Source organism: Tamandua tetradactyla, chromosome 2 (assembly GCF_023851605.1).
Source record: "Tamandua tetradactyla isolate mTamTet1 chromosome 2, mTamTet1.pri, whole genome shotgun sequence".
Taxonomy (NCBI): domain Eukaryota; kingdom Metazoa; phylum Chordata; class Mammalia; order Pilosa; family Myrmecophagidae; genus Tamandua; species Tamandua tetradactyla.
In genome coordinates, this window is record NC_135328.1 from 201,350,960 (window position 1) to 201,495,138 (window position 144,179).

At 38.1% G+C, this 144,179-nt stretch overlaps 1 protein-coding gene across 3 annotated transcripts; it reads right to left on the reverse strand.

Annotated features, from left to right (window-relative positions):
* Window positions 1–7,801: 7,801 nt before the first annotated feature.
* Window positions 7,802–111,048, reverse strand: CLIC4 (chloride intracellular channel 4). 3 transcript variants are annotated; one of them, XM_077150791.1, is made up of 6 exons: window positions 110,757–111,048; window positions 57,114–57,223; window positions 43,495–43,620; window positions 22,662–22,768; window positions 9,536–9,717; window positions 7,802–8,851 (listed from the first exon to the last, which is right to left on the reverse strand). In XM_077150791.1, exons 1-6 carry the CDS (start codon window positions 110,823–110,825, stop codon window positions 8,687–8,689), a joined length of 759 nt encoding a protein of 252 aa, XP_077006906.1. In that variant the 5' UTR covers window positions 110,826–111,048; the 3' UTR covers window positions 7,802–8,686. The 3 variants fall into 3 exon arrangements, with proteins under 3 accessions (XP_077006906.1, XP_077006908.1, XP_077006907.1); XM_077150793.1 differs by lacking the exon at window positions 110,757–111,048 and adding an exon at window positions 110,100–110,270; XM_077150792.1 differs by lacking the exon at window positions 110,757–111,048 and adding an exon at window positions 89,123–90,682.
* Window positions 111,049–144,179: the final 33,131 nt, after the last annotated feature.

Sequence of the window (144,179 nt, forward strand, 5' to 3'; positions counted from 1 at the left end):
GCCAGGAGGTGTTCACCACTGTCATTTTTTTAAATGAGTAGACCATCCCATAGAGCCAATTCTTTGTCTATTTTTTTTAACATGAGATAAAGATTCCGGATGTCAAGAATTCTTTGTTAAGCCCATTCCTTAAGTGGTCAGGGAACTCCCCAAAAGCCAAGTCAGAGGATATCAGAGGATCAAGATGTGGTTCTAGTAGCAACTCTGCCCCAACTTGATAACCATCACATATTTATGCCAAACCTGCTCTCTCGTCCTGAGAGCACTGTTCTAGGAGTCCCAGCTCTGCCACTAACTCACTCTGGGGCCTTGGGCAAATTGCTCATGTTTAGTTCCTTCAGTGTTGGGACAAGGGTCCTGAATTGTTTCTAGCTCAGCGTTACCATGATTTCCAAACAGCATCTGCTAATGGAAGTCAATGTAGGATATCAAATTGAAAAGTAACTTTAGAACATTACAGAATTTTTTGCTTTAACAAAAAAATCCCTATTGATAATTAAATCAATACTGTGTGCCTGGGAGAGAAAGCCCAGTGATTTGGGCTCTACTTTATGCACATTTTTGTCTTTATCTCTGATCAAAAAAATAAAATTAAATTATAATAGGCAACCTCAAAATTCTGGCAAGGACCATAGAATTCTTGGAGGATCTGTAGAGATTAGGAGCAATTCCTCTGCAGCAAGTTATTTAAGAGAATGAGATGAAATCATTTAAATAAAAGTGTTTCCAATTAAGGGCAGAAGGGGAGAGAGATCTGGGCTTCTCTTCTCCTGCCCCGTCCTAGATTGGGTTCCTCCACGGCAGGACAATTTCCCTGGCTCACAGTGACCTCTGCAGACAGCTGGGAGTTGCAACGTTCACCTCAGGGCCAAGGAGGTGGAGACAGCTGTCTGCTCTCCTTGGCCTCCCAGAAGCCACTCTCACCAAACTGGACCCCTCCTCTGTCACGCAGAAAATGGGCACCGATGCCCTTGGCACATGATATTGGGACAGTTTGGTTTGCTTCTGTTGCCTCCTCTTGACTGTGTGCTCTGAGGCCAGGGCTGGACCTGGTGCAGCCATGAACCTCCTGAGCTTTCCAATAGAAAACTCCATTTGGGAGCTCTTGGCTGCTCCACTGCTGAGCAAGAAATCAGCCTTCCTGGAGTCCCCACCTCAGCCCCTCCCAATGTAGGGGATATGACAGCATCGGACCCAGTGCTGCTGTTGATCTCTGGAGCCAGATGGTGTCTATTCATTCCTGGCTGTGTGACCCTGGGCAAATCATTTGACCTCTCTATACTTACATACATTTCCTTATCAAAAGGGGGGGGGGGGGGTAAAAGTTGCGACCTCATTTCATTATTGAGAAGGTTAAAAGATTTGAAACATACAAAGTATTAGCACAGGGCAGTGCAACGGTGGCTCAGTGGCAGAGTTCTCGCCTGCCATGCCAAAGACCTGGGTTCGATTCCTGGTGCCTGCCCATGCAAAAAGAAAAATTAGCACAGTGACTGCCACATAATTAGTGTTTAATGAAAGTTATTTATTCTAGTTATGTGAAGAAATTACATCCATTTTCTATTTTATAGTAAGTAGGGTTGGAAATGTATCACTGGCATTGCCTTTTCCATCCCACAAGATGCCCTTAGGCCAACTCTCCTCACTTGATACTCTTCTCCTCACCAAAAGTATCTTCTGCTGAGTCTGCAGAGGGGAGTTCCCAGTTGGAGCTGCGGAGGCTTCCCTAGAGATAGTGTCATCATTCAGGGCTAGCACAGTCACCTCTGCTGAAAGGCCTTCCCCACCTGTGCTAGGAAAACAGCCCCCCTCCAACCCTTGGCAGCCCATTTTCCTTATTTTCTGGATGGCTCCTCGAAGCGGCCCGCTTTGCTTGTGGGTTGTCTACATGACGAGCTCCGCGAGAGCAGGATGCGGCCACCTTGTTCCAGCCCAGCGGCGGCACACAGCACGCAGGAGCCCTGGGCAAATGCCCCTCAGTTACAGGGGTGCTGCCAGGCCTCTGCGCCCGCTGGGGCTGGGCTGGGGGGAAAGGGGAGGGGCCAGGAAGAGCCCCTCAGGACTAACCACAGCAGAACACCTTGCCGTCCTCGACCCAACTGCCACCCAGACCTGTTAGCTTTTTGCTGCAGAAGTGCTTCCTCCAGCTGCCTTTTCAGCTGCCGGCAACTCAGAGTTTTGCAGAAGTGCTAAAAGCCCGCAAGACGCCGGCACACGCTCGGTTCTGGGGCTGATGGAAGCTAAAGCCCACGGGGTGATCTGACCTCAAAGCAGGGTCCAGCCACCCCAGCTTCCCTGCAAAGGGCGCGAGCGCGGGGGCCAGCCCTGCCTCCCCCTCCCCCCCCCCCGCCCCGCCCCGCGGGAGACGGCGAGGTGTAGATTAGCGGCTGCGCCGGAGAACGGCCGTTCCACACAGGAAGGAGGGAAGGAGGCCGGAGGTACCTTCACAACACGCAGGGGCCCTGACAAATCTGATAAAGAGGAAGGAAGCAGAGGACGCTGCTGAAGGGAGCTGACAACTCCCCAAACTGACGAGGTCCTGCAGCTGTCAAAGGCCTGTACACAGAAGTGGGGACTCAAGAAGGGGGACCGGCGCCCCCTGCTGGCTACCTTAAAACCTCATCCATCTGGAGAAAAAGCAAGCACCGACTTCAAGTTGCAGAGCCGGCTAATGCCTCGTACCGCAGAAGGTGGTAAAGCCGTCTTAGGAGATGCAGGGTTTGTCTGAGCCTGGGGCCTCTACATCCTCCCTATGGACTCGTTGCAAAAGACCGGTCCCAAAGGCCAACACAATAGATTTATCCCTAGCTAGAGCACTGATGATCTGGAAGCCGAATTAATTTGGCCATCAGGAGTAGGAGAGCCAAGTTCACCCTGAAGAAGGCAGACACATCTAGAGATTGTAGAGCATACTCTGCTTGCTGCTCTATTCCCTAGGTCCTAGTTTTGGCTTTGTCACTTAGAAGCTCTGTGACCTTGGGCAAATTTAACCTCGCTGTGCCTGTTTTCTCATCCATAACATGGGAATGAGTCTCTACTTTATAGGGTTGTTAGGGAGACCGGGTTAATATATGTAAAATGCTTATTAGAATAGTTTCTGACACATAAGCACGTTAAATTTAAAATTTCCTATGTAAAATATAGGCTTGATGTACTTGCTGTAACTTGTTCATTATGCTGGTGATTTTCTTGCAATCTTTCCATTATTGCTTTCTAGTTCAATTTCATTGTGGTCAGAAAGCATATTTCGTATGACTTTGAACAAAATTCTTTAAAATGTGTTGAGATTTGCCTTATGGACCAGCATATGGTGTATTTGGCTAAAGGTTCCATGTGTATTTGAAAAGTATGTGCCTTCTGCAGTTGATGAATATAGTGTTGTTTATATGCCAATTAGGTCGTTAGTTAACTGTGTTATTCAAATCTGCTATATTCTCACTGGGTATTTCCTTCCTGCTTGTTCTATCAGTTACTGAGAGGTATGTTGAAATCTCCAATTAAGACTGTGGATTTGTCTATTCTCCTTTTAGCCTGGTCTACTTTTGCTTTATGTATTTAAAGTTGAATTTAGAAATTTATGACTGTTGTATCTCCCTAGTTGTCTTAATTTCCCAACTGCTAAAATAAATACCATTTGATGGGTTGGCTAATAGGGATTTACTGGCTCATGGTTTCAGAAGCTAGGTTTGCTTCCTCCTGCATCAGTGTTTTCTGGCTGGCATTGACAATCTTCCGGTTCTTTTCCTCAGTCACACAGGTTTCCTCCTGTAGAAGTAATCAATATTACAAAATTTCTGTATTTGACTATTAGGATATAGTTTTATTGCTCAATATTCCACAAATTCAATTAGATTTTTTTATTATGTCCAATAGTTTGTAGGGTATTTTGGCTTTGTCTAAGTTGTATATATGTTGACCTGCAAAGAGTAGTCAGATTTGTCACTTCTTTTCCATTCCTTATTCCTTTTCCTGGTCTTACAGCATTTGTTAGGATGTCTCTATTTTTTTAAAATATCTATTATTTTTTTAATCTATTTTTTAGATATCTATTACTTTTAAATAGATATCTAAAGTGGCTTAGATAGGTGGTATGTTGGTTTGAAATTATGTACTCCAGAAAAGCCATATTTTCTTTCTTCATCCAATCTTGTGGAAGCAGATCTATTGTTTCTGGTGGAAACTTTGGATCATTTCCATGGAGCTGTGACACACACACTTTTGAGTGTGACCTTTTGATGAGATGGAGATGTAACTCTGCCTGTTCAGAGTGGGTCTTGATTCATTTACTGGAGTCCTTTAAAAGGGGGAACATTTCGGAGGAAGCTCAGATGCTTGGAGAACAGATGCTTCAGAGACGACAGAGACTCAGCATCTGGAGATGCTCGGAGTGCTGACAGAGAGATGGCGCTATGTGCCATCCCATGAGACGCTAAGCAAGCCAGAACCAAGTGTTGTGTCCTGGAGGAGTCAAGTAAAGGACCACAAATGCCTAGAGAAGAAGCCACTGGCATCAGAAGCTGGAAGCAATGCAACCAGGAACAAGGACCAGCAGATGCCAGCCAAGTGATTTCCCATATGACAGGGTTTCTTGAATCAAGGTATCTTTCCCTGGATGCCTTTGTTTGGACATTTTCATGGCCTTAAAACTGTAAACTTGTAACTTAAATAAATTCCCTTTATAGAAGCCAATTTCTGGTATGTTGCATTCCAGCAAAATTAGCTAACCAGAACCAGTGGTTATGATAGAGAGCAACTAACTACATCTCATTTCTGACTTAAATGAGGGGGGTTCTGTTGCATCTTCATGTCTGACATTTGCTGCAGGTTCTTGGTAGAATTCTTTATTATGTTAAAAAAAAAGTTACCTCTGATCCTATTTTGCTAAGAATGAGTATTATGAAAGTTTTTAATCAAGTTCTTTTTTCCTGTACCTATTGAGAATCAAGCTCTTTCTCCTTTAATCTATTAAACAAGCAAAATCCTCCATTTACAGAAAAAAAAATGTAGTCTCTAAAAACACTTTTACTCCAAGTCATTATTTTCAAGAAGAGGAAAAAAAGAACCCTTTCTGATAGTGAAAATATACTTTATTTTTTTTAATACAATAGCTGCCAGCAATAGACTGGTGTATAAGTTCCAAGAGAGAAAAGAAAACACAAGCATTTTATAATAAGCTTTCATTTGCCTTTTCAAGCAATTCTAAAGAAAATACTCAAGTTCTGCTCAACATTATGGCTTGGGAAACTGAACATTTTTTCCATGATAAAAACATTATTATGGTGGCCCCAATCTTGAAAAATTGTAAAGGGCAGAATAAAAAAGGCCCATATAGTATAATAACATATCAATAACGAATGCCTCCCTCTCTTTGAATCAAATAATGATTATAACCAGTGTAAGAAATTTGTATCAATAAAGTTAATGAAATGTGCATCCAAATGTGCAAGAAAAAATACATTTCTATTTTCTCTCTCTTTAACTCTGAAGATATCTTATAAATGGATTTTTTAATGCACAGAAAGGAAAGCAATCTACATGCAACTCTGGAGAGATTTAAAATCCAAGAGAGATAAAATAATAATGCCTAAATTCGAATGGATCAGCTTGGGGTAGGAATAAATGTCAGAAATCTCCTAATCATATACAGATTGCTCAAGAGTTTAAGGGTAAGTTGTGGAGGTCAAAGTTACCAAGAAATAAAATCTTACTTGAATTTTATCACAAGTTATCAATACTAGTAAAACAGAACTGTATAGAAAATTTGCATCTACATTTAAAAAAAAAAAAAAGGTAACTGAAACAGCTTTCCACCTGTTGAGTATAAAAATTTCCCAAAATTGTTTGGAATGTAGTGAGATTTCCCTTTCAGATTCTCATCTCCTCAGTGAAGTGGAAAAAGGGGGGAAATTATTGGGTAGTTGTAGAAACACTATCAGGTGATTTCCTTTATGTCAACCACATACTACATGAAAACCTCTATGTCCCAAATCTCCCCAAATTTTAAGCTATGATTTTTCCATAAACATATGATGGATGCATGCTGCATAATCATCCTTCTTCTTAGCTTTTATGCATTTGCCAATCTCAATTTCATTTTACTAACTTTGCTGATAAAGGAATAAAATCTTTCTACAGAGAAAAGTACATCTGTCTTTGTTGGTATCAATAGACCAGCCAAGTGTGACAATGAGCACAAAGGCCCTCCTAGGTCATACAGCTAGACAGCTAAGTATAATCATAAAGATTTTAAAAGATAATGAGAATAAATATCCAAAGTGAAAATACTTCACAATCGAATTGCCAAATGTGTTCTTCAACAGTATACTTTAAGGAACGTAGCTCTTTCCTCTATTAGTCCTCCTCTTGGTACCACTTAGTCCACCATTCGGCAGAAAGAACAGGCTCCCCACCTCTCAAATCTTTTCTATACTTTAAGTTATTCGGCAAGGTTCAACACCTCCTGAGTGTTAAGTTGCCACTATTTTAAAAGTAGGTGAAGAGAGATCATTCCTGCCTCTGTATCAGTATAGATATAACATTTTACCCACAGAAACAACTGAAATATAATTCCTCAATAGATAATCCATGTGAAGTGCCTGATAGTGCTTTTTCCTGGAACCAGATAAATCATCATCCACTATCTAATTACAAAAGATGTTTGCTACAACTTATGATCAGCAATAAGAAGTTCTAGGAAAGGAAAAACAAAAGAATCTTCCTGAGCCAAATGAATACAATACAGAGCTTTCCCTATCATTTTTCTATACCAACCAATTACTGTATGTAAAAAATGGAGTATGATTATAAAAGTCTGGCCGCTTCCATAAAGCCAGTGCTTTCTAAATGTTTACATACAAAAGGGAGGAAAATATTGCCATTTTAAAGCAATATATTTATTTTTTTTCAAAAGCAACCCATGAGAAATAGCACTTTTTAAACAATTTAGGTATAAAAATTATCAAAAATGTATTTCAGTCACAACCACAGTCTTTGGAATGGTATTTAGACAGTTCTAAAAAAAAATACAGATGAATAAATAAATAGCAAACTTTTGTTTTATTTTCACCAAGTTCCTCCTTTCCTGTTAGAGACAAATAATTCCTGGGACAGGACTTCAATTTAAAAAATAAAATTCATGCAGAGTGCTATTTCTCAACATGGCTATAGAAAAAAACTTAACTCACAGAAATACATTGATTGAAATTAGGCAAAACTGAATATACACACTCACCACAACACCTATAATTCAGTCCAGAAGGAGTGAATGATCCTCCACCCAAAATCTAACATTAAATTTTTTTTGGAGAGGGCAGGGAGAAAGGGGTGATAATCTGTATATTTCATCTTGCTTTTAATATAGGATGAATAATGCATTCTTTACAAAAATTATATACATTAAATGTTCTTTAGAAACAAAATTTTACTTACTATTTTGACAAACAGACCCCACATTCCTTAGGTTAATTTCTGTGTGTTAGTTTTTAAATGACTAACCACTGTACTGCTACAGCTAAAGTAACTCACTATTAGTCTATGTAGTGTTGCTCAAAAGATCTATTAAAACAAAGGTATAGGGCGGGCCGCGGTGGCTCAGCGGGCAAAGTGCTTGCCTGCTATGCCGGAGGACCTCGGTTCGATTCCCGGCCCCAGCCCATGTAACAAAAACGGAGAAACAGAATACAATAAAACAAGAAAATGTTTAAAGATGTTTCCCTTTCTTCCTTCCTTCCTTCCTTCTATCCTTCCTTCCTTCTCTCTGTCTTTCCTTTAAAAAAAAAAAAAAAAAAAAAAAAAAACAAAGGTATAGATCTATGCTTACCAAAAAAACAAAAAAGGAGCTTTTTAAATAAAAAGAAACTGGAAGAAAGCAATAATGTTCCAAATGAATGGCACTAGGCAAATTTCATACATCAAATAACAGTTTTAGACAGAGTATCAGGTATCCATCAGTTTTTCTCATAAGGATAAAATGCTTGAGGAAGATCTTGAGACTACCATCCCCTCCCTCTAAATTTTTAGCTTCTACATAGTATAAGATGTTATAACTGGTATAAACGATAAATGCTTTTAGATAAAAATAAAAATCAATCTACAAAGCAAACTAGCAAAATCTGTTGTGACTATTCATAAAAGGCTCTCTTTATCGGTGGTAATATCCTTTAGTACATATCCAGGATAGACTAAATTGAAAGAGAATATTTCTGATACAGTAGCAATCCTTTCATATACTTTTACTATTATAAAATTCCAAAAATACATAAATATTCCTTGTACCATGCGTTATGCACCAGTTTGGGGCAGACTGATGAAGTCATGGCTACCATTTTAGCAGTGAAACATTGCACTTCAAAAGTTCTGCCATCTATACACAGTGTATGGTAAGGGCTCCAGAGAGATGGCAAACCACCTCTCAATTGAAAAGTTTGTGATGGAATGTCTCCAAATTAGAGGAGAGTGGGATATGGGTAGGGGAAGTAGGCAGGATAAGAGAATTTTAAAATAATACTGCTTGGGAGTGTATATTTTAAGATAGCTACTATACCTTGTCTATCCTTTATCCTAATCCTGAATAACTGCATGTTCATGCAAAATAAAGTTTCTACTTTATAGGAAGAGAAGTAGTCTGTTAGGAAAAGCATATTCTGTTAGGGGAAGAGGTGAATACATCCATCTCCTAAGAGCCATTTTACTTGGTGAGTCTTTTGGCTACATCACTATATGCTATTTCAACCTCCTTATCACTGGGGCAGGTATTGGTGAATTCATCCCTACTATAAGCATTAGTTAAGTATCTCCAGATGCCAGTCATTCCTTTTGGGATATCAAAATTGCGATATTTTTTGGCCACCACCTGAAATACAAAGGAATCAAAAGTTAACAGATTTAAAAACAAATAATTAACAAAACACAAATTTTTTTAAAATAATAAATAAAGTTAACATTTATTTTCTTTTATAAACCAGACTTATATATGATTTTAGTCCAATTTCTGTGAAAATTTGAGGGTTGTGTCTATTTGGAAAAAAGTCTACCAATTTCATTCTAACTAGAGTTTTAAATATCGACCAGCATTGCAAAGCCACACCAGGAATTCAAAAGGGTGATACTGATTGTAAATACGTGCACTGGCTATCCAAATAGATAGTCAAGTGTAATCACTGGATAAATACTTTTTAAAAACATACATATTTTTAACTTGAATAGAAAAGGCCAGATAAGTCACAGAACAGAATCTGACAAGATTAAGTTAGTGTAGCAAATTCCAATTTAAAGTTAGCTTTTATATCTCTGAATTTTTTACAGCCACAGGAAAAAATAAGTAATATTCATCTTCTTTATATGCCAAAATATAGTTTTCCATTTAATTAACTCTGAGGTGTTTCAACCACATATACACTGCATTAAGTTATACTGTTTGGGAGTTCCTAGTCATGTATCAGAAGATTAGAAAAGTTTTAAGCACAAAGAAAGTGTTATCTTAATATGCAGAAAACTAGATCTAATGGCAATTTGATACCACATCCAACAGGCCTACCTTGACAATGTGCAGTTTGGGCAGCAGATTGCAATCAGCTAATGTCATTTCATTGCCATCCAGAAATTTACGTGTAGAAAATTTAATATCCTCCATACTATTCTCATCAATTTCATCAGGGAGGGGAGAATTCAAATATTCGTCCAGTTTCTGCAGTGTTTTCAAGAGCCCCCTCTCCAGTGCTGAAAGAAAGACAGGAATACTATAAGAAGGAAAACTAGTCGAGTGCCATAGTAGAAGCATTACTGTTTCATTCGGTTACTGCTTATCCAATCCTTATTCTGATACCTGGTAGAATAAGACAGACTAACTTCCCTGTCCTTCCAGAGTTTATTATTTACATGGGGGCAGGGGGTGAGGTAAGAATGGGACAGACAAATAAATTTGTTCAACTAAACATATAAAGAAGCATGACAGTTTCAGACAGTGGTGTCTGTAAAAACTTGTTAATAATTAAATGCTCCACACATGAACACATTATGGTCCAACACAACTGATGTTGAAACTGGAAGAAAGGGTGAAAAATGGCAAACTGATTAAGTCAAATCTAGGGCAAGAAAATCTTACAGATACAGAGATTCTTGCCCTCAATTTTATGTCCTGCTCTCTCCCAAAATATTTGAAGTTATCACCAAGAAATGGGTTTAGAAACTCCAATGCAAACAATCCAAGCAGAAAACTTTTAAGTCAAAGGGTTTATTTGGGGGATTTCTGCACAGTCTAATAACACACAGCATGCCAAGAATAGCAGTATCTTATAATAACATGGAAAACACAGAGGTGAGATTAGAGTGGTTCAATTTACAAAACTAAATAGGGGGTCTCCTTTAGTCAAATAGATTAAGATGTTATGATTGTTAAGATTCAAAGAGAAGTGCTATGGGACCACCACCATGTATCCGGAAAGTTCACACCCTTTCTGCCTACAGGAAATTCTGGGTCGAGTTTTGGTTATATTAAACATTTTATGAGTACAATACACATACATTTTATGAGTACAGTATACATATAGTAAAATGCACAATCTTCATGGAGTTATTACAAAATGAACACACTGGTGAAAACCAGAACAAGATATTGAAAACCACCAGCTCCCCTAGAAATCTTCCTTGTACCCCTCCCAGTGATGATGCTCTCCTTCACCCTTCCCCAAAGGTAATCTTAATCTGTTCTCTGACACAAGAGTAGTTTTACTCATTTTTTAACTTTATATATAGGGAACTATACAATATTTAGTCTTTTGTTTGAGGCTCTTTTGGTCAATATTATGCTTGTGAGATTCATCAGCGGTATTGAACAAAGCAGATTACACATTTTTACTGTTACAGCATTCCACTATAAGATTATATTACAAGTAATTTTTATTCATTTTGTATTGTTTCCAGTTTGGGGCTTATGGCTAATTGTGTAACAAACATTCTTGTGCAATCTTTTGGTGCACATATGTTCATATTTTACTTAGAAGGGGAGTTGGTGGGTAACAGAGTATGCACATGTACAGATTTAGTAGAAACTGCCAAACAATTTTTACATTCTACCCAACGAACGGCAGTGTATGACCATTCTAGTTACTTCACATCTTCAACAACATTGAACACGTCTCTTTCATTTTAGACATTATGGGGAATATGGTTTTAATTTGCAATGTCCCTGATGGCAAATGAGGCTGAATACCTTTACATGTTTATTGACCATTTGGATAATCTCTTTCTGTAAAGTGCCAATTGCTCATTTTTTTTATTCGACTGTCTTATCGATTTGTAGGAGTTCTTTATGTATTCTGAAGATGTAAATCCTTTGTGGTTATATGTATTATATACACCTTTTTTCCTTTTTATACCCTTAGTTACTAAATTAAATGAAGTCAAATTTATCAATTTTCCTTTTATGATCAGTGCTTTGTGTCCAGATGAAGGAATCCTACCTACTCCAAATTAACAAAGATATTCTCCATTATTTTCTAGAAGATAAATAGTTTACCTTGCATATTTAGTTCTGCAATCCACTTAGAATTGATTTTTGTGTATGGTGTGAGATATGGTGTTTTCTGGACCCTATATGCTATTTCATTATTCTATTTTTCTATCTCTGCATTGGTAACACATTTAAACTACTCTATCTTATAAAGTGTTAATATCAGGTAGGATGAGTTTTCAAACTAGTCACTTTCTTCAAGACCATCTTGTAATTTTTATTTCCTAACAATTACAGAATTAGCATGTCAATTTCCACAAACAAAAACCTGTTAAGCTTTGTAATGATCTACAGATTCAACACAATCCCAACTTGAGAATTGGCATCTTTACAGTACTGAATCATCTAATCTGACTATTGGTATACAAAATCTCCATTGATTTATCATTTTTACTCATTTCATTGTTTTCTATATAGAGGCCTTGCCCATGTTTTGTTAGATTTATTCCTCAGTATCTTACATTTTGTGACAGTATAAATATCTTGTCAGATTTTAGATTGCTATAAATTTATTGTTATACATATATTATATATTGTTATAAATATATTTGTATGATAATATGGAAAATACAACTAATTTTTTATAATGAACTCATACCCAGTGTGGTAGTTAGATTCAGCTGTCAACTTGGCCAGGTGAACATACCTAGTTTCGTTGCTGCGGACATGAGCCAATGGTACGTGAACCTCATCTACTGCTAATTACATCTGCAATCGGTTAGGAGGCGTGCCTGCTGCAATGAATGACGTCTGACTTAATTGGGTGGGGCTTAAATGAAGGAACACAATGTAGCACAGCCCAAGCAGCTCAGCCCAGGCCTTTGGAGATGCAGAAAGGAATCACCCTGGGGAAAGTTGCTGGAACCCAAAGGCCTGGAGAGAAGGCCAGCAGAGACCATCCTGTGCCTTCCCACGTAAGAAAGAACCTCAGTGGAAAGTTAGCTGCTTTTCCTCTGAATACCTAACAAAAATAAATCCCCTTTTATTAAAAGCCAATCCGTCTCTGGTGTGTTGCATTCCGGCAGCTAGCAAACTAGAACACCCAGCAACCTTGGCAATTTATTTTTTTATTCTTATACTATAAATCCAAATTTTTTTGCATTTTCTACATGCAGAATTATACTGCTTGAGAACAGATGATAAATTTTGCTTGAGAACAGATGATAAATTTATTTCTTCCTTTCCAACTCTCATACCTTTCATTTTTTTTTATTATTGCACTGGCTAATACCTCTAGTACAATATTAAGTAGAAATGGTGACAGCAAATATCTACTTCTAATTACTAATCTCAAGCTTTAAGTATGATGTTTGCTTTAGCTTTTTTGTAGATTTCTATTCATCATATTAAGGGAGTTGTCTGCTAGGACTTTTTAAAAATCATGAATATCATTTTTGTAAAAATCATGAATATCATTTTTGTCACGAATATTAAATTGCAACAGATCCTTTTTTCTGCTTTTGACTTGACCATATTTTTATTAATTTGTTCTATTAATGTGATTATTTCAATGGAATTTTCTATATAAATAATTTTTGAATTATTATTATTGATTTTTGAACTTTAAACAATCTTCCTTTCCTGGGTTAAACTCAACTTGGTTGTAATATACAATTTTTTTTTATATTGCTGGGTTTGGCATATTCTGTTTAAGATTTCTGCCCTTATGTTTGAGAGGGACTGGCCTATAATTATCCTTTCTTTTGATGTTCCCTTGTGGTTTTGGTATCAAGGCTGACCTCAAAAAGCAAGCTGGCAAAGGTAAACTAATAGATGGTAGGCAGAAAGACAAACACATCCACATAGTTCTTTAAACAGTAGCTGACAAAGACCACACAGAAAATTACTTTAAGCACCTGCCAGAACTATGATAGTCAAGCAACTTGCATTTCTGTTTCACTGCTTTAAAGGAGGCCAGTGGTATCCTTCAGACCTATTATACTGTAAGAATATAATTATAAAGTGAATTCATATAAATATGAGCCTTTCTTCTATTTACATGAACCTATATCACTGAATTCATTTTGGATCAAAGAAATTTTGTTTACAGAAAGCTATGAAATAAGCATAAACTACCCCCCCCCAAAAAAAAAGGCAAGTTGGAAAATATTCCCTCTTTTCTGTTTCCAGAAGGATATGTGCAAGCCTCCCATTACTTCAAATGCTTGGAAAAATTCATAAGTGAAGTCATCTGGTCTGGCATTTTCTTTGTGAAATGCTTTTAATTACAGACTTTACATATTTTTATTTTCAATTCCTTCTCGTGACAATTTCTTTACACTATGTTTTCTGTAAATGTATCTAATCGATACATTTATTAATTTATATGCCTAAGATATTTCATAGTATCCTCCAAAAATCATTTAAATGTTAAGATGTGAAGTAATCTCCTTTTTATTCCTCATATGATTTGTGTCCTCTCTTACTTTTTATGATTTTTCTTATTAAGGATTTATTGATTTTTATTATCAGACTTCTCAAAGAATCAATTTTTAGCTTTGCCAGTCCTAAGTCAGGTATGTTTTCTTATTTCATTAAATTCTGCTCTTTATTGTTTCTTTCTCTCTACTTTCTTTAGTTTCAATTTCCTGACTTTTTTCTAACTAAATCCTTGAGGTGGATACTTGATCATTGATTTTCAGCTCTCATTTTCTAATATATGTATTTAAAACTACAAATTTCCCTCTAAGTTTTAATCATATCCCACAAATTTCGACATGCTGCATTTCATCATTATATTATTCTTCTTCAATCCACATAGAATATTTAGAAATATATGGCTTGGCGGTGCAAGGGTAGTTCAGTGGTGGAATTCTCACCTGTCATGCGGGAAACCCAGGTTTGATTCCTGGTCCATGCACTTCCCCAAAAAACAAACAAACAAGCAAAACAAACAAAACTTAAACAAATGGTGCAGCAATAACAGGATACTCACATGGAAAAATAATGAAATGTGACCCCACCATAGAGCATACAAAAAAAGAAAAAAGAAATATATGTTTAATTGCTTAATGTTCAAATATGGGAATTTTCTAGCTATACTTTTGTTATTGATATCAGGCTTATTTCCACTGTGATCATATAATGTATTCTGCATGATTTCAATTTTTATGAAAGATGTTTTTGCTTTGTGGTGGAGCTTCACAGTGAATTTTGGTAAGTGTTTCACATGAAAAATAAATGTATGTCTGCAGTTGTTGGGTACGATGTTATATAACAAGTACTAAAAGAGGTGAGTTAAAATCCCTCACTATGATTGTGGTTTAGTCTTTTTTTTTTAGTTCTGCTTTATATATTTTGCTATATATATATTTGGAGGTCAGTTATTTGGTGATACAAATTTAGAACTATTCTATCTTTCTGGTAGATAAACTTTTACATCAGTATGATGCATGCCTCATTCTATCTAGTAATGCTTCTTTCCTACTATGTTCAGTATCGGTATAGCTTTGCCCACTTTCTTTTGGTTAGTTTTTACACTACTTACTTTCCTGTATCTATAGCATATATAGCTACACACACACACACACACACACATACACACACACACACACGTATGCAGACACAAACATTCATTCTTGTATATAAACACGACAGCTTTAACCAGTGAACAAACTTTGCTTCTACCTGGAGTATTTAAATCATTTACATTGATTTTTTTTTTGTATGCTGTATGGTGGGGTCACATTTCATTCTTTTTCCATGCAAGTATCCCATTATTGCAGCACCATTGTTTACACTGAATTTAATTACTAAAAACTTTTATTTTAAACTGCCATCATACTTTTTGTTTTCTATTTGCCTACCTGTTCTCTGCTTCTCTTCTTTCTTGCCTTCTTTTCCAATTTCTAAAATTTTTTACTCCATTTTCCCCTCTACTGGCTTGTTATACATTCTTTAATTAATCTTTGTTTTCTTGATCTAGTAAGCTTTATAATTTTCACCATTTCCTGGACACTTCAAGAGTCTTAGAACACTAATTCCATTTACATCCCTCCTATCCTTTATGCTATTTTATGTATTTTAATTCTATGTATATTTTAAATTCGATAATGCATTACTGTTTTATACAGACAAGTCATTTGTATTTCATCCCAAATTCATATTTTTTGCTTTTCCTTCTTTCCTGTATTTCTGGTGTATCCATCTGAAATCATTTTCTTCTGCCTGAAAAACTTATTATTTTTTTAATGTGGGTCAGCCTGAGATGAATAGTCAATTTTTGTTCGTTTGAAAATATCTATTTTGTCTTCACTTTTTAAAAGGCTTAATCATTACATTCTTATAGAATTTTTCAGCTCACAAACCTGGTGAACATATATTAACAGAATTGATTCTCAAAGCAACCATGGGACACAGGATGGGTATAGATCTATCCTATTTTATAGAGGCAGAAATAAAGAAGTAGAGACTTTGTCTTACTTTCAATATCAAATAAAAGAGATCTGACATCTTGGACTTTTACTTCTTCTGACTTGGAAGTGTAAATTAAACTGTGCATTTCAGAGGCTTGTAGAAATGGGAGTAAGAAAAAACTGGCATGACGTGGTATATGGATTGGTATATGTTTTGTCTAAATACAAACATCACATCTAAATGAGAAAAAAAACATACACATATATAATATATATTCACTTTTAAGGAATATTTTGCTACTTAAAGAATTCTAATTTGTTTTCTTTTAGCTCTTTGATTATCTTTAAAGATCTCATATCATTGCTTTCTGGATTCCTTTGTTTCTATTGAGAATCAGTAGTCAGACATACTTTTGTTACCTGGAAGGGTTTTCTCTGTCACTTTTAAGATTTTTGTCTCTGATTTTCAGTAATTTGACTATGATGTTTATAGGTTCTTCATATTTCTTCCTGATTAGGTTTTGTAATGCTGTTGAATGTTATCTTTCATTAGTTTTGGCAAATTCTTGTCAATTATTTATTTAAATAAAATTCTATTCCATTCTTTCCTCTTCTGGATCTCTAGTTACATATATGATAGACCTTTCCTGTATGTGGTCCATAAGTCCTACACTCTTTTCTGTATTTTTTTGTCCTTTTGCCACTGTGCTTCCTTCTAGATATTTTCTTCTGTCCTATCTTCTAGTTCATGAATTCTTTCTTCTCATTGTCTAATCTGTTAAACTCATATATAGAGTTCTTAATTTCAGATATATTTTTAAATTCTAAAATTTCCATTTGATTCTTTTATAATTTCCAGTTCTTTGCTGAAATTCTCCATCTTTTAATTTTCAATATATTAAAGTTACTTTAAAATCAATGTCCAATACCCAAATACCTTCTATTTTATACTGTATTTTTAAACTTCTGTAGAAAGATATATATTACCTGAAATCATGGAACCGTAGCCCTTACTATACTTTGAAATTTGCTCTATTACTACTCATTAAACTGTACACTGAAATTTATTACTTTTCTATATGTTATATTTCACAATGAAAAACATTTAAAAAAACAATTTCCCATTTTCGCTACTTTCAAATATACAGTTCAGAGGTATTACTTACATCCACAATGTTGTGCTACCATCATTACTACCATTCATTACTGAAATGTTTTCATCACTCCAAACAGAACTTTTGTACTCCAAGCAATAACTCCCATTTCCACCCCCCAGCACCTGGTAACCCATAATCTACTTTCTATATCTATGAATCTGTATATTCTAGATATTTCATATAATTGGTATCATACAATATTTATCCTTTTGTATCTGACTTATTTCACTGAACATGATGTCATAAAGGTTTATCCATATTGTATATATATCAGAATTTCATTCCTTTTTAGAGCTGAATAATATTCCATGGTATAGATACAGCACAGCTATCCACTCATCTGCTAATGGACACTTGGGATGCTTCCACCTTTTGGCTATCACGAACAATACTGCTATGAGCACTCAAATACAAAAACCTGTTGAGTCCCTGCATTCAAGTCTTTGAAGTGAGACTGAAATTGAAGTGAGACTGATGGTAAATCAATGTTTAACTTTCTGAGGAGCAATGTAAGTTTCATTCAGTACTTGATATGAGTACTTTTACTAATACTATTAGAATTTTAAAGCTGTTAAATTTTTAAAGTTGGTACTGGTTTATATTTAACTTACAGCCTACCATATCATGAACTTCTCCCTTCTAATGCTTATATTAAATTAATACATTATTCTTATTTCCCCTACTACACTATATAGTCTTTGAATGTAGAGTCTGTCTTGTGCTTCTTTTATATCCTCTTCAATTCCTGACACTACCTAAGCACATACTGGGCATTTGGTTGACACCTGACCCAGATTTAGGAAGGCTAATAATCTAAAGTATAAAAGTCTGGGATTTCTTAAATGTATGGGAAAGATTCAAATGGCAATTAGGTGAAAATGTAGAATGGATACTCAGTTTTAAAGTCAGATGAGCAAAGAAATTTGAACTTGACTGTTATGTCTTTGTAGTCAGAAATGAAGGAGGCATTGCATATTCTTATAGGATTTTCTTTTAACCTAGGTAAATATCAAATAGGATTGTGTTACCTCAAGTGAAAGGTGACAAGATCAAAGACCAAATGGTAATCTATTATATTAATAAAAGGTCACTCTAGTCATAGATAGGATCAAGTTAGTTTTTTTCTTAGAAAAAACAGATAAGCAGCAGAAGGCAATGGAATCCAATAAAATAAAACTCATGAGCTAAGACAGCCCAACTGGACCTGGAAAAATGGCAGGGAATCAAGACATTTAATAATAAAAGACCAAAAATATAAAGTCAATAGAGATAATCCTTCATTAATCACATACAAACTGTTGAAACACTTATAGTCAGCTGAAATATAAAGTTTTTGAATTAACAAGAAAATTCAATGTAAGAAATAGTTAGGTGAGCAAGGACTCCAAGCATGATGGAAAACTTTTCATGACTGTACTTAAAAGGAAAAGCAGCATCTCATAGGTGTAAAAGAACAAAATTAAATATTTAGTATGCTTCCTATCAAAAGCAGTGAATACAGAAGAAATGCATATTACAGTACAAGAACCTATTATTTGATCAGATAATAATGAATAGGATTATGGTCTGTAAAGAAGAAAAAACTGAATTGGCACACTGAAATTATGTCTAAAAGGCATGTGAGTGGTATGGCACTTAAGTTTAAAATCTTAACCAACTCTGAATTAATTCTCAAATATATCTAATATAAACATAAAAATACAAAAATAAGTTTACAATGCTTATAACAATGTTTACAACCCTAGTTATAAGCCACTGACTAAAATTATGAAACTGGCAAAACAATACAATTACTATTCTTTCTCTAATTTTGGCCTTAGCAAAATATATGCAATGAAATTAAGTGGCTTTTCTTCTGTACTTGGCTAGAATGTTCACGATTTTTCAGAGTTAGTTAAGAATGTCAGACTACAGGATATATTAATGAAAATAAAGAATGATGAAGTAGCTTTATATAATTTTCTACCAACATAAATTTTGAAGACCATCACAAAGAAATATGAAGTTGGTTAAGACAAAAAATGTCAAGATTAACCACTAGAAGGCAGTAGCAAGCTGTTAGAAAGGAGTCCCTTGTCTTTTTTAATGGCACTATTGTTCTAATATGGTTGATGTAGTAATGCTATCTCTAGAAATTTATTTCAAAATCTGTCAAAAAATTAATAAGTACAAGCGTCTGCACAATCAATTTTAAATTAATTATGAAAATCACTCTGTGCCTAAGAAAACAGCAATATTTAAAACACAAACACCAGGGTAAGAGTGAGAAATGAGTACTTTCCATTGTGGGAATATAAACTGGTATAGATTTTTGGAGGACAATTTAGTAAAATACAAGAAAATTTAAAATATGTTAAACTTCTGACCTATTTCACATCTAGTAATCTAGCACAAGGGTATTCACCGGCAGCATTACTTCTCATAGTAAAACACTTGAGACAATATAGATGTTTATCAACAGGAAGTTAAATAAATATCCATTTTATGGGATATTAAGCAGGATTTTTTTTTTTAATGGGGATAGACCTCACTTTGATACTGAAGATTTCCTGCCACATTATAACAAGGGAAAAAAATTGTATAATATGACAATATATACATACATACACACTTAAATATAATGTTTCTAAATTACATAGAAAAAAAGAAGATGCACACTAAACTGATGTGGAGGAGGGTATGTAATGGGGCATTATGGAAGGGCATGAAAATGTTATTCAATTTACTTCTATACTATTTTAACTTTTGCACCAGGCATGCATTCCTTCATTATTGGTATAATTTGGATGAGTAAAATTCAAGGCAGAAAGCTTTAAATGTAACAAAGAGGGTATCAGTTTTGAAAACAATACACATAATTCAGAATCAAGATAACAAACGCTTTCTAAAAATTATGAGTACTTACATGAATAAAATTATATTTTAAACTTATGCCTTAATAAAGGGTAACCTTACACAATTTTTAAAGACCAGGTTACTTATCAATGGAAAATGCAAAGAGGTAATGGGTAATTAAACAAGACTAAATATACTATATGCTTTCATAGTTACTATGATGAACAACTATCCTCTGATTCCAAAGAGTTTTCCTTTGAGGATAAAAGGGAACTAAAATAAGACCTTCTAGATTCCTTGCCTCCATTTAAAAACAGGAACTTGGACATTATAAAATATGCCTCAGAGTATATATCATCAGATTTCATTACTGCAAAATTCACTTATCTCTCTTTAAGAATATTATAAATATCAACAAAGTAATAAATTACATAGTTATATTTGGGACCTTAATAAATTAATGAAATCATAGAACTGAAAAAATATTTCTCCATAAAGGGAATTTCCCATTAATTCTTCTTTTAATGTTTAAAAAAATTATACAGCTATTATTCCCAATCAACTTGGACAGCTTACCAACAGAATTATATTCTGTCTGCCTGTCTATCTAATCTGACATTAAGGTTTCCCTTTATTTTATTCCTTAAAACTTATTTACTTTGTATTTCGACTTCAGCATTGGCCTTTCAGTTTCACTTTCATTAGTCCAAATCCATAGCAACCTAGGCATCTAATCCCTGATTCAGAATTAGGTTTTCAAATTATCCAAAGCACTGGATTTTCTAAAATATTTATTAGGTTGCTAAAAGTAATCAAAGACATGACTACTCAGATTTACCACTTAAAATGACAAAGCCATCTCTGTGTTAACTGTTTACTGTTTGTGTGGGTGTTTGGAGGAATAAGTAGGCAGACACTAATTTCCCAGGCTTATTAAAGACATATAACACACTAAAAAACAGATATGAGACTTGCAACAAACATACTTAAGGGAGACCATTAAACTCCAAAGTGATTTGGATTATTTTTTCTCAAGTCTCATGGCAGTGACAGGTCTCTGTAGGGAGAAAGTTGCCTGGCAACTAGAACTTTTATTTATCAAAAGGAAATTTAACAGAAAGCCCTCTCTAAGTTATACACTATGTAATCTATTATTTTGTTTGTTCTTTTTGATTATAGCATTCTGAGGACATAAGCGTAGGTGGCTACTTAAGACAGTATTAAATTGATAGGAAAAAATAGAATACAAAGTTACACTTACATGAGTCACTTTCTCCCCTATATTCATTCTCCCCACTCCTGTCCCTGAAAGCAATTGCTGTTCTAAAAGCAAAAATATTTTTTTCCCTTCTACTTCCCACAAAGTGTCAGAAGAAATTCAACTACCTCACAGCTCCCAAATGACATGTAGAGAACTAAAAACATCAAACTTTAACCAGGAGAGATCAAAGAACTATGAAACAAGAACTTCTGGGTGGAAGAGGATAGTTTTATGAAAAGAACAGTCAGCCTGCATGAAGGAAGGGTAGAACAGAGAATACACTGTCCGTGGAAAGGAGGGACGCCTGTGTGACTGTTTATTTAATGTATAAATTGCTTAGACAGAAACAGTGGTCAGAAAAAAAGCCAGTTACTAAGGAAAAGTGCTCCGAAACCAAGGCAGCTACTGGAACACTTCAATAGATGTAAGGCAGGCCTGGGCATTAAGGTTTTTCTTTTTTCCATGTCACTGGAGAAAAACATTTTATGCAGTGAATTATTATTCCAGAAACCAAGAACAAAAAACACTGAAATGCTACAACATTTTAATGTAATAATAAAAAAATAATAGCCTGAATAGCTTGGAAATCTGCCTACTGAAATACATTAAGGAAACTAGCAAGTGTTTCAATATTTTAAAAGAAATTTATTCTTGCTTAACTAGCACTATTATTTTTCTGCTTTAGTATTCTGGTTCATTTGCTGCCTTAAGTTTCTACCCAAAAGAACTCCACCCAAGCCACCAAACATCTAAAACGATGATGAATTCACATGTATTCAAGAGGTAGGTATTTTGGTTATCATTGTTACTCTAAAATAAAGACTAATGCTCTTTATACAGAATTCCCCAGAGAAAACAATGCTCACATCTCACAGAGGGAAAAAAAGGAAAATTACCCAACGATAATTTGGTTAAGACAAGGATCATTAAATAGGAACTTTCTTTCTAAGAGACTTGCCATTTCTATACCATAAGTTTAGTAAACGAAATACAAGTGTCTTTTAATAAATTTTTTTAAAAAGAAAAAAATTTTCATCTATACTGCCTAAACAATTCTCACCATGAAAATATGACTTGGAACTAAAATCCTAGTTTGCACAATAGAGAGAAATTTGGAAAGTTACTGAATCTAACTGCCCTTGCTTTTTAAAGGTAGTTAGCTCAAAAACAAACAAATAAGCAAACAAAACAAACTATTTACCCAGGCTGATTTCAGGCTGCGGGCACCAAAAAATAAAAAAATGATTTAGTAATGGTTTAGACTAAGCTAAGTCAATCTATTTCAAACCATCACAACCACACAATTCATCAGTTTTTGATGCACCATTATATTTTATCAAGCATCCACTATGCCACTAGCTAAAAATATAGAAAAATCAGTTTATCATCAAATCTATAACCAACCCCGAAAGTCAACTTCTAACACTCAGGGGAATGCCTGGACTCCAGAGTATTCATTTATAATCACTGTCATATATAGTTGTGGGGATTTTTGTTCGTTTGCTTTTTGCAGTGGTAATTCTTTTTTTTGTTTAACATTTTACCTTCATTAGCCTCTGGCCTTGAATTCTTGATATATGCAGAGAATTTGGCAAAGATGTCCATTCCAGCAGTATTTGATTCTGGGTGTTTTGGTGAAAGCTTTAAGTACCTAAATAGAAAAAGTGAAACTAGAATTACAGATCCTCCAAAGATGCATTAGCGTAAATTCTCTCAAATCAGCAAACCACAGCGCTAGTAGTATCTTTTAAGAGTTATTACTCTAAGAAATGTCATCATTTATTTCTGTGTTTTTTTAATGTTTTTTCCTGAGGAAATAAGGCTCTGTGCAGTTACTGTTCACATATTCATATTATTGGCAAACAAAGGGCATCTGCACTTTACTTCCATTTAATAAATTAGAATAGTAGGGAAACATCCTACTTGTTCAGAGACTTGTGCCAGATGAATGGGTGTCTCAGAATAAGATCCCTAGACCTGCACTGTCCAAGAGAACTTTCTGTGATAATGGAAATGCTCTATATCTTCATTATCAAATACAATAGCCACTTTAGTGACAGTTAATATAAATTAATCACAATTAAATAAAATTAAAAATTCACTTCCTCAATTATACTAACCACATTTCAAGCACTCCGTAGCTGCTAGACAACCCAGCTTTATCAAATAGCAATGCTCAGTATGCAATGCATAAACCAGCCCTGTGAGGCAGTGTCAGAGAATCCTGAAGTACAAAAAGAGACCAGGCTGATCAAGAATACTGATCATCCACAGCAGGGTAATGACAGAAACAGGAGATGCATATCATTTACTTCGATACACTGAGGATTTTCTAAAACCTCCCATATATTAAATAGTCTGTGGTGAACTTATAAGTGTAACAATGAACAAGAGGAAAACACATTACCTGAAATTATACTTACCAGTGCTCTGGTGTATAGGTACATACTTTTTCTACTTTAAAAATAGACATTTATGATACCAGCTTTAAAAATAAAAATCACATAAATGTATATTTTACATATTTAAATTTCAAACATACACACTCCGATACATAAACACACAAACTGGTGCTTCACATGATTCCAAATACGTGTATTTCTCCTTAAATTGGAAAATGCATGTGAAAAAGCTCAACTGTTCATTCTTCCCTTCAGCAGAGCTCCAATGAGTCAGAACTTAAGGAATTCAGGTTCTTAGCACCATTTTAGGGAAGATCAATCACCTTAAAAGGCATACAAAATTTCACTGGAAAAATGGGCATGGGGGGCCACAAGGCTTAGGAAAAATTTACATTGAGCTAGTCATTTCTATTTATTCACATGTTTTAATACACTGGCTTGCCACTTTTCTTAAAATTAAAAATGGAGGTGAGATATTTGCAAGCTGGAGTTTCAGGTTAGTTTTTATAATCATATTTCTTCTGTTTACTGTTTTGAATTCAGAAAAAGATACAGCTTCTAAAAACTGGGCATAGTTCTAAATTGGTAAGGAGGATATAAAAAATCTTTTGAACACCTATATGCTCAAGTTATCTTTTTAATAACTCTACATAGTCTCCAGATATTTTTAAGCTGAAACATATCTCTTGTAAACTATATCAGTTACATAAAAAGTGTTTCAGTGAAGAATTATAGCAAATAGTTTCACCTGGGTTTAGATAAAGATATATACATATTTCCTAACTACACAAACCTTTATCCTCTCTTTGACTTTCTGCCAGTGCTGGAATGGCAGCTAATTCCAGGTCCAACATGCCTGGATTTCCCTTCAATTATAAAAACAACTGGTCTCCAGTTTAAAATGTTTTCACTGCTGATAATACAGTACCTTCATTGACTCATTCCAAACAAAAATAGTGCCAAGAATGGAAGTGCTTCTTCAATACATCTATGTATTCCTCTAGCCAAGTTTCCAAAATTTTTCTTCTCCCCAAGCAATATTTAGCTGTAACTATTTTTTTCTAATGAAATAGACCTCATAATGCTCAAAATAACTTACAGGAAGGCAGGCTTGAATTACAGACCATCTATGTATTTATTTATTCATACATTCATCCATTCATTCTTATAATTCTTGAGTTTCTACTGTGTGTCAGGCATTGTACTAAGTGCTAGGAACTTAATGATGAGCATATAAAAACATGCTTACTACATTAAAAATACATATAAACACATATGAGCACTTCAAACAGAGACCATTTTAGTGAACAGGTAAGAAAGAAGAATGACTTTCAATTAGCATATTTTTCATTCAGGTGGAAAAACACTATTAAAAAGTTTTAAAAACTGTTCATTTGCAAGGTGTTGAAAATGGGCAGGTATAAAAATTCATTAAAAAAAAAAGTGGATGTTCTGTAAAGCTGGTTGAGCACACCCTATTCTCCCCATCCCAGACAAATCACTTACTTTGCACAATTACTTTAATCCGTACAACACTACAGGAGCAAAAGATCATTCACCACAAATCTCTCACTTTGCCTAAAAAGAAATTATGTTCCACAAAGCTTACATATTTGGCCCCAAAATCACTTGACTAGTTAAAACTATAGCCAAAACTTAAACTCTGATTTCCTCTCTCCTAATGCAGGTTTTTTTTTTCCTATTATATGTCAGGTTCTCTCTAAAAGATAAAGCATAAATTCTAAACTAGTAGATGCATATCAATTACAAGTACACCTATTATAATAATTCATCCGTTATTAGTTTGAGCAGTTTAAGTAATATTTAATTATAGTAAAAATACATTTTGACATATAAGGAAACAAAGAATTCATAAAAGGCTATTAGCATAGTAGGGAAACCATATAATAAGAGTTCAGACCACTCAACTGGCACCATGGAGGTGAGAAGACAGCAGTCTGATGCATTTAAAATCCTGAAAGAGAAAGATTTCCAGCCAAGAATTCTGTATCCAGCAAACTGTCATTCAAAACTGAGGGAGATGTCGCTCAGTACAGACCTGGAGGAACTGAGTGTGGGGACATGAATGGACATACGCAAACTGGTGTCCACAGCAGCAGTGTTTGCTATTCACAATGGATGGAGGTGGCCTAAGAGTATAATGACTGAGGAACGAAGCAGGAACTATGGTGTATAAATACAACAGACTACTGACCAGCCGCAAGAAGGAATGAAGTTGTGAGGCATGCAACTAGGTGAATGAAACTTAGGGACTGTATGTTGAGTGAAATGTCAGAAACAGAAAGGCAAATATCGCACCTCACTCATATGGACTGACTATAATATAAAAACTTGGTGAACGGAAGTCGTGAGCATGGGTAATCAGGTTGGGGCCTATTGTAAAAGGGTCCTAAATTGTAAGCTTTTATAGCAGTCACATATATTGATAAGTCGTAGCTGTTTATCTCTAAATTCTGAGATATTGAGCTGTTTGTTTATAACCTGGTTGTTTCCATAAATTTTCGGTATTTATATGACACCTAATACTCAGAATTAGAGCTCTAAAGCTATGAAAGTCAGCAGTACCACATACAGGAACTGTTCAAAAAGGTGAAAAAGGGATCTGACTTTGAGTAGAGACATGAATAAAGCTGATTTGGATAAGATTAAGGTAAATCAGAATACAGAGTAAAGGATGATATTGTCTATATTTTTAATCTTCAACTTGTGTGTGAAACCAAAGGCAGAGATGTTTATTCGGTGCAAATTTTATATTTTAGGTAGTGCACTTCCTAATTTAACTTGTATGGTCAGTTTAGTTGAAAACCGTAAGTACATGGAATCCTGAATAGGGCACTAGACTTTGTTGGTTTGTCCAGGTTAGTATGATGTCCCAATATACCCCAGAGTAATTTAGGCAGTGAATAAATTAGTATTTGCAAGGTCTCTTTGGGGCACTAGGGACAGGAGGAAGTGTTCAACTTTCCCATGTGGAGAATTTCTGATATTCTCGCAAGCAGTGGGGACAACCGAATCAACAGGCCAAGCCCTTGATATTTGAGTTTGCCCTGTGGGACTTACTCCTGCAAAGGACAGGCTAGGCCTACTTAAAATTGGGTCTAAGAGTCACCTCCATTTGTTGCTCAGATGTGGCCTCTCTGTCTAAGCCGATGTGGCAAGAGAGCTCACTGCCCTCCCCCCACTATATGGGACATGACTCCCCAGGATGTAAATCTCCCTGGCAACCTGGGACAGAAATCCTGGGATGAGTCGGGACCCAGCATCAAGGGATTGAGAAAGCCTTCTTGACCAAAAGGGGGAAGAGAAAAATGAGAAGAAATAAAGTGTCAGTGGCTGAGAGATTTCAAATAGAGATGAGAGGTTATCCTGGAGGTTATTCCTCTGCATCATATAGACATCCCTTTTTAGTTCATGGTGTATTGGAGTGACTGGAGGGAAGTACCTGAAACTGTTGAGCTGTGTTCCAGTAGTCTTGATTCTTGAAGACGAGTGAATATTACAATGTGATTGTGAAAACCTTGCACTTGATGCTCCTTTTATCCAGGATGTGAACAGATGAGGAAAAAAATATAGATAAAAAAATAAATAAATAATAGGAGGGATAAAGGTTAAAATAAATTGTGTAGATGGAAATACTAGTGGTCAATGAATGGGAGGGGTAAAGTGTACGATATGTCTGAGCTTTTTCTTTTTCCTTTTTATTTCTGTTTCTGGGTTGATGTGTTCTAAAAAATTATCATGGTGATGAAAACACAACTATGTGACAATACTGTGAGCCACTGATTGTACACCATGTACAGAATATATGTGTGTGGAAATTTCTCAATAAAAATGTAAAAAATTCTTCCTACAAAGAAAAGCTCAGGGCCAGATGGCTTCACAGGGGAATTTTATCAAACATTCCAAAAGGAACTAACACCAATCCTGCTCAAACTTTTGCAAAAAAACTGAGGAAAAAGGAACACTACCTAACTCATTTTAAGAGCCTAACATCACTTTATAGCAAAACCATGTAAAGATACTATAAGAAAGGAAAACTACAGGCCAATCTCCCTAAAGAACATAGACGCAAAAATTCTCAACAAAATACTAGCAAATCAACAACACATTAAAAGATTTATACACCACAACCAAGTGGGGGTTATACCAGGAATGCAAAGATGGTTCAATGCAAGAAAATCAACTAATGCACTACAGCACATTAACAATCAAAAGGGAAAAATCACATGATCATCTCAATGCTTTTGCATTCGACAAAATTCAAAATCCTTTTTTGATAAAAACACTTCAAAAGGTAGGAATCAAAGCTAACTTCCTCAGTCTGATAAAGAACATATATGAAAAGCCCATAGTCAGCCTTGTACTCAATGGAAACAGACTGAAAGCTTTCCCTCTAAGGCTGGGAACAAGACAAGGATGCCCTCTGACACCACTATTATTCAACATTGTACTGGAAAATCTAGCTAGAGCAATCAGGTAGGCAAAAAAAAAAAAAAAAAGGCATTCAAACTGGAAAGGAAGAAGTAAAACTTTCATTATTTGCAAATGACATGATACTGTACTTGAAAAATCCTGAGAAATCTACCACAAAGTTATTTGTGCTAATAAACAAATTCAGCAAGGTGGTGGGATATAAAATTAATGTGCAAAAATCAGTAATGTTTCTATACACAAGCAATGACCTAACTGAGGAGTCAATTAATGAATAAATTCCATTCAAAATAGAGACTAAAAGAATCAAGCATCTAGGAATGTACTTAACTAGGGATATAAAGGACTTGTACACAGAAAACTATTTAATATTGCTAAAAGAAATCAAAGAAGATCTAAATAGGTGGAAAGACATCTGCTCACAGCTTGGAAGGTTTAATGTAGTTAAGATGTCAATTCTACCCACACTGATCTACAGAATCCACACAGAATCAATCAAAACAACTTACTTTAAAGACTTGGGAAAGCTAATTACCAGATTCATGTGGAAGGGAAAGAGACCCCAAATAGCTAAAAGCATCCTAAAAAAAGAAGAACAAAGTAGTAGGAGTAACACTTCCTGATTTTAAAACTTACTGTAAAGCCACAGTGGTCAAAACAGCATGGTGCAGGTACAAAGACAGAAGTACTGACCGATGGAATTGAATCAAGAGTGCAGAAATAGACCACCAAATCTATGGTCGGATGATCTCCTACAAGGCCCCCAAATCCATGGAACTGGGACAAAATAGTATTTTCAATAAACAGGCATGGGAGAACTGGATAGCAACAGCCAAAAGAATGAAAGAGGACCCTTACCTTAACCCTATACAAAAATTAACTCAAAGTGGATCAAGCACCTAAATATAAGAACCAATACCACAGAGCTCCTAGAAGAAAATGTAGGGAAACATCTTCAAGACCCAGTAATAGAAGGTAACTTCCTAAACTTTACACCCAAAGCATAAGCAACAACAAGAACAAAAATAGATAAATGTGATCTCTTCAAAATCAAATACTTTTGTCCCTCAAAAGACTTTGTCAAAAAGGTGAAGAGTCAGCCAACTCAATGTGGGAAATATATTTGGAAATCACACATCAGATAAAGATTTGATAACCTGTATACATAAAGAAATCATACAACTCAACAACAAAAGAACAAACAATCCAATTATAAAATGGGCTAAAGATATGAATAGGCATTTCTCTGAGGAGCAAATAAAGATAGCTAAAAAGCCATGAAGAGATGCTCATTTTCATTAGCTATATGGAAAATGCAGATCAAGACTACAATGAGATACCACTTCACATCTATAAGAATAGCTGCTATTAAACAAACAGGAAACTACAAATGTTGGAAAGGATGTGGAGAAATTGGGACACTTATGCACTGCTGGTGAGAATGCATAATGGTATAGCCACTATGGAAGACTATCTGGCAGTTCCTTAGGAAGCTAAGCATCAAGTTGCTTTATGACCTGGCAATACCACTACTCAGTATATACCCAGAAGAGCTGAAAGCAGTGGCAAGAACAGACATTACACCGATGTCCATAGCAACATTATTCACAATTGCCAAAAGATGGAAACAATAAAAGTGCCCATCAACAGAAGAGTGGATTAGCAAAATGTGGTATATACATACGATGGAATATCATGCTGCAATAAAATGAAATGATGTCCTGAAGCATATGACAAGATGGATGAGCCTCTAAGGACATAATGCTCAGTGAAATAAGCCAGACACAAAAGAAGATACTGTATGATTCCACTTTTGTGATCTTGATAAAGGTAAAATCAGAGGTTTATAATACAGAATATAGGGGAAATACAGATACACAGAAACTAGAGATGGGTGAATGGTTAGCTAATGAGATTGTAATTAAATGTAAGGGAATAGATAGAATTAAAGGTGGTTCATTAGTGGGTCTATAAAGGAATGTTACCATATTGAAGGTGAAGATGACTGAAAGGGGTTATACAGACCCATGTGTCCCACTGATTAACACTACAAATATAAATAAGTTTTTACATGAATTATTTACTACAAAGGTATGAATCTTGTACAAAGAGTGCATAAGTTTGGGGCATTGGGAGAAAACTGTTATTGCATGCTTTGGGCCATAATTAACAGGAAAACACCCAATAGTACCACAGCAACACCAGGGGTAAATAATGAGGGAGGGAAAAGAGTTGAGGGGAGGTTTAGATTTTCTATTTGATGAAGGCGTGTCTATTGGTTATCTTTCTTTTGGGAACAATGAAATTATCTAAAATTGAGAGAGTTGATGGACTGCTGACGTTGGAGACTTACACATGATGCCCAACGAATGGAGGTGGCTAAAGGATACACTAACTGAGAAGGAGGTTGGTCAACCACAGTGTATACATATGATCAAATATTGTGCTGTTACTAAAAGGAACAAGGTTGTGAGGCATGCAACATTGTGAATGAACCTGTGGGACATCTGGTGAGGCAAAATAAGCCAGAAACAAATAAGCAAATATTGTATGGTATCATTTAGAAAACACTTACAAGAAAACAGGAGCCTGGATTGTAAGCTCTTATAGCAGTCACATTTAGTCTGGAGTGATAATTATTTCTGGATTTTAAGAGACTGCTTTATATATGTATATAACCTAGTATTTAGAGATAAGAACGAAGCTGATCAGTTGGGATTAAGGTAATTCAGAATACAGGGATAAGGAAGACAGTGTCTGTATTTTAGAATCTCATCTACTCTTTGAGACCAAAGGAAGAAAGGTTTATTTTGTCCAAAATCTACATTTTCTGTAGCATATAATTTAACTCAACCTATCTGGAAAGATCATTTAAACAAAACAAACACAGGGAGCACAGAATAAGAATGAGGGCCTTTAATCCTGTACAGTGTAATAGAATGCCTGGATACATCCTAGAGTATATTAAGCAGATAATCAAAAAGTATTGGCAAAGTCCCTTAAAGATGGCCTGATACTGTCGCAAACATTAGGAATACCAAAATCAATAGGCCAAGCCCTTGATTCTGAGGCTTGCCCTTGTGAAGCTTATGTATGTAATAGAGAAGCTTAGCCTATCTATAGGCATGCCTTGGAGTTATTTATGGAGGATCTCCTTTGTTACTCAGATGTGGCCTCTCTCTCTCTAAGCTCAACTCTGCAAGTAAAATCATTGCCCTTCCCGCTACATAGGACATGACATCCAGGAGTCAAAGTCCCCCTCACAGCATGGCAGATGACTCCCAAGGATGAGTATAGTCCTGGCATCATGAGATCAACAATGTCATCATGGCCAAAAGGGGGGAAAGAAGTGTAATAAATAAAGTATCAATGGCTGAGAAGAGTTCAAACAGAGTCAAGAGGCTACTCTGGAGGTCACTCTTATACAAGGTTCAGTTAGACATGCTACCTACCATAACTTTCCAAACCTCAACCAAAACCATTCCTGCCAATCCTAAACACCTAGGGCATTATATAAGATTCTATAAAGATTCCATGCATTAGGGTTTCCAGAAACCTACAACCTCCAGATGGTTTAACAAGATTTAATTCCTGAAACCTATAGGGGCCAGCCTCTCCAGAACATCAACTAGTTCCATTCCCCTATTCCATATTATCAACAGCCCCTTCCAACATGAAAAAGTTAGAAGGGGCATAGCCCAAATACCCCTAAAGAGTAGGAGAAAGATCAAAGATGATGGTAGAGTTATACAGAGAAGGTAGGGTTTAATGTAATGAGTATGATTGCTGAATCATTATATTGATATTTCTTTTAATCTCCAGTATCTTAGAGCAGCTAGAAGTAAAAACCTAAAATGGTGGAACTGTAACCCATACCAAACTCTGAAATACGCTCTACATCTAACTGTTGCAATATGCTTTGAAATTTATTGCTTTTTTGTATATGTTATTTTTCCCAAAAAAGAAAAAAATACATTTCCTCTGGCCTCCAGTGATTTGAAGCAACTAGAAGGAAAAATATGAAATAGTAGAACGGTAACCCATAACAAGCTCTGAAATCTGTTCTATAACTACTTGCTGAAGTCTACTCTGAAAATCATTGCTTTTTCTTTCATTTGTATATATATTTAACAATGAAAAAGTTAAAATTTGTATGTTTCTAGGAACTTGTCCATTTCATTTAGGTTTTCTAATGTATTAGCATGTAATTGTTTATTGTACTCATATTTATACCTTTTTTATTTCTGTAAGGTCAGTAGCAATGTCCCCATTTTCATTCCTGATTTTTGTTTCTGTGTGCTCTCTTTTGCTTTGTCAATCAGTTCTATTAACCTTTAAGGAAAAAAAAAGAAAACAAAGAACCTCTGGTTTTGTTGATTTTATTGTTTTCTATTCTCTGTTACATTTATTGCTGCTCTAAACTTTACTATTTCTTTCCTTCTACTAATTTTGAGATTAATTTGCTCTTCTTCTTCTAGTTTCTTTAGATTGAAGTTAGATTACTGATTTGTGGTATTTTTTTTAACACAGGAATCTGGAGTTTAAGTTTCCCTCTGAGCACTGCCTTCACTTCATCCCATGTTTTGGTACGTTGTGTTTTACTTTTGTTGTCTCAAGACATTTCCTAACTTCTTTTGTGATTTCTTCTTTGATGCACTGGTTGTTTAAGGGTGTGCTGTTTAATTTCCACATATTTGTAAATTTTCCAGATTTCCTTCTGTTATTCATTCTAGCTTTATTTCATTGTGATGAGAAGATTCTTTGTATGACTTCAATATTTTAAACATTAAGATATGATTTGTAGTCTAACGTGGTCTATTCTGGAAAATGTTCAATGCACACTTCAGGAGGACGTGCATTCTGCTTTGTTGAGTAAAGTGTTCTATATACGTCCATTAGGTTTTACTGGTTAATAATAGTGGTGTTAAAGTCTTCCATATCCATTTTTTTTTAATTTTATTTATCTTTGCTCTCTATATCCTTTTTAATCTTTTATTTACATGTTCTACCAATTATTGAAAATAATGTATTGAAGTCCATTGTTTTAGAACCATCTATTTCTTCCTTCAATTCTGTCCATTTTTGCTTCATATATTTTGGGGCTCTACTGTGAGGTGCATATATGTTTATAACCATTATATCTTCTTGCTGGAAATGCTTATCAATATATAAAATCCTTCTTTACCTCTTTCAATATCTTTTTTACTTAAATCTATTTTGTTTGACAATAGTGTAGCCATTCCAGCATTTTTTTTAACCAATTAGGTAAGCTGTATGTTTACAGAAAAATCATGCAGAAAAGAGTTCCTACCCCCATTCAATAACATTTTGCATAAGTGTGATATATTTGTTATAACCGATGAAAGAACATTATTATAAATGTACTATTAACTATAGTCTATGGTTTACATTACAGTTCCCTGCTTGTGTAAAGCAGCCCTATGTTTTGTTTTGCTGGTTCCTGTTTGCATGGAATATCTTTTTCCACTCTGTATTTTCAAACTTTTTGTGGCTCTGTATCTAGTGGGTCTAGTAGATAACATATAGATGGATCATGCTTTTTCACCCAACCTGCCAAACTGTCTTTTATTTGGGGAGTTTAATTCACTGACACTGCAGGCAATAAAAGGAAGAATTTACTTAGACAATTCAGCTATTTCTGTTTCTACTATATGTCCTGTGTGTTTCTTTTGTTCCTCAAATTCCTCCGTTATTGCATTTATTGTATGTGTGTGTTTAGTGGCTTCTTTTTTTACTCCTTTCTTCTTTCTATTTCTGTATATTTTTTAGTGATTACCTTCCTAATTACCATTAACATTTTAAACTAATAACAACCTAGTTCAACTAGTACCAACTTAATTTCAGCAGTATGAAAACTCTCTATTCTTACAGATCCCTGTCCCTCCCCCTTCATACTTATTGTCTCAGAGTACATTTTTATACATTGTATGACCATTAACATAGATTTTAAAGTAATTTTTTTAAGTATTTGCCTGTTAGGTCATAGAGGGAGGGAAAAAGCAGTTACAAACCAAAAGTACAATAATAAAGGACTTTGTATGTACCTATGTAGTTACCAATGTTCTCTTTTTCTTCTTATGGCTTCTAGTTACTGTCTAGTAATCTATTATTTCAGCCTGAAGTACTCCTTTTAGCCTTTCTTGTAGGGTAGGTCTTCTGGCAGTGAATTCTTTTACCTTTTTTCATCTGTATGTGCCTTAATTTCTCTTTTGTTTATGAAGAATAATTTTGCCAGTTATAGAATTCTTGGTTGACAGGTTTCTTCTTTAAGGACTTATGCTAGCCCACTGTATTGTGGTCTCCATGGTTTCCATAGAAAAATCTGCTGTTAATCTTATTGGGGACTCTTTGTATGTGGCAAGTCACCTCTCACTTGCTGCTTTCAAAACCTTCTGCCTTTGGAGTTTGACAATTTCTATATAGTGTATCTTGGTGAAGATCTCTTGGAGTCTATCCTGCTTGGAGTTCACTGTGCTTCCTGGATGTGTCCATTCATGTCTTTTTATCAGATTTGTAAAGTTTTCAGCAACTTTTTCTTCAAATACTTTTTCTGCATCTCTGGTCCTTCTGGGACTCCAATGATCCATACGTTAGTATGCCTGATGGTGTCCAATAGGTCCCTCAGGCTCTGTTCATTTTTCTTCATTATTTTTTTCTTTCAATTCCTCACATTGGATGATTTTATGTCTTGTCTTCAACTTCACTGATCCTTTCAAATCTGCTGTTGAATTCATCTGGTAAATTTTTCATTTCAATGACTGTACTTTGCTCCTTCAAAATTTGTTTGAATTCTTTTTAAAATTTCCATGTCTGTATTTTGTTCAGTCTACATTTTCCTAACTTCCTTTAGTTTTTTGTATACGGAGTTCATTGAACATATTTTAACAGAGTTGACTCTTAGTAAGTTACATTGTATGGGCTTCCTCAAGATGGTTTCTGACAAATTCTATTTCCTTTGAATGGGCCATACTTTTCTGTTTCTTAGTATGTTTTGTAATCTTTTATTGAGAACTGTGAATTCTGAGTATGTTGTAATAACTCTACCAATCTTGTTCTCCCATTCCTCTGGAATTGCTATGTTTTATTGTTGTTATTAAGGGCTGAAGCTGTCAACTTGAGACTTTTCCAACTTACATTTGCTTTCATATATGGAAAAGAAAGTAAAAAACTAAAAAAAGGTTCTGCCTCTTCAAGACTCCTTTGTCACTTTTGCCTGTAGGGGGTTGGATCAAATGCTGCCCTGAGAGCCAGACCAACAATCTGAGGTAACTCATCATAAGTACTTATCAACCATCAGATTACACACCTTTGGATTTTGGAGGACTGGTTTTATAGGCAACCCTGGCAACAGCAAGCTGCTCCGGGAACTCGGGTCTGCCATCTCCACTCCTTCTGCCTGGGAACTGGAGAATGGAAGATGGTAGCTGCTGGAAGGAGGGTGAAATTCACTGGTATTGACTGCAATTTATCAGCCTCTCTGTCCAGCTCTTCCCTGGATGCTACACAGTGTTCTACTAGATGCCAGATTTCTAAAACAGTTGATTCAGACAGCTCCTCACAATTAAATATTTGTTTTGATGAAGAGTTTGATTCCTGGAGTTTCCTGCTCTGCCATCTTCCAACAATCCTTCCTCACCTACTTTTTCAAAAAGGATTCAATGAATTAGGTTTAACAATAACCTTCAGTCCCAATTGCTCATCACAGTTAGGAAACTATCTTTGGTTTTTCTTCCACCCTTCCTCTAACCTTGAGCTAGCCTCTAATTTTGTCCTCACTACAGCACCATCCCAAAGACTTACATCTTTTCTCCTTTATAAAAGCCAGTCACAACAAATGCGAAGTAAAAAGCAGAAAATAAAGGAAACATTGGGTTTTTTTTCTTACATGGGCAGGCAGCGGGCATCAAACTGGGGTCTCTGGCATGGCAGGCAAGAACTCTGCCTGCTGAGCCACCGTGGCCCACCTGAAACATTGGGTTTTGAAATCTATGGATCTGACTTTGAAAGTACTCAGCTCTGACACCATTAATTAACTGTGATAGCTTGGACAAATTATTTGGATTACTCACCTTCAATTTCTTCATAAAGTCTTTGTAACGACTAACTGAGATAATGCACAAAATAATCCACAAAGCACAGTGCATGGCACATAGTAACCACTCAAATGCTAGTAACAGACGAAGCATTAGCGGCATCAAGAATAATCCCTTCTGACTGAAAGGGGGAAGAGAGAAATGAGACAAAATAAAGTGTCAGTGGCTGAGAGATTTCAAACAGAGTTGAGAGGTTATTCTGGAGGTTATTCTTATGCATTTTATAGATATCCTCTTTTTAGTTTAAACTGTATTAGAGAGGCTAGAGGGAAGTGCCTGAAACTGTAGAGCTGTGTTCCAGTAGCTATGTTTCTTAAAGATGAATGTATAATGATATAGCTTTCACAATGTGATTATGCAATTGTGAAAACCTTGTATCTGATGCTCCTTTTATCTACGTTATTGACAGAGGAGTAAAAAATATGGATTAAAAAGAAATAAATAATAGGGGAAAAATGTTAAAATAAATTGAGTAGACTGAAATACTAGTGAACAATGAAAGGGAGTACGGAAGGGGTATAGGAAAAAAATAGGGGGAACAAAGTTTAAAATATATTGAGTAAATGGAAGTACTAGTGGTCAATGAGAGGGAAGGGTAAGGGGTATGGTATGTATAAGTTTTTTCTTTTTATTTCTTTTTCTGGAGTGATGCAAATGTTCTAAAAAATGATCATGGTGTTGAATACACTACCATGTGATGATATTGTGAGCCACTGATTGTACATAATGCATGGAATGTTTGTATGTTAAGAATGTTCATATTATATGTTGTCTTAGTTTGATAATAAAAAATAAATTTAAAAAAATAATAATCCCTTCTACACTAAGTGAAATTTTAAAGATGTATTTAGAAACTCTCTTCAAAATATAAAACACATTGGGTGCACAGGTAGTTCAGTGGTTAGAATGCCCATCTTTCATGTGGGAGACCCAGGCTCGATTTCCGGACCATGCACCCCCCAAAATAAATAAATAAATAAATAAAACACAAAAACAAAGAAAATACCTCCAGAGAGAATTTAGCACAACATAAACACTTTCTAATATAAAGTATTTAATCTAAACTGAAAGGAATAACCATCTCTGGTTAAAGCATCTGTTCTAGTTTGCTAGCCGCCTGAATGCAATATACCAGAGATTTCTTAGAGGAAAGGCAGCAAACTTTCAACTGAGGTTCTTTCTTACATGGAAAGGCACAGGGTGATTTCTGCTGGCCTTCTCTCCAGGCCTCTGGGTTCCAACAACTTTCCCAGGGGTGATTTCTTTCTGCATCTCCAAAGACCTGAGCTGAGCTGCCAGTGCTGAGATGAGGTATGCTGAGCTGCTTGGGCTATGCAATGTTGAGCGCTCTCATTTAAGCACCAGCCAATTAAATCAAACATCATTCATTGCAGCAGGCATGCCTCCTAGCTGACTGCAGATGTAATCAACAACAGATGAGCTTCAGGTACCACTGGCTCATGCCCACAGCAACAGAACTAGGCACCTTCACCTAGCCAAGTTGACACTTGAACCTAAATACCACAGTATCTCTATGAATATGTCCCCCAAAAGTAAGTGGGTTGAAATTTCTATATATATAAAAAGTAAAATGAAAATATTCATTTTCAAGATCCAATCCAAAGCTATAATGTATTCAAGAAACTACAATATTTTTATATTAGCTCTAATATTTCTCTTAATGTCTATTGCCCCAGAATGACTAATGAAAATTCATGATTATTTTTGTTGATGCTGAAGAAGTCTAGAAAAAAATGTCCATGTTACTTAAGTCTTACATATGTGATCAGCACACTTTAAAAAGTTAAATTCTTGAAAGATTTATCCAATAAGCATTTCAGACAATGCTTTAAAAGAAAATCATTTCCCTCATAGAGAATGAAGAAGTCATTCAAATTGCTTTCCCTATTTATAATTTAATGTTGGTAAATGATCTACAGTTGCAGGAGAGGAAGATCACTTTAAATTAGTGTCTGAGGGCAAGCTGACAAACTTTTGCAAATAAAAAGGGACCAAGTATATTCCATCATGGAACAATCTCTCAAAAGTAATGTCTCCTAAACTGAATGGATCTTCATAATAGATCCTTACTGATGTGTATAAAGCTTCCATTTATATATTTTTATTTATTTTTTGCATGGGCAGGCACTGGGAATCAAACCCAGGTCTCCGGCATGGCAGGCAAGAATTCTGCCACTGAGCCACTGTCGTACCACCAATTTACATATTTTTAAAAACCCAGTTTTGATTCAGTGGTATTCTAATTATATATATGGCTTGGGAAAAAAGTCAAAGTTTAATTTTATTAACATAGCACCTTTACTGAGGATGGAAGGAGGTCAGAACTAGGGGAGAACAGACATAAAAGAAGTTTGAGGTTCTAAGAAGGACAGGAAAGAAGGTAGAGGATAAGCTATTAGAGTACAAAATAAAAAGGGATTAAGAATACTTAGAATTTAAGGACTTTGCTATCTGAATTTGTAGATTTTTTTTCCTTATAAACTTAATTTTTAATTGGTTTATGGAACTTACTGTACGAACACAGGCTTTACAATGATTATATGGATACTTTATTTAAATATGCCTATGGTGAAATATCTTTTAAATCTTATACTTGGAGGCGGTTTTATAGACCTTACACCCAAAGCAAGAGCATTGAAGAAAGAAAGAAAGAAATGGGAACGCCTCAAAATTAAACCCTTTTGCCCATCAAAGAACTTCATCAAGAAAGTAAAAAGACAGCCTACATAATGGGAGACAATATTTGGAAACGACATATCAGATAAAGGTCTAGTATCCAGAATTTATAAAGAGATTGTTCAACTCAACAACAAAAAGACAGTCAATCCTATTACAAAATGGGAAAAAGACTTGAACAGACACTTCTCAGAAGAGGAAATACAAATGGCCAAAAGGCACATGAAGAAATGCTCAACATCCCTGGCCATTAGAGAAATGCAAATCAAAACCACAATGAGATATCATCTCACACCCACCAGAATGGCCATTATCAATAAAACAGAAAATGACAAGTGCTGGAGAGGATGTGGAGAAAGAGGCACACTTATTCACTGTTGGTGGGAATGTCAAATGGTACAATCACTGTGGAAGGCAGTTTCGGCAGTTCCTCAAAAAGCTGAATATAGAATTGCCATATGACCCAGCAATACCATTGCTAGGTACCTATTCAAAGGACAAGAGGACAAGGACACAAACAGACATTTGCACACCAATGTTTATAGCAGCATTATTTACAATTGCAAAGAGATAGAAACAGCCAAAATGTCCATCAACAGACAGTTGGCTAAACAAACTGTGGCATATACATATGATGGAATGTTATGCTGCTGTAAGACAGAATAAAGTTATAAAGTATGTAACAACATGGACGGACCTTAAGTACATTATGCTGAGTGAGATTAGCCAAAAACAAAAGGACAAATACTGTATGGTCTCACTGATATGAACTGACATTACTGAATAAACTTGGAATATTTCATTGGCAACAGAGACCATCAGGAGACAGAAATAGGGTAAGATATTGGGTAATTGGAGCTGAAAGGATACAGATTGTGCAACAAGACTGAATATAAAAACTCAGAAATGGGCAGCACAATACTACCTACCATAATACAAATATGTTAAAACACTGAATGAAGCTGAATGTGAGAATGATAGAGGGAGGAGGGCTGGGGGCATAAATGAAATCAGAAAGAAAGATAGACGATAAAGATTGAGATGGTATAATCTAGGACTGCCTAGAGTGTATAACAATAGTGACTAAACTTACAAATTTAAAAAATGTTTGTGCATGAAGAAGAACAAAGGAATGTCATGACTGCAGGGTGCTGAAAATAGATAATAATTAATATTTTAAAATTTCAATTTATGTGCAAGACTAAAGCAAAAAATGTTTATTTGGTACAAAATTTATATTTTGACTAGTGCATTTCCTAATATAACTTATGTAGATAGCTTGGTTGAACATCATAAGTACATGGAACCTTGGATAGGACACGAGATTTTGTTGGTTTGTCCAGAGTGATGCCCTGATGAATCCCAGAATGATTTGATCAGTGAGTGGAAAAGTATTTGCAAAGTCAGAACAGGGGAAAATTCAACTTCCCCAAGTTGGATTCTTGATATTCTCACAAGCAGTGTGGACAACCAAAGCTATAGGCTGAGCCCCCAGTCTTGGGGTTTGTTCATATGAAACTTAAACCCACAAAAGATAGGCCAAGCCTACTTAAAATTAGGCCTAAAGAGTCACCCCCAAGAGAACCTCTTTTGTTGCTCAGATGTGGCCTCTCTCTCCAGCCAACACAACAAGCAAACTCACCACCCTCCCCCGTCTATGTGGGACATGACTCCCAGGTGTGTGGACCTTCCTGGCAATGTGGGACAGAAATCCTGGAATGAGCTGAGACTCAGCATCAAGGGATTGAGAAAGTCTTCTCAACCAAAAGGGGGAAGAGTGAAATGAGACAAAGTGTCAATGGCTGAGAGATTCCAGAGTCAAGAGGTTATCCTGGAGGTTATTCTTGCGCATTAAGTAGATAATCACCTTGTTATTCAAGATGTAATGGAGAGATGAATCCCAGAATTTGATCAGTGACTGGAAAAGTATTTGCAAGCCCCCTTCGGGGAATGGTGAGAGTGGGGAGAAATTCAACTTCCCCGAGTTGAATTCTTGATATTCTCACAAGCAGTGTGGACAACCAAAGCTATAGGCTGAGCCCCCAGTCTTGGGGTTTATTCACATGAAACTTAGCCCCACAAAGGATAGGTCAAGTCTACTTAAAATTTAGGCCTAAGAGTCACCCCCAAGAGAGCCTCTTTTGTTGCTCAGATGTGGCCTCTCTCTCCAACGAATATGATGAGCAGTCTCACCACCCTCCCCCTCTCTGCATGGGACATGACTCCAGGGGTGTGGACCTTCCTGGCAACGTGGGACAGAGATCCTGGAATGAGCTGAGACTCAGCATCAAAGGACTGAGAAAAACCCTAGAATGAGCTGAGAATTAACATCAAGGAATTGAGAGAACCTTCTCCACCAAAAGGGGGAAGAGTAAAATGAGACAAAGTGTCAATGGCTGAGAGATTCCAAAAGAGTCGAGAGGTTATCCTGGAGGTTATTCTTACGCATTAAGTAGATATCACCTTGTTGTTCAAGATGTAGTGGAGAGGCTGGAGGGAATTGCCTGAAAATGTAGTGCTGTGTTCCAGTAGCCATGTTTCTTGGTGATGATTGAACAGTGATATAGCTTTCACAATGAGACTCTGTGAATGTGAAAACCTTATGTCTGATGCTCCTTTTAGCTACTATATCAACAGAAGAGTAGAACATATGGAATAAAAATAAATGATAGGGGGAACAAATGTTAAAATAAATTCAGTTTGAAATAGTGGCAAATGAAAGCAAGGGGTAAGGGGTATGGTACGTATAGTTTTTTTTTTCTCTATTATCATTTTATTTCTTTTTCTGTTGTCTCTTTCTTTCTTTTTCTAAATCAATGCAAATGTACTAAGAAATGATGAGTATGCAACTATGTGATGATATTAAGAATTACTAATTGTATATGTAGAATGGAATGATATTTAAATGTTTTGTTTGTTAATTTTTTTTAATTAATAAAAAAAAGATGTAATGGAGAGGCTGGAGGGAACTGCTTGAAAATGTAGAGCCGTGTTCCAGTAGCCATGTTTCTTGAGGATGACTGTATAATGATACAGCTTTCACAATGTGACTGTGTGATTGTGAAAACCTTGTATCTGATGCTCTTTTTATCTACCTTGTCAACAGACGAGTAGAACATATGGAATAAAAATAAATAGGGGGAACAATGTTAAAATAAATTTAGTTTCAAATGCTAGTGATCAGTGAAAGGGAGGGATAAGGGGTATGGTACGTATAATTTTTTTTTGTTTCGTTTTATTTCTTTTTCTGAATAGATGCAAATGTTACAAGAAATGATCATGATGATGAATATGCAATTATGTGACGATATTGTGAATTACTGATTATATATGTAGAACGGAATGATCAAAATAGGAATGTTTGCGTTATTTGATTTTTTTGTATTAAAAAAATAAAATAAAATAAAAAATGTTAAATATGCCTACGGTTAAGCCAACTAAGATATCCATTTTTGGTAGTTCATAAGTGTACTTTTTGTTTTCTTAAATAAAGTGGGGGTTAAGAAAATGAAATTTTAGGCTTAGAATCAGATTGCTAAACTGAAGACAGTTCTCTTCGGAATAGAAGATGGGCTAGTTGTAGACAGAAGCATGATCACTCAGACTTGTAGCCATCCTTCTGGATATTGTCCTCAACCTGAACACTATGCTCCATCACACTCAATGGTCACCTTCAGGTCCCCAAAAGAAACACTACATATTCAAATGATTCTTCTACCTGGAACATCAGTCCTTCGTTTACCTACGGAGTACTATCTTTTTTTCTTTTTAAATTAATGCTCCATTCAAGGGTTGTCTATCTCTAAAGCCTTTGCTGATTCCATTCATTTTCCAATCCCATACCCACCTGTAATTGACTGCTTTCCAGGGGCAAGAACCATGTCTTATTCACACTGCTTTGTTGCCCAGCAGATTCGGAGCAAATGAATGAATGAATATTAAGTGACTATTTTAGGATTCTCCAACCCAATAATCCCATTTCTGGACATTTATCTGAACATAGAGGGTGAACTCAAGTTAGCTAGAAAGAAAGGGATGGGTCAGAAGAAAAGAATGAAACTGTAAATATTTTGAAATAAAAAGCCTAAATAAAGAGACCAATAATCCTCTGAAGAGGATTACAGGATGATGCAAAACTATGTATCTGCAATTTATCATAGTATCCTCAACCCTATCTCCTCACATACAGGAAACTGCTGAGCACTTTAAAATTAGTAATCATGTGGGCTAATACACAGGATATGGGAACCTGGAATACCTTAAAAAACAAAACCCTGAATGCCAGGGACGTAGTTTAAAAGTCAATCTCTCTGAAGTTAACCTTTAAAATGGCCTGACAGCAAATCTGCCAAAAGCCTGAAACAAACCCCTGCTTAGACATTCTGGCTGTTGGCTCCAGTTTGGGACCTATATCCCTCAAATAATCAGTCTATCCCGATATAACACATGTGTCCCCAAGCCTGCTTTTACCATGTATTCTATTGTTTGGCTGAATTCCCATCTTTCTGAGTACAGCTTTTCGGCCTAACCAGAAGCCAATTCTGACATTTATGTACCTTAAGTGTAAGTAACCTTAGAAGAGAGTCCCAGTTATTCACATTAACACTGAAAATTTAACTTAAGTACCATCAGAAGAAAGGCCTCTAAGGGCCAGAAAGGACAAAGTTTCAAAGGAATGCAGTATTTCCATGAATATTTTCTTTGATACTCACTTGGGAGGGCATAAGACATCTTCAAGAAATTCCTCAATCTTATTTACATCCGTTTTGACTTCATTGTTGAATGTTATAAATGGTGGGTGGGTCCCAGGAGCCAAGTTCTGCAGGTCTGCAGGCTTCCTGTTAGGTAAATAGTGGTCAAAATCTGATCATTTTTTACTCTAAGCAGGCAACAATACTTTAAATTCTGAATGGCTCTAAATTTAAAAATATATTAAAATGGATAAGAAATAGAATTTTTTCCACTAAGTATGACAGTTGCAATTTAATACTCGAATAAGAAACAAACCTCCACAAAGCACATAAGTTATGGTAAGAAAATAAAGAGTCTTTAATTTTACCCAGAAGAAATCCTTTGTTCTCATTTCAAATTTAACTAAGATGCTTAATAGAAATGGTGGCAGAATGAAGGGAAAAAAAAGACTTGGGAAAGTCAGCCCCAGTCTCAATTGCGGCACCAACTCTTTGTGTAGAGATGCATAAACCATAACTTCTCTAGGCCATCATATTTTTGTAAAATAAGGGAGATGAATAGCTGTTTCTCATAATACTTTTTATCGGAGGGGTGGGTGCATGGTCCAGTAATTGAACCCAGGTCTCCTGCATGAAAGGTGAGCATTCTACCACTGAACCACCCACCCATGCACCCTTATCATAATACATTTTTTCCATAATACTTTTTAACTATAAAATTACAAATATTGACGCTACCACTTATCCATTTTCTGAAAGTCCAGACTCATGAGAAAAATAATCACCAGATGTGGACCACTTAATACTGAAATTACTTCAACAAATACAATATAGTATAACCAGAGGTAAACAGACTACAAAATATTATATGAGTGAAAAGGCTTAAAATCTACACTGCACAAAGTTCTTGTCCAAATTTGTTTCTCAAGTCATCAAAAAATCAAATAGGTAAGGGTCAAAAGCAATTGATGAGAGATAGTAAACACATGGAAAACTGTCAAATATCACAATAATCAAAGGAATTCAAAACTAAACAATGAAGACATTTTTCTCCTATTAAGCAGTAGAAAATTAATTAGTTTCTTCCTATTAAGTAGGTAAAATGAAAATGCCACAGAACAAGCAAAGATGGTGAAACTGGTACATTTATAACCACCAATAGCAAGTAATGACGGTATTACCCTATTAAAAGCAAAACAGCTCACCCATGTCCACCAGTGAATCTCAGAACCATTAAGTAAAACAACCAGGTATTGTGTAGTTTCTAATGATAACATTAAGCTTACAGCACCACTTATGAAATACTCGTACCAAAAAAGTGGAACCTGAATCTAAGCCTCTAGAGCAAAAGTTTCTTAAAATGCGATCCAGGAGACCCTTTCAGGTATAATACTAAGACATCATCTGCCTTTGTCACTCTCATCTTCTCATTCATGTGTAGTGGATTTCCCATAGGCTACTCGGCATATGATATAAGAGAAGCAGATGTGAGAATACAACTATCTTCTATTAGGCAGACAGAGATTTGGGGGGAGAAAAGGAAAACAATGCCACTCCAAATATTTTTCATTTAAACATGTTATTTATAACAGGAGGTTCATTACTGTTATGCTTAAATGAATTAATAAAAAATATTTTTGAAATTAAAACAGATAGATAAAACCCATGTAACTAAAAACTATGAGACACAAAAGTTCATTTACTTTTTCTGTAGAGAACAAAGTTAAATGATACCTCAAGAAAGCAATCAGCAAAATCCAGAATTTGGGAAAATGCACAGTCCAATTGACTGGATTTCTAGAGCTCAATGGCATGGTGAGAAAAAAAAGGCAAAAGTGGAGCTTGGGAGCAACTGTTCTATAAGAAAAATTTAAGAGACATAAACAATACCGTTAGTGGAATTTGTTTGGACTCTGATTTGAACAAACCAACCAAAAACAAAAAAGATATTCTGGAGGTAAATGGAGAAACCTGATCATACATCAGGAACTGAATGTGGCTGCGGTAAGAAAATGTTCACAATGTTTAGAGTTGTTCACCGAAGTAAGTAGGGGTGAAATGACATGTTTGGGATTTGATTTAAAAAAACTTAAGCAAATAAAATCAGAAAAAGTCAAATATCGATGGCTTGGTGTTCTAGGCCTGTGGTAACATTTCAGGTTCTGTCACCAAAAGTGCAACCAGTCAGAGGTGCTTTAAGTGGCCATTAGTATGCTCCGACCTTACACACAGCTTCACATAAGCCATAAACCCAAGTAGAAGTAAACAGCTATTTTCTAATTTTCTTTAATGGGCACAGGAGCCTCCTGCCAGCCCCTGGTTTCAAGCAGTAAACCACCTTTAGTTCCTCTACTCACTTGAAAGTCGAATCCCTGTCTATTTCTGTCTGCTTCTGTTCTTCTCCCTGGACTTCTATTCCATATCTAACCCATAGAGAAGTTTATTTTGTTTTGAACTGGGCTTCCTTCCTCTCTCCCTTCCTCCCTTTTTTTTTTTTTTTTTTTTTTTTACATGGGCAGGCACCGGGAATCGAACCCGGGTCCTCTGGCATGGCAGGCAAGCATTCTTGCCTGCTGAGCCACCGTGGCCCGCCCCCTTCCTCCCTTTTTTAAGGACCACAAATGTACAAAATCTGAATAAAATAAAAGATATCTATAAGTATATCATGAAGGTGAAATACTTTGTTATTAAAAAAACTTTTTAAACACTATTACTCAGCTTTACAGCCCACCTTTATTAATTTTCCTGGAGTCATCATTCTTTTCTTTCTTTTCTCTCATATTAGATTTGGACAGTGCCTCATCTTGTTTTGACTATATTCTAATCAAAGACACAAAGACTAACTTATCTGATTTAATTTTCTAACCCAGAGCCCAACCGCTACACTAATTCTAGAGTACATGTCTCCAAAATCAAAGAAAAATAGAGCTGGTTTTCTATCAACTTCCATAAAAACTTAAGCTCTAAAGGAGGACTTTTAAAGGTAAAAATCTTATTTGATTATCAGCTCGGATTCTTTCACTAAGCACTGATCAGTGTGACAAAGTAAAGTTGGGCACACAATGAGGGAACTGTGGGAAACCTGAATGAGGTCTTCCAAGTAAGCTAAGACTAAGATTCCAGTTAGTTTTGTAAGTACTCAAGTCCAAATTAAAACCAATCCTTTTTTTATTCTTCATTTCTTGGTTTCTGTCAGGTATTCCTTTTACTCATTATCCACCACACCGCTTCTTCCTTGATCACTAAAGGAGAGCAGCATGCCTAAGACTGTACCATGGTCCTCTTTAGTCGACTCTCCGACTCACATTCTTCACATAGACTCTCATTATTTCCCATTTAAAATTTATTTCCTCCTAAGGAAGATCTTGAACATAATCAAGAATCCAGAAATCCTAATAGTTAAAGGTTTATTTGTTTATTTTCAAATCAATGTTTTTAAAAAAGGTAACATGCAGGTAAGAAAAACACTAATCAAAACAAGAAGAGCTAATAACATTTATATAAAATATAGAGTGGCAAGCCAAGCACACACTTCCTGCATGAAATTATGCCAATGATGAAAAAGAATGTTCTTTAGTCTTGTTATATTCAAATTGTGATCATCTGGAAAAGAATTTGCTCATTCTAAAGTTATAAAACATATCCATCAGTATTTCATGACTAACGAATAGTCAGTTAAATGACTAACTATGAAAGACATGAACAGACACTTCTCAGAAGAAGAAATACAAATGGCTAAAAGGCACATAAAAGAAGCTCAACTTCCCTGACTATTAGGGAAATGCAAATCAAAACCACGAGATATCATCTCACACCCACCAGAATGGCCATTTTTTTATCAATAAAATGGAAAACAATAAGTGCTGGAGAGGATATGGAAAAAGAGGCACACTTTTCCACTGTTGGTGGCATTGTAAAATGGTACAACTGCTGTGGAAGGCAAAGGTGGTTCCTCAGGAAGCTAAGTATAGAATTGCCATATGATCCGGCAATACCATTGCTAGGTATCTATTCAGAGGACGTGAGGGCAGGGACACAAATGGACATTTGCACACCAATGTTTACAGCATCATTGTTTACAATTGCCGAGAATGGAAACAGCCCAAATGTCCATAAACAGACGAGTGGCTAAACAAGCTGTGGTATTACACAGCTGTAAGACAGAACAAAGTTATGAAGTATGTAACAACATGGATGGACCTTGAGGACATTATGCTGAGATTAGCCAGAATCAAAAGGACAAGTACTGTATGGTCTCACTGATATGAACTACCATTAATGAATGAACTTGGATAATTTCAGTAAAGAACAGAGGCCATCAGGAGGTAGAAATAGAGTAGATTTTGGGTAATTGGAGCTGAAGGGATAGAGACTGCACAACAAGACTGATAATAAAAATTCAGAAATAGATAGCACAATACTACCTAATTGTAGCACAGTAATGTTGGTACATTCAATGAAGCTGTTGTGAGACTGATAGAGGGAGGAGGGCTTGGGGCACAAATGAAACCAGAAGGAAAGGTAGATGATTGATTTGGACAGTGAATAAAAAAGCATTTGCAAAGTCCCTTTGGGGAAATGGCAGGAAAGGGGGGAAATTCAACTTCCCCATTTGGAGAATTCCTGATATTCTTGCAAGCAGTGGGGACAACCAAATCAATAGGCCAAGCCCCCAATCTTGGGATTTGTTCATATGATACTTACCCCCGCAAAGGATAGACTAAGCCAACTTAAAATTAGGCCTAAGAGTCACCCTCAGAGAAATTTTTTGTTGCTCAGAGGTGGCCTATCTCTCTCTCTCAGCCAACACAGCAAACAAACTCACCGCCTTCCCCCTCTCTACATAGGACACGACTCCCAGGTATAAACCTCCCTGGCAACATGGGACAGAAATCTTAGAATGAGCTGGGATTCAGCATCAAGGGATTGGGAAAACCTTCTTGACTGAAAGAGGGAAGAGAGAAATGAGACAAAATAAAATGTCAGTGGCTGAGAGATTTCAAACAGAGCCGAGAAGTTATCCTGGAGGTTATTCTTATGTATTTTATAGATGTCCCCTTTTTAATTTAAGGTGTGTTAGCGAGGCTAGAGGGAAGTGCCTGAAACTGTACAGCTGTGCTCCAGTAGCCATGTTTATTGAAGATAAATGTATAATGATACAGCTTTCACAGTGTGACTATGTGTGAAAAAGAAAATGACTAACTAAAAGGTTATACTATAAATCCGTCTTTTCAAAAATACTTTTCCATGACCAAAGTGAAATCACAAGTTGACTAGCGCTGCCATTCATCAGTTACATGTAAATCACTATCTCTTTGGGTCTGGGTTTCCTGATTCATTCTATGAATATAAGATCTGCTTCGTCTATAAGGATCAAATTAAATAACATATGTAAAAATGAATTAAAATTCCCTGATTTGTAGAAATCTGATTAATTTAGACAATCATACAACTGAGGAAAGTGAAGCCAGGTATATCATTACCAGGTGTTCATTAATATTAGTGACTAATGAATAGTCAATCTTGTTTTTGCTGAAAGACTAAGTAGACTAAAAACTGTAACAAAACTATTTTCCAGGATGAAGTGCTGAGAATGAAGGACAACCTATGTCAGGTCATTAATCCAAACAAAAGAAGATTTGAGAACAAACTTCAGTGTCTGTAAAAAAAATTTTTGACTTCAAATAAATGGACAATGGACAAGTTCTAAGTAGTGAGGTGATTCACTTACAGCTATATCAGGTCATCGATCAAACAGAACCTAAGTTTCTTCAACTTCTAGTCCTCACCTGGCACTCTGAGACCTCAGATATTTTGTCTGCCTCATAAAGGCTCATTTTACAGATGCTTCACAGAAACTTATTAAAACTTATTTCTCTGCAGTTTGAGAGAAATGAACTTGACAATGAGTGAATTTTAGGATATTTTTGGTTTATTTCATAAAAAGCCTTCAACAAATATTCAACAATTCATTCAAATTCATTCAAATGTTATAACTCCCTTAAATGATATCTATTAAAATCCAAGGGCAAAAAAAAAAAAAAAATCCAAGGGTTATTAAATTCATGTCTTGAGATTAGAGCACAGATATTCTTCAGCGTTTTGGTTTCTTGGGTTTTTCTTTTTTTTTTTTTTTAACCTTATCACAGTCATCTTTTAGATTAAATAAATTATTCTGTTCTCTTTCACTTTGTTTTTCTGGCTGCAGAAAAAATAAAGAACAAAAGCAAAAAGAAAAATCATAAAGACAAGGGGAAAAAGGAATAAAAAAAGAGGACCTTTATAGGGGTTAAAGCATTAAGCAACCTAAGTGGTTCAACTTCAATTAAAATTTAATTCGGTACAATTGGAGGAAGTCGGCTGGCAGAACAGTTCTAGCTGTTTGGTATAAAATGAGTGCAGCACAGCTAGAGGACACAAGAGCTGGCTCCTAAAGATGACTTATGTGTAACTAGTTGACTCATTAAATGGAAAGAACACTACTATGTAGAACTTTTAAATTATGTTCCCTTTTGAAGGTGCTGATTTTCAAGGTATAAAATTAATTCACACAGATCAAGAGAATACAGAACACTAAATAAACAAGTTTTTTAAAAGTTACCACAAAATCTTGTTTCAGAACACTTTATATTTCACTGTATTCTGGCTTGACTAATATTAAAGTCACTAACTGAACAAGTCATGGACTCACCAAAGCACACATACCAAGAGTCCTAATGTTTTGCCTACTTTTCTCAGTTCAACCAGTTCAAGGACTTTATTGATTTTTTACTAGATTTGTTATACTGCTTATCTTTGTATACTTTAATGTCAGTTTGTGGCTCATTTTACAACAAAATGACACCTGTAAAAAAGTTTTCAAATACAGCTTTATCATTCTTAAAGGACTTAACTATATACTACAGTTTCTAAAAAGTAACAAGCTTAGAAAAACATTCACAATCAATTATTCCTAAATCACTTCTTGGAAGCCTCAAAAAGGATTTATCATCTTTGATTATTTTGAAAGACATGTAGCAGTAAAGTTTTCTCTCTCTCTCTTCTCTCTCTCTCTCTCTCACACATACACACATGGTATATATTTTCATCCAAATATATTCTTGAAATATATTTATCTTGAAATGTAGGACTGTTTCAACAAGGGGCTCGTGTAACTGAAGTCAACTTCACAAAGGGGAAGAATGGAGTCTGCACTTTCAGACTGGTCAGAAGCAGGAAATGGACAGTTTCTCTAAAAGCTGGCCTGTTCCATTCCATTCAATCTCCTTATATGTGTCATTCATGCTGTCATTACAGAGGCTCTACCTGGAAATCAAACTGATTTCTCAATGTGTTGAAGATTTTCAGAAGGGTGGAATTACACAGATACGATAATGAAAGTAAAACTATTTGAAGAATTTATTAGGAAATCAGATTTTATTCTGAGTTTATAACAACTAAGATGCAGAACTATCTGAATGTTCACAAAACATTACAAAATTGTCAAAGTTTTAACTACCACAATGATCTTTCAAAACTTTATGCCATTATTATGGCAACTAGTACATGGGTCAGACTCAAACAATAAGGTACACTTGGTATGTTTACATTTGAAGAGGAAGGAAATCATTAGTAACAATGCAAAAGATGAGATAGGTTCAGCATTTAAGGTGGGAACAGGAGAATGGAAACATATTTGTCAGACTTTTTAAAAAGTGGTCTTCTCCAACTTTATTCTCAGGGAAAATACTACGGAGGAGGGATTGTACTCACTGGTAATATAGCATAATACTGCTTTACAGTTAAAAAAAAAAAAAAACAAGCTTATTTCTTAAACAATTATTACCATCCCTATTTCTCAAAACCAGAGAAGCTTATTCCAACACATATGTAGCAGCATATGGCCATAGTAAGACAAGCCAAAACTATCTCGGTGTGTCTGCCTTTCTGTAGCTCTTTCCTTAGTGTTCAAATACGTTTTTCTTTCTCTTCCCCTTGCCTGTCTCTGTGGCAGTTAAGATCTAACCATGTTCTACAGATTAAGATTTAATTAAGATCTAACTATGGTCTACAGATGACAATTTCTAAGAACTTCGGGGCATAATGAAGACAATGAAGACTTCAACTAAAGATCTTGATCACTGTCACGAAGCCATCAGCCAGAAAAGCCCTCTGACATCAGCAAGAGGAAAAAGTGAATTATATTTAATAATATGTCTGAAATGGTTTCATTAAAAAAGTACCCTGTCATACATCTATGTGATGATGTTAAGAATTACTGATTGCATATGTAGAATGGTATGATTTCTAAAAAAAAAAGTACCCTGAACAGTTTGTAGTACATAGCAGACACTGAAGAAATGTTAGTTTATTTTTCCCTTTTTCCTGAACTTAAATATGAAGAAACTGACCCCCTCAGGAAGTTGATGAAGCAGCTTGTCCAAAGCCCCACTGAAATCAGTGACAGGGCTCTCTCCACACCCAACAGGTCTCTGATCCTGTTACTTTCTACCATGGCTGTGCCCATTTGATGATGTGTGATAACCTCTTTCTGCCCCAAACTGTAATATTATCATTTGTATTTATCTGAAGCTTTTGTTCAAATAGCAGTTGATGTAAACCTAAATTCCTTCTGAAGCCTGGGTACTTTTTAATCTAAAAATTCTTTAATACAACTGCAACATGAACAGAAAATTAGGTTTAGAAATGGTTCCCCCAAAAGCACTGAAAGGTTTTTCAAAGTCTCACATGGCCAGCCAGCACAATCATTAACACCAACTGAGATTCAAAAAAGAAAATGTCACATAGCGCGAGAAGTAGAAACAGGTTTGTTCTTATGGATGAAATTTCACATAAAAATCATTTTTCAGAGTGCAGAGTAGTCTTCCACAGAGCTCTCAGCAGAGTTCTATTGTTCTCCACAGGTTTGTTCTGGGATCAGTACTTTTCACTGAGGAACTAGGCAATTTTGAGGAAAAGCAGGAAAATAAGTACCACAGGCATTTCCCACACAGTTTTCTAAAAACAGGCATATTTAATGTTTTAAAATTAATAATATATTATGAAAGGCCTGTGACTGATGCTCTCTTGGTATATGGGCAGATGAGTAATAAAAGATAAAATATATATATATAATGGGGAGGGGATAAAAGGGTATGGGATGTTTTGGGTGTTCTTTTTATTTTTATTTATTTATCTGGAGTAATGACAATGTTCTAAAATTGATTGGTGTTGAATACACAACTATATGATGAGGCTGTAAGCCAATGAGTGCATGCTTGGATGGATTATATGGTGTGTGAATATAGCTAAATGAAATTGCATATAAAAAGAAAACTAAAAAACAAAAAGAGTATATTACGAAAGGTACTTTTTACTACACAACATTTTATTCCTCTGTGACTATTTTACATTAGTTTCTGAGTTTCTGAGTTACATGAGTTTCTGAGCCAATGTTTAACCTCCTTTTGGGGTACCTTCTTATTGAAATCTTGTTGAAGACAATATTTTTATACTTAAGTATGTAAACTCATAGAAAAGGCCTGGAAGGATAAATAACAAACTAAAAGCATCTCTGTGAAGGGGCAGTTGATGACCACAGGCTGGGAGGAGCAAGGGACTCATTATCATATACTAATTTATATTTTTAATTCTCTTTAAGTAATTTTTAGATACTGGAAACTTAAATTTTCTGATGAAAAACTAAAAATACAGGCTCCAATTTTAAGAACTCTCTACTGTTGATTTTACAAAGTCCTATGAAATAAATGTACATTTCTTTGAGTGACAATATTTTCAAATTACAAGGATTTGTATCTTTCATGTCTATTTCCCGTGTGTCACTTTTTTTTAATTGTATAACATATATACAAAACAAAGAAAAAAGCAATAATTTTCAAAGCACTCTTCAACAAGCAGTTACAGGACAGATCCCAGAGTTTGTGAGGGGCTACCATTCCATTATCTCAGGTTTTTCCTTCTAGCTGCTCTAGCCCATGTGTCACTTTCTACATGTAAGGCACATTACCCTTAAACAGCTACAATTCCTCAAATATAATCAACTTAAAGGGACAGTAACTTAAAAAAAAAAAGTTGGTAAACTGTGAGCCAAGGGACTTGAAATAACCTTAGTGGGTTCATTTCCTTTTCTGAACTACAAATTTCCATTCTTAATAGCTCTATTACTGGTATGAACCACAATCAAGCACTGTATTGAGATATTCAAAGAAGCCTTTTTCAGAGGATGACAGTCAATTCACTTGCTCCAAGGCAAAAATAGAATAGGAGGAATGCATGTATTTTAGGACACAGTAAGGGTGTGTGCCTGACAGCACTTTCTATTTTTAAGTTATATTGGGAAACTTCCTTTGTGAATATATGTAGGAAATAAATGGTAATAAAAGAGTAACTACATGGATTATTTCATTTTTACAACAGTTTTGTCCAACATAAAGTAGGTAATATCTTCCCAAGAACTTAGGCTTTTAACTCTTATTATCCTCAAAGGCTATCTCTATATTCATACTAAAAGGGTTCCTGAAAGAATTCATGGCTCATGTTCAATAAATACATTTTAAGTCTACAAAATCTCAAATAAATAGCACTAGTAGTTGGTAAACAATAAATTTTAAGGAACTGACAAAGCTTCTAAAGCATGCCCACCTAGAGCTGAGAATGAGATTACAGGTCTCACATAATGCTCAGTATGTGATGTCCTCCAAAAAGAAACAGGCAAATTTCACCACATATCAAATGATGAGCTGTCAATACTTTCTCCTGGACACTGTTTATGACTTGATATATTTAAAATATAAACAAAAAACCATGTTGTGGCATTTATGCCAAGAGGATTCGATTCCCATAGCCAAATACTACATTTTCTGTTGGTGTGACCATTCTTAACTCTTGATTTAAATGTTTTCTTCTTTTTTATTTTGGAAATATGATTGTTCTTCACATGAGACCTGCTTGCTCACGCAGAACAGAAGCTCCTAAGTAAAAACAGCCTAGTACTGGGTGCATGGTGGTTCAGTGGTAGAATGCTTGCCTTCCATGCGGGAGACCCAGGTTCAATTCCTGGACCACGCACCAGCCCCACCCCCCACCCCCCAAAAAAATAGCATAACTACTAATCAAGGCTCTTCTCAGCCCTTTCCACTCTGGTCTACTAAGAGAAAGCTAGAAACAACTTCCAACTAAGAACAATTACAGGGTCTAAATAATTGTTCTTATTTGACTATTACATTTAACCAAATATAATTCAAACTGTGTTATAGAAAATTCCAATTATTCTCTGGAAAACAGAGCATATGAAATAGACCACAACAGTATTCAGCCTCCTGAAATGCCATTCTTGTCTTTAAAAGATCCAGATTATACAAGCCACATGTTAGCACATTTGAGATCAAGAAGTTGTCTGCCAAATTTAAAAATGTTTCTGCATGAGGAAGAACAAAGGAATGTCAATAATGCAGGGTGTTGAAAATAGATGGTAATAAATATTTTAAAACTTTAATGTATGTGTGAGACAAGCAAAAACTGTTTATTTGGTACAAAATGTATATTTTGACTAGTGTATTTCCTAGTGTAACTTGTGTGGACAGCTTAATCGAACACCATAGTCCTTGGAACTTTGCGTAGGGCATGAGATTTTGTAGGTTTGTCCAGAGTGATGCCCAGATAAATCCCAGAGCAATCTGAACAGTGAATAGGGAAGTATTTGCAGAGTCCCCTAGAGAGAATGGTGAGAAAGGGGGAAAATTCAACTTTCCCGGGTGGAGAATTCTTGATATTCTCACAGGCAGTGGGGACACAGGCAGTGGGGACAAAGCAACAGGCTGAGCCTTCAATCTCGAGGTTTGTTCACATGAAACTTAATCCCACAAAGCATAGGCTAAGCCTACTTAAAATTAGGCCTAAGAGTTACCCAAGAGAACCTCTTCTGTTGCTCAGATGTGGCCTCTCTCTCTCGGCCGACACAGCAAGCAAACTCACTGCCCTCCCCTTCTCTGAGTGGGACCCGACTCCCAGGGGTGTGGACTTTCCTGGCAATGTGGGACAGAAATCCTATAATGAGCTGGAATTCAGCATCAAGGGATTAAGAAAATCTTCTCGACCAAAAGGGGGAAGAGTGAAATGAGACAAAATAGTGTCAGTGGCTGAGAGACTCCAAACAGAGTCACGAGGTTATCCTAGAGGTCATTCTTACGCATTAAATAGATATCACCTTGTTAGTCAAGTTGTAATGGAGAGGCTGGAGGGAACTGCCTGAAAATGTGGAGCTGTGCTCTGGTGGCCATGTTTCTTGAAGATATGGCTCTCGCCGTGTGACTGTGTGGTTGTGAGAGCCTTGTGTCTGATGCTCCTTTTGTCTACCTTACCTTATCGATGGACAAGTAAAACATATGGATTAAAAATAAATAAACAATAGGGGAACAAATGTTAAAATAAATTTAGTAGATTGAAATGCTGGTGATCGGTGAAGGGGAAGGGTAACGGGTATGGTATGTATGAATTTTTTTCTGTCTTTTTTTATTGCTTTTTCTGAATTGATGCAGATGTTCGAGGAAATGATCATGATGATGAATATACAACTATGTGATGATGTTGTGAATTACTGGTTATATGCAGAATGGAATGATCATATGATAAGAATGTTTGTATGTGGTTATGTATCATAAATAAAAAATAAATTAATTAAAAAAAAGAAAGGGAGGGGTAAGGGATATGGTACGTATGAAGTTTTTTCTGTTGTCTTTTTATTCCCTTTTCTGAATTGATGTAAATGTTCTAAGAAATGATCACGATGATGAATATGCAACTATGTGATGAAACTGTGAATTACTGATTATAAATGTAGAACAGAATGATCATATGTTAAGAACATTTGTGTTTCTTTGCTGTCATATTTTTTTTAATTTTAAAATTAATAAAAAAAAGTTAAAAAAAAAAAAAGAAGTTGTCTGCCAAATATATAAAGATATAACTTTTACAATGTGACTGTGTGATTGTGAAAATCTTGCATCTGATGCTCCTTTTATCCAGGGTACAGACAGATGAGTAAAATAATATGGATAAAAAATAAACAAATAATAAGGGTGAAAAAGGTTAAAATAAATCGGTAGATGGAAATACTAGTGGTCAATGAGAGGGAAGGGCAAGGGTATGAGATGTATGAGTTTTTTCTTTTCTTTTTCTGGAGTGATGCAAATGTCCTGAAAAATGATCATGGTGATGAATACACAACTATGTGATGATATTGTGAGCCACTGATTATGTGCACCGTGTATGGGCTGTATGTGTGTGAAGATTTGTCAGTAAAAAAAAAAAAAGCTGAATGCTTAGAAAAGTTCAGCATAGCTCCATGTTTTCATTGCAAAGTTCAAAGATTTAATTGCATCCATACTAAACCTGTTCCTGGTGCTGCTCATGAAATTTAAGGTGAGCATATAAGAAGATCCTAATGGAACTGCGTGGCCACATGTAATTTACTGTGAGTTACACTTAATTTGTCAAAAAAACAGCTGAACCTTAATACAATATATTTCCCTTAAAGAACATATGCAATCAAAGTGAGGGATGGAGAGAGGATCAAATTGAAAAAAAACAGTGAAGTATATTTTTTCAATTTACGTTGATCCCAAACTGCAATGATGTCTTACCTTTTCAGGTCAACGGTTGTGACACTAAATACAACTCCTTTGAGCCAAAGAATCATGAAAAGCCTCTGGGAAAAGGGGCAGTTTCCTATGCTTTCACCATCACTGCCAGCCTGAGAAAAAAAAAAACAAGGTCAAATTGATGATTCTCAAAATAAGAGATCTTTTCCTGAATTTTAATTAAGTGTACAAGACAGGAAAAATTGCATTGTGAAAGGAAGGATGGAAACCCAGGCTTTTAATACTTTACTCTTTCCTTTGCCTCTTTCTCTTCTTAGACATGCCAGTAAATAAAAGCACTATCCAACAGAATTTGTTGCAATGATAGAAATGGTCTATATTTGCACTCTGTTCAATATGGTGCCCACTAGCAATCTATGGCTATCGAGAACTTGAAATATGGATGGTGTGACTAACTGAACTTTTAACTTAGCTTTCATTACTTTAAATTTAAAAAGGCACTTGTGACAAATGGCTACCATATTAGACAGCACAATTCTAATCATCCCTCAGAGGTACTTACATTCTTGCCTCAAATGAAATTTAAAACACATTTCTCATACTATGAGACAGCACTGTCTATATGGCAACATAAACAGTAAACAGAGAAACTTGTAAGTGTGCCAAAGAGTTAAATAACCACCAACACCACCTTTCCTTTAATTTGATCAAATACGCCTCAAGATTTAAAAAGGAAGAACCAATTTGCAGCCCTCTAACAAGGTGTGAACAAAGGGTAAACAATAAAGCTTTCTGCAGCAAAAGGGGGAAAAAAGGAGAAGGGAAGAAGGAAATGGGGGAAGAAAGAGAGCCAACATGCTTAAAAAGTGTGTTCTGTCACTTAACAGGTATCAACGCAGCCCTCTTCATCATGAAGTCTACAACTTCAAGAGAAAGCCAGAAATAACTCTTCAATAAGTCGTCAAAGATGCTGGTGAAGCACTGTTTACGCTTTTAAAGTAACTCTCCAAAATTCCAAAGGCTTTCCAGTAAAATGCTATATGAATAAATTCATTAATTCTAAACTAATTGGGGGAAGGGTAAAAAAAAAAAAAAGAGTTACCTCATTAAACATAATACATTAACAAAAAACATGGGCATGTAACAAAAACCCCAGAACCTTACTCTAATCAGTTAGCATGGAATAGTTATAATTGAGCGTGATTTAAAAAAAAACTGTGCACATTCTTTACTAACACAAAATATACACAAAATAGAGGCCAAGAGTGAATGAATCATATTAATTCCTAATGCTAAAACTTGTACAAACATTTACTTCCAAAAGGCCTCAAACTAATTAGTTTGAAAATTTTAGTATGATCATGCAACCTAAGGAAATGTTGAACAAAATATTAGCAATCCATATTCCACAGCACATTAAAAGAATTATACACCATGATCAAGTGGGATTTATTCCAGGTATGCAAGGGTGCTTCAACATAAGGAAATCAATTAATGTAAGACACCACACATGATCATCTCAACTGAAGGAGAAAGGCATTTCACAAAACCAGTATTTATCTTCTTGATAAAAACACTACAAAACTAGGAATAGAGGGAAACTTCCTAAACATGATTAATGACATATATGAAAAATCCACAACTAATTTCATACTCAATGGTGAAAGACTGAAATGAAATTTTCCCTCTAAAATCATGTACAAGACAGGGATGCCCACTGTCACTACTATCATTCAACACTGCAGTAGAAATTCTAGCCAGAGCAATTAGGGAAGAAAAAGAAACAAAAGGCATCCAAATTGGAAAGGAAGAAGTAAATCTTTCCCTATTTACAGATGTCATAATCCTGTATATAAAATATCCTGAAAAATCCACAACTAAACTACTAGAGCTAATAAAGGAATGCAGCAAATTGATGGGTACAGGATTAAAATTTCAACTTCTGTGTGAGACTAAAGGGAGAGATTTTTATTTGGTACAAAATTTATATTTTGGCTAGTGCATTTCTTAATTTGACTTGTATGTCAGTTTAGTTGAACATCATAAGTACATGGAAACATGAACAGGGCCTGAGATTTTGTTGTCTTGTCCAGGTAAATGCGATGCCCTAATAAACCCCAGAGTGATTTGAACAATGAATAAAAAAGTATTTGCAGGGTCCCCTTAGGGGAATGGGGAGAAAGGGGGAAAGATCCAACTTTCCCCTTTGGAGAATTTCTGATACTCTCACAAGCAGTGGGGACAACCAAATCAATCTCTCTCTCTCTCATATGGTGAGCCACTGATTCTACACCATGTATGGACTGTTTGTTTGTTAAGAATGTTTGTGTTTGTATGCTGTTTCATTAAAAAAAAAGTTCAACAGCCTTATCTGCAGAGATGGAAAAGGCAGTCACCAAATTTATATGTAAGGGTAAAGGGCCCAAGAGAAGCAAAGCCATGTTGAAAAAGAAGAAAGCTGGAGGACTTAACACTTTTTGATTTTAAAAATGTATTACAAAGTCACAGTTATCAAAACTGCATGGTATTGGCAAAAGGGCAGATAAACAGACCAATGGAATCAAACTGATAGTTCAGAAATTAACCTTCAAATTTAAAGCCAAATGATTTTTCACAAGACTGTCAGGTCTACTCAATTGGGAAAAAACAGTTTCTTCAACAAAGGGTGCTGGGAAAACTGGATATCCACATGCAAATGAATGAAGGTGGACGCTTCTTTATACCATCTACAAAAATAAACTGAAAATGGATCAAAGCCTAAACAGAAGAACCAAAACTACAAAACTCCTAGAAGAAAACAAAGGGAAGCATCTTCAGGACCTTGTGTTAGGTAATGGTTCAATAAACTTTACAGCAAAAGCATGAGCAACAAAGAAAAAAAAAATAGATAAATTAGACTTCAAAATTAAACAATTTTGTGCAAAGGACATCATCATGAAACTAAAAACACAATGAACAGAATGAGAAAATATCTGAAATAAATTATCTGATAAGGGTTTAATATACAGAATTTACACAAATATCCTACAACTCAACAATAAAAAGACAACCCAATTTAAAAATAGCCAAAAGATTTGAAGAGCCATGGCTCCAAAGATATACAAATGGCCAAAATGAACACGGAAAGATGGACAACATCACTAGCCATATGGGAAATGCAAATCAAAACCACAATGAGGTATCAATTCACCCTCCCTAAAATGGCTATTCTAAAAATGGAAAATTACAAGTGTAGAGAACACGTGGAGAAATAGGAACATGCGTTCATTGTTGATTAGAATGTAAAATGGTACAACCACTGTGGAACAAAGTGTGGCAGTTCCTCAGAAAGTTAAACACAGAATTACCATATGACCTGGCAATCCCACTGCTAAGTATATATACCCAAATGAACTGAAAACCAGGACACAAGCAGATATTTGCACACCATTGTTCATAGTGGCATTATTAACAACTGCCAAAAAATGGAAGCTACCTAAATGTCCAGCAACAGATGAATGGATAAATATGTAGTAAATAAATACAATGGAATATTATTCAGTTGTTAAAAGGAATGCAGTTCTGATACATGGGACAACATAGATGAACCTTGAGGATACCACGTTGAGTGAAATAAGCCAGATACAAAAGAATAAATATCATATGATCTCACAGATATGAAATGGTTAGAACAAGCAAATTCATAGAGTCAGAAACTAGAATGCAGGCTACCAGATGCTGGGTCGCATTAGGGAATGTTTGAGGAATGTTAGGGAATTTGTTTGAGGTAATTTCCAAGTTTTGGTAATGGATAGCGGTGGTGGTGATGGTGGTAACACAACATTGGTAATGTAATTAACATCAATGAATTATATATTTGCATGTGATTAACAGGGAAATTTTTGGTTGTATATTACGTTACTAGAATAAAAATTCTTTTAAAAAAAACACTAACTACATGACACAAATAGGGAATCCTAATTAATACTATGGAGCATAATTAATAGTACAATTATAATATTCTTTCAATTGTGACAAAGGTACCACACAAAGGCAAAGTATTGATAATAAGGAAAACTGTATGTGTGACAAGGGATATATAGGAACTCGGTATTTTCTGCACTGTTTTTCATAAACCTACAAATTCTATAATAAAAAATTATTACGTAAAAAAGAATAAATTAAGGAGAATGTTTAAAATGAAGATTCCTGGGCCTCACATCTAGAGATTCTGACTCATTAGAATTTCTGGGGTAGAGCCCAAGAATTTAATAAGCCTATTAAAAAATTATGTAAAGTCCTGTTGACCAATTTAGATATACTGATCCAGAAAGGTTAGGATGATATTCCTTCCTCAAAGCACAAGTCAGTTTATAATAATATATCATCCTACTACATAACAAACTATACTATGTAACAAACTGGTATTCCAAGTTGCTTTTCTGATGTATCCATCAACTCTCAGCATAGAACACAAATGACATACAAGTGATTTTACTACAGATAAAAAAAAGTTAACACATACCTTCCTAAATAGCTTGATGACGACTATTTTCACACCAAGTTGTAACTTTTAGATATCGACATGTTATAGTAGTTGTTGTTTTTCTTCCCCCTCCTCCTTGGTTTTAACATGCTTGCAGAGGTATAAAGACGTACTATATGGCCAAGTATCTCAGTTTTTAATGTATTTAAAAAGCAGTATAGTTTAGCAGTCAAAAAATTAGAATGACTCAAGATTTTTGTATTACTCCATTTATTTAACCAATGAAATTAACTTTAATTTCCCAAGCTAACTGCCAAAGCCATGTCAAAATAATTAAATTGAGGGGAGATATAATAAATATGTTACATGTAGGCACTTGAAAATTCATTTTAAATTAAAGGCAGGCTGTATTAAAAACAAGGACTGACCTACTTCAAAAACATCACACCATAATTTCCTTCAACAGTCTGTCTGCAGAATACATTTTAGAGCCATGGACAGAAGACTCTCTGTACATGGATTGGTTCATGAAATGTTTCTTTTCAGAGTTGTCTGCTTCCTTTCTCCATAATTTTTCCAAGTTACTTCTCCTTTAGGTATATCAGAAGCCTGTTACACATCTCTCCTCCCTATATAACTACTTTCCTTCATGGGTATGCAAATTAGAGTGCACACACCCCTTAGAGAGATCTGAAAAACTGCCTTTTTTATTAATCACCCTCCTGTAAGGTTTAAGAGGCAAAAGAGAGAAGAGGCAGACCAAAAACCCTTAGAGTGAGCGAGTTTATTCCTGCGCTCCCCGGCAGAGCTCACAGAACTCCAGGTAGGGAGTTGTGGGCTCGCAGCTGGGTCCTGGTGTAGGTGGTTTTTAAGCAAGGGGGTTAGGTAACGTCTAGAAGGGGTGACACATTTTACACAGCTCTCGAGGCATGGTGACCTTCCCTGTTCCTCCGACCTAACACCTCCCAAAATTCATGACACTCATATAAGAAATATTGTCAAGTATAAGTTTTTCCAAAATTTTAATAGTCTTAGAAAATTGGAAGCTACCAGTCAGGTGATATTTTTTTTAAATATAATGGAATTGTGAAAAATTCTGATTTTCAACAATCACAAGTAAAAAAAAACTCCTCCTTTAATCCAAGTTGTAATAAAATTCTATTTCAAAAAACTTGTAGGGGGCGGGCCGCGGTGGCTCAGCGGGCAAAGTGCTTGCCTGCTATGCCGGAGGACCTCGGTTCGATTCCCGGCCCCAGCCCATGTAACAAAAACGGAGAAACAGAATACAATAAAACAAGAAAATGTTTAAAAATGTTTCCCTTTCTTCCTTCCTTCCTTCCTTCTATCCTTCCTTCCTTCTCTCTGTCTTTCTTTTAAAAAAAAAAAAAAAAAAAAAAAAAAAAAAAAAAAAACTTGTAGGCACAAAATCACTCTGCTTAGTCTGAACTACATTGAATGCAACCTATTCCAGCAATTGACTTAGAACAGTATTGTGACACCATGAAAAGCATACTGTACTGGGGGTCAAGATATCTTTATTCTACACCCAATTTTGTACTAATAACAGTAATAATAATGAACACATGAATATCTAACAACAGCATCTAAAAAAAAGCTGTCCTTGGGAAAAAAAAACTTTGCTTTTTACTAAGTTTAAAAGTAATTTTTTAAACAAATAATGAAAGCCAAAATATATAGAAAAAGTTCTCCTACTCTGAATAATCATTCAATAATTACAAATCCGTCTAGATTTTTACTTCCTATGTACATACTAATTTGTTCTTTTAAAAACATGACCAAAAAAAAAAAGTAACCAAATTATATAACTTTTTTACCATTTATACATTTTACTCCCAACTTCCTGCAGTTAAGTATAAACCCCTTTTCTTATAGGTGTTCAGTAATTTAATAAATCTCTTACTGATGGACAATGGGTGGTCTCCAGTGTTTTACTATTGTAACAATGCTTCGCTGTTCCTCTGTTTACAGCTAAGTGTACAGCTAAGTACAACTGTTGGGTCAACAGAATATAATAAAGCCTTCAAAAATTCGAATCAGATGACATCAAAACATGCCCTTTTCTGACACCATCCTGGTAGGGATGTCACAGACTTGTGAGGGTGGAACTCAAGGCTCCCCACTTGGTCTTTGCTGGCACGGGTGGGGGTAGGGACATAGTTTTTTGGGTGGTGTTTGGCAGGAGTAAAGCAGTTATTGTCTAAAAGTTTCCTGTCTTGCTAGGTTGCCCTTTTACTGACTCTTATGCTAGAGAGAACAGGTTTTTGTTTGGGCTTCTTTTTGTCTGTGCCTAATGTTATTTCCTGGGTGCTGACTCCTTAACTCTAGGTCTGGGAGGTATGAGGCAAAAATAAAACCTAGGAAAATCACCACTGTATCATTCCTCAGGTCTCGAGGTCCCTAGCTGGTCTTTCTTTTTCTTTCCGTCTTTCAGAATCTTTTTATATAATGCCCAGGGTTTTTAATTGTACTAAATGGGACAGAATAAGGAAAAATACATCTACTTTGTCTTCCCCAAAGTGGAAGTCTCTCAGAAGTATTAAACTTAAAAAATAAAATAACATATAAAATATGACAAATCCATACAATGGAATATTGTCAATAAAAGGAATGAAGCATTGAACCATGCTACAACATAGATGAACTTTGAAAATATTTTGCTAAGTGAAAGAAGCCGGTCACAAGGCCACATATGAAATGTAAATTCCATTTATATGAAATGTCCAGAAATAGGCAAATTCAAAGACAGAAAGTAGATACTGGTTGCCTAAGGTGAAGAGTTGGGGAGGGGATGAGAGTAACTGCTAATGGGTGTATGGTTTCTTTTTGGGGTAATGAAAATGTTCTAAAATTAACTTGTGGTGATGGTTGCACAATTTTGTGAATATACTAAAAGCACTGAATTGTACACTTTAAATGGATGAATTTTATGATACATGAATTACCTCAATTAGTTCTTTTAAAAACACAGACTTAGATTACAAATACACATATACACACTGAAATATTTAAGTAATTTCAAATATGGAAAGTTTTAAAGTTAATTTCATATCATAAAAAAACACATATATAATGTTCTCTTAAAAACTGGACAATAATGGGTAATTGGAGCTGAAGAGATACAGACTGTGCAACAGGACTAGATACAAAAACTCAAAAATGGACAGCACAATAATACCTAATTGTAAAGTAATCATGTTAAAACACTGAATGAAGCCTCATCTGAGCTATAGGTTTTGTTTGTTTGTTTTTGTTTGTTTGTTTGTTTTGTTTTTTTGTTTTATTATTTTTTTTTTATTTCTTTTCTCTATATTAACATTCTATATCTTTGTCTGGTGTGTCGCTAGTTCTTCTAAACCGATGCAAATGTACTAAGAAACGATGATCATGCATCTATGTGATGATGTTAAGAATTACTGATTGCATATGTAGAATGGTATGATTTCTAAATGTTGGGTTAATTTCTTTTTTTCCCGTTAATTAATAAAAAAAAAAAAAACTGGACAAGCCAAATATTCAGAAGAAATTTGATCAACCTCACTTACCCAGAAATAATCATTATTTCCAGATAAAGAATTAGTTTTAGCATTCATTTGAGTTTATTCTTAGGAAAGGGGGATTTTTGTTTAACTTGTTGCCTATGGTTCCTTTCACACTCACGATTCCTCAGAATTACCATTAGCTTTGCTCTTTTTCCTCCAACCTCTATCATAATTCTTGAATTGCATAATACTGGTATGTAATCAGAAACCACTAGATTAACTCCTACATTGCAGAGTGGGAGTCAATGGTAACTGTAATATTTTAATTCAAGGTTAAGGAAACGCTCACTTAGAAAACATTGTTTTAGTTTGTTAAAGCTGCCAGAATGCAGTAAACTGCAAATGTATGGTTTTGTATTTTTTCTTTTCCTTTTTTGGCATGGGTAGGCTCTGGGAATCAAACCCAGGTCTCTGGCATGGAAGGTAAGAATCCTGCCACTGAGATACCATTGCATCACCTAGTAAACTGCAAATAGAATGACTTTTAAAAAGGGAATTTGCTAAATTGCAAGTTTAAAGTTCTAAGGCTATAAAAATGTCCAAACTAAGGCATCCAGGGAAAGATACCTTGACTCAAAAAAGGATGATGATGTTCACGGTTTCTCTGTCAACTGGGAAGGCACATGGCAGCATCTGCTGGCTTTCTCTCCTGGCCTCTCATTTCAAAATGGCTTCCCCAGGGACATTTTCCTTCTGCTTCTTACAAAGTCCTCTGTCAGTGTCAGCTCTTTTTCCAAAATGGTTCTCTCTTAAAGGACTCCAGTAAGCAACCCCTCCTTGAATGGGTACAGACATATCTCCATGGAAATCACCTAATCAAAATGTCCCACCACCTTAACCTCTTGTTGGTGCCTTAATTTGGACATTTTTAAAGCCTTAGGACTGTAAACTTGCAACATAAAAAAAATTCCCCTTTTAAAAGCAGTTCCAATATACTTAGGCAATAAAGTCAATGCTTAACAACAACGAAGAAAAGCCGTTCCACTTCTGGCATGTCGCATTCCAGCAGCTCAAAAAACTAAAACTGTAAAAATGAGTTACTGAACTGTTAAAGTATTTCCTTGATGCAGACACATTCTCTAGAAAAGGCAATGAACCAATGTGCTGCTACAGAGTGAACTTTAACATCCCATTCTGACACTCTAAATTACCTATCAGAATACACAAAATGGCTTGCCTTGATTTAGGTTAAGTTAAAAGTCATAAAACACAATAAATGGTTAAGTTGTGTAGCTTCTATTACTTATTTTTCTTGAGTTTTTGCTTAAAATTTGCTGAACCCAAGGTTCAGAGTCTAAAGATACAATGAACTGTAGGTCTTACAGGCTTTGCATAGGAAATAATGAGATTTTGAAATCAGACGTATATAGATTTAAATCCTGATTTCACTACTTATTAGCTGTGTCATCTTTAGGAAGGTACTTCACATCTGTGAAATTCAATCAAAAAAAATTTTTTAAAAACTGCCTGTTCAGAAAACTAAAAATATCCTCCTACACCATATATAGGGATCAAATCAGTTAAGATACACAGTTCTTGGCCCATAGGAAAAGTCTTATAAATGTTACTTGACTTGAAAGATACTTCATATACAGAACTCATAGACTAACAGCAGGTTCCTCAGTTGAAGTACTTAGCCATTAGAATCCTTAGATAACTTTATTCTTTCAGAAAGCAATGAGAAGGGTAAGAATTTAAATATCTTCCACACTAAGTTCTTCTAATTGACATACATAGGCCCCTAAGTTTTTAGAAAAAGTCTATATAATAATGTTTAAACAGTCCAACAAATGGAGTAATGCAAAGATACCCTTTATTTAAGATGCCAAAAATTTGACTGTGCAAAGAATATATTGTTTCCAGGCCATTACTATATCATAGAATTCTATAAATAAAGTCAAAGGACATGTAATAGAAGAAATACCATATCCCAGGCTCTGCCTATGTAAATAAAACACAACCAAGAAATGTGGAAAGACCTCAGTTACACCATTTTCTTGTTCAGCCTCAATAACTCATGAATCTACTCTCCACATAAAAGCCTGTTTAATTTTGAGAAAAATGATTAGTTTGAGATGATAGAAGGATACTCAACTACTAGGGTTAGATGGAACTATAGGCTAGGTTATTAAGAGTTCACATGGATCTCTTCAGCCAACACAACAAGTAAACTCATCACCCTCCCCCTGTCTACGTGGGACATGACTCCCAGGGGTGTGGACCTTCCTGGCAACATGGGACAGAAATCCTGGAATGAGCTGAGACTCAGCATCAAGGGATTGAGAAAAACCCTAAAATGAGCTGAGACTCAACATCAAGGGATTGAGAATACCTTCTCAACCAAAAGGGGGAAGAGTGAAATGAGGCAAAGTGTCAATGGCTGAGAGATTCGAAACATAGTCGAGAGGTTATCCTGCAGGTTATTCTTACGCATTAAGTAAATATCACCTTGTTAGTCAAGATGTAATGGAGAGGCTGGAGGGAACTGCCTGAAAATGTAGAGCTGTGTTCCAGTAGCCATGTTTCTTGATGATGACTGAATAATGATATAGCTTTCACAATGTGACTGTGTGATTGTGAAAACCTTGTGTGTGTGAGATATCATCTTACACACCACCATCCTTTTATCTACCATGTCAACAGATGAGCAGAACATATGTAATAAAAATAAGGAATAGGGGGAACAAATGTCAAAATAAAAAAAAGAATTCACATGGAATCTTGTTGAAGACGAACTCTTGTAACTGAGAAATCAGGATTTACGGGATGATTTTGAGTAATGAATCATTATATAGATATTCCTTTTTGCTTTCTAGTATATTGGAGTAGACAAAGGGAAATTCCTGAAATCTCTAAATTGTTATCCAGGCGCCTTGATCTCTGATAATGATTGATTGCATAGCCCTTATCTTCAACCCCTGTAATTGAAAAACCTTGTGACTAACCCTCATTTGTATCTAGTTATCCAGGTTTTCAAACTTAAGAGTCATCCATTCACTAAAGACAGCCCCTAATGTTTATTAATGAAGGGTCTTGGGAAAGCCCAGAACTAACTCACCCCAAATCCAAAGCTATCTTGATAACTAAGACTGGATCTAACCAAAGTGGACCCACGTGACATGTGCAGTAGCTTAGACTTTAACCTACAAGTCACTTATACCTCATTCTGCCATTTTCTTACATATGTTCTGTGGCTAAGCATGTAATCAATCTGCGCATGCTCAGTAATTAACCACATCATCCAATTATCATCTAATTGCCTCTAATTACATCATCTGGGGCCACTGTGCTCATTATGCTAAATTCTGCCCATTCTTTTCTCTAACAAAACTATCAGAATTACTATAGTTCAGAGAGAAAGATTTTGGGCCACTAGGCCATCTGCTCTCCTACTACATGCCTAGAAATAAACCTCTTTCTCTGAAATCCTGGTGTCTCAGGAATTGGTTATTGAGCAGGTTGGGCAAAAGAATCCACAGCCTTTGTCCAGTAACACTCCCTGCTCTCCCAAAACAAGCTCTTCACATGGATTAATTTATTTAATCCTTAAAACCTTTCAGCAAAAGATGGTGGTTACAAGCATGGACTCTAGATTGTCAGACAACTCCAAAATGTTCTAGTTATGTGACTGTGACTAAGTGATTCATCTCTTTGGGCCTGTTATCCTCTTTTACAAAATTTAACAAAAACAGTACCTATTCACCTAGGGTGCTCAATGTTCTAAAAACAGGGAATAGGGAGGGAGACTTAGTTTTCATGACATACCCCTTCATACTTAATACCTGTATTATGCATAGGAATGCCCCATTTAAAATGGCAAACAAAAACCTTTCCACCCTAATCACATGAAAATGAAGTAAAACACCACAAGTTATCCAACGAATGTGGAAAAGCTCTGAAGATGAAGGAAATCTATATAACAGAAGTATATAGGAGAACTCTCAAATCTTAGGACTCCTCGAGTGATCCTAAAATGCAGATCCTAAAATGCAGATTATATACCTCCAGATATTTTGAATCAATATGTCTGTTCCTGATTTCCTAGTGGGGTCCAGGTATCTTCAATTTTTAACAAGCACCTCCTTCAAGTGATTCTAATTCTGATGCATTTGGTGTGCAGACTATATTTTGGTAAATACTGAAACAGGAAAAAAACATTTCTTCCAAAAAATCAAAACTAGAACTTTCTCCATGGTGAAACAATTCCTTGTGACGCCTTTTGGACTCTGTTCTTTGTAGGCCAGTAACCTGGTCACTGTTAGGGCCAGGATTTGGTAAATAACAGCCTCCTCCCTCACTAAAGGAATACCAATGTCTTGCCCCAACTTTGGACATATCCAGAATTATCTCAAGCCAGCCTGAAGCTCCCTAAATTCCAGACACTCAAATTCAAGGGCATCCTTATTCTACACAAACTAAGAAATACAGGCAACTGCCTTTTAGTGCAGAAGAGAACAACATTAATGTTTCTCAGGACTTGCCTTAAGACCTAATACAAGTCAAGGACAATTCTGGTGATTCAGAATGTCCTTATAGATCAAATGCTGTGGGATATTATCTGGTTTAGAACAGTGATAAATTGTTATTACTATATTATACTAGTAAGTGATTTATTTGAGCTGGCAGGGGAAAAAAAAATTCCGCTGTGATGTGGGGACCTGGTCTACTACCTGACTTAACAAAGTAGGCTGGATTTTCATCTTAGGAGTTATATAATATTAAGTCACTATTTTGCAAAGGGGGGGCGGGGCACGGGGGGACTGATTTATCGATGTTAACAACAGACAAGATATATTCCTATTTGTAGGGAATATATACTGATGTATTTAGGGGTAAGGGCCATGATTTATATAACTCATCAGAGGAAAAGCAAATGAGATAAAATGTTAATAATAGGTGAACCCAGGTAGAGGGTGTGTGGGTATTTTTGTATTGTTTCTATTTTGGCAACTTGTAAGTCTGAAATTATTTCCAAGTAAAGTTTTTAAAAATTGAGTAATATAGTTCCCACTTTAGAACTAGTGGTTCCTAACTATATTATGGCTCATTTTTATTGTACCTATTTATTTATAACTTACAAGAGCATATAAATAAAATTTTAAAATTAAAAATTTTAGGTTTTTCAGTTAGAGGAAAATGTAGGGAAATATCTTATCAAACTTATACTTGGAGGCGGTTTTATAGACCTTACACCCAAAGCAAAAGCACTGAAGAAAGAAAGAAAGAAATGGGAACGCCTCAAAATTAAACACTTCTGCGCATCAAAGAACTTCATCAAGAAAGTAAAAAGACAGCCTACACAATGGGAGACAGTATTTGGAAACAACATATCAGATAAAGGTCTAGTATTCAGAATTTATAAAGAGATTGTTCAACTCAACAACAAAAAGACAGCCAATCCTATTACAAAATGGGAAAAAGACTTGAACAGACACTTCTCAGAAGAGGAAATACAAATGGCCAAAAGGCACATGAAGAGAGATGCTCAATGTCCCTGGTCACTACAGAAATGCAAATCAAAACCATATTGAGATATCATCTTACACCCACCAGAATGGCCATTATCAACAAAACAAAAAATGACAAGTGCTGGAGAGGATGTGGAGAAAGAGGCACACTTATTCACTGTTGGTGGGAATGTCAAATGGTACAACCGCTGTGAAAGGCAGTTTCAGCGGTTCCTCAAAAAGCTGAATATAGAATTGCCATATGACCCAGCAATACCATTGCTAGGTATCTACTCAAAGGACAAGAGGGTAAGGACACAAATGGACATTTGCACACCAATGTTTATAGCAGCATTATTTACAATTGCAAAGAGATGGAAACAGCCAAAATGTCCATCAACAAACTAGCGGCTCAACAAACTGTGGCATATACATACAATGGAATATTATGCAGCTTTAAGACAGAATAAAGTTATAAAGTATGTAACAACATGGATGGACCTTGAGGACATTATGCTGAGTGAGATTAGCCAAAAACAAAAGGACAAATACCGTATGGTCTCACTGATACGAACTGACATTACTGAATAAACTTGGAATATTTCATTGGTTAACAGAGACCATCAGGAGACAGAAATAGGGTAAGATGTTGGGTAATTGGAGCTGAAGGGATACAGATTGTGCAACAGGACTGAATATAAAAACTCAGAAATGGACAGCACAATACTACCTAACTGTAATACAATTATGTTAAAACCATGAATGAAGCTGTATGTGAGAATGATAGAGGGAGGAGGGCTGGGGGCATAAATGAAATCAGAAAGAAAGATAGATGATAAAGATTGAGATGGTATAATCTAGGAATGCCTAGAGTGTATAATGATAGTGACTAAACTTACAAATTTAAAAAATGCTTGTGCATGAAGAAGAACAAAGGAATGTCACGACCGCAGGGTGCTAAAAATAGATGGTAATTAATATTTTAAAATTTCAACTTATGTGTGAGACTAAAGCAAAAAATATTTATTTGGTACAAAATTTATATTTTGACTAGTGCCTCTCCTAACATAACTTATGTTGATAGCTTGACTGAACACCATAAGAGTGTTTATGAGATTTTGTTGGTTTGTCCAGAGTGATGCCCCGATGAATCCCAGAGTGATTTGATCAGTGAGTGGAAAAGTATTTGCTAAGTCCCCAATGGTGAGAACGGGGAGAAATTCAATTTCCCCAAGTTGAATTCTTGATATTCTCACAAGCAGCGTAGACAACCAAAGCTATAGGCTGAGCCCCCAATCTTGGGGTTTGTTCAAATGAAACTTAACCCCACAAAGGATAGGTCAAGTCTACTTAAAATTAAGGCTGAGAGTCACCCCCAAGACAGCCTCTTTTGTTGCTCAGATGTGGCCACTCTCCAGCCAACACAACAAGCAAACTCACCACCCTCTCCCTGTCTATGTGGGACACGACTCCCAGGGGTGTGGATCTTCCTGGCAACATGGGACAGAAATCCTGGAATGAGCTGAGACTCAGCATCAAGGGATTGAGAAAAACCCTAGAAATGAGCTGGGACTCAGCATAAAGGGATTGAGAGAACCTTCTCGATCAAAAGGGGGTGAAATGAGACAAAGTGTCAATGGCTGAGAGATTCCAAACAGAGTCAAGAGTTTATCCTGGAGGTTATTCTTATGCATTGAGTAGATATCACCTTGTTAGTCAAGATGTAGTGGAGTGGCTGGAGGCAACTGCCTGAAAATGTAGAGCTGTGTTCCAGTAGCCATGTTTCTTGATGATGACTAAATAATGATAAAGCTTTCACAATGTGACTGTGTGATTGTGAAAACCTTGTATCTGATGCTCCTTTTATCTACCATGTCAACAGATGAGTAGAACATATGTAATAAAAATAAGGAAGAGGGGGAACAAATGTTAAAATAAATTTAGTTTGAAATGCTAATGATAAATGAAAGTGAGGGGTAAGGGGTATGGGATGTATAATCTTTTTTTTTTCTTTTTTTCTTTATCGTTTTCTTTTTTGGCTGTCTTTTTATTTCTTTTTCTGAATTGATGCAAATGTTCTAAGAAATGATGAATATGCAACTATGTGATGATATTGAGAATTACTGATTATATATACAGAACAGAATGATATGTTAATGTTTTTGTTTGTTCTTAATTTTTAATTTAAAAAAAAATTTTAGGTTTTTTTTCTTTCACCCAAAATGTGGGGACTTACAATAAATACTAGAGATCTGGTGATGAACATGAAAGCACATGATTCCTGCTTTTCTATTACCTATGATCTAGAAAATTTAATCTAAATAATTTAAGAATCTAAGCACACACCAAAAGTAACTTTCAATTTAGGATACAATGAAACTCAAAATACACTCTCCCCACCCCTAACCCTAACCTTATCACAACTGAAATAATATTTGCATAACATTTTCTAAGAATTTCATAAACATCCCACAGTAAATCATAGCTTGTCACTTTCAATTTTACGGACTTGCCAATGGCTTCTCCTCTGAGTAGGTAATCAGCTACAACAATTACTCTGATGTTCTCTTCTGCTAGTCTAAATCACTGTGAATTGAGAAATTATTCAAAACTACAGAAAAACACATATTTTCATTTTATTTTTCAACCAAAAAAGAAGGAAGTGACCAAGTATAGCTAAGGTTTTTTATGATTGTCTATCTGAAATAATCTAATAAAATGTACAGTTATTAGAAGTTATTAAAGTTCAAAGTTACTTAATACTGTTTGAAGAAATAGTTCAAGTTAGAAAATTATTTTCTTCCAGAAGTTTCATAGTTATAGCTTTTAAGTCTTTGATCCATTTTGAGTTAATTTTTGTATATGATGTAAGGTAGGAGTCCAACTGCATTCTTTTGCATATGGATACCCAGTGTTCCCAGAACCATTTGTTGAAGAGATCATGCTTTCCCTATTGTGTACACTTGGTACTCTTGTCCAAAAACAACTGGTTGTAGATATGAGGACTTATTTCTGAACTCCAATTTTATTCCACTTGTCTAAATGTCTGTCCTTGTGACAGAATCATGCATTTTGATACCGTGATTTTGTAATAACTTTCAAAACCAGAAACTATGAGTCCTCCAACTACATCGTTTTCAAGGTGGCTTTGGCTGTTCTGGGCCCTTACCCTTCTATATAAACTTGATGATTGGCTTTTTCATTTCTACAAAGAAGGAATTTTGATTGGGCGTGTACCAAATATGTAAATTACATTGGGTAGAAGTGGCATCTTAACAATATTTAGTCTTCCAAACTATTTATTTATTCCAAACACAGAATGCCCTTCCCATTTATTTAGGTCTTCTTTGATTTCTTTTAGCAACGTTTTATAGTTTTTCATGTATGAGTCCTCCTTTACATCCTTTATATACCTGTGTATATAAACCTACTAATTTTTGTGCTGATCTTGTACCTGCCACTTTGTAGCACTCCTTTATTAGCTCTGGTAGTTTTGTTATTAATTTTTTAGGATTTTAAAATATTTTGGATCATGACATCTGCAAATAGGGAAAATTTTACTACTTCCTTTCCAATCCAGATGTCTTTTATTTATTTTTCTTGACTAATTGCTCTGGCTATAACTTCCAATACAACCTAAATGACAGTAAGCATCCTTGTCTTGATTTTAGAGGAAAGCTTTCAGTCTTTCACCACTCAGTATGAAATTAGCTATAGCTTTTCATATATGCCCTTAGTCATGTTGAGGAAATTTCCTTCTATTCCTAGTTTCATAGTGTTTGTATCCAGAAGAGATGCTGGTTTTGTCAAATGCTTTTTTCTGCATCAACTGAGATGCTCATGTGGTATTTTAACTTCATACTATTAATAATGTATACCATGTTGATTTTATTTTGAAAAACTTAAGAAAATTTCTGCATTTACATTTCAAGTAATTACTGATAATGACTTTCCTCTGCCCTTTTTCTATTTGCCTTTGTAAGTCTTATACCTTTTGTGTTCCTCAATTCTTCCATTAATGCCTACTTTCATGTTTACTTGATTTTTTGTACATTTTGAATCTCTTCTCATTTTTTTCTGTATATAATTTCATAAATTTTCTTTGTAGTTATCATAGTTACCACCCTAAATCTACAAAAATCATGTCAATTGATATTAACATTCAATGGCATTTATAAACACTGTTCCTATACCCCTCCCCCCACCTTTTTGTTGGATGTTACAAATTTTATCTTTATACTTTGTATATCCAAAGCCACAGATTTATCATTACTTTTTATGCATTTGCATTTTAGAACATGTAAGAAATAAAAAGTGGAGTTATATACCAAAAATAACAGTACTGATATTTATAATCACCCATGTGGGTAATTATAAATTATTTACAGGGATCTTTATTTCTTTATGACACTTCAATCCACTATTCAGTATCCTCCTTATCTTTTAGTCTGAAAAATTTCCTTCAGCATTGCTTGTAAGGCAGGGCTAGTGGTGAAAAACTCCCTCAACTTTTGTTTATCTGGGACTATCTTAATCTCTCCCTCATTTTTAAGACAATCTCACCAGATACAAAAATTCTTTGTTGGCAAATATTTTTCATTAGCACTTTAAATATAATGTATTATTGTCTTCTTGCCCCCTGGTTTCTGATGAGAAATCAGCACTTAATTTGGGGAATGGGGTACTCCCTTGTATACAACACACAGCTTTTCTCCTGTAGTTTTCAGAACTCTCTCCTTGTCCTTGGAATTGAACACTTAAACTACTATGTGCCTGGTCATGGTTTTCTTCAAGTTTACCTTGTTTGGGGTTCACCAGGATTTTGAAATATATACAGTCATGTCTTGTTAGCTTTGGGAAGTATTCTGACATTATTTCCTCAAATATTCCTTTTGTCCCTTTCTTTCTTCTCCTTCTGGAACTCTCATAATGTGTATATTGTTACACTTGATGGTGTGCGATACATCTCTTAGGCTTTGCTCACTTTTTTTCATTATGTTTTTCTGATTCTTAGCCTGAATTTTTTCAGGCTGAGAATTACCTTTGAGTTCACTAATCCTTTCTTCTGCCAGCTCCAATATGCTACTGAAACCTTCTCAAGAGTTTTTCATTTCAGTTTACTGTGGTCTTCAACCCCAGTATTTCTGTTTGGTTCCTTTTTTAAAGTTTCTTTCTCTTTATTGAGATTCTTATATTGCTCAATCATTGTTTTCTCAATAACTTTTAGCTCTTTTTTTCCTTGATGTTCTTGAACATATTGAAGATCTTTTCTTTTTAAAGTCTTTGTCAGTTATGTCCACAGTCTAGTATCCTTCATCACTGGTTTCTGAATTTTTATCTTGTTCCTTTGGTTGGGCTATCATTTGCTTTTTCTTGGTTTGTCTTTTTCCCACCATGTTTTGCTGGACACTTTACAGCTTAATATTAACAATGAGTTAATTCTGGGATTTAATCCCTGAGCTGTCTGTTCCTTAGATTTACATTCAGCTAGTGATAAGGTCAGAGACCTCCTGAGTACCAGGAGCTAATAAAAACAAAGAAACCAATGTAAAAACAAAACAAAGAACACTTTTCAAAGTCTTTGCAAACTGATCCTGCATTGTCTGATGTTCTCCTTCAGAGTTTAGCCCTCCTATCAAGAAGATCAGCCCAAGATGAAAGCAAAGTACAGGGTCCTCTCCATCTTTCTCAGCCTGAGTCTTGTCCTGGGCTTGAGCTCAGTGGTGACCTTAAAAATTCTCCCCCTGAACAACAGGAATTGAATGTTCCCTCCTCCTGGGTGCTCTACTGAATGTCTTAAAACGGTAATCCTTTGCCATGGACTGCTTTGACTTAATAGTTCTTTCTGTGCGTGTGGTTGCTTTTTTGTTTTGTTTTGTACACTGAGTTGAACTGTCGGTAAGCTGCTTCTGCTTGCAGGGCAAGTGCTGGGAGAGTGAACCAGACGAAGCACCTGGTTCAATCTTTCAGACTACCACCTGAAAGACTGGCATCAACATAGAGGCACCCCAGTATGCTCATAATAAAGGGTTACTCTACTTCCTCCAGAACAGGGCAAGTAACCCACAATGGGGGTGTAGATAGGCTCCATACTGTGCTGGGGGTGGGGGAGAGCTAGCAAAGGTATCACAAGCTTCTACCATTTTTAAAGCTCCATTTGCTTGATTCAGCACTTGCCAAGTCACCACAGCCCTTCAACTGTTTTTCCAGAGTTTTGAAGAGGATGGCTCTGCCACTTGGTTCAAAGATTCTATGCGGGGTGGGCCACGGTGGCTCAGCAGGCAGAGTTCTCACCTGCCATGCTGGAGACCTGGGTTCAATTCCTGGTGCCTGCCCATGAAAAAAAAAGATTCCATGGGGGAATGACACCCTGGAGTATCACTCTGCCACCTTGGTTGACCAGAAATGTCAATTTGATATTAGTCTGTGGCTGGAACTAACACAGGAAGAGGATAGAGCCAAGAAAATCATGAAGTGGAACCAGTTTCTAACTACTACACATGGAACAGTCCTCCTACTACTCCTTTTTGTTGTTAGTTAAGTTTCCTTAGTGGTTAAAGCTAATTTGAGATGGGGTTTTCTGCTATTTGTAGCCATAAGCCTCTAAATCAATATTGCCATTTATCTCTAAAAGGATATAAGTATTTAAATACAGTAAAGAGTGAACAAAGAAAACCACATATAAGTTAGAGGAGAAATAGAAGATATTTCAGGGCTCTAATTTGTTTGCAGTTAATTGTGCTTCCCCTAAATTAGACTTTGCTCTTGGATTCCAGTTGTCTGGGTAGTATCTGCCACTGAAATTCAAGCTAGATGCTCTCTTTCCTCTCTCATAAAACATCTTACAGAATACCTCCTCACCTGGAACTCCAATATTTTGCTCAAATCTAACACATATTTACTGAGGACCTTCCTGGCACCGTAGTTGGCACTGGATAAACAGCTGTGAATAAGATAGATAACACCTGACTCTCATGAAACACAAGTTTTGTGGAACAGACACTAAATAAATAAAGTTAAAAATTATAAACTGTAATAAGTGCCTAAAGGAAAATAACGTACTGAAAGGATAAGAAGCAACTACTTTAGATATGGTGGTCTTGGAGGATCTCTCAGATCTAAAGAATAAAAAGGAGACAGCCACGCAAAGAGCCTGTGTAACTGGATTGTTTAAGTGGGAGAGAAAGTAGTAGTAGCTGGAGGCAGAGGCCAGACCAGGAACAACTTTTGAGATCAAAAATATGGAGTTTGAATTTTATGCTCACAGAGGGAAGAATTTATTCATTCACTTAACAATTACTTACCAATCACCTACAGTACAAAGAAACCACAGCACAATAGTTAACAAGGCCTCTGGAAGCAGACTGCCTAGTTTGATGTACTGGTTCTTCTACTTAACCAACAGTGTGATCTTGGTTAAGTCACTTAACCTCTCTGGGCCTGTTTCCTTATATGTATAATGAGGAATAAATACCACTTCATAAAGTCATTATAAGTATTAGATAATACTCATAGTCATAATTTGCTGGGACTACTGCAACAGATCCAGTTTCCATTCTTCATCAATGCCATCCCTCCAGCCTATTCAAGTGTTACTTATCTTCTTAAAAAGGAAACTGGATTTTGCACTCATGACCTTATCAAAGCCCTTCAATAGTACCCCATTATCCCATTCTCTACCATTCCTGCTAACACCAACCCCCATGAAAATTATGAAGTCAGAAATATGTTATCTGTTTGGCACATAATTTTTTACCAAGCACTTAACACATGCCGAGCAGTAACACTTGAATACGTTTTAGGGATGGCACTGATGAAGAATGGAGATCTGCGGCAATAGTTTCAGCAAATTGTAACTTGGATTAGGGTAGAGACAATGGAGATGGAAAGAAATGGATGGATTAAACTGAATTGCAGGAGTACAATCCTAAAGACTTGTGAATGATTTGGATGCGGGAAGTGATGGGAAAAAAATAAACTAAATAACTCAGGTTTCTGGTTTGCGCAGGGTAGAAGATAGCCTCCAGATGAGGATGGGACAGGACTATACTTTGCTGGAGGATAGAATAGGAAGTACCTTTAAAAGCTAACAATTAAGGAGCTCTAACCTTAGAACTTACATCTTAAAATATTTCTCACAGAAAGGGGGAAAACTCAACTTCCCCAAGTAGAGATTTCTTGATATTCTCACAAGCAGTGGGGACGACCAAAGCAATAGGCGGAGCCCTCAACCTGACGGTTTGTTCCTATGAAACTTATCCCCGCAAAGGATAGGCTAAGCCTACTCAAAATTAGGCCTAAGAGTCACCCTCAGAGAACCTCTTTTGTTGCTCGATATAGCCTCTCTCTCTCAGCCAACACAACAAGCCAAACTCACTGCCCCTCTCCTTTCTAAGTGGGACATGACTCCCAGGGGGGTGGACCTTTCTGGCAACGTGGAACAGAAATCCTAGAATGAGATGGGACTCAGCATCAAGGGGTTGAGAAAACCTTCTCGACCAAAAGGGAGAAGAGCAAAATGAGACAAGATAAAGTGTCAATGGCTGAGAGATTCCAAACAGAGTCGAGAGGTTATCTTGGAGGTTATTCTTACGCATTATATAGATATCACCTTTTTAGTTAAGGTGTAATGGAGAGGCTGGATGGAACTGCCTGAAACTGTAGAACTGTGTTCCAGTAGCCATGGTTCTTGAAGATGACTGTATAATGATATAGCTTTTGCAATGTGACTGTGTGATTGTGAAAACCTTGTGTCTAATGCTTTTATCTACCTTATCAACAGACGAGTAAAACATATGGATTAAAAATAAATAAATAATAGGCGGAACGAATGTTAAAATAAATTAGTAGATTAAAATCCTAGCAATTAGTGAAAGGGAGGGGTAAGGGGTATGGTATGTATGAATTTTCTTCTGTTTTCTTTTTCTTTCTTTTTCTGAATTGATGCAAATGTTCTAAGAAATGATCATGATGATGAATATACAACTGTGATGATATTGTGAGTTATTGATTATATATCAAGAATGGAATGATCATATGGTAAGAATGTGTTTGTATGTTGTTATGTTGAATAAAAAAATGAAAAAAATATTTCTAATATGTGAAAGACTATAAACCAAAATTAACACTGTTTATACCTCAGGACAGACTCAAAGAGAGAGAGAGTAGCATTAACTATTATTTGCCTTTTTAGAATGAAGGTATTTTACTTTACTTTTCTTTTCTTAGACTTCAGAATATTATAAAAGAAAATGCTCTAAATGTCTACGTAACAATCTCATTCCTGCCCTGAATCCCTGTCAAAATACTTAATTGCGTGAATATACAGAACCACTTTTGAATTCTTCATATTGCCCAAAAAACCCTAAATGCAAAGTATGTATATGCTACTATCTGAACTAACTTCAAGATTTACAATTGAGAAAGATTCTTTTGTTTACTTTTGTTGTTATATTTGAAATACATGCTACACATGTAAACTTCTAAGGCTCTAATCTATACTAAAATCAAACCTGATTGTGTCAGCCAGAATCATTTTTAAAGTAATATGTCAGATATACAATGCTAGACTTTCCATCAAAGCACAACAGAAACATAATGAAAACGAGTTCAGATGGTATGTTTATATTTATTCATCGAACACTTAAAACAGGAGGAGCAAAGTCTATTATCTGTTCAGAACAAGTTATAAGCCATATAATTAAAAATTAAAAATACTGAATGACAAGAAAGAAAATCAAGATAAGCAACAATATAATTCATGTTACTATTTGACTCATTCTTGATTTTACTCCTTGTAAGTTATCAACAAATCAATGCCACTAAAACTGACTGGAATTAAGTTAATATTTATTTATCGATATATTTAGCACTTGCTATGCACTACATGAAAGTGTTTTACCCATATTAATCCTCACAATAACCATATAAGGTACTGCTTTCCTCATGTTTAAGATGAGAAACTGAGGTATAAAGAAGATACTAAGTAATTTTTTATATATCACACAACTGATGGCTAGCAGAACTGGGGGTTGAACTCTGAGATCCAGTCTATTACCCACTTACCCTAAGGTAAGAATGAGATGCTGCAATCTCAACTGTTCTGTCTCACGATTCTTATGGAACAACTATCATCTCACGTATACGGACATGGCTATTCAATAAGACAATGCATGTGAATTACAACTAATATAATGTGAGCCACAAATGCTATTTTAAATTTTCTAACACTGACACTAAAAAAGTAAAAACAAAAGTTAAAGTAATTACATATTATTTAGCCTAATATATCTAAAAATTATCACTTTTACATGTTAATATAAAAAGTGAATAAGGAATTTTATACTTTTTCTTCATATTAGTCTTTATAATCTGGTATATTTTACACTTATACTACATTCCAATTCAACCTAGACACATTTCAAACACTAACAGTAACACGTGGCTAATGACTACTATATTGAACAGCACATATATAAAAATATATAGATAAAAAAGCCTCTCAGGGCGGTTTTATGGACCTTAAACCTAAAGCAAGAGCACTGAAGAAGGAAATAAATAAATGGGAACTCCTCAAAATTAAACACTTTTGTGCATCAAAGAACTTCATCAAGAAAGTAGAAAGACAGCCTTCACAATGGGAGACAATATTTGGAAATGATATATCAGATAAAGGTCTAGTATCCAGAATTTATAAAGAGATTGTTCATCTCAACAACAAAAAGACAGCCAACCCAATTACAAAATGGGAAAAAGACTTGAACAGACACCTCTCAGAAGAGGAAATACGGATGGCCAAGAGGCACATGAAGAGATGCTCAATGTCCCTGGCCATTAGAGAAATGCAAATCAAAACCACAATGAGATATCATCTCACACCCACCAGAATGGCCATTATCAACAAAACAGAAAATGACAAGTGCTGGAGAGGATGCGGAGAAAGAGGCACACTTATCCACTGTTGGTGGGAATGTCAAAGGGTGCAACCACTGTGGAAGGCAGTTTGGCAGTTCCTCAAAAAGCTGAATATAGAATTGCCATACGACCCAGCAATACCATTGCTAGGTATCTACTCAAAGGACTTAAGGGCAAAGACACAAACGGACATTTGCACACCAATGTTTATAGCAGCATTATTTACAATTGCAAAGAGATGGAAACAGCCAAAATCTCCATCAACAGAAGAGTGGCTAAACAAACTGTGGTATATACATACGATGGAATATTATGCAGCTTTAAGACAAGATAAACTTATGAACCATGTAATAACATGGATGGACCTAGAGAATATTATGCTGAGTGAATCCAGCCAAAAACTAAAGGACAAATACTGTATGGTCCCACTGATGTGAACGGACATTCGAGAATAAACTTGAAATATGTCATTGGTAACAGAGTTCAGCAGGAGTTAGAAACAGGGTAAGACAATGGGTAATTGAAGCTGAAGGGATACAGACTGTGCAACAGGACTAGATACAAAAACTCAAAAATGGACAGCACAATAATACCTAATTGTAAAGTAATCATGTTAAAACACTGAATGAAGCTGCATCTGAGCTATAGGTTTTTGTTTTGTTTTGTGTTGTTTTGTTTTGATTTTACTATTATTACTTTTATTTTTTTCTCTATATTAACATTCTATATCTTTTTCAGTTATGTTGCTAGTTCTTCTAAACCAATGCAAATGTACTAAGAAATGATGATCATGCATCTATGTGATGATGTTAAGAATTAATGATTGCATGTGTAGAATGGTATGATCTCTAAATGTTGGGTTAATTTCTTTTTTTCTGTTAATTAAAAAAAAAAAAAAGAGAAGGGATAATTGGAGATGAAGGGATACAGACTGTAAATAACGGGACTGGATATAAAAACTCAGAAATGGACAGCACAATACTACCCAATTGTAATGCAATTATGTTAAAACACTGAATGAAGCTGCATGTGAGGTATAGGTTTTTTGTTTTTGTTTTTTTTGTTTTTTTTTTCTTTCTATTATTGTTTTAATTCTTATTCTGTTGTCTTTTTATTTCTTTTTCTAAATCGATGCAAATGTACTAAGAAATGATGAATATGCAACTATGTGATGTTATTAAGAATTACTGATTGTACATGTACATTGAAATGATTTCTAATTGTTTTGTTAATTCTTTTTTTAATTAATAAAAAAAAAAAAAAAAAAAAAAAAGCCTCTCAGCAGTTTGGCGGTTCCTCAAAAAACTGAATATAGAACTGCCATATGACCCAGCAATACCATTGCTAGGTATCTACTCAAAGGACTTAAGGGCAAAGACACAAACGGACATTTGCACACCAATGTTTATAGCAGCGTTATTTACAATTGCAAAGAGATGGAAACAGCCAAAATCTCCATCAACAGACGAGTGGCTAAACAAACTGTGGTATATACATATGATGGAATATTATGCAGCTTTAAGACAGAATAAACTTATGAAGCATGTAATAACATGGATGGACCTAGAGAACATTATGCTGAGTGAGTCTAGCCAAAAACTAAAGGACAAATACTGTATGGTCCCACTGATGTGAACCGACATTCGAGAACAAACTTGGAATATGTCATTGGTAACAGAGACCAGCAGGAGTTAGAAACAGGGTAAGATAATGGGTAATTGGAGCTGAAGGGAGACAGACTGTGCAACAGGACTAGATATAAAAACTCAAAAATGGACAGCACAATAATACCTAATTGTAATGTAATTATGTTAAAACACTGAATGAAGCTGCATCTGAGCTATAGTTTTTTGTTTGTTTGTGACTTTTGTTTTTTTCTTTTTCTTTTTTTTATTATTACTTTTATTATTTTTATTTTTTTCTCTATATTAACATTCTATATCTCTTTCTGTTGTTTTGCTAGTTCTTTTCCTAAATCGATGCAAATGTACTAAGAAATGATGATCATTCATCTATGCGATGATGTTAAGAATTACTGATTGCATATGTAGAATGGAATGATTTCTAAATGTTGTGTTAATTTCTTTTTTTTCTTTAATTAATAAAAAAAAAAAAGCCTCTCAGCAGCCAACACCATTGTTACCAAGACCATACACTAAAGATCATGTACCTGACTCATCAACTCAATATGCAAGCACTCAGAAATTATTCATTCTTATTTCAAACAATTTGAAATTTGTTTATTTGTATAACTGAACTACAACAGATTACAATAGCAAATGAAAGGAAATAGCTTGTATCAATAGAACTAACACAACAAAGGAAGAAAAAGAAAACACATCACACAATCTAGATGCACAAATATTTTTCTTTAAATTTAACTCTTCTAAAATGAAAACGTTTATTTAAAGTCAGTTTGGGACATCTGGTACAGCCAAGTATTTCCTATAAGATTAAGTGCCTCCCCCCCCACCCACATACACACACAACAGTTACAATTTCTACCAAAAACTAGAAGAACTGGACAGTGTACACAAGCAGACAGATGATGGACAGGAGTTGAAAGAAATTGCACTGGGCGAGTTTCCCCAATTTTTATCTGTTAGCTTCATTCTAAAAGTAACTAAAAACTTCAAAAGAAAATTCAGTTCTGCTAGTTTGAAGAAAAAAGGAGTTCAGTACAACTCTTTTAATATATAAAAGTATAGCTGCCGGGGAATGCATTAGGAAGCATACAGAAAAGAGAGCCAGAAGAGGGGAGCCCTAAAATCTATGTATAAAATCTTGTCCAAATCTCTTGGCTGATCCCTGAAGGATGCATGCACAGGATACACTTTTAGCAGGACAGCTAAAAGAACTGAAATCTGAATTCCCGTTCACTACAGGGAAGATGAAATTATGCAGTTAAGCAAAGTTAACTGTCCACTTAAAAAAAGAGAAACAAAATCAATACTCTTCAGAAAAACATAACAAAATTCAAAGTTTCTACAACATGTCATTCACAATATCCATAATACAATCCAAAATTATTCTACACAGGAAGAAACAGGAATACACAACATATTCTCAAGAGAAAATAAAATCAAAGAGACAGACCCTTAGATGACCTAGATGATCCCATTTTCAGACAAGGATTTTAAAGCCAAAATTCTAACCATACTAAAGTGCATAGAGAAAATTATGCTCATGAATGAGAATAAGACATCTCAGTTGAGATAACAAAAAAAAGAAGCAAATATAAATTCTAGAGCAAAAAAAATACATTATCTGAAATTTAAAAATTCATTAAATAGGCTCAACAATAAAATGCAGAAAAGAGAGAAGATGATCTGTGAAACTGAATACAGATCCACAAAAGTATTCAATCTAAACAACAGGAAAAAAAAAGATTAAAAAAAAAGCTTCCCAGATCTGTGGGAAAATATCAAAAGGTCTAACATATTTAATTAGAAGAGAGAAAAATAAGAAAGAAAAATATTTTAAGAAATAGTCAAAAGTTTCCCCAGAGACAAATGCACAGGTTAAAACTAGTAGAATATAAAGACAGCCACCCCTAGATATATTAAAATGCAAAAACCAAAGAAAAATAAAATATTTTAAAGTAGTTAGAAAAAAATAACACAGCATAAGTGAAAAATAATTTGAATGACAGCTGAATTCTCATCAGAAACCATGGAGAATAGAAAACACGGAACAAACATGCTAAAAGAAAAATACCAAAATCAACAGTAAAAATCAACCCTGAATTCTACATTCAGCAAAAAATATCTTTATGAAAGCAAAGACATTTTCAGATAAAAGTACTTAGAAAATTGAACAGCTGGCATTTAAATGAATTAATTTCAGGAACAGAGAAAACAAATTTGTATTATTGAAAAGAAACATTCAACCTCTGTAACCGGTTATTCTCACTTTGGTCATATCCACAAACTGTGTGTCACACTTTTTTACTAAGTCTCATTCTTCCAATATCTTCTAACCAAAGATAAATTCACTAACTGCCAAGGACTTCCCTTGTTTATCAACTGAAATAAGTTAGGGGGTGGATGAAATTCTTCTGCAAGTTAGAATATACCAGCTCACTTTTCCTAAGAGCAGTTTAAAAATAAAACTTCCCTAGTTTAACCTAAATTCAGAAAAGATCCTAGGCGTAAAAGAAAACAATTAAATGTTCAAAACATACCCCACTTCCCCTATCTGTGCTTATAGCAGACACCTAAATTTAAATTTAGTGGGTGAGAGCTATTTCTGTTTTTATCAGAAAGTTTCCAGGCTAAGCAATCCTTTTTTTTTTAATTAGAAGTTATAGGTTTACAGAAAAATCATGGATAAAATAGAGTTCCCATATACCACCTTATTATTAACACCTTACATTAGTGTGGTACATTTGTTACAATTCATGAAAGAACATTTTTATAATTGAACTATTATAGTCCATCATTTACAATAGGTGTGATGGTTTCTGGAACTGCATGTAACCCAGAAAAACACGTTCTTAAAGTTAATCCATTCCTGTAGATGTGAATCTACTATAAGTAGGCCCTTTTTTCTTTTTACTTTAAAAATTTTTATTGCTGTTATTAATAATTACAGTTAATGAAACAGCTCTAAAACCATCAAAACTGTCATCAGCATTACGGAAGATTCCAACCTCATAGGTATTTTTATTTCAATTTACTGATTCTATAAGCACAACTGCCTTCTTCAAAAGGATTAGCTCTTTTAATCCTAATAGCATATGTAAGCAGGACCTGTGATGAGGTTACTTCAGTTAGGGTGTAGCCTATCTCAATCAGGACGGGTCCTGTTCTACTAGAATCTCTAGAACTGTCGATCAGTCACAGAAGAAGAATCCTGTTGCTTCTTAGTCACACTGAGATCCGACCTAATGGTTAAAAACTGAAAAATCAAGAAAACATTAAGTAAAGCAGACATTTCTTGTACGAGTCCAGTTTTACAGTAAAAATATGTGTGAAAAAGATTTAAGGTTAAAACCACCTAAAAAAAAATGGAAGTATGAAAATGAAAGGTCAAAAAATAAACCAATATATTTTCAACTTCACCTCAAAAGCAGGCATAAATAACTTCTTCACACACAAAAAGCAAAAATTTAGCATGATCACTTTAAAGAAAGATTCCTTGTAACTGGTTGCATTTTTTTTTAACAGCAAAGAAAGGCCGACAATAGTACTTACTAATCAGTTTAAAAATCTTTTAAGTGAGCTAAAGTTGAAAATACACTTTTTTTTAATTAAAAGAAAAACCCACCACATCCAAAATTTTGGCTGATCTCATTAGCTCTGTTTAAGAAACTTCATAGATGCGACTTTACTCCTAGATTATATGTCTATATTTAGTTTATACCTAATATGGATAAAATACCAAGTTGACAGCCATTTCCTTTCTCCACAAAAAGAAACTTCCTTGCTTTTTGTCTATTAACAATGCAAAGATTAAGTGTAGACTCCTCTGAAGAGGGAGGTAAAAGGAAAAGAAAAAAAAAAAGAAAAATATCAACAAAGTATGTAATTTTTTAAAAAACTCAACACTTTTACATTGTTAAATTGGAAAACAGTCCTAAAATCAAATATATGTGATGTTCAAATCGAGTTTTTACAAGTTTATAAATAAAACCTCTAAAGTACTTTGCAAAATACTAATTAACTAAGGCCCCCAAAATGGAAAGAGGTGAGGTAATGGAAATTTTACAGTTCCCTTCCAAAGTTAACCAAGAGAACAAAAAGCAACCAAACTCATCTACCGAAACATCTAGGCTCACTGGTGTTAAGTATATTTTAGAAATATCCTTAAATGTTCTCAGACTTTATTTTCTTTTATCATAATGACTGATAACAGTAAACAAATACCTAAAATCTCTATTAAGCAAAAATTTGGGTTGCAAATAAATAGAGAAAAAGAATATAAACAAACAAAAATGCTCTCAGTGCTTAAGAACTCAGGCTCTGAAATCACAAAGATACTGGTACAAATCCCAGTACTGCTTCTGTAGGCCTGTGACCATGGACAAGCAACAACTTTCTTAACTATGCGTGTAAATTAGGATCGACGGTACCTATTTCAGACTTTGTATGAGAATTAAATCAGCTAACACATGTAAAGGGCTTGGCACTATACCTGGCCCATAATAAGCCCTCAATGTTATCTTCTCTACTATTTAGCTTCAACAGAAAAACAAAAACCTACTATGAATTCTTATATATAAGTATACTCTCTCCTATATAGGAATAAATTAAGTAGTTTCAAGGGATTTAAAACATCATTATAAAATTTTTATAATTTTTCTAATTTTTTTATAATTTTTTTATGATCCTTATCCCATCTATCAATTACAGCCATGCTAAAACTGTAAAGTTTTATTATCATCCTTATGTGGTATAAGGTGAAAATTTCAAAACAATCAAAAAAACTATCTAAGGATCTAGAAATAAATTAAAAATTACGAGACCTCATCCTTACCTTTACCCCTTTAATTACTAAGCATAAAATCCATAAATAAATCTAAACTTTCTCAATTTCTCTGCAAATTAAATAGAAAGAACTTGATCTCACCCTCTCTTTCTGGAATGATAAAGATTAAAAAATTCCTAAACATGTCTGAATTTTTTCTTAAAGAAAGCATTAAATAAGTGCTAGTTAATATTTAACCAGTTCAACTTTATAAGGGAATATCATAAAATTAAAAAATAGTGAAATGTAGCACAGGGAGCTAAGTGAAATATCTATAAGCCAAAATCCGTAATTCAAGGTACCTCTACAGAACTACTAGAGCCTATATATAGTAGATTGTTCCTATTTCTTTCTTTCGTGCTTTCACTAAAAACAAAAAAAACACTAACAGACTCAGGTTTAGATACTAATTCAGAAAGAGCTGCTGAGGCAGATGGTCTAAGATGGCAGAGTCCAACCTAACTGTCCTTTAGTCACCTGGTAAGGGTAAACAGGATCATGGTTCACTGAATTTAACTCAGGAATAAGTTCAAGTCTAACCTCAGAGTTTTTTCTAGCTAATTCTGCTCTTCTGATAAAGAATGAAAAATTTCCCATCTATTTGTAGTTGACAGTCTGACAGATGCTTCTCTTAGTAACTCCAGAGGTTTAAACCATATAATGAATACAAATTAATCATAGGCCAAAACAGTCTAAACTAAGGATGGAATAAGAGGCTCATGGAATAATAAGCAAATGATGCTTACTATGTGTCAGGCACCGTTACAAGTGCTTTTCTTATATTAATTTTTAATGTTCCCAAAAACCAAAGAGATATGTACATACTATTATCTCAGTGGAAACACTGAGGCACAGGAGTTAAGTAAAAAACTCTAGGTCATGGGTTAGTAAACGCAGCACTCAAACACAAGCTACATGGTTCCAGAGATCACACTTAAATTAACCACTTCACTACAACAACTTAATGCTAAAGACAGTCTTCCATTTGGCTCAATTATCTAGCTGAATTACTAATTCTAACAATCTTCAACTCCAAAATACACCATTTCGGTGCCTATTTTACAGGGAATACAAATGGTACTTCAAACCAACAACTATCCTCTGGCTCTGATTTGGGATCTCTAATAGAAAGAACCTTGAGGAATACCGAAGCAATATTGTCCCCACTGAATCATGAGAACAACTGCCACAACTTACCATCCCAGTAGCTGTGAAGCCACATGCTCAGAACCAAGACGCTATTTACTCTCCCTTCAATCTTCTTTACTTTAAAAGTTTAAAAAAAAAAAAAAGGAAATCTCTTCATTTCAATCTAGAGTACGAGTAATTATAAGGCACAAAATCAAAAGAGCAAATAGGAACTGAGCCCTTGCTATCTGAGGTGATTTGCTCCACCTTTTTAGCCTTTCTCTGTTTTGTTTTGTTTTGTGTACAAAATTTCTATGACTCTAATAGGCATTTGCTTTTTCCCCCAGACACTCAGATGATCTTTTACTACTTCTTTTTCAATGAACCCCAAGTCTGTGCAAGGAAAAAAAGAAAGCTTCTGTATATTACCCTTCAGCAAATATTATATTGGATAAAAATAAAATGAGGATGTCATACACTTAACACAGTGCCTGGAGCAGAGAAAGCACTCCAAATGCTTACAATTAAGTTTGAAATACTCTCCTATAGATATATTGCTTCTATTTCATGTACTAGAGAAATGAAACAGAAAAATAAGTCAGTGAGAATAAGCAACTCTAAATATGTATAAACCAGAACTTCCTAGCAATGAAAAAAGGCCTCATAAAGTAAATTATGATGACACCTGTGGAAAATATTTTCCCCTTTAAGATGATAATGTATAGTATTCTTTTCTACATTTTAGCTCACGACTGGTCTACTGCAGCTTATAGACCCATTTTCTTTGTTTCTCCAGTACATAAGGCAGCTCCTGGCATGTGGGTACTCAGTAAAGGCTTGTTTAATGAATGACAGCTCAAATTGGTACTTATTTGTACCTTCTCCGTGTTTATTTAAAAAAAGGCATCTCAGTGAGAGGGGTACAAACTCCTTTGTAAATACAAAGGAATTTACAGCTTCACCAGTGGATTCTAAATTTGCTTGAACACAAGATATTATCAAAAAAAAAGGACGTAGGCAAGTATCCAAATGCCCTAACATCATACCCTTTACCACCACCTTTAAAAGGATATCTGGCAGTAATAAAGGAAGCAATGACATAAATTCTTGAAAATACCAGGAGAGAATATCAGAAGCAGAGAAAATGTTTTTTAAGAGGTCAAACTAAATGTTGAAAGGCAGATTTTAATTAGGTTTGAACTTCATTATATTTATAGGGAAGACTGTTCTTAGTTTCAGAATCAGAGAAAAGACACACAATGTTTATCTTATGGAGAATAATCTTGCAAAGTCTGAGTAACAGGAGAAAACCCCTGCTTTTGATTTTGAAGATTCTATAACCAAAAAGCAACACAATTTTAAGCATGTGCCATACTTTAAAAGTTAGAGTCAAATAAAGTTCTATTACTATGAACCATGATCTTAATAGATTTTAAATTAAGTAGCGTCATGAAGGCTTGTTATTCCGTATAGCTTAATTGATACCCAAATATATCCCACAGTATGTTGGGCAGATAATTAAAAAGTATTGTCTGGAGCTGAAGGGATACAGACTGTGCAACAGGACTGGATACAAAAACTCAGAAATGGACAGCACAATACTACCTAACTGTAATGTCATTATATTAAAACACTGAATGAAGCTGCATGTGAGAATGATAGAGGGAGAAGGGCTGGGGACATAAATGAAATCAGAAAGAAAGATAGATGTTAAAGATCGAGATGGTATAATCTAGGAATGCCTAGAGCATATAATAATAGTGAAATGTACAAAGTACAAATTTTAAAAATGTTTTGTCATGAGGAAGAACAAAGGAATGCCATTATTGCAGGGTGCTGAAAACAGATGATAATACTTTAAAATGTCACCTTATGTGTGAGACTAAAGCAAAAAATGTTTATTTGTTACAAAATTTAGATTTTGAGTAGAGCATTTCCTAATATAACTCATGTAGATAGTTTGAGTGAATGTCATAAGTACTTGGAATCTCAGGTAGCGCATGAGATTTTGTTGGTTTGTCCAGAGTGATCCCCCGATGAATCCCAGAATGATTTGATCAGTGACTGGAAAAGCATTTGCAAGCCCCCTTGGGGGAATGGTGAGAGTGGGGAGAAATTCAACTTCCCCAAGTTGAATTCTTGATATTCTCACAAGCAGTGTGGACAACCAAAGCTATAGGCTGAGCCCCCAGTCTTGGAGTTTGTTCACATGAAACTTAACCCCACAAAGGACAGGTCAAGTCTACTTAAAATTTAGGCCTAAGAGTCACCCCCAAGAGAGCCTCTTTTGTTGCTCAGATGTGGCCTCTCTCTCCAGCCAACATGATGAGCAGTCTCACCACCCTCCCCCTCTCTGCATGGGACAGAGATCCTGGGATGAGCTGAGACTCAGCATCAAGGGACTGAGAAAAACCCTAAAATGAGCTGAGAATTAACATCAAGGGATTGAGAGAAACTTCTGGACCAAAGGGGGAAGAGTAAAATGAGACAAAGTGTCAATGGCTGAGAGATTCCGAACAGAGTCGAGAGGTTATCCTGGAGGTTATTCTTACGCATTGAGTAGATATCACCTTGTTGTTCAAGATGTAGTGGAGAGGCTGGAAGGAATTGCCTGAAAATGTAGTGCTGTGTTCCAGTAGCCATGTTTCTTGATGATGATTGAACAATGATATAGCTTTCACAATGTGACTCTGTGAATGTGAAAACCTTGTGTCTGATGCTCCCTTTAGCTACTATATCAACAGAAGAGCAGAACATATGGAATAAAAATAAATAATAGGGGGAACAAATGTTAAAATAAATTCCATTTGAAATAGTGGTAAATGAAAGCGAAGGGTAAGGGGTATGGTATGTATAGTCTTTTTTTTCTCTATTATCATTTTATTTCTTTTACTGTTGTTTTTTTATTTCTTTTTCTAAATCTATGCAAATGTACTAAGAAATGATGAATATGCAACTATGTGATATTAAGAATTACTGATTGTATATGCAGAATGGAATGATATCTAAATGTTTTGTCTGTTAATTTTTTTTAATTAATAAAAAAAGTTTTAAAAAAAAGGGTCTTTACATTTTCAAATGGATAGAAAAAATTTTTAAAAAAGAATGTTATTTCCTAACATGTGACAATTACATGTGATTAAATGTCATTGCCCATAAATAAAGTTTTATTGGAACTCAAAAAAAAAAAGTATTGTCAAAGTCCCTTGATGGACAGAAGAAAAAATAAGGAACTATTAAACTTTAGCACTAGGGAAACCCGATACCGTCCGTCTCAAACATTAGGGACTTCCAAATCAATAGGCCAAGCCCTTGATCTTGCAGCTTGCTCTTATGAAGCTTATTTCTGTAGCAGAGAAGCTAAGACTATCTATAGTTACGCCTAACAGTTACTTCCAGAAAACCTCTTTTGTTGCCGAGATGTGGACCCTCTAAGCTCAACTCGGTAAGTACAATCATTATCCTCCCTCCTACATGAGTCATGTCTCCCTGGCAACATGGGATCGAAAAGACCTTCCTGACCAAAAGAGGGAAAAAGAAATGTTAACAAAATAAGGTATCAGTGGCTAAGAGAGTTTAAACGGAGTTGAGAGGCTATTCTGAAGGCTAGTCTTATGCAAGCTTCAGCTAGATATTTATAATTACCAGTTTCGTCAAGCCAAAATCATTCCTGTTAACCCTAAAGAACACCTAGGGCTCTGAGATTCTACAAAAGTTTCATTCACTAAGGTTACTTTCCAGAAACCTACAACCTCCAGATGGGTTCCTAGGCGAGGTAAGTCCTGAAACCCAGAGAGACCAGCCGCTCTAAGAATATAAACTAGCTCTATCCCCTATCCAACATTATCAACACCCCTTTCCAACATGAAAAAATTAGAATGGGCATAGTCCAAATACCTCTAAAGATTGGGATGGATCAAAGGAGAAGTTATAACACAGAAATAAGATTTAACAAATGAGTATGACTGCTGAATCATTATACTGATATTTCGTTTAGTCTCCAGTGTCTTGGAGCAGCTAGAAGGAAAAAAACTAAAATTGTGGAACTGTTAACCCATACCAAACCCTAAAATTTGTTCTATAACTATTTGTTACAATGTACTTTGAAATTTATTGCTTTTTTTGTATATGTATATTTCACAACAAAAGATGTTTAAGAAAAATATTATGTCACATCAGAAAAAAAATGAGAAAACTTCTGAGAAATAACAAGTTGACAAATGAAATGGCAAAAACACTCCCTCCAAATCTACACTAAGTCATTGATCTGTTTTTAGTAATTGTTCCAACCCAGATCTTGGAGGGCTTCAGTTGGGGCAGCACGAAGACCAAAAGATATGTCAGGCATGGAGTGAGATATGAATTTTATTAGGATTTAAGATTGGGACAGGATTCTTCCCCAGTGAGGGCTGTCAGGAAATGGAAGTCAGGGCATTCTGGAAAAGGGGCGGGGAAGTGCAAGGACTTATACGGGTTTAGGACAAGGGTGAGAACAGAGTTTTTCTGAAGGGTCTTGTGACACAGGGATTTGTTATCAACAGTGATCAAGGGACGGAAGTCTCAATGCCTTGTTTATGATATCATTTGTACATTCTTTCCCCATTGCAGAGGTCTGATGACCCTAATGCCTGTCCTGGTCATGCTGACAGCTCCGTGCAATGATCTGCTCTCAATAACAGAGGGGAATCCCAGGCTCTGGATCCCCATATAATAAAACCAAATCTGGAAGAATGCTGCATCTACCAGAAATTTCAACCAGTCTATGTTTTGTTTTCTGTCAAACTACTCATCAAATATTGCTGTTAAACAGATGTGGTATATTTTCCAAAGGACAGCATATTTTTAAGAATATTTTTAGTCAACTATAATCAGTAGCAGTAGGGTTAGGGCTATCAATTATACTAAATGTACATTTACTTGTTCAATAAAAATATTTATTGAGTGTTTATTATGAGATAGGCAATCTATTAAATATCACGATGGATGCAAAGATGAATAAGAGATCCTACCTTCAAGGGGCTTACTTTATTGTAGAAAAAAAAATAAGACATAAATAAAAACATCAAACAAGATAGATGTTTCAACCCAGTTCTTGAAGAGCTCAGGTCAGTACTGCCCCAAGACCAAAGAACACGCTAGGCAGAGTTAGGCATGGGTTTTATTGGGACTTACAAATGGGAGAAGGTATTTCCTGGTGGCAGCCGTTTAGAAAATAAAAGTCTGTGCTTCGCAAAGGGGCGGGGAGTGCAAGGGACAGATTACAAGGGTTTAGGTCAAAGACATTCCATTGGATATGAGAACAGAGTTTCAGCAGGGTCTGGTGATACACAGGTCTGGAGGCTTGTTATCAATAGTGATCAAGGGAGGGATGCTTCAGTGCTTTGTTTACAACACCATCTGTACATTCTACCCCCACCCCCACCCCCAGGAGGTCTGATGATTTTTAAATTCTGACCTGGTCATTAGAGATGGCTACATACAGTACCTTATTCTCAATATGGAGGCAGGGCCTAGTCCCTGGGTCTCCACAGTAGATAATAGAAAAGTTATATAAAAGAAATATAAAATAAAAATCTTGAAGGATTAATGAAGGAAGACATGCTTAAAATGAGACTTAAAGGATACTGTAGTATTTAAACAGATGGGAATAGGGTAGAAAAGGCTGTTTCAGGCAAACAGGATAGTCCAAAGGAGTAGAAAAGAAAGAAGAGTTCAATGTGGCTGAAGAGTAAGACATAAGAAGTAGGAGATAAGTTTGTTCAATTAATTGGCGATAGACTGTGAAGGACCTTGAATACCAGATCTGAATTTGAACTTGATTCTTTATTCAGTAGAGAGTAACAAAATGCTTCTGGCATCTGGAATGAAGAAATGGAGGAACATGACATTGTTGAGCCTTAAAAAAAAATGTGTTGGAGCTTTAGTGCATATAAAGATGAGGAACAAAATCTCTCCCTCACAGTTTACTGGCCTCAAATAATTAAAGGGTAAAAAATTAAATAAATAAATAAATAAGTTGCAATGAAAGTTCATTTGAAGGAGAAATGTATATCACTGGGGGGACTTCATTGAACAGGAGCATTTGTGAAACTCCTTGAAGGATACTCATGAAATCATGCCTCTATTTAACCTACCACCTCTATATAGATGAACACTTCTTTTATAACTCGTCCTTTATAAACAAAACTTTAAAATAAAAACCTTCTCTTGACATGTATCCCCTTCCAGCTACCAGCCTGTCTCTTCTTAAGAGTTTCTTGTTAGAGTTTGTACATTGACTCAACCCTCCTTCTTCGATTCACTTTTCTGCCCTCTCTATCACGGCTTCACCACCACCACCACGCTACCAAAGCTATTACTGCCAAGGTTACCAATGACTCCCAGGCTGACAAACCCATCTTACTTGACCATACACAGTAGGGACACAACTGGTCAAACTCTCCTTCAAAATTTCTGCTGGCTTCTATACACCTCACTCTCATGGTTTCCTCTTACTATTATTACTGCTTGTGTTACTTAGATTCAGTTGTCAACTTGGCCAGGTGAGCATACCTAGTTCTGTTGCTGTGGACACAAGCCAATGGTACATGAACCTCATCTGTTGCTAATTACATCTGCAGTCGGCTAGGAGGCGTGTCTGCTGCAATGAGTGACGTTTGACTTAATTGGCTGGTGCTTAAATGAGAGAACACAATGTAGCACAGCCTAGCAGCTCAGCATTCCTCATCTCAGCAGCATTCCTCATCTCAGCACTCGCAGCTCAGCCCAGGCCTTTGGAGATGCAGAAAGAAGTCACCCCGGGGAAAGTTGTTGGAACCCAGGGGCCTGGAGAGAAGACCAGCAGAGACCATCCTGTGCCTTCCACTTAAGAAAGAACCTCAGTGGAAAGTTAGCTGCCTTTCCTCTGAAGAACCAACAAAATAAATTCCCTTTTATTAAAAGCCAATCCATCTCTGGTGTGTTGCATCCCGTCAGCTAGCAAACCAGAACACTGCTCTATTGCAACTCCTTCTCATTCTTTTCTGGTTTTTCCTCCATTACCTAAACCCTAAGTGTTAGAAGTTCCTCACAACTTGGTCCTGGACACTTTCTTTACTCTTCACTCATCCACAGAATGTCCTCATTCACTTTAAATAAATATTACATATCATATATATGTCATCAAACCATGCTAGTTTGAAATTGTTTCGGTACCCCCAGAAAAGCCATATTCTTAATCCTAATCCATTCTTGTGGGGGGCAAACCTTTTGTTTGGGTGGGATTTTTTGATTGGGTTGTTTCCATTGAAACATAACTCACCCAATTGTGAGTGGGACTTTTTGATTAGATGGAGATGTGACCCTGATTAGCATACTGGAGTCCTTAAAAGCATTGACACAGATGCCTAGACGCAGACGTTTAGAGATGCTTGGACACAGAGAGAAGCTCAGATATGAGGCTACTGGAGCCAGGAGCTGAAAGCAATGAAACCCGAGAGCAAATGGCCAGCAGACCATGTGCCTTTCATTGTGACAGAGAAACCTGGGAAGTGATCAGCCTTTCTTGAGTGACGTATCCTCTTATTGATCAATGCCTTAATTTGGATATAATTGTGGCCTCAGAACTGTAAATCTATAACTTAATAAATCCCCTTTGGAAAGATATATGATAAAGACTAAGATGGTATAGTCTAGGAACGCCTAGAGTGTATAAAGATAGGGACTAAATGTACAAATTTAAAAATGTTTTTGCATGAGGAAGAACAAAGGAATGTCAATACTGCAGGGTGTTGAAAATAGATGGCAATTAATATTTTAAAACTTTATGTGTGAAACTAAAGCAAAAAATGTTTATTTGGCACAAAATTTATATTTTGACTAGTGCATTTCCTAATATAACTTATGTGGACAGCTTAACTGAACACCATAAGTACATGGAACCTTGAGTAGGGCATGAGATTTTGTAGGTTTGTCCAGAGTGATGCCCTGATAAATCCCACAGTGAATAAAAAAGTAGTTGCAAAGTCCCCATGGGGGAATGGTGAGAAGTGGGGAAAACTCAACTTCCCCAAGTGGAGAATTCTTGATATTCTCACAAGCAGTTGGGACAATCAAAGCAATAGGCTGAGCCCCCAATCTTGCGGTTTGCTCCTACGAAACTTAACCCCACAAAGGATAGGCTAAGCCTACTTAAAATTAGGCCTAAGAGTGATCCCCAAGAGAACCTCTTTTGTTGCTCAGATGTGGCCTCTCTCTTTCAGCCAACACAACAAGCAAACTCACTGTCCTACCCCTCTCTATGTGGGACATGACTCCCAGGGGTGTGGACCTTCCTGGAAAAGTGGAACAGAAATTCTAGAATGAGCTGGGACTCAGCACCAAGGGACTGAGAAAACCTTCTTGACTGAAAGGGGGAAGAGAGAAATGAGACAAAATAAAGTGTCAATGCTGAGAGATTCCAAACAGAGTCGAGCTGTTATCCTGGAGGTTATTCTTATGCATTAAATAGATATCACCTTTTTAGGTAAGATGTAATGGAGAGGCTGGAGGGAAGTGCCTGAAAATGTAGAGCTGTGTTCTAGCAGACATGTTTCTTGAAGATGATTGTATAATGGTATAGCTTTCGCAATGTGACTGCTTGATTGTGAAAACCCTGTGTCTGATGCTTCTTTTATTTACCTTACGGACAGATGAGTAAAACATATGGAATAAAAATAAATAAATAATATGAGGAACAAATGTTAAAATAAATTTAGTACATTGAATGCTAGCAATCAATGCAAAGGAGGGGTAAGTGGTATGGTATGTGTTCTAGTTTGCTAGCTGCCAGAATGCAACACACCAGAGACAGATTGGCTTTTAATAAAAGGGGATTTATTTCATTAGTTCTTCAAAAGAAAGGCAGCTAGCTTTCAACTGAGGTTCTTTCTTATGTGGGAAGGCACAGGATGATCTCTGCTGGCCTTCTCTCCAGGCCTCTGGGTTCCAACAACTTTCCCCAGGGTGATTTCTTTCTGCATCTCCAAAAGCCTCGGCTGAGCTGCAAGTGCTGAGATGAGGCATGCTGAGCTGCTTGGGCTGTGCTACGATGAGCTCTCTCATTTAAGCACCAGCCAATTAAATCAAATATCATTAATTACAGCAGGCACACCTCTTAGCCGACTGCAGATGTAATGAGCAAAAGATGAGGTTCACTTACCATTGGCTCATGTCCACAGCAATAGAGCTAGGCACCGTCACCTGGCCAAGTTGACAAATGAATCTAATTACCACAGTATGTATGGATTTTTTTTCTGTTTTTCTTTTTTCTGAATTGATGCAAATATTCTAAGAAATGATCATGATGATGAATATACAACTATGTAATGATATTATGAATTACTGATTATATATGTAGAATGGAATGATCATATGGTAAGAATGTGTGTGTTTATATGTTGGTATGTTTAATAAATTAAAAAAAAAGAAGACCCAAGGGTGAGAATAAAACCTTGCAGTCTCGTGCCCAAGCAAATGCAAAACTATCAGCAGCCTCCAGGTTCAGTGTCAGGAGTCTTATGCAGATCAAAGATGTGGCTACTGGTTTGGTGAGTAAAAGAAGATCCAACAAATGAACCAAACACAGAACAGACAAAAATAAACCAACCACATCAGCCTCCACTACCCCAGGACCTGGTCCTGATTTCAGGCCCAAACACCCTGCTCTCCTTCCTCAGAACACGTGTCACACTGGGCACTTCAGAAGGTCCTGATACAATACTTGTTTCTAGCATGAGAATCAGCTCAAGTGGAACTGGGAAGCAGGGAATGTCAGTGCACCAGAGGCTGCACCGAGCCAGAGGGCATTTGTCCTAGGTAAGGAGAGCCAGAACTGTGGGAGCAAGATCAAAACCTTCAGCAGAAAAGGGAGAGCCCTCAGCACTGGCAGCAGGTACTTTGTTTTTTATGAATGTGAAATCAAAAGTTGCAGTGAGGCTCCCTATCTGCCAACTAGAGGTTTCAATGGTCTGCTCTTTGTCTCATTTTCCCCCCAAACCCTGGGAGTGTTCATGGAGACCTGGCAGAACACAAGGTTTCTCAGGAATGTGCATGTCTTGCTATAGCAGAAACAGCCAGGCAGTTCAGTCCCTCCCTTCCCCCACAGATGTGAGCTCCTATAGGGCAGGCCAGCCTCTCTCATACTCAGCTCTGTAAACCCAGAGCCTAGTGTATGACCTCATGGATGGAGAAGGCACAAGGACATGACTCAATGGCAACCAATAAAACCTTCCCCAGAAGAGTTTAACAAACAAATATGATTGCTGAATCATTATACTGAAATTTATTTTAGTTTCCAGTATATAAGAGCAGCTAGAAGCAAAAACCTAAAATAGAAGGACTGAAACCCATACCAAACTCTGAAATCTTTTCTACTACTAATTGTGGTGCTGTGCTTTGAAATTTATTGCTTTTTTGTATATGTTATTTTTCACAAAAAAAAAAGTCAATTGTGATGATAAAAAAATATTTATTCCTTCTAGCCTTCAATGTTCTGGTGCTAGAACGAAAATTCTGAGATGATGGTACGGTAGCCCATGACAAACTCTGGGATCTGTACCCTATCTACTTTTGTTGAAGAATGCTTTGAAAACTACTGCTTTTTTCTTTCTTTGCTTTGTACATATATTATTATACAATTTAAAAAGTTAAAAATAATAATAATAAATAAATCCCCTTTGTAAAAGCCTATCCATTTCTGGCATATTGCATTCCAGGAGCTTTAGCAAACCAAAACAAACACCAAACATTCTCCCCGAACTAGACTTCTTTCTGAGCAAAGTTGCATGTTCAACTTACTACTTACTAGACAGTTCCATTTGGCATCTTAGTCATCTCAAACTCAACACCACCCTAATCCAAGCCAAAATCATCTTTCTTGATGGCAACGGTCTCCAAAGTTTCCCTTGTAGAAACTCTTGCCTCTCCTCAATCATTCTCCAAAAAGCGACCAAAGTACACATCTTAAGATACAGTTCTAATCATGTCACTCCTTTGCTTAAGCCCTTTTAAGAACTGTCCTTTTTACTCATGATAAAATTCATAATATGGGGGCGGGCCGCGGTGGCTTAGCGGGCAAGAGTGCTTGCCTGCCATGCCGGAGGACCCCGGTTCGATTCCCGGCCCCAGCCCATGTAAAAAACAAACAAACAAACAAAATATAATAAAATAAGAAAATGTTTAAAGATGTTTCCCTTCCTTCCTTCTCTTTCTTTCCTTCCCTTCCTCCCTCTCTTAAAAAAAAAAAAAAAAAAAATTCATAATATGACATACAAGGAGCTCCATGATCTAATGCTCCTCCCCTTCCTCTTCCCTCCTCTATTTTTCACTCTACTCCCCCACTTTTGTTCTCTATATTCCAGACACACTGAACATTCAATTTCTTGAAGATTTCCACTCTTGATACATGCTAATTCCTCCAGACTGGACTGCTCGTTCCCTCATTCTTCTAATTACTACTCATGCTACATGTGATTTCCTCAGAGAAACCTTCACTGGGCATCCATCTAAATTGGGTTTCCTGTCATTCTTTCTCAAAACACCCTGTCCTTTCATTTAATGTAATTTTATACTGACTTATTGGTACATTTCTATAACATAAGTCTCAACCACTAAACTATAGGCTCAGGAGGTCTTAACATATTCAAATTTAACATGTCAAAAACTAAAATCCTGGGGTCCAAGGGTAGTTCCGTGGTAGACTTCTCACTTGCTATACGGGAGACCTGGGTTCTGTTCCCAGCCCATTCACTTTCAAAAAAAAAAAAAGAAATCAAATGGTGCTGCAATAACGGGATACTCACACGGAAAATGAATGATATGTGACCTCCCACCATGCAAGCACACACACACACACACACACACACACACAAAAAAAAAAACCTAAACTCCTGATCTCTTCACAAACCAGCACTTCTCATGGGTTTCTCCATCTCAGTTCATGGCAACTTCATCCTGTCTATGTCGCTCAGGACAAAAATTTCAGAATCATCTTTGACTCCTCTTTTCTCTGTCATTCCACATTCAACCCATTAGGAAATCCTGTTATCTCCACCTGAGAAATATATCCAGAATCAGACTACTGCTCACCCCCGTACCTTGGATCTACCTGGATCCAAGTCACCATCACCTTTTACCTGAATTACTGAAATAGTCTCCACACTTCTATCCTTGCCTCCCTATAGTCTATTCCTCACAGGGCTACCAGAATGATCCTGTTAAGTCAAAAACAGCATCTCTTATCATTCTCTACACTACCTGTGCTGGTTTGAAACTGTTATACCCCAGAAAAGCCACACTCTTTTAATCTACTCTTGTGCAGACTTATTGTGGGTGGGACCTTTTGATTAGATTATTTCCATGGAAATGTAGTCCCACCCATTCAAGGTAGTCTTAATTAGTTTACTGGAGTTCTTACAAGAGCCCACACAGAGAGCAGAGGCCTAGACACAGAGGCTTGGCAATGCTGAGAGTGCCCTTTGAAAACAGGAGCCTAGAGAGAAGGACAGCAGACATTGCCATGTGTCTTCCCAGGTGACAAGAGAAACCCCAGACTCCATCAGCCTTTCTAAAAGTGAAGGTACCCTTTTTGGTGGGCCTTAATTTGGACATTTTTACATCCTTAGAACTGTAACTTGTAACTTAATAAATCCCCTTTATAAAACCCAATGCAATTCTGGTACATTATATTCCAGCAGTTTTAGAAAATCAAAACACTACCCTACTTCTTCATAGAACTTATCACTAGTACCTGTTTATCATTTGCCTACAATATCATCTTCACAATGGCAGGGACTTTGTTCATTGAGGCGTCTCAGCACCTAGAACAGTGCCTTAATATTTGTAAAATAAATGAAGAATGGATATTATTCTGACAGAATGGAATTTGGGATAGAGGTGAGAGAATGAAGAAGTCAAAGGTATTTCAAGTGAAGGAAACATCAACAAAAATCTTCCATGAAAGCAGAAAAATATAGAGCATGCTAAGGACCAATCTAGCTAGAATATGAGGTTTATTGGAGGCTGCAGTGGGAGATAAGGCTGGAAATACAAGTTGGGATCATGATATGAAAAACTCTGAATGCCAGATCAAGGTATTTCTATATAATCAGGTAAACAACTAGGGAAAGTAGGATTTATTTAAGATTTGAGGCAAGCCCAGCTTTCCTCTCTCTTTAAGCCAACTCGGCAAGTGAACTCACTGCCCTCCCCTCTAAGTGGGACATGATTCCCAGGTGCGTAAATCTCCCTGGCAACGTGGAACAGAATTCCCAAGAGGAGCTGGGACCTAGCATCAAGGGATAGAGAAAGCCTTCTTGACCAAAAGGGGGAAGAGAGAAATGACAAAATAAAGCTTCAGTGGCTGAGAGATTTCAAACAGAGTGGAGAGCTTATCCTGGAAGTTTTTCCTATGCATTATATAGATATTCCTTTTTGGCTTATGGTGCATTGGAGTGGCTGGAAGGAAGTACCTGAAACTGTTGAGCCTGTGTTCCACCAGCCTTAATTCTTTAAGACAACTGTATAAAGATATAACATTTACAATGTGACTATGCGACCATGAAAACCTTGTGTCTGAGGCTCCTTTTATCCAGATTAAAACTGCAGAATATAACACACAACTAATTATTGAGGGAAAAGATCTATTTCTTTGAATACATGATAATAAACCACACTTAACTGATTCAGTAATAACTAATTTCCTTTCACCTGTTAGAATATAACATAAACATTTCACTTATCTTTAAGTCAATTATCTCTTTTCCATTGCCACACAAATAATTTCTTAAGGCTTTAATTCTACTTGATTAAAAAAGTACATGAGACAAAATGTCAGTGTCTCTTATAGGAAGAAAACGGTGCTGCGATTCTGACAACCACCATCAACAATGGCTCAGATACTAACCACCTGACTGCTCATTAGGCTATATTCTGAGCTCCTTGAAGACAAAGGGCCTGTTCTTATTCCTTTATCTCTCCAATCCATCGTGCATGGAAAGTATTCAATTAATGTTTGCTTCTGTTATGATACCAGTACTGTGCTAGACTATTCCTAAACAAAGACTGTATCTTATACCCTCCAACTGTAAAATGGGCATACCTTATCCATTACACAGATACTGAGAAAAGAAATCAATAATAAAAAATAATTTGGATTTTTAGAACAGATTTCTCCTAAGGAGTATAAAGAGAGGGCCTACCCTTAAACCAATTAATCAATACCTATTTTATAACCAATTCTAGGCATTGACAGAGTTCCAACATAAAAGCAAATAAACAGGGCAAATGCTCTTCTTTCTCTGTTAGGATAATTAATGCTTAAAGACCTGTGTAAAGTAAACTTTCTTCAAACCAATTCACTTAAAACATATTAGATTGCATTTCATTTTTCATTCACCCAAGTATTCTGCTGCCATGAAGAACATTAAATAATAGTACATAAACTCTCATCAATAAATCATGCAAGTTTATGAAAAAAACTACTACATATAACAAAAAAACAACAGGAATCCTTTCTATTTTTATTTTGTTCTTTTCTGTGTTTACTAAGTTTTCTACAGCAAACATAGTAGCTTTTACAATGGGGAAAAACACTTATTTTTAAGAGCATAATACACATATGTACATATACCTAAAAGCAGAAAGGTTATGACTATTTTCATATTTAGAGCCAATATTTAAACTAAAAACCAGAATAAGGTTAAATACTACTATGCTAAGCCATTTTTAAAAAGTTGTTTTTATAATCAAGGGCCCTACTGACAATTACAAAAGTCTGTAATGAAGTTTTTATATGATTTAATGAAGAATCAACAACTCCGAAATATTGCTAAACCAAAATTTTGGCTTCTTGTGTTAACTAAAATATTCAGTAACCTTGAACAGTGAGTAATAAAAACTGCATACTCTGTGGAATTTTATGTGTGAGAAACTTTGAATTCAGTCTTGACAGTATGCTATATTTAATGACAAAATTTTCATTTTTAAGTCTAACATTTTTCTCCCTACCAGCCCATATACAGTCTCACAGCTACCACTCTTCTAGTTTTCTGAAGGAGCACAACAGCCTGATCTCTACTTCCAAAATTAAGTGCCTGGTTGTTAGTAGAAGAAAACATACAGAGGATTCATTTGTGCTTAGAACTACTTAATTACTGCAGCTTTCATATAAGTGGTTTTGTATTTGCCAGTGTTCACCGAGCTTTTTTTCTTCTACATAAAGCCAAAAGTAAAAATTTTATTACAAAATAAAAAGGGTAGAAGGAAACCTGTTACACTCCTAGCTTAGAGTCACACTGTATTTCAGCTTCAAGAAAAGCAAAAAATCTATGACAGGCAGCTTAAAATTACAAAATAGATTCATGATGAGCTTCTAGGCCAATACTTGGTCCTGCTTTTAGTACCATTACTTCTTTAAACACTAATGTTGAAATTTAAGATACCTCTATCCTATCTTTGGCACAACTTTCAAATGCAGTCATACATATCTACATTAAATTGTCACTTATAAAAATTTAGAATTAGACTAATACTAATACAGTCTCACTTGGTTTTGTATTTTAAATAAAGGGGGAAAAATAGAATCCGAACAAGGTTAATACGTATTCTTTATACCAATACTTGGCACTAAACACTGGGGAACAAAAATCAAGACTCAAAAAAGACAGCAGGATTCAAAGTTCCAAGAAAATTCATAAACTGATGCCCTGAATTAAATTTTGGTTTCTGTTAAATCATACTTAGATGGTTCGTAATCATGAACTGAATGTTACTTTTCCTTCAAAAATTCCCTTTCCATTCTCTGTAAGAGCTTCTAAAATGGGCAAACCCATCCTGACTTACTCCCCTGCTTGATCAAGATCTTAACTCATGCCTTAATCACACTTCCCATACCAAAACATTTCCCTTTTATGGACTTACTACTTCCCTATTTGGGAAACTCCAGAACACTGGAGGCTCCACATCTCTAATGAAACAGGAAATGGGAAAGTCTTGCTTACTCTTCCTTTTATTGGCTTCTAGGCACCCCTGTAACCCTCCTTTCAAACCAATTGGGACTTTTAGTGACAGGCAAGCTCTCCTGATTGCTTCTTTCTTATCGTTCATTGTACATGCTTTTAGGCTTCTCATGTGCTCCATCCTTGGCTCAGAAGCCTGGTCTCTTCTCCAATCTGAGCCCCATTTCTCCTGGAATTTTACATTTAACCAAAATCACCTTGGCCTTTGCCAAAAATTAGCATTGTTAGGTCTTTAGGAATAGTTCAGGCAAAAAGTAAGAAAAAAAAAAACAAGAGTTCCATTAACTTAACATTTTACATTTATTTCTACCTCTTGGATTTTTTCCTGTGGAAATGTCAAATGAATGTAAATCTATTAGCTTCAAGGTAATAATGTTTTGATGTTGAGATTTTTTTCGTTGTTCATTTATTATAACAAAAGTCTCAGCATCATTTCCTACGGAAAACTTATTTCATTTGCTCTGCGTTTAAAAAACAAAAAGAGGGTGGGTGCAAGGGTAGTTCAGTGGTAAAATTTTCGCCTGCCATGCAGGAGACCCAAGTTCAATTCCTGGCCCATGCACTTTCCACAAAACAAACAACAAAAAAAAAATTCAACAAATGGTGCTGCAATAACGGGATACTCAAATGGAAGAAGAATGAAATGTGACCACCACCATAAAACATACAAAAAAAAGAGGGTTGAAGCCTGCCCTCAAAACGAAAAATAAAGAGCTCCCACTTTGTACTGGCAAAATAGCAAGAGCCTGTCCATCTCTACAGTACATTCGTATCTTCTCACTTGCTACCTATTGCTGAAAGAACAGCAATCAGAGAAGATCAGCAATCAGAAAATAAGTGTAGAGAGGATGGATAAGGCTAGGAAATTTGTAATATATAGCAAAAACTTAAGTTAGATATTAAGTCTCATCCTCAAGTTCTAAATAACTTATCTTCCCAGTATCATGGATTTGATCATTCCTGATTCTTCCTCCATTCAAATAGATCAATCTATCAACTGTTCCCTGCACAGAATTTACAAATGATGTCAAAAGTGAACATTCCCAATCTACCTAAACCATCCCCTTGTTCAAGGTCAAGCTTACTTACATCTTCCCCACATCCTCTAGCCCACCTTAATGTAAACCACACTTGGCTTCTTAAACAAGTACCATATTATATTGTTTTTATCTTTCCAATAAAATTTATAAAGACAGGATATTTACAATAATTTCTTATATCTTCCATAGTAACTAACTCAGTACTAGGCACTTAGTTCATGCACAGTAATTACTTTAAGTCACAGATAAACAGAACTGGAAGTGACCTTCGTGTTCATCCAATCCCTTCTTTTATACCTTACATATATGAATTATTCATTCTAGATACTCAAAATCCCATTGTTTACTTCTTTTAGAACAGTGCTTCGGAACCTCCAGGAAAAAAGACTCACGTAGAATTGTATATATAATTTCAAGGATTTACAGAACACTCTGAACCTTATCAGTGAAGATCACATTTAAGAATAGTATTACCATCATCAACAAAAATAGGTGCTTACTGCATGACACAGTTCTTAATGCCTTATATGTAGTAGTATATGGCTAGACCACATTTTCCAGGCTTCCTTGTAGTTAGGTGAGGCCATATGAGTAACTCCTCTCCAGAGGAATGTGAAAGGTAGTGTCCAAGTCATTCCTTGGGAAGAAAATCCCAAGGAATTTTGGAGCTGAGCTCCTACGAGAGATGTGCCCCCTCCATACTCTCCATTTCCCACTCACTACAACCAGGACTTGTGCCACCAGCTTTGACAACTAAGAAGAGTGCTTTGGAAGAACAAACTGGAAAGAAACTTGGTCCCTAAATGACTCCGAGAAGGACAACATCCCAGCATCTAGAACATCCTCTCTCAACTACTAGGTGAGAAAGAAATAAAGGTCTATTTGTTTTAGTCATTGGTATGGGGGGTCATATATTACAGCACCTTGAAATGCCTTAATTAGTACACATAAATTAGCATTTAACCTCTTAGCAACCCCATGAAACAGTTATTATCCTTATATTAGAGGTCAAGAAACAGAGGCAGTGAGAGCTTCCAAGACCTGCCTGATACCAAACTACTAAAAGCCAGGGTTCAAACCAAGCAGTCTGGCTTCAGGGTCCATGCGTATTAAAAACCTCTGCCAAATATCTCAAAAGAAATAGCCATTCTTATGTGTTACACAACCAGCAGACCAACTGCAGCAGCTTAGTGACTACTGCCAACAGTACTGCCCCAATTCAAAATGGTATGCCAGTAAGGTTCAATTCCAGCCCCTAAAACTAAACTCTGCAAAGGGAACTACCTTATACCAAGCTACTGGTGAGGAATGGGGGAGGCAACCGTGTCAGTCAGTAGGAGCTGGGCTAACACAAGTAAAAGAAAAATCCACTCTCTTCCCATCTTTTTTCATTTTGTGGTTCATTAGTTAATATTTACTCTTTTTCAATACATAAATCTTGGTTCCCCAAATTCTAAACATAGCCAAGAAGAAATACTAGTGGAAAATATGATAGAATACATGAAAGACTAAAAGGACTAAGTAATGAAAAAAAAAGAAGTGTATAGATAAAACCATATAGGGTTTTGGAAGCTGGAGGATAGGGAAATTTGGACTATGGGCCAAAAGTTTGACTCAGACTGTCAGGATGTAACTCTGTCAGGTTTCCAATTTGAAAGGAGGTCAGACACATATATTGACAGCAAAAAAGAGGAAGGAAGAAATCTCAGCTCAAACATCTGGTGCCCTCTTATGATCCAGAGAGCATGAACAATGCACGACCCTACTCTCAAGGAATTACATGTCCACCTGGTAAGGGACATCTGCATATAAATACTTACATGCAAAGTGTCAAGTAACTAACATTTATTTGCCTACTGTGTGCTAGATACTGTTCTAAACATATTACATACTGTATATATGAACAAATTTAATTTCATGAGGTTTGTCTGTCAATATGCCAATTGTGCTGATGAGGCAGATAGGTTCAGTAACATGCCTGGGACATATAATCAGTAAATGAACAAACTGGATTGGAAATCTAGGCACAGGTCAGATTTATGCCCTTATAAGGCATAAGGTGGGAAAGAGGGCTTTCAACTATTAAAGATGACAGCCATTGTAAGCCTCTTTTATTCATGGATGGTATCTTACACTGTATGTTGAAATAAACAAAAATGGGGAACCACTGTTTTATAGGTGATGGGAAATTACTAGGCTTATGGATGGAAAGCTCCAAAAACAACATTCACAAGGAAGGAAACATAGCTGCAAGTCTAGTCACACTAGTTAGAAAGCACAATTCTCTTAAATTGAAAGTTGGCTCCTAGAAAGGTAGTCTCAATATCCTTTCATACACCTCTGCAAACCAACCCCCCCCAAATTTCTAATTATTCTATCAATGCTATGTGCTTTAATAGTGTTCTACTGCAAACTCAGACTCCTCTTGGCAGAATAATCATCACACACTTTGGACAACTTCAGCTTCTGCCCTTACTGCTTTCAAGATATTGTATTTTCCCCTATGTGCATTTCCCACACATAGGTTGAAAAGAAATCAAGAATATTCTTTACCACAATTTATCTGTCTCTCTTTCCTCCCCTCAAACAACTATCTTGCTGTCTATCAGCACAAAGTTTTACCTATGCAGAATTACAAGGCAGTAGAAAATATTCATCTCTTGTTGCACAAATGAAGAAAATACATCTCAGAGAGGAGAAACAACTTGTCTAGGGCAACCCAGCGAATGAGGACAGAACTGTGACCTGAACTCTGGTTCTCTGCCACCAAGCCCCCGAAAAGGGCTTACCACAACTAATGGTAAGAAGGATGCTTTTGGGTGGACTGCAAATATTTTCTTATTTTAACAAGGCATTAGGCATTGATCTCCTTTCTAATTCTTATCTTCATTTCTTTTTCTTCTCTTATTATATTGGATAGGACCTCCAGTACACTACGGAACAGAAGCCACAACAGATAGTACCCTTATCTGATTCTAAATTTAGTATCTCTTCTGAAGTTTCACCATTAAGTATCCAATTTTTGGGCGGGCCATGGTGGCTCAGCAGGCAGAGCTCTCGCCTGCCATGAGAGACCGCGTTCATTCCGCGTTCATTTCCCAGTACCTCCCCAAGCAAAAAAAAAAAAAAAAAAAGTATCCAGTTTTTTTAGATTTTTAGTGGATATACCTTTTGAGTTTATGGTAATTCTTTTCTATTCCTAGTTCAGTAAAATTTTTTTGAACTCTGCTCTTTTGTCCCATCCTTCTCCAAGCTACCTTCCTCTCTTCTTTCTTCCTTTCTCTGATTTCAGGTTCCTTCCTACAAGTTTTCAAACCATCAAAGTACTATATCTGCCACCCAATGTTACTGAGACACCGTAAAGATACTTTGGAGGTTCTATACCTGTCTACTATTTCAGTTTCCTGGACCAAAATGTTCCTAAAACTGATATAGTGAAAGAAAATTCTAAAACAGTGCTTCAATCACTTGCAGATCATTTTTCTCCATCTCTCAAAACACACCCCTCAATGTCTTCCTTTCTTCAAAATAAACCTCATAAAAAAAGAACAAAATAGTCCTATATTCCTGTTAACTTTCCAATATATTGTCTGGCTTTAATAAGCCTGGCTTCTTATAAAGGAATCTCGAAGATTTTAAAGAAGTTTTGAAGAAGACAGCTGAATCCAGAAGTTCATAACGTCCACTCTCTCTCTCCTCTGCTAAAATGAATAATATTAAAGAATAAAAGCAAAGGGAAGAGGATAGAATCTGTGAACAAAAAGGTAGTTCCAAGACGCAAAAACCGAAATAGCAAGCGTGGAGAGAAGCAACCCATTAAAGCCCAAACAAATTACTCTTTCCTTCATCAGTTTTTTTTCTTTCAAAACAAAAGGGCAGAGCACAATCTTTCCCGAGGCAGCAGCCAAAACGTTGCATCATACGAAACACTCGGCGTTTGAGAAACAAGAAAACCAGATGGTGGTAAAATACCTAAGAAAGGAAAACTCGAGTAGGGAAATCTCGGGCTTCTCCGGACGCCCAGGAGTGCCTGCCTTAGAAACTGCCTCGAAAATTACAGTTACAGTTTTACACCAGCGGAGAGCGAAACGTTCTTTCAAAAACCGTTCAAAGAAGTTCAGTTTATCATCTCCGGACTGGCGCGCGGCTCCCGCTCCCTGGCCCGGGCTGCACTCGGACGGCCGAGGGGTGGGGTCGGGCCCGAGGCCGAGCGCCGGAGTGGGGGTGGGTGACAGGACCCTCCTCCGCCCTCGTGCTGGGGGGTGGGGCCTCTAGGGTCCGGGGCCGCGAGAGGCTCGCCCCACCGCACGGGCCCTTCCCAACCCACCAGGGCGCCGGACCGTGGTCTGGCGTCCGCTGGAGCTTGCACGGCTTGGGGACGGTGACCGCAACCCGGTTCCCACCCCGGCTCCCTCGACTGGCCCTCGGCGGCCGGAAGGTGCGGGTGCCCCCGAGACAATGGGCCGGGGGCGCAGGGACCAGCGTTTCCCTCAATCCCGGTGCTGGACGCCGCGCGGGGGCGCTTCGGGGCGCCGGGGCTGCGAGGCGCCACGCGCCTAAGGACACCGTCCCCGCGGCCAGGCGGGCGCCGCGGGCTCAGAGGGGCTGTGCCCCGAGGCGAGCGCTCACCTTGACGAAGAGCTCTATGATGGGCTCTTTGTCCTCCCTCATCCCGTTCAGTGGCATCGACAACGCCATGGCCGGCTCGACTAGGCTCCGCAGACGGCGGCGACTCCTGCTCCGGGGCTGCTCTGGGGGCCGGCTCCCGCGCACTGCGCTTCCCTCGAGAGTCCGGGGGTCGACTTCGCGGCGATCTCGGCTCCTCAGCGCCTCAGCTCTGCAGCACAGCCTCAACCCTCACGCCTCACGCCTCACGCCCCACGCCCCGCGCGCGACTCCGCGGCGGCAGCAGCAGCCTGAGCCTCTTCAAACTGCTGGGCGGGACGCGACAGGGCGGGGCCTCGGACTGGGGGCGGGGCCAAAGCCTGACTCCTCAGAGGAATGGGGAGGCCTGAGTTCTGGGGCGTGGTCTCCGGGTGGGGAGGCCGCGGGACCCCTCTGGCACCTCCAGCTGCTACTATGTGGGGCGTGGCTTCGGTGGGGGTGGTACGGGCGGTGGGCGGGGCGCCGAGCCACGCCTCCCTCGGGGCGGAAGGGAAATTCCCCAGGGGACCCGAGCCTGACACCGCCTCCCGCCGCAGCGTCGCGCGTCCTCCGCAGCTGCGGTTGGGGCGATGCCAAGTGACCTCATGCCTTTGGCTAGCCTGGGGAGGGGAGAAGGCACCTCCCGCCGTCTTCCTCGCTGCAGGCCCCAGGACTCATCGCCTTTCCCCGCAGCGGCCTGCCCCCCCACCAACTCCGTGTTAGAAGGAGCTTCCTTTTCCCTGACAACTTTTCAGAAAGTTAATTTTTATCCCCCCAGAGACATCTTTTTCTTCTTCCTCTTGACTTCCTAGCTTCCTTTTGATTCTCCAGTCGCTTCTATCTTGGGAACCAGAATATTAACAAATACTTATGAGGCCCTGTTGTGTTTCACACGGACAGGATTTCCCACCTCAGAATTCAGTGTCTGAGGCTACTGGGGACTCTCGAGCCACTGTCCATACTGTCCCCGCCACCTACCGGACTGATTTCCTTCCCTCATTCACCTGACAAAATTGTATGCATCAGAATCACCTGGGTGCCACACCCAGCCCTGCTTTATCAGATTCTCAGGGAAAGGGAAGGAATCACTTTTTAACAAGCACCGGGAGAATTCCATGTAGGTAAATCCTCAAATCAGAGAAACTGCAGTCGGTTTGAAACCTGGATCCAAGAGCAGGGCATGTGATACATTCAGTCTCCTAGGCACTCGGTCCAGTTTGTTGCTTTGAATGTGTAGGGCAAATGTCACCTCCTCTGGAAACAGTTACTTGTTCCCTCTTCTGACTTTCTGTAAAACTTGACTCATAGCTACTCCTCCCCACTTCCCAGGTTAGGTTGAATGATGAGTTTCCAAAGAGCCAGACATGGAAGATTTCCCTCCATATCCTGATGCAAACACAGCTCAGAATTTTGAACAAATTGAATGTCTGCCTGGAAATATGGCGAAACCCGCAATTCCTTCCTCTCCCAGCTCATGGTAAATTGGCCATATTTTCTTGTAGGGACTCTTGTTAAGGAGATAGTGTAACCCAGGGATTAGGAGTGCATGTTCTAGAGTCAGATTGCTTAAATCCAAATTCTGGTACCACAAGATTCTTAAAACCCCGAAGCTTCAGTTTCATCCCCTAAAGTGGGTGGGGCTCATTACTATTACTAGTCAGTGACAGTCACGGACGGCTGTTATCCCTGCCCTGGGGCCTTCCATTGTCCCTCATCAACCCTGCAGGCCAGGCTGGGTCATAGTCAATTCTCTCTTGTGACCAGCTTGTTTGTTGAAAAAAAATAAAGACCTGGAGGCTGCCCTTTAGCTGGGTACCTAAACAAAGTCAAAACAAACTGAACTGACTAGCTGGACTCTGAACTGAACCCAATGTTAATTTTTCACTGAATCATAAACTGAACCAAAGTCCCCTCCAGCCTCTACATTCTGCCTTAAATGAAAAGGAACCAGTTCAAGGCAGGTCCATACCTGAACCACTCAGATGATACCTCAAAGAAGGGCCCCAGACCTGCCCTGAGACAAAGGAACACTACAGGGTTCCCTGTTTTCTGAAGTATGCCTCAAATTCCGCTTGAATTAGGAAATATTCCCTATAGTGAGTATCTGTTACAGACCCCATGCTGGCCTTACAGACGCAGGATATGGAGATGGCCTAGGCCTGGAAGGAGAAGTCCAGGGTTCTTAAGGCACCACTGACTAGCCAGACCTCTTAGGTGGGTGGGAGCAGGTGGCATTCCCTTGCATAGATCCCTGAGGCAGGGAGATGATCTCCTGGACTTCCCCTGGTGAGGCTCAGACCCAGAACCTGTCCTTGGAAACCTAGTCACACCTAGGGTTTCCCCCAAATTTCCGCTCCCACATGGCACTCATGAATGGGCAGAGTGAGAGAGGGGGAGAGACATTTATGAAGGGGAAGCCCCATAAGCTCATGCATTCAAGTCTCCTTGGATGTTTGTTTTTATAACACAGGCAATTCTTTAAGATGGGTGGAGATGTGTTCCCCTCCCACACACACCTCTGTAACGTCATCTCCTACTGCTTTTTCCCCTTCTCTCCACTCCAGCCACAGTAGCCTCCCTGCTGCCCCTTGAACAAGTCAAGTGCCTTCCTGCCACCGTGCCTTTGCACGTGTTCTTCACCATCATTCCTCCGTTCTCTACGTTGTTCTACAACTCTCCTTCAGATGTTTGCCCAAATGTCAACTTTTCAGACAGATCTCCCCAAGTACCACCCTAGTCCACAGTGCAAGGGTCTCACCCTCACTCCTTCCTCCACTTGGTTTCTCTCCATAAGACTTATCACCATCTGGTATATACATATTTGTCTATTGTCTGTCTTCCACTACTAGAACATCAACTCCATGAGGTCAGGGATTTGGGTTCTTCTTTGTTTATGGCTGTATCCCTGGCTCTTAGAACAGCTGATGACACACAGCTAAATAAAAGGATGACTAAATGGATGTAGGGGTGCACGGGTAGTTCAGCGGTAGAATTCTCACCTGCCATGCAGGAGATTCGGGTTCAATTCCTGGCCCATGCACTCAGTAAAACAACAGTAATAATAAAAACATTCAACAAATGGTGTGATGCTAATGGGATATTCACATGGAAAAAAAGAATGACATGTGACCTACACCACACAGAAAACAAACAAACAAAAAAGAATAAACTGATATGCCACATCTACACTATGGCTTCATTCACCTCCTAGCAGCCCCTTTGGAAGAGTCTGCTCACCCAGTCAGAGAAACCAGGTGATTAGTGTCTGTTGATGATTGCCACTTCCCTCCCCCACTTCTGACTCCCTGCCGTGCTACTGGCTGGCTCTCTCAACCCCGCTTTCTGAAACTGAGGCAGTACATGGACTCTGATACCAAATTGCCTGGGTTCCAGTCCTGCCTCTGCCATTTACTAGCTCAGGACAACTTATTTAACCTCTCTGTGCTTTAGTTTCTCATCTGTAAAATGGGTCTAATAATAACAACTAGTTAATAGGACTGTTGATGGACCAATTAGTGTTAAATGCTTGGAATGGTGCCTGGCACCCAAGTGTTGGTATTATACCCAAATGGTGTGTCTGAGGCATACTTTTCATTGTCCCCCTCTTATAAATAGGGAAACTGAGAATCAGAGATCAACAGCGCACCCCAAGTCACTGGGGTGGGAAGACGGTGGAGCTGGGATCAGAACCCACACCGTCTAGGAGCTTGTGCTCCTCATCACCACGCTGGCCCCTAAGTGGGTGGGGGAAAGAGTAGGCTCCACCCTTCCTTCAAAGCTCAACTCAAATATCCTCCTGCTCCAAGAAGCTTCCTTGCCTCATGCAGACCGTAGTTCCCTTTCCTTCCTCTGAGTCCCACAGCATTTGTCCAGACTCTACACCACCCATCAGGGAAGTCAGCCTGCTGCCGCGGTTCCCACACTGGGCCTTCCTAGCTACCGAGTTCACATCCCAGCTTGGGTAGGTTAACCTCGTCTTACAACAGACTCCTCAACTCTGCAACAGGGGTGTGACAAAACCCAACTCATTTGCAGACTGATTTGAACAGCGAACAAAGAAGTATTTGCAAAGGTCCCTTGGGGAAATGGGGAGAAAGGAGAAAATTCAGCTTCCCCATTCGGAGAATTCCTGATACTCTCACAAGCAGTGGGGACAACCAAATCAATAGGCTGAGCCCTCAATCTTGGGGTTTGCCCCTATGAAATTTATTCCTGCAAAGGACAGGCTAAGCCTACTAAAAATTAGGCCTAAAAGTCATCCCCAGAGAACCTCTTTTGTTGCTCAAATGTGGCCTTGCTCTCTGCCAACTCAGCAGGTGAACTCACTGCCTTTCCCCCCTATGTGGGACGAGACTCCAGGGGTGTAAATCTTCCTGGCAACGGGGGACAGAAAGCCTGGGGTAAGCCAGGACCTAGCATCAAGAGATCGACCAAGTCTTCTTGACCAACAGGGGGAAGAGAGAACTGAGACAAAATAAAGTTTCAATGACTGAGAGATTTCAAACAGAATCAAGAGGTTATCCTGGAAGTTATTCTTATGCATTATATAGATCTCCCTTTTTAGTTTATGATATATTGGAGTGGCTAGAGGGAAGTACCTGAAACCATTGAGCTGTGTTCCAGTAACCTTGTTTCTTGAAGATGGTTGTATAATGATATAGCTTTTACAGTGTGATTGTGTGATTGTGAAAACCTTGTGTCTGATGGTCCTTATATCCAAGGTATGGACAGATGAGAAAAAATATGGTTATAAATAAGTAAATAATAGGAGGGACAAAGGGTAAAATAAATTGGGTAGATGGAAACACTACACATCAATGAGAGGGAGGGGTGAGGGGTATAGTATGCATGAATTTTTTCTTTTTATTTCTTTTGCTGGAGTGATGCAAATGTTAAAAAAAATGATCGTGGGCATGAATATATCACTGGGTGATGATATTGTGAGCCATTGACTGTACGCAATGTATGGAATGTTTTTATGTCAAGAATATGTTTGTGTGTTATGTTTTTACAATTAAAAAAACTTAACTCATAAAGTCATCGTGAGCATTGAGTAAGATTATCCATATAAATCAATAGTAAGCACTTAACTGTTAGCTGTTATTAGTATTCTTGGTGGACTATGAGATTCTTGGAGCAAGGAACTTTGTCCTCTACATCTTTACTTGAGCAGTGTAACTTGAAGCAAGTTACCCTTTGTATACCTCAGTTTCCTCATATAAAATGAGGATAATTATAAGACCTACCTCAAGGTGTGGTTGCAGAGAGTAAAGAAGCTAACAAATTGTAGAGAACTTAACAGAGTGCTCATATAGTAAGAGCTCAATAAAAATTATTAAATTCTCCTCTGCCTAACTCAGTGCCTGGCATATAATAGGAGCTCAATCCAATCAGTTGAGGGAGAGAATAACTAAAATAATTTTTCAAGCATTGCATATATATTTTTTAATAGAGAAGTTTTAGGTTTACAGGAAAAGTATGCAGAAAATACAGAGTTCTCATATACCCCCCCAATTATTTTTTTTAAGTTTTTATCAGAGAAGTAGTGGGTTTACAGAACAACCATGCATAAAATACAGGATTCTCACACACCACCCCAGCACCAACACCTGCATTGGTGTGGAAAATGTTACAATTGATGATAGTACTTTTTAAAATAATTCTATTTTTTAAACAGTGGTTACATTTGTTACAATTTAAAGATTACTGAAATAGTACTATAACTATTGTCCATAGTTTAGGTGAGGATATTTTTCCCCATGTTCCTGTCCTATTTTTTTCATGGATGGCTTTATTTTATTACTCATCTGCTCATACACTGGATAAAGGGAATATCCTCGTACACTAGATAAAGGGAGTGTCCCTTCCCATTATTAACAACCTGCATTAATATGGTACTTTTGTTACAAGTGATGAAAGAATATTTTTATAATTTTACTGTTAACTACAGTCCATATTTTACATTAGGTCTCGCCGTTTGTGTTATACAGTTCTCTGTTTTTTTTTGTGGTTGTTCTGTTTTGTTCTAGTAACATAACAACCTAAAATTTCCCCTTTTAACAACACAAACATATAACTCAGTGCTGTTAAATATATTCATGATATTATACAACCATCCACCACTAAAATACTTCCATCATCCCAAACAGACATTCTGTACCAATAAAGCACTAACTCCCCATTCCCTACCCCACCCAGACCCCTGGTAAACTGTATTCTAGTTTCTGACTCTATGAATTTGCTTATTCTAATTATTTCATATCGGTTTTTAAGATCGAACAATATCTGTCCTTTTGGGTCTGGCTGATTTCACTCATCATGATGGCTTCAAGGTCTGTCCATGTTGTCACATGTATCATAAAAGATTGATTAATATTCCATTGTATTATACACAATTTGTTTATCCATTCATTAGTTGATGATTATTTGAGTTGCTTCCATCTTTTGGCAATTGTGAACAAAGTCACTAGAGACATCAGTGTGCAAATATTTGTTCAAGTTCCTGCTTTAAATTATTTTGGGTATATATTTAGAAATGGATTGCCAGGTGTTCTAGTTTGCTAGTTGTAGAATGCAATATAACCAGAAACGGAATGGCTTTCAAAAAAGGGAATTTAATAAGTTACTAGCACAGTTCTAAGGCCGAGAAAATATCCCAATTACAACAAGTCTATAAAAATGTCCAATCAAAGGCATCCATCCAGGGAAAGATACCTTGGTTCAAGAAGGCTGATGAAGTTCAGGGTTTCTCTCTCAAGTGAGAAGGTTCATCGCAAGCACAGTCACAGTTTCTCTCTCAGCTGGAAGGGCACATGGCGAGCAAGGCATCATCTGCTAGCTTTCTCTCCTGGCTTCCTGTTTCATGAAGCTCCCCGGGAGGCGTTTTCCTTCTTCATTTCCAAAGGTCGCTGGCTTGTGGGCTCTCTCCTTCTCATGGCTATGTCGTTCTTCTCTGGCTGTCTCTGAAACTCAAAACAAGTTATCTGGTGCCAATATACAAAGGTGGGATAGTCACAGGATCCATAGGGAGCAATTGGAAGGAAAACCTACAGGGCAAACACCATTGGATTTTGAAGTCTGAAAGTCATTTATCCTTCAACTTTAGAAAATGGCAGTCCCACCCTTTCCAAGGGCTTATGCAGGGGCCCACCTCTTTCCAAATCAACCTCAGGGAACATTGAGGAGACCACCTTTTTCTCAACTCCACCCTCTCCAAGCATTGGGGCTACACCTGGGCTCTCTGCCATTTCCGGGGCACACGTTCAACCCCTCCATGTGGTGGCAGCCAGGCTCTTCCCAGTCCCCAAGGGGACTTTGAGATGCCGTACCTTCTCAAAGGCCTGAGGCAGCACAACACTTCCACTGCAATGAGATGGGAGTCTCATCCTTTGCCCTCAGGGCAAACTCACCCTCTCCATGTGTATGGGTGGGTCCACTCTACTGGCCAAGGTTTCCTGGCTTCAGACCCAAGCTTCCATGGTTATCACTCTGCAAACTCCAATTTGTCCCTTTTGTGTCCCCCTTTGTCCAGATTGGCAGTGGTTCTGTTTACACCAACAGTCTCTTCAAGCACTCCAGGACTTCTCCATCATGCTTTTCACAGTTTCATTAGTTTCTACATCTCCAAAGGTCTGGGCTGAGCTGTGAGTGCTGAGATGAGGTATGCTGAGCTGCTTGGACTGTGCTACGTTGAGCACCAGCCAATTAAATCAAACATCATTCATTGCAGCAGGCATGCCTCCTAGCCGACTGCAGATGTAATGAGCAACAGATGAGGTTCACGTCCCATTGGCTCATGGCCACAGCAACAGAACTAGGCACCTTCACCTGGCCAAGTTGACACCTGAACCTAACTACCACACCACCCCTTGTCAACTTGGCAACTATATGCATATCACTTTAAACCACATCTAATTTCTAAATAAAACACACATTTTTTTCTTTCACCTAACAATACTCAACTGTCCTGCATATAACTGGAAACACATTAAATCTCTCCAGAATAGGGTGCAAGTCCTCGGGTAATATTCACTCTTAAACTTGATGTTCTTACAACTTAAATAGTCCCCATTTCTGTAACTGATCACATGGTCATAGTTCATATTTATCACTACCTTCCTCCACTACCCATTCCATGTTCCCTTTACCCTCAGCAAGCACTTCAGCTGGCCATGGTTCTTTGCCTGGTGCGATGACCCAAACCTTCATTCCTGAAGTTTCAGAGCAATGCCAGGTCATATGATAATTCTATTTTTAACTTTCTGAGGAACTGCCAAACTGTCTTCTACAGCAGCTATATCATTTTACATTGTCACCAAGTACATCCTCTCCCACACTCATTTTCTATTTTTTAATAGTAGCCATTTTAGTGAGTATGAAATGGTATCTCATTGTGATTTTGATTTGCATTTCCCATATGGCTATGTGGCTTCCCATGTGCTTTTTAGCTATTTGTATATCTTCTTTGGAGAAATGTCTGTTCAACATTTTTTGTCAATTAAAAAAATTTGGTGGTTTGTCTTTTTGTTCTTGAGTTGTTGGATTTCTTTATATATTCTGGAGATTAAGCCCTTATCAGATATGTGGTATCCAAATATTTTCTCCCACTGTGTATATTGTCTGTTTACCTTCACAATAAAATCCATGATGAACAAAAGTTTAAAATTTTGATTAAGTCTCTTTTATCTGTTTTTTCTTTTGTTGCTCATGCTTTTGGTGTAAAATCTAAGAAACCATTGCCTAACACAAGGTCTTAAAGATGCTTCCCGTGTTTTCTTCTAGAAGTTTTGGAGTTTTGATTCTTCTGTTTAAGTCTTTGATCCATTTTGAGTTACTTTTTGTATAGGGTGTGAGGTAGGGGTCCACCTTCATTCTTTTGCATGCAGACATCCAGTTTTCCCAGCACCATTAATTGAAGAGACTGTTCTATCCCAATTCAGTAGACAGCCCACTTGTTGAAAATAAGTTGGCCATAGGTGTGAGGGTTTATTTCTAGACTCTCAATTCTTTTCCTTTGGTCTATTTGTGTCCTTGTGCCAGTACCATGCTGTTTTGATTACAGTGGTTTTGTAATAAGTTTTAAAATTGAGGAAGTATGAGTCCTTCAACTTTGTTCTTTATCAAGATGGCTTTGACTACTTATGACCCCCTACCCTTCCATATAAATTCTTTCCATTTCCACAAAGAAGACTATTGGAATTTTTATTGGTGTTGCAATCAATCTATACATCATCAAGCATTGCCTTTTAATCTCCAGACTCCCAAGTTTCCTATCGTTGTTTCCCATTACACCTAAAACATTGAGATGCTCAATTTATCTTTGGTGATGCTGGTCAACCCAGCTATGGAAAATCTCAAGCAGCTTTGAACTTCAAATGTGTCTCCAAGGTGTGAATTAGTTCCCTCTAATTGTAATTGTAACTTACCATAATTTTTGCCAAAGTTTAATCGGAAAATGATATGTCCACAGAAGCACCAACCATTCTAGCCTCCCTGTAGATTTAGGCTTCTTTGGGGGAAGTAACTCACTCAACAAATACAGGAGCTAGAGATGCATTTTGGTTCAGCTTTTCTAATTTCTAGGAACAAAGTTCCAATATACAGGTGAGAGGACTGAGATGTTTTAGGTTCATGACTCCAGTGCTCTCTCGCCTCAAGCCCCAGGAGATGAAACCTTATGGGGGAGAGGATCATCCAGATACCATTTATAACAAGAACAAAGTAAAGAAAACCGAGGCTTGGAGAGGTTAAGCAGTTTGTCTAGTGGCACACAGCTGGTGAGTGGCAGAGCCTATAATCACACCCAGATCTCTTTATCCTCATTGCCCAAGCCCTCGCCAGCCATCTGTTTATAACGCCCACTTCAAACAGTTCTTACGAGCATTAAAAAAGAGCATTAAAAAGGTACACAACCATTGTACATAACTGTTTTGGGCACAATGTAGGCACTCAAAAAATATCACCCTCTGCTTCTGCATAATCCCCTCCCCAGGTCATCTCTCTCCTTTGCCTCACATCCTGAACTCAGATAATTACACATAACAGGCCTGGGTTCACATCCCAGCTCTGTCACTTAACTAGCTTAGGGAAATTATTTCACCTCACCGAGCCTCAGTTTCTTCTTTGGTCAGGTAGGGAATAATGTATACACTGGAGGCATGCAGAGAGGAAGAAGAAAGCTTACACAAATATAAGGCGTTCTTGTAGCATCAAAAGCAACTTATTGCTTGCCTGCGATGCCAGAGGACCCAGGTTCAATTCCCGGTGCCTACCCATGTGAAAAAAAAAAAAAAAGCAACTTATTAACAAAAGACCCACACGCACAGGGTCTGATGGGCTGACTGTCTCCGACATTGGTTCCAAAGAAAAACAACTGGAAACAAAACCAACAGTAAGAAAATTCACCAACGTGGGGTGATATAAAGCTAATATATATTTTTTAAGTCAGTGTCTTCCTATATACTAAGCCCACCAGTAAGAAATCGTAATAAAAGAAAAGATCCCATTTATTAAAAGCAATCAGAAATACATAGGAAATCATCTTTAATATGTGCAAGCTACATTTGAAAAAAAAAGTTGAATGCTTTTGAGAAATATTTTTTTCACAAAACACTTCAAAAAATGCTTGAATACATGGAGAAGTATAATCTGTTCTTGCAAAGGGAGACTCAAAATCATTATGATACTGGGATTTCCTATATTAACCAAAAATATATTGTGATACCTATATCACATTTGCATACTTGTACATCATATTTGCATGACTATATATCACATTGCACTTCTCTCTGGAAGGATACACAAAAAAATGGAAACAGCATTTCCGCCCCCACAGAAAGAACCTGGGTTGCTGGAGACAGAGGTGTAAAGCTGTTTACTATATATTGTTTCATTTTATATCTTTAAAATTGTGTCCTTTATGTATGCATTACATACCCAAAAAAATGGTTTAAAAAAGAAAATATTAGAGGGGAACTTGTGGATAGTCATCTTTTCAGGTCTGCCTGACGGAGATAAGTGGCCTCAGGCTGGGCTCATCCTCTCCCATCCCTTTTTGGTCATGGTGTCCTTCCCTGTTACACAGCTGGGTGGAAGCAGAACTAAGAGGAGACCCTTATGTCTTCACTTTGCATCTGACTCCTTACCCTCACCTCCAGCTGCCTCCCGGAGAGACCAGTCTCATTGTAGGATCTGTGCCGGTGAAGGCCGTGGCCCAGCACCCACACATATACACCCAAGTATTAAATCCACTTGGGAGCAATGCGGAGCTGCTCCCTTGGGAGCAGAAACTCTACCCTCAGTCCCTTCGTCCTGCTTGCCTGGAGACTGTCTCATCTTGGGGAAGTTACAGGTTTCATTTTGTCACTTGGAAGCTGCTCCAGCCGGCAAGGGAACCCGAGTTGACATGGAGCCAGGGCCCTAATTGGATTGGATCCCAAGGAGGCCATTAGCCTCTTGCTGCAGCTTGGCAGAGCGGAAATCCTTCCTTCCCCCACCCCATCCCCACATGTACACACCCCAGCCGAGATCTGGGATAACCTATCACCCAAATAAGGTACTGTACTGAATTTCTAATTATTAATATTATTATTCTCTTTTCCACTTGAACTCCTTCTTACTCTGTCCAGAGACTAGAAACACTAAGTATCCTGAGTGGTCTCATTTGATCTATTTACTCATGCCGCAAAATTTAGTTGAGGGCTTAGTATGTGCCAGGCACTGTTTCAGGCCCAGGACAGAAAGCTCACATTCTATCTGGACAGACAGACAATAACCAAATACCCAGACAAAAATGTTTCTGTCGGGACATAACAAGAGCTGTGTAGAACGGAGAGGATTGTTGGAATGGGGAAGTAGGGAAGGACTCTCTGAGAAGATGACATTTGCATAAAGACCTGAAGAACCTGAAGACGATATCTGGGTACACAGTGCTCTGGGCAGAAAGAAGAGCAAGTGCAGAGGCAGGAGTTTGCTTGGGGTGTTGGAAGAACAGGAAGCTCCAGTTTTGGTGACTTGTTGGCTCTCACCTCCTGCCGCCAATTCAGTGGCTCTTGTCCACAACTCTGCCTCATGGACACTGAAGAGTAGCAGGGGGTAAAGAAAAACTTTGTTGGCTGGATAACAGGAATTACCCCATGTTGAATAAATAACCCAAAACAAAAGATGACATTTACAAGAAAGTCCGTGGCTGTATTATCTATAAGAGCAAAAGAATATGAAAAAATATATATTTAAAGCTACCAATAGTTAGAAGAGAGACTAATATCTGTTGCTGCATACTATGCCTGTAGCATTCCACGTTGAGCATCTGTCCATATCTGAAAAACTTCAGTGCTCAGGCAAGATATGTAACAGCTCAGAGAAAATATGTAACTTGTTCAAGACCACCCTGCCTCACCCTCTAGAACATAAGCCCTGTGAGGGTAGGCCAATGTGTATTTGTGTGTGTGTGTATGTGTCTTTTTTTTTTGCATGGGCAGGCACTGGGAATCAAACCCAGGTCTCTAGCATGGCAGGCGAGAACTCTGACTGCTGTGCCACCATGGCCCACCCCCAGTGTCCATTTTCTTAGCTCTTGTACAGCCAGCACGCAGCACAAGGCCTGGTCCAAAGTGGGTGTCAGAAATCGATGACTAAATGATTAAAAATCTATCTCCAAAGTCTGTTCTGATTCTCATATAGCACTTTGCTTCCCTATTAAAATATGGTCTGTCCAGGAAATAGACTTATCTGTAGCTGCTTATTAAAAAATGATGTTTGCAATAGGAGTTGCTTCTTAAACTTTACACCCAAAGCACAAGCAACAAAAGAAAAAAATAGATAAATGGAAACTTCCCAAAAGAGTGCCTCAAAGGACTTTGCCAAAAAGTTGAAGAGGCCACCAACTCAATGGGAGAAGATATTTGGTAAACCACATCTCAGATAAAAGCTTCATATTTTTGTATATAAAGAAATTATACAACTCAACAACAAAAAGCGAACAGTCCAATTATAGAACGGGCAAAGGATATGAATAGATACTTTTTTTGGCATGGGCAGGCACCAGGAATCAAACCTGGGTCTCCAGGATGGCAGGTGAGAACTCTGCCACTGAGCCACTGTGGCCTGCCCAAGAATAGATATTTTTCTGAAGAGCAAATACAGATGGCTGAAAACTACATGAAGAGATGCTTATCTTCATTAGCTACAATGAGATATCACCTCACACCTATAAAAATGACTGCTATTAAACAAACAGGAAATTACAAATGTTGGAGAGGATGTGGAGAAATTGGAACACATATTCATTGTTGGTGGGAATGTATAATGATGTAGTCACAGTGGAGAATAGTTTGGCAATTCCTCAGAAAACTAAATATTGGGTTACCTATGACCCGGCAATACCAATATTTGGTATATACCCAGAAGAGCTAAAAGGAGTGATACAAACAGACATTTGCACACCGATGTTCATAGCAGCATTATTGACAATCTCCAAAAGATGGAAACAATCCAAATGCCCATCAACAGATGAGTGGATTAACAATGTGGTATATACATACAATGGAACATTACCCAGCAATAAGACAAAATGAAGTCCTAAAGCATATGACAACTTGGATGAGTCTTGAGGACGTAATGTTTAGTGAAATAAGTCAGACACAAAAGGATAGACACTGTATGATTTTGCTATTATGACTCTGGTAAAAGTAATCCCAGAGGTTTACACTGTAGAATATAGCAGATCTAGAGGTACACAGAAGCTAGAGACCAGGGTAAGGTTACCCAGTGAGGTTGAACTCAAATGTAAGGGAACAGATACAAGTGATGGTAGCTAATTAGCAATGTGAAAAGTACTATTGCCATATTGAAGGGGAATACGATTGAAAAGGGATGTATAGTACCATGTATCCCATCGATTAACTCTACAACTATAAGTTCTCATATGAACAACTTCAAAGGTTTGATGTTGTACAAAGACTCAATAAAGGAGGGGTATAGGATAAAATAGACTTTAAATGTAAAGACATCATAAGAGATAAAGAAGGACACTATATACTAATAAAGGGTCAATTCACCAAGAAGATAGAATGATCATAAATGTTTATGCTCCCAAACACCGAGATCCAAAGTACATGAGACAGACATACGCAAAACTGAAGGGAGTGATAGATATTTCAACAATACTAGTAGGACACTTCAATACACCACTCTCCTTTATAGATAGAACAACCAGACAGAAGATCAACAAACAAATAGAGAAGTTAAATAACTTGATAAATGAATTAGACCTAACAGACATATATAGGTCATTGCACCCCAAAGCACAAAGTTATACATTCTTCTCTAGTGCTCATGGAACATTCTCCAGGATAGATCATATGCTGGGGCACAAAACATGTCTTTATAAATATAAAAATACTGAAATTATTCAAAGCACTTTCTCTGATCACAATGGGATGAAGCTGGATCTCAATAACCACCAAAGAATGAGAACATTCACAAATATATGTAGGTTAAATACACTCTTAAACAACCAGTGGGTCAAAGAAGAAATTGCTAAAGAAATCAGAAACTATGTGGAGATGAATAAAAATGAGAATACAACTTATCAGAACTAATGGGATATGGCAAAGGATGTGCTGAGAGGGAAATTAATTGCCCTAAATGCCTATATTAAAAAACAAGAAAGAGCAAAAAGCGAGGACTTAACAGCACACCTGGAGGAATTTGAGAAAGTACAGCAAACTAACCCCAAAGCAAACAGGAGAAGAGAAATATCAAAGATTAAAGCAGAGATAAATGAATGGGAGAACAAAAGAACAATAGAAAGAATCAGTAAAACCAAAGGTTGGTTCTTTAAGAAAATCGATAAAATTAATGGGCCACTAGCAAGACTACAAAGGAAAAACGAGAGAGGATGCAAATAAACAAAATCAGAAATGTCCTCGAGACACACAAACAAGCTACACTGTCTAATCATTAAACTGATATCTCTTTTAGCCTCCAGTATTTTAGAGCAGCTAGAAGTAAAAACCTTAAATTGAGAAATTGCAACCCATGTCAGAATCTGAAATATGTTGTACAACTAATTGTGGTGCTGTGCTTTGAAATTTATAGCTTTTTTGTATATATGTTATTATTCACAAAAAAAAGAAGGAAAAAAAGTCAATTGTCATGATAAAAAATATTTACGCCCTCTAGCCTCTTATATTCTGGAGCAACTAGAAGGAAAATATGAGAGGATCGTATGGTAGCCCATGACAAACTCTGGAATCTGTCCTGTAACCACTTGTTGAAGAGTGCTTTGAAAACTATTGCTCTTTTATTTCTTTGCTTTGTGTGTATGTTAAACTATACAATAAAAAAGGTTAAAATATGAAAAAAATAGCTAAAAAATAATAATAGGGTATCGGGGAAACTAAAATTGTATGCTATGACTTATAGTTAACAGAAAGACAGCAACAGTACCCAAAGCATTATCAGGGGTAAATATTTGGGGGAAGGGACAAAACATTAGGGAAGGCTTTGATTTGATATTTGGTGAGGCTGTGTTTATCGGTTCTTTGTCTGAGAAGCCGAAAGGCAAACTGCAATATTATATGATGCAATATCATACAGCTACAAAAAGGAAGGACATCATGAGGCACACAATGAACTGAATGAAACTTGGGGACAATGTGTTGTGCCAAATAAGCCAGAAACAAAAGAACAAATACCTGTGGTCTCTTTCAGAAAATACTTATTAGAAAATTGGAGCCTAGATTGTACAGTCTTATAGCAGCAACACTTAGTCCATAGTTGTAAGTGTATTTCTAGATTTTGAGACACTGAGCTAGTTATGTATAAGCTGGTATTACCCTGGAACTCTGAGAACCTCTGTGGCACCTAAGACTCAGAAATGGAGTTCTGCAACCCTGAAAGTTAGCATTGTTACATACAAAACAGTTAAAGTAACCAAAAAGAACTCAGAGATCAGTTTCAATTAGAGATAAAAATGAAGCCATTCTGGCTGGGATAAAGGTAAATCAGAATACAGAGTAAAAGATGATAGCGTCTGTACTCTAAAGCTTCATCTATGTGAGGCCAATGGCAGAAAGGTTTACTGTGTCTAGAACCTAAATTTTCTGTAATACACCATCTGAATCAACCTGTCTGGATAGGTCATTTAAACAACCCAAAACTTACAGAACCCCGAATGGGATGAGGCCTTGTGATCCTGTATAGCTTAAAGTAATATCCGGATACATCTCAGACTGTGGTGGGCTGATAATTTAAAAATATTGGTAGAATCCCTTAAGGGACCAAAGAAAAAAATATGGAACTTTTAAACTTTCCTATCTAAGAAACCCTGGGACGCTCTCAATCATTAGGGACTCCCAAGAAAATAGGCCAAGTCCTTGATTTCTAAGGCTTGCCTTTATGAAACTTATTTCTGTAGTGGAGAACCCATAATGAGGCCTAAGAGCTGCTTCCAGGAGACCTCTTTTGTTGCTCAGATGTGGCCTCTCTCTAGTCCGACTCTGCAAGGAGAATCATTACTTTCCCTTCTCCGTGGGACGTGACATTTACAGGTGAAAGTCTTCCTGGCCACATGGGACATGACTCCCAGGGATGAGCCTGGTCCTGACACCCTGGGATTGGCAATGCCTTCCTGACCAAAAGGGGGAAAAGAAGTGTTACAAAATAAGGCAACAGGGGCTAAGAGAGTTCAAAAGGAGTTGCGAGGCTGTTCTGGGGGCTATTCTTATGAAAACTTTAGCAAGACATTGCTAATTCCTGTGGGTTACCAACCCTAACAACATAATTACTATTAACTCCTAAGAACACCTAGGGCTCGAACTGAGGTTCCCTAAAAGTATCATGCATTATGTTTATTTTCCTGAAACCTATAACCGCCAGAGCATTCCTAGGCCAGATAAATCCTGAAACCCAGAGGGACCAGCATCTCCAAGATTATCAACTAATTACATGCCCCTATGCCTTGTTGTTGACACCCCTTATCAACATGAAAAAAATTGAATGGGTATTGTCCAAAGATCCCTATAGATTGGAAGAAGGATCAGAGGAGAAGGAGGAGTTATAACAGAGAAGATAGGATTTAACAAATGAGTCTGACTGCTGAATCACTATATTGATATATTTTTTTAGCCTCCAGTGTTTGGGCATAGCTAGAAGGGAAAATCTGAAATAGTGGAATGGGAATCCATAACAAACTTGGAAATCTGCTGTGTAAATATTTGTTTAAAATGTAATTTGAAAATTATTCTTTCTTTTCTTGTATATATATTTTACAACAAAAACGTTCTAACATGATGTTTGCTTAAATAAAGCATAGCTCATCTCCGTAGTGGAATAATACATGGCCATTTAAAATGACGAAGCTTGCTGAGGATGGAGCTGCTATGGGAGTAGGCACTGGTGGAGCTGACCATCAAGATGAGGAGAGCCTCAGCTCAGTGCCATTCACTGCTCCCTTGGTCCGGTCCCCACCCTACCCCAGCCCCAACTTTCAAGCCAAGTCTAACAAAGCAGCCCAGAGACTCAGAAATAATAACAATAATGATAATCATCATCACTAACAAACTGTACTATTAAAGCTGTATTGAGCACTTCCTATGTGCCCAGTTGATTGCATTGCATATATAACCTCATTAAATACTTCTAAAACCCCTGTGTCAGGGCTCCTATTTTACAAAGGAGGAAACTGAGCCTCAGAGGGATTTAAATCTCTTGCCCAACTCAAAGAGCTGATAAATAAGTGGCAGAGCTGGAATTTGAACCCAAGCTCTGACTCTAGATCGCGCACTTTACAACCCTGTCCCATTGCTTGTCGCTATCTGTTCTGTGGGCAATGCTCTGAGGCCAGGAGTCCCCTTCCAAACATCTGCTCTGCTCTCAGCCCTTTGTCCTGAGAGTATGGATATGCTTTTAAATCTAGCAAAATCATAAAGGGTGCCCAGCAGAGTTGGGTGGCCCTGGCCCATATGGGGTGTCCATCTCCCGTTGTCTGAAGGTGCGAGGACAACCAGCTGTTGCTCCAGGAGAATCCCAGGGGTCGCCTGCTTCCCAGCTCCTTCCTTACAACATCAGAGCAAAACCCAACAATCCTTCCAAGTCATAAAGTTCAGTTTGAATGGGGCCATTTCTTCTCCATCCTTGGAAGTACACAGTTGCTTTATTTGGCACTTTGAGGCCCGAACAATCAGTCCTTTAGATCACAGCTAGGTAGCTGAGGGGGCGTTAAACTATTTGAAATTCAAGCAGGCAAATGTAATTTTTCAAAGCTGAGAAGTACCCTTCACGCTTGAAGAGAATCAACGAGCACCAGAGCTCTGTGCTGGGAGGAGCTCGGGCAAGTGCAGGGCCCGATGCTTTCCCACTTGCATCCCACACCCTGGCATTCTGCCTCCCTCATATGTTTGGTGGCTTGGGTGATACTTGGAGGGTCTGCCTCGGTACGTTTGTTTGCCTCCCACGTGAAAGGGTCACATAGAGCCATGTGCTCTATTGCAGCGTTCTGTGTTTGGGCCAGGACCGCCAGTCCTGAGGCGGGTAAGAGGCTGTGCAATGCTGCATGGTGTCCTGCTGCACCTGCAAACACACCAGGCACAGTGGCTGGCAGGTGGAAAACAGCAGTCTTCTCCAAATGCCTGAGCTGGTCGCAGACAGGACCAGGGTCCTGAGGCTTGGGCCCAGCATGGATTTTCTTTTCCTGTCTGTTTGCCTCGAGGTTTAGGTGAGGCTCAGAAAGGAGTTCCTTCTTCTCCTTCACCTGCCCATGCCCTACAAGGTTGGCTCCACCTCCCAGGGCAAGACTCAAAGTCCCTGGATGCACCCTGCAGGACTCCTGAAGGCGGGAGGGTGAGCTTGTTCAAGTTCCATGTGCCAGTCTGAAATGATGTACGGACCCTAGAAAAGCCATGTTCCAATCCTAATCCCATTTAGTAAAGGCAGCCGTTTCTTCTAATCTCTATTCAGTACTGTATATTTGAAACTGTAATTAGATTGTCTCCCTGGAGATGTGATTTAATCAAGAGTGGTTGTTAAACTGGATTAGGTGGAGGTGTGTCTCCACCCATTCGGGTGGGTCTTGATTAGTTTACTGGAATCTTATAAAAGAGGGAACATTTTGGAGAAAGCTGGAGATTCAGAAAGGGCAGAGAAGAACGACATAGCCATGAGAAGCAGAGAGAACCAGTCAGCGACCTTTGGAGATGAAGAAGTAAAATGCCTCCCGGGGAGCTTCATGAAACCAGAAGCCAGGAGAGAAAGCTAGCAGAGGACGCCGTGTTTGCCATGTGCCCTTCCAGCTGAGAGAGAAGCCCTGACTGTGTTCGCCATGTGTCTTCACACTTGAGAGAGAGACCCTGAACTTCACTGGCCTTCTTGAAACAAGATATCTTTTCCTGGATGTCTGTGATTGGACATTTCTACAGACTTGTTTTAATTGGGACATTTCCTCAGTCTTAAAACTGTACACTAGCAGCTTGTTAAATTCCCCTTTTGAAAAGCCATTCCATTTCTGGTATATTGCATTCTGTCAGCAAGCAAACTAGAGCATCCCACAGCCTCTCTCATAGTATAATGTTCATCGCAATCCCCACAGCAGGTGGAGAGGACAAGGACCACAAAGGTGAAAGGAGACCCAGCACCTCTTCCTGCCAATCAGAAATAAACACTATGAGAATCAACAGAAACAGGACATTTACATGGTGTGGTAGTTAGGTTCAGGTGTCAACTTGGCCAGGTGAAGATACCTAGTTTTGTTGCTGTGGACATGAACCAATGGTACTGAACCTCATCTGTTGCTGATTACATCTGCAGTCAGCTAGGAGGCATGCCTGCTGTAATGAATGATGTTTGACTTAATTGGCTGGTGCTTAAATGAGAGAGTGCAACGTAGCACAGCCCAAGCAACTCAGCATACCTCATCTCAGCACTTGCAGCTCAGCTCAGGTCTTTGGAGATGCAGAAAGGAATCACCCCAGGGAAAGTTGTTGGAACCCAGAGGCCTGGAGAGAAGGCCAGCAGAGATCACCCTGTGCCTTCCCACATAAGAAAGAACCTCAGTTGAAAGCTAGCTGCCTTTCCTTTGAAGAACTAACGAAATAAATCCCCTTTTATTAAAAGCCAATCCATCTCTGGTGTGTTGCATTCTGGCAGCTAGCAAACTAGAACACATGGTCTTAAAGTGCCTCCCCCAGATTGCTTATTACTGGGAAGGGGAAAACTGTAACTTGCACAGTTGAAGAAATAAACCACCCCCTTGACGAGGAGATGAAAATGAACATCATCATCGTGGGGGCCTCCTGGAAGTGACACCCCAGGAGGCACACAAAATCACCTCTGCATGTTCCAGTGAGGAATGCCTAAACTGAATCTAATTGCAAGGACACATCACCCACCTGAACAAAGCAACATTCTATAAAATATCTGGGCTGTGTTTTTTAAGATTTTAGTGTCATAAAAGGCAATGAAAGGGGGATGTGCCATTCTAGATTAGAGGAGTGCAGAGAAGTATGGCAACTAAATGCACCACAAGTGCTTGACCTGGATCCTAAACTGGAGGGGAAAGAAGGCTGTAGAGACCGTAACTGGGGCAACTGACAAAATTGGAATATGGATAGTAGATCAGATAAACGCATTATATCATTGTTAAATTTCCTGATTTGGTAGAGTTGTTGTGGTTATATAAGAGGATATCCTTGTTCTTAGAAAATATGTACTAAAGTGTTAAGGGACAAAAGAACACACTGTCTGCAGTCTACTCTCAAATAGTTCAGAAAAAATTAATTAGACGTGTGTATGTGTATCCCTGTATATTACCTAATATGTATATAATACTAGAGAGATAGGGTAATAAAATAAATGTGGCAAAATGTGAGAAATGGGGTGAATCTGGGTAAAGGGTCTTTGCATTATTCTTGCAACTTTTCTATTAATTTGAAATTGTATCAAAATAGAATTTTTTAAAATACCGTAAAGGTTCAAAGATGAAAAAACCGGATCCCCAGCTGAAATCCAGGGAGCTCACTCCATGATTTCTCTTTTTTTAAGGACTTTCTGTGGGTTGGTTGGTTTCTCTTTTGCTAATAGCCAGGAAGAGAAATTGTTCTTAAATCAGCCTCGCTGGGGCCCCAGCATTGGCCACACGGGGCTAGGCCTTCCGTGGGACCAGCTCAGACACATGTGGGCCCCCGGCTCCCCGCTGTGCCTTTCCCAAGTGAAAACGGTCAAGTTGTTCTGAGCCTCTGAGGCCAATGCTGAAAAGCGGTTTACACCCTTTCCAAAAAGCCATTTATGATTCCTTCTTCATCAGAGACGTGGTGCCACCCTGCCCACCCTGCAGTAGAGCTGGGAAGTCCTTGGGGGGTGGGGGGAGGGGGGTGGAAGACATTTGTCAGCACCCCGTTCAGTTTGTGGTGGACATGACTGTTGTACATTTCAAGGGGGCACTATAGGAAGTGGTTAAGGACCCCAAATCTAAATTCAGACTACTTGGGTCAGGCACTTCTAGCAAATGATCCAATAGTGACCCTAAGCCTCAGTTTCCTCCTTGGTAAAGTAGAAACAACACACCACCGCCAGGCATCAAGGCAACCCAGTGGGATACTTCATGCAAAGAGCTGGTACCCACTGAGCATTCAACAGATGTTCATTATTATTATTGTCAGTCACAGGCCCTGCCTCCTAGAGTCTGCAGACCGGCAAAGAAACACACATTTAAGGTGCAGTGTTTACAAAACCCAAGGACCGCTGGGTTGTGGGAAGGACAGGGTGCTGTGAAAGCAGAGGGTGGGGACCTCTATTTTAGTCTGGGATGGAGATGAGCTCAACGACAGCTCTCCAGCAGTGGGGGTGTTTCACCCAGATAGAAACTGAGCCCCCACTATGTGCCAGCTCTGGGGTAGCCCTGCGAACAGCACGGCGACAAAACAGAGAGTCCCTGCCCACACAGAACTTCCATTCTAGTGGATAGACAGGCACAAACAAATATATAGTGTGCCAGGAGGCAATAAATGCTATGATGAAAAACAAAGCAGAGTAAAGGGACAGAGAGTTTTCCCATCTGTAAACATGGAGATACTACAAGTGTTTACTCAAATCCTCGTTTAAATAGGGTAATGTACAGAAAGTATTTCGCACGGTGTGTGACATGGAGTAAGTACTTGCTACATTGAATGCTTCACAGACGCTCAAGACGTGCTTGTTGATTTTAATGAATTGTTTCCTTTCATTTATTTAGTGAGTGTTTTTTGAGGACCTAACGTGTACCAGGCCCCAAGTGAGAGGCTGTGGACCTTGAGATGACATGACCCAACCGCAGCATCCAAGAAGTTCATAAAGTCTCGGGGCAGAAAACAGTCAAATTTCAAACAGTGTGTTGCGGGATAAGGACCAAGTGTTGAGTGTTTACTATGTACCAGGCACTGTTTTGAGCATTTTATCTGGATTAAGTCATGCGATCTTTACAACTATGAGCTAAGCACTGTTTTACAGATGAGGAAACTGATACGCAAAGAGTTTAGGTAATTAGCGCAGATTTATACAGTAAGTATTAAAGTAGCACAGCTAGAATCTGCACCAGAGAAGCCCTGGGGGTTATGGGAGTCCAGAAAAGGGGCCCCAACAGTACTGATCAGAGAGGGCTTCCTGGAGGAGGCCTTTAATAAGACAAGTTTGTATGATACACAGACTGGGCAGATGGCGGAGAGGGGCTGTTTCAGCAGAGGAACAGCTTGTGCAAAAGCTTGGAGGTAAGAACTAGTAGGCCCCTTTTGGTGCCCAGTCATTGGTCTGAGGATGGGAGAGGAGAGAATGAGAATGGGCAGGAGGGCAGGGACCAGTTAGGGAGGGTTTTGTACTGCCCTAAGGAATGTGGCCTCTCTCCTTGGTGTGGCTGTGCAGCAAGGAGAAGGCAATGAGGAGCTGCCGCTAGTCTCCACCAGGGGCCTCCAGGTTGGGGAGGGAGGAGTGGCATTTAAAAGATCTTATTTATGTGAACACGGTTGGGGGGCGTGGAGGGGAGGGACACAAATGGAAGAAGCAGAGGAGCATCTTTGCAACTTGTCCCCTGAGTTTCCAGGCACCTACCTCTGCAGAAACAGCTGCTTGGCTGGGAGACTGGGAGGCTACCCAGGGCCGGTTGGCCTCAACTCAGGGCCTTTCAGTTGGACCCAGCATCTCTCCAAAGAGGCCAGAACTGTGAAAGTGAGAGGGGGTGCTCCGAGATGGATTCCTGGGATGGCAAGAGGATCCCTGGGGATTTGCGACTTGGATCTATTTATTCTTCTTGGCTTAAAAAAAAAAAATCTTTTTTGAAAAGTTAGGCAACTGTATGGTAAAAATAAATAATTTAAAAATTTTGAAGTTCCATAGAGCTAATAGCAGAAGAGCAGTACACACACACACACACACACACACACACACACACACACACAGAGCCCCAGTGTCTCGTTTCCCTTCCCCCAGGCCACCACATTTATCATTTTCCTGGATTGCCTATCAGAGGCATTATATGCATATAGGCACAGATTTATTTAGATATATCCCATGGAGGAATTTCAGTAACTAATCTGAGTCTTTTTTTTTTAAATTTCTAATCCCCTAAAAAGTAAAATATGTTCATTGTAGAGAATTTTGAAAAAACAACAAGTAAGAAACCTGAACTAAAGGTTAACCTTGGGTGGTACAATAGTGGCTCAGTGGCAGAATTCTTGCCTGCCATGCTGGAGACCCAGGTTCGAGTCCCAGTGCCTGCTCATGAAAAAAAAGCTAAGCTGTAGAGCAATCATTGCTAACATTTTCAACCCAGGATTTCTGCCTTAATGAAAAAAAAGCACAATCTTTGAATGATGTTGTAGAAGGCAGGTTTGCATTCTTTACCATGTTCCATCTGCCCCCTCCCAATGGCATGATATTTAAAATAATGAGAATTATTATGATTTCAAAGGGAAAAGTGGAGAGTTAGGGAATTTCAGTCCTTTGAAGCCAGACCTCCTGGCTCCTGGTCCCCTTTCTTTTACACCTTCCCCCCAGCTCTCAGGCTGATGAGAGGGACTAAGCTGAAACAAAGGCCACCTCCCCTGCCCCTGGAGACAACACACAGCTCCTGCTTTTGTCCGTCTGATGGGGGTTTCTTGCTACAGGCCACCACCAGCTGCAGTGACTCATGGAATGACGCATTGGCCTGGTGGGACTTCTCTCTCCCCTCCTTGCCACCCTCCCTCTGTTGTGATAGAGATGCAGTGAGGGGGGTGAAGGAGGTAGAGGGTGTGTTTAGAGCTACTGGCTTTGGAATCAAAATGCTGTGTGCCCGTGGGTAAATTACTTTACCTCTCTGTGTCTCAATTCCCCATCTGTGAAACGGCGGAGTAACAGTACTTCGCCACAGACGTGTTATGAGGATTAAATGCATGTGGAGTGGCACGTACTACCCTCAGTATCGTCAGCTGTTTATCATCCTCTTACACTAGTGGGGATGGGGAGAAGCAAATTCTGTCTTCTGGAGGGCATCTCTCTCCATGCTCCCCATCTTCCTGCCCTCAAAACTCCTGTCTGGGTCCTTGCAGATGCCCCGCAGCCCCCCAGGCCCACAGGTCTTTTCTATCCTGCTGTATCCTTTGAGTCTTCCCAGGCTTTTCCGGCTAAATCTTTTTCATACAGCAGGGTTCAGAGGAGAAGCCTCCAGGGATCCTCCCACAAACGCCTCCACCCTCAGTCCAAATAAACTGTTTCCTCCCCCGGATCCGGCACCACTGGACACCCGAGGAGCATTGTATTGAGATCCCACTCCCACCCTCCTGACCCCCCAGAAGACAGAGTACAGTCATTCTTTAATGCTGCATCCACAGCCATCTTAGGCCTTCCCAACAGAAGGATTCCCGACAGAATCCTCCACCAGGAATCCTCCTCCAGGAAGCCCACGCTGATTTCGGGGATGTCAGCTCCTATCCCGGCTCCAGGGTGGAGACAGAGGAATCTAAGCCAATCAGCTCCTGGCATTTCCCCCGCACCGTTGCTGGTCACCTAGTCACCCAATCAGACTGAAGGGGGTGACAGAAATGTCTAAGTAGGGGCACAGCCGCCCTTTTTTCTCATAGGGGAAGAACAAGGCCTTGTGGTGCTGTAGTTGTTGCTGGCAGCTGTCTTACCACAGAGGGTTGCTGCTCTTGGCCTGAAGCCAGCATGGCAGAAGACAGATCAGGAGACTGCAAGCTCCTGGGTCCTTAGGCCACCATGGAACCATGAGCGGGTTAACCCAGAGGGGATGCCCCCGGGGGTTCCTCCTTTTTTTTTTTTTGCATGGGCAGTGCACCAGGAATTGAACCCAGGTCTCTGGCACAGCAGGTGAGAACTCTACCTGCTGAGCCACTGTGGTGCACCCCTGGGGTTCCTCTTAAGGAAACTCCCTTAATGTTTAAGCCTGTTGAGTCAGGTGTTCACATCTGCACTGCTCACATCACAAGAGCTCACATTTAATTAATTAATTAAGTTATTTATCTATTTTTTAAAGTTTTATTTAAGAAAACAAACAGTACACTTCAAATGACCAAAAGTGGATATCTTAGCTAGCTTATCCATAGGCATATTTCAATAAAGTATCCAAATAATCATTGTAAGGCTTATGTTTGTACAATAAGTTTCATAAACCAATTTAAAATTAAGACAAACAAGGAAAAAAATCTACAGATACAGATATCAGATTTTCTTAAATTCTAAATATTAAACACTAACTTAAAACCATTTGATTAGTTATCAAAACTGTGAACCTTCTCTAAATATCAAGTAGAAAGTTATTACAAATATCAGTGTTGCTGCAGTCATGAGCTATGACTTAACATTTTCAGGTGTTTTATTTCAGGAAAATATAAAGATAAAAATATTTTTACAATTAACATGAAAATCTTAACAGCAAAAATAGATATCTTAGTGTATCCATAGGCATATTTAAATAAAATATCTAAATAATCATTGTAAATGTTACGTGTGTTTGTGCAAAATGTTTCATAAACCAATTTAAAATTGAAGCAAGCAAAAAAAAAAAAACTAAAGCAAGCAAGAAAAGAAATCTACAGATACAGATATCAGATCACATTTAATTTATTAAGCAATTATTATCTGCCAGGTAGTGTTCTGAGAGCTTAATTTGCATAATTCATTTAAACACTTGTGAAGTAGATGTGGTACAGCACGGTTGCTACAGTGAGACCTCCTGGGTTTTTATATCCCTGCTACCTACTGTGTAAACTTGACCACTTGCTTACCCTCCCTATGCCTCAGTTTCCTTAACTGAAAGGAGCACTTAAATGGGATGATGCGGATAAGGCAGTTCAGAACCTGGTATAGGGGCTGAAAAACTATTTAGGTGGTTATTATTCCCATTTTACAGATGAGGAAAACAGGATGAGAAAAACAAGGCTCAGAGAGTCTATGAGTCAACCTATGGTTACACACATAGTAAGTAGGACAAATCCACATAATCCAGCCCTCAAGTCTCCAGTCTTAACCACACACCTCAACCCCCAGCACCTGCCCGGTGAGAAGACAGGAGACATGGAAGATACCCATCTGCCCCCCTGGGCTGCATCCCCGGAATTCTCATTCTCCAGATGACTCTGCTCCCCATTCGTGTTGCCCATCCCTAGCCCCCACTCGCAGGCCACCACCCCATTCTTCCAGCCCTCAGTTCACCACTGCTGCCAGGCCGGCCTGTGGCACACAAGATGCGGACGGTTTGAGGTGACAGTAGGGGGGAGCCACCACCAAATGACTGAAATTTGAATATTAAATATGTTTTTTCTTAGAAGGTCCAGCAAACATTTCGGCTTTGGGAACTTCTGGGCCTGAGGATAAGGCTGCCTGTCTCTTCGGGCACCATTTCTCTGCTCTCATCCCTCCTGCCTGCTTTGAGGCCTCAGCCTCTCCCAGAGCCATGGCCAGGGAGGGGGCAGTGCCTTCCACACCCGAGGCGACCAGCGAGGTGTTTGGCTCTGCAAAGACCCTCCCCGACTTCCTAGAGGATGCAGAGGGGCCGTGTCTGTTGTTGTTGTTGTTTTGGTGGTGGGGTTAAGGGCAAGTTTTAATCTAACGTTTTCCCTTCCCCACTAGCCAGCGAGCATCTGCAGGGTCTGGGTTGGGTGGATTCAGGCCCATGGCTCTGAGACCCCCGCGGAGGCCTGACCCAGCCTTAACCGTGAGTGGCCAAGGAAGGGAGGATAAACTGCAGTGCCCTTCTCCCTTCCTGTCCCTGCCGCTCGCCCCGCCTCCCGATGAGTCAGCAGCGAGGCCCAGCCTCTTGGTCTTTCCCTGTTCTGTTCTCGGGCTCCGGAAAAGCAGCAGGATGTGAGCTGTGCCCAGGCCCCTTTTTGGACTTGGCGGAGTGGCGGATGTTGGCAGCTGTCCCCAGGAGGCTGGGAGCACTGCTCGGTTCCCACTTCCCACAGCCAGTCTGTCTCTCACCCTGAGAAGGGGAAAATCCTACCCCAGGGAATGACTAATGGATGCCAGCAGGCGGATACAGGGTACCCCTCAACCCCTGAACAGAGCGGACAGGGTCAGAGGAGGAACCCTGGAGCTGGAGGGCCTGGGTTCGAATCCTGCCCCTGCCACTTACTGTGTGACCCTGTACCTCAGTGGCCATGCCTGTTAAAAATGGGAATAATAGCCCCTGCCTCCAAGATTGCCGAGGAGTAAATACCTGGGTACCTGCAAAGCACTCAGAAAATTGCGCGGCCCATGATAAGTGCTAAGTCAGTGTTTGTTACACGGAGAAAAACAAATTCAGTCAACATTTACTCAGGGCCTAGCTGGGAGCACAGCGGTGAATGAGACGACACAGTGGCTGCCCTCAACACGAGGACCTCCTGGCTTTTCTCCCCACACCCTCAAGGGGTCAATTCTTTGGGCGGATGGGGGAGGCTGGGAACCTGTTACAAATAACCCCTACAGTCAAGTCCAAACTTCACTGGAGGTCCTACACCTGGAGGATAATAACAATAAGTACTAACACGTATGGAGATTTTCGATGTGCCAGGCACAATCCTAAGAGCAAGGGAGGAACTGAGCACAGAGAGGTTAGGAAACTTGCCCAAGGTTGCACTGCTAGGAAATGGTAGAGCTTGAATGGAACCCCAGGCAGCTGAGCTGAGCCAATGATAGAATGAGACTAATAACTCCCTGTCATTTATTGACCATCCACAACATGTACTGTAAAATACGTCATCTTCTATTATTCTCACAACCACCTGATGAAGTAGGCACTGTTCTTGTCCCCATTTCACAAGGAAGAAATTGAGTTGCAGGCAGGTTATGTGATTTTTCTCAAAGTCTCACAGCTAGGTGGTGGCAGAGCTGGGGTGTCTCAATACAAAGCTATCCTGCAGCCCCAGATCTCTCAATTTCCAGCCTGCTTTCCCTGGCCTGGCTGGAGCCCATGCTGTCCGCCCTCCATCCCCGTGGGCCCAGGGGACTGCGTGTAGAGAATGCAGACATCATTGAACTACTCTCTGGACAGATGAGCATTATAAATAGAGACCTCAGCCAAGCAGAGAGAGCCTTATAATGAATGCCAGAGCCAAATGGACACTGTCCTTGGCCAGCTGAGCTCCTCTCCCTCCAGTGTAGCCCAGAAATCCAGGATTCTGGGGGAAGACTGGGCTCCATCAGGCTGAGCACACACCGTGATAACTGCAATGCTCAGCGCTGCTAGGCTTTCCACATACATTACGGGTTTTAACCTTCACAACAACCTTATGAAGAAGGTTCTCCCATTTTGCTAGAGGCCGGACAGTCAAGTATTAACATCAGGGACTCTAAAGCCAGCCTGATTGCACTTCCAGCCCCAGCTCTGATACATACTGGTTGACCTTGGGCAAAACTTGACCTTTCTGGGCCTCAGTTTCTTATTCAATAGGATGAGGACAATAACACCTGTAGGGTTGATAAAAGTACTCAAATGCTAATACCTGTAAAGCACTTAGAATGATGCCCAGCACTTAAGAAATACTGTTTGCTATTTTAAGGAAGCTGAGCTCAAGAACTTGCCCACATCACACAGCATCACAGAGTACAGCAGGACTTTAACTCAGGTTTGCACAGCTCCAAAGCAGCCCTCTCTCCATATACCAAGGGCACCAAGCTCCTTGGTGGATGCGTAGGACTTTTATACTGAAGAGAGACAGACATTTCAGGTCGAGGCAATGGCATTTGCACAGAGGTGGGAGTAGTGCTAGAGTCAGAGTCTCATCTCCGACACAAAACCCAGCCGAGTCTGGTGGCAATTCAGGTCACTGGAAGAGTATTTCCTGAGTACCTCCTGGGTGCCAGGCCAGGTACTGGGCACTGAGAAGAGAAAGAGAAATCAACCCAGCAGAGAAGATGGACGTGCCAACAAATAACTATGATGAACTGAATAATGGTTCTATGGTGGCATAGACAGGAGCACAGAATAAATTCTCCCTGGGGTGGAGTCAGGAAAGGCTCCATAGATGAACTGGCATTTGAACTAGACCTTTAAAAGATGGGGCAAGAACAAAAGGGAAAAGTCAGTACATCTCCCCAGGCAGAGGACTCAGCAGGAACAAGTACAGGGAATCACAGGGTACATGGGATGTTTGGGGAAATAGTGAATTTGATATGTCCAGGGCAAGGCAAATGGGACTGCAAAAGTGGTTCAAGGCCAAACCAGGGAGGGGCTCTGTATTGATCATGACTTCTGGGTTGCAAGAGACAGAAAACCTAACTCAAAGATGGGTCAACAAAAAGGGAATTTATTGTCTCAAGAAACAGAAAAGTCCAGTGGGACCTGCTTCAGGCACAGCTGAATCTAGGGGTTGAAATGAAGCAGTAAGGACTTAATCTCTCACCTCCTCTCTGAGTAGGCCCTTATCAATTGGTGGCAGCTTCACACTCACATCCTCCCTGTTCCAAGCCCAGTGGAAAGAAGATTCGTTTCTCTAAATGTTTAAATGCAGGATGTTTAATCTCACGGGACTGATTTAGATCACATGACTCACCAATCTCCGTATGGTGGCAGTGGGTGGGGGTGGGGCGATTAACCAGGTTGGGGTTACATACTTATCCCTCGACTCAGCCCCACCCAAACCACTTGGGCCAGTAGCGGAAGAAGAGTAGTGTCCTAGGAATAAAGGGATCGGAGATCAGAAGGGAAAGGAATAGCTTCTGGGTAGGCAACGATGAGAGTCTGGACCGTGAAGTCCTGGTCCTTTGCGTAGTGGGGAGCCAGGAAGGGCATTAGTTCAGAAACTAGGCATCTTGGATTGGGTTTGGACTTGGAAGTGGAGAAAGGGGAGCAGCTGAGGGCAGACACAAGCGCAGGAAGACGCAAGTCCATTTGAGAGATTCTGGAGGCCTGGGTCTATGGTGGGATAGGTGCCATGGTGAGGAGGGGGACATGGAAAAGATGCTGGCTGGGATGCACCAGTTGTTACTGGAAAGGTTGCTTCAGCAGCCAAGGCTACGTCACCCACTTGCTATGGGCCTGCGGATGCCAATGAGAGCGTGGGCTGAGGGCCTGGCCTCCCTTCCCCCCAGAACCCCATGACTAACTCCTTACCTCCATCTGCTCCTACACTTGCCCACCCCCACTGGACTTCAACAAATCCGCGCTTCCTGTGGTCCTAGTCCTGGCATGGTCACGTTGACATTGGACAGTGGTGGTAGTAGGAGCAGCTGAGCACCTCCAGCTTTGCCAGCCTTGGTAGCTCCTTCCTCAGTGTCTGACTTCCCACCCCATCCCCCTGGGGCCTGGGATAGTACCCCCACGGATTCTAGGCAGGCCAGCTCTTCTCGCTGGTGAATGGAGCCATTGTGAGATCAGCCTGAAAGCTGGCAAGAGTTGGGTCGGCACACGTGGCTCTCCCAGAGGCACCAAGTTCAGCCATTCCTGGCTCTGGCTGCTGGAGCCTGCCTGGAGAAGAAGGAGGTGGCCTGAGGGACATGGGGTGCCAGAGGGGACCACAGGGCTTGCTGCAGCTCAGCCCCCGAAATACACTGTTCCCTGATCTCCACCCCCCCCCAGGCCAGGTCTGAGGGAGGAGCTGGACGTCTGGGCTTGCCTCTGGAACCTTCAGAATCGTGGAGAGGAGGGACTTGCCAGCTGAATCCTAGCATATCTGAGCCTTCACCAATCTGAAAGCTGTGGCATGGCAGAAAGGCACCCAACCAGCCCAGCAGAGCCCTGGAGAGAGAGGCAGCGTCACCAACTAGGAAATGTTATGAAGCCTGGGGGTGGTGAGACAGGGAAGAGTTTTAGACTTGGCATTTTATAGCAGACTGCCAGAGCCTTCCAGACTGAGCCTGTAGTGATGGTGTCATAATAATTAGCTATTTCTTGAGTACTTACTAAGTGTTGGGCACTATGCCAAGTATGTTACATACATGATCTCATTTAGTCATCACAGCAACCATATAAGGCGGGTACTATTATCCTGAGGGCTGTTGTGTACAGTTGCCCAGGTTGTTCACTGCACTAGGGGTCCCAGAGGAGGGGTGTGTGTGAGGCTGAAATCCACCCAGATACTCACCAGCTGTGACCTGCAGATCTGTGTCTACATGAAGGCCTTATTCATGCTGTAGCATAGGGAATTGAGACTCAGGAGATAAAGTGACTTGCCCAAAGCCCCACAGCTCGTAAGGGACAGATGTGGCATTCAGACTCTGCTCTGTCTGACCTTCAAACCTCTTGGTTAAGCACTATGGCCTCTGTGTTCAGGCCTGTCCATTCTCACCGTCTTCTTCTGGACTCTCTGCCTTCCTCTCTCCAGAAGACCCAAGTACATGCAGTTGGCAGCGTGGCACGAGGCAAAGCCCTGGGCTGGGAGGCAGGAGACCTGGGTTGCAGTCCTGGTTCCACTTATTATTCATATCTCCCGTCTACACTCCAGCCTTCTAAACTGTAAAGTGGCTACGTCAGAGTTCCTTAGAAGCAAGCAACAGATACCAACTCTGGCTTACTAAAACAGCAACAAAAAGGAATACACTGGAAAGATGATGTGGGTTGCCACAGTATGGAAGGAGTTGCTGAATCAGGCCTTGGAAAGGCCAGAAACCAGGTCTGCTCTGCAGATACAGCAGCAGCTACCCTAAGTAAGATACCAGGGACTATTGCCAGAAGGAGAGGGGATGGTGGTGACAATCCCTAACGTTAGGGAGGATTCATGTGCAGCTCATAGGGAGGGCCTAAATCAAGTGAGGGCTGGATGTGCAAGCTCTTTGCAGACTGCAAAGTAGCTGTAACACATGGGGACCTCTGACTCTCTGTTTCTCCATCCTGGAGGGAAGCAGTGTGAGCAGTGCCAGTTTCTGATGCTGGCTTTGCCACTGACTTGCTGTGCGTCCTTGGGCAAGTCACCTCCCCTTCTGGACCAAAGTTTTTTCATCTACCAAAGGAAGGTGATAATCTTTAAGGCCAGTCCTTAAGCTCTCTAAAAATTAGCGACCCATCCCAGGGGAATTTGGGATGTTAAAAGATGTTCCCAGGAACAGCTGCACATGAATGAATCATGAATGGTGGAATTTCAGGCATCCATGAAGATGATATTTGAGTGGAGTTTTGTGCGGTCACAGCAAGTGGGAAACACTCACCCTGAGAGTCTGAGCAGGGAGTGGGGTAGCATGGCACTGTGCCTCCAGAACCTCTCCCCGCTGTGGGGTAAGAGGTCACATTTGAGGTTTCATTCGCTGGAAAGGCTCCAGGCAGAAGGCGTGCAGCTGGCTGACAGAAGATTTGGTGGCAGTCCAGCTCACAGAGCCTTTGTTGAAGGGATGCACACATCCGCGACAGCAGATTGAGGGATATCACTTCCTGTGTCTGAGCCTCTGTGTTTGACCTCCAAATGGTGATAAAGTCACCATTTGTGCCAACCTCAATCCTTTCTGAGGAGCAAATGAGATGCTATGTATAAAAGAAAAACTGAGAAAACTGGGGGTCTAGATGCTGGATAAGACTAGAATGGCAACTTCATGGAGGCAGGGACTGTGTCTTGTTCACTGCTGGGTCTTCAACACCCAGTGTGGGATCTGGCACATAGGAGAGGTTCAGTGTTCAATATTAATAGCTAACGCTTAATATGTATTTATGTTCCAAGCACCTTTCTATGAGTTTTCCATGTATGCCCACTTTAAATCTTTCCAATAATGCAGGTATTGTTATTATCATCCTGTGGCGGTTTGCTGTTGTATGTAGCCCAGAAAAACATGTTCTTAAATCTAATCCATTCCTGTGGGTGTGAACCCACTGCAAGTACAGTCTTTTGATGAGGCTATTCAGTTAAATTATGTGACCCATCTCATTCGGGATGAGTCTTAATCCTATTACTGCAGTTCTTTATAAAGAAAGAGAGAGAGAAAGACATGGAAGCTAGAAGCTGAAATCAAAGAAACCCCGAAGAGAAGGGAGAGGTC

Bases quoted from the DNA above. Each gene is read 5' to 3' on its own strand.
- CLIC4 (XM_077150791.1), bottom strand. From the start codon at position 110,825: ATGGCGTTGTCGATGCCACTGAACGGGATGAGGGAGGACAAAGAGCCC. The intron at 57,224-110,756 runs GTGAGCGCTCGC...TTTTTTTCTCAG, and splicing joins TCATAGAGCTCTTCGTCAAG to GCTGGCAGTGATGGTGAAAG. The intron at 43,621-57,113 runs GTAAGACATCAT...TTTACCTAACAG, and splicing joins ACAACCGTTGACCTGAAAAG to GAAGCCTGCAGACCTGCAGA.